This window comes from Propithecus coquereli, unplaced genomic scaffold, assembly GCF_000956105.1.
Source record: "Propithecus coquereli isolate 6110/MARCELLA unplaced genomic scaffold, Pcoq_1.0 Scaffold111, whole genome shotgun sequence".
In the NCBI taxonomy this organism is placed as follows: domain Eukaryota; kingdom Metazoa; phylum Chordata; class Mammalia; order Primates; family Indriidae; genus Propithecus; species Propithecus coquereli.
The window spans coordinates 8,052,059-8,164,039 of record NW_012135081.1 but is presented as its reverse complement, the minus strand read 5'-3'; the positions used below and the strand labels follow the sequence as shown (position 1 = coordinate 8,164,039).

The 111,981-nt window shown below is 46.8% G+C and overlaps 9 protein-coding genes across 20 annotated transcripts in view; 4 read left to right on the top strand and 5 right to left on the bottom strand.

The window, feature by feature from the left end:
• The window catches only part of TSFM (Ts translation elongation factor, mitochondrial), a 21,024-nt gene extending 10,594 nt beyond the window's left edge, over positions 1 to 10,430 (bottom strand). Inside the window, exons 1-3 of the mRNA XM_012652294.1 lie at positions 10,404 to 10,430; positions 1,641 to 1,750; positions 1,213 to 1,386 (exon numbers count right to left, since the gene is read on the bottom strand). Of these exons, the coding sequence (XP_012507748.1) occupies positions 1,213 to 1,386; positions 1,641 to 1,697 (231 nt within the window). The 5' untranslated portion in view covers positions 1,698 to 1,750; positions 10,404 to 10,430. The remainder of the gene's footprint in view (positions 1 to 1,212; positions 1,387 to 1,640; positions 1,751 to 10,403) is intronic.
• METTL21B (methyltransferase like 21B) lies at positions 3,551 to 10,864 on the bottom strand. Its single transcript, XM_012652326.1, has 3 exons — positions 10,629 to 10,864; positions 10,404 to 10,515; positions 3,551 to 4,354 (listed from the first exon to the last, which is right to left on the bottom strand). The coding sequence occupies exons 1-3, from the start codon at positions 10,803 to 10,805 to the stop codon at positions 3,963 to 3,965; spliced, it is 681 nt and encodes a 226-aa protein (XP_012507780.1). The 5' UTR covers positions 10,806 to 10,864; the 3' UTR covers positions 3,551 to 3,962.
• A 114-nt stretch (positions 10,865 to 10,978) lies between these two features.
• On the top strand, positions 10,979 to 15,143 carry METTL1 (methyltransferase like 1). Of its 2 annotated transcripts, XM_012652304.1 has the most exons (7): positions 10,979 to 11,033; positions 11,401 to 11,538; positions 12,235 to 12,398; positions 13,638 to 13,822; positions 13,915 to 14,028; positions 14,200 to 14,301; positions 14,465 to 15,143. In XM_012652304.1, the coding sequence occupies exons 2-7, from the start codon at positions 11,426 to 11,428 to the stop codon at positions 14,618 to 14,620; spliced, it is 834 nt and encodes a 277-aa protein (XP_012507758.1). In that variant the 5' UTR covers positions 10,979 to 11,033; positions 11,401 to 11,425; the 3' UTR covers positions 14,621 to 15,143. The 2 variants fall into 2 exon arrangements, with proteins under 2 accessions (XP_012507758.1, XP_012507767.1); XM_012652313.1 differs by lacking the exon at positions 10,979 to 11,033 and having other exon boundaries at positions 11,157 to 11,538; positions 13,662 to 13,822; positions 14,465 to 15,036.
• A 964-nt stretch (positions 15,144 to 16,107) lies between these two features.
• On the top strand, positions 16,108 to 20,008 carry LOC105816771 (25-hydroxyvitamin D-1 alpha hydroxylase, mitochondrial). The gene is made up of 9 exons (XM_012652272.1): positions 16,108 to 16,332; positions 16,978 to 17,168; positions 17,680 to 17,882; positions 17,968 to 18,168; positions 18,269 to 18,441; positions 18,633 to 18,805; positions 18,997 to 19,075; positions 19,345 to 19,542; positions 19,866 to 20,008. The coding sequence occupies exons 1-9, from the start codon at positions 16,138 to 16,140 to the stop codon at positions 19,977 to 19,979; spliced, it is 1,527 nt and encodes a 508-aa protein (XP_012507726.1). The 5' UTR covers positions 16,108 to 16,137; the 3' UTR covers positions 19,980 to 20,008.
• A 3,876-nt stretch (positions 20,009 to 23,884) lies between these two features.
• Positions 23,885 to 27,851, bottom strand: MARCH9 (membrane-associated ring finger (C3HC4) 9). The gene is made up of 4 exons (XM_012652265.1): positions 27,063 to 27,851; positions 25,876 to 26,031; positions 24,999 to 25,191; positions 23,885 to 24,737 (listed from the first exon to the last, which is right to left on the bottom strand). Exons 1-4 carry the CDS (start codon positions 27,417 to 27,419, stop codon positions 24,403 to 24,405), a joined length of 1,041 nt encoding a protein of 346 aa, XP_012507719.1. The 5' UTR covers positions 27,420 to 27,851; the 3' UTR covers positions 23,885 to 24,402.
• Positions 27,852 to 30,597: 2,746 nt separating this feature from the next.
• On the top strand, positions 30,598 to 33,577 carry CDK4 (cyclin-dependent kinase 4). Its single transcript, XM_012652223.1, has 8 exons — positions 30,598 to 30,843; positions 31,280 to 31,516; positions 31,649 to 31,784; positions 31,889 to 32,056; positions 32,211 to 32,320; positions 32,579 to 32,629; positions 32,770 to 32,905; positions 33,161 to 33,577. The coding sequence occupies exons 2-8, from the start codon at positions 31,299 to 31,301 to the stop codon at positions 33,251 to 33,253; spliced, it is 912 nt and encodes a 303-aa protein (XP_012507677.1). The 5' UTR covers positions 30,598 to 30,843; positions 31,280 to 31,298; the 3' UTR covers positions 33,254 to 33,577.
• Positions 33,578 to 33,964: 387 nt separating this feature from the next.
• On the bottom strand, positions 33,965 to 36,581 carry TSPAN31 (tetraspanin 31). 3 transcript variants are annotated; one of them, XM_012652236.1, is made up of 6 exons: positions 36,251 to 36,581; positions 35,555 to 35,722; positions 35,235 to 35,315; positions 34,762 to 34,893; positions 34,358 to 34,471; positions 33,965 to 34,255 (listed from the first exon to the last, which is right to left on the bottom strand). In XM_012652236.1, exons 1-6 carry the CDS (start codon positions 36,311 to 36,313, stop codon positions 34,181 to 34,183), a joined length of 633 nt encoding a protein of 210 aa, XP_012507690.1. In that variant the 5' UTR covers positions 36,314 to 36,581; the 3' UTR covers positions 33,965 to 34,180. The 3 variants fall into 3 exon arrangements, with proteins under 3 accessions (XP_012507690.1, XP_012507698.1, XP_012507706.1); XM_012652244.1 differs by having other exon boundaries at positions 35,594 to 35,722; positions 36,251 to 36,466; XM_012652252.1 differs by lacking the exon at positions 35,555 to 35,722 and having other exon boundaries at positions 36,251 to 36,460.
• Positions 36,582 to 38,720: 2,139 nt separating this feature from the next.
• Positions 38,721 to 56,073, top strand: AGAP2 (ArfGAP with GTPase domain, ankyrin repeat and PH domain 2). Of its 2 annotated transcripts, XM_012652210.1 has the most exons (19): positions 42,597 to 43,767; positions 45,401 to 45,459; positions 46,093 to 46,180; positions 46,357 to 46,442; positions 46,587 to 46,734; positions 47,785 to 47,919; positions 48,256 to 48,365; positions 48,780 to 48,938; positions 49,100 to 49,186; positions 49,269 to 49,373; positions 49,804 to 49,966; positions 50,153 to 50,272; positions 51,023 to 51,151; positions 52,063 to 52,122; positions 52,355 to 52,503; positions 52,607 to 52,697; positions 52,803 to 53,025; positions 53,161 to 53,416; positions 53,596 to 56,073. In XM_012652210.1, exons 1-19 carry the CDS (start codon positions 42,597 to 42,599, stop codon positions 53,836 to 53,838), a joined length of 3,582 nt encoding a protein of 1,193 aa, XP_012507664.1. In that variant the 3' UTR covers positions 53,839 to 56,073. The 2 variants fall into 2 exon arrangements, with proteins under 2 accessions (XP_012507670.1, XP_012507664.1); XM_012652216.1 differs by lacking the exons at positions 42,597 to 43,767; positions 52,063 to 52,122 and adding an exon at positions 38,721 to 38,970 and having other exon boundaries at positions 53,596 to 54,072.
• A 2,251-nt stretch (positions 56,074 to 58,324) lies between these two features.
• On the bottom strand, positions 58,325 to 84,727 carry OS9 (osteosarcoma amplified 9, endoplasmic reticulum lectin). 8 transcript variants are annotated; one of them, XM_012652162.1, is made up of 15 exons: positions 84,350 to 84,727; positions 83,733 to 83,909; positions 82,852 to 82,915; positions 82,649 to 82,725; positions 82,324 to 82,422; positions 63,324 to 63,534; positions 63,100 to 63,201; positions 62,781 to 62,881; positions 62,520 to 62,571; positions 61,762 to 61,850; positions 61,252 to 61,527; positions 60,781 to 60,970; positions 59,678 to 59,842; positions 59,422 to 59,534; positions 58,325 to 59,101 (listed from the first exon to the last, which is right to left on the bottom strand). In XM_012652162.1, exons 1-15 carry the CDS (start codon positions 84,509 to 84,511, stop codon positions 58,976 to 58,978), a joined length of 2,004 nt encoding a protein of 667 aa, XP_012507616.1. In that variant the 5' UTR covers positions 84,512 to 84,727; the 3' UTR covers positions 58,325 to 58,975. The 8 variants fall into 8 exon arrangements, with proteins under 8 accessions (XP_012507616.1, XP_012507627.1, XP_012507611.1 ...); XM_012652173.1 differs by having other exon boundaries at positions 61,297 to 61,527; XM_012652157.1 differs by having other exon boundaries at positions 63,100 to 63,204; positions 84,350 to 84,632.
• Positions 84,728 to 111,981: the final 27,254 nt, after the last annotated feature.

Sequence of the window (111,981 nt, the reverse complement as noted above, 5' to 3'; positions counted from 1 at the left end):
GCCTGTAGTCCCAGCTACTCGGGAGGCTGAGGCAGGAGGATCGCTTGAGCCCAGGAGTTTGAGGTTGCTGTCAGCTAGGATGATGCCACGGCACTCTAGCCCGGGCAACACAGTGAGGCTCTGTCTCAAAAAAAAAAACAACCTTTTTGTAGGGAGGGAATCTCACTACGTTGCCCAGGCTGGTCTTGAACTCCCAGCCTCAAGTGATCATCCTGCCTCCCAAAGTGCCAGGGTTACAAGCACGAGCCATTGTACCTGGCCTATTTGTGTTTTCAGCTAAAAGTTATCACAAAAGAGTCCAAAAAAAATCAAAAGATTTAACAAGTTTATAAAATAAAAAAGTTGTAGTAAGCTAAGATTTATCGTTGAAGAAAAAAAATTTTTATATAAATTTAGTGTAGCCTAAGTGTACGGTATTTATAAAGTCTACAAAAATGTACAATAATGTCTTAGGTAGGCCTTCACATTCACTTACCACTCACTCACTGACTTACCCAGAGCAGCTTCTAGTCCTGGAGGCTCCATTCATGGTAAGTGCCCTATACAGGTGTACCAATTATCTTTTATATTGTATTTTTACTGTACCTTTTCTATGTTTAGATACACAAAGACTTACCATTGTGTTATAATTGCCTACAGTATTCAGTACAGTAACATGTTACACAGGTGTGTAGTCTAGGAGCAACAGGCTATACTGTGCAGCCTAGGTGTGTAGTAGGCCATACCATCTAGGTTTGTGTAAGTGCGCTCTAGGAGGTTCGCAGAACAAAATTGCCTAATGACCCCTTTCTCAGAACATACCCTATGGTTAAGCGACACATGGCTATACAGTCAAGAACAAAACAACTCTGAGAGATTACTTAAGATGTCCGAGCTCACAGGGTTAGTGTGAGGGCACCACCATTTGAGTCCTGGTTGGTCTGATTCCAAAACTCACACAAACCCTTTCAGCTCCAGGTAGCAGGAAACAACATTTACAGTCTTGCATGGAATAGTGTTTGTTAATCTTGGGATCCCGACTTAACTGCTTCCAAATAAAACAAAGGCAAAGGCTGAGGCTGTCATTTAAGCCAAAATTCCATCTAGGGCTCTGCCATTATGGGGCACTGGCAGGGGGTCTGACTTCTATGCTCCTCAGCAGACTGCCCCAAAAGTCTGAGGTCGAGCCCTAGCATCCCGCCCTGCACTCCCCAACCCCCGCCATGCACGCACCTGTTTGAGATCCCCGCCACAAGTCTCTAGAGCTTTCTTGCAATTTACAAAGGAGTAGCCTGTTTTCCGCCGCAACTTCATGAGAAGTTCCTTGCTGGAGGCCGAGGAAGGCAGCGAGGTCCCAGCGTGAAATGTGTGCCGTAGCTGAGGCGACTGAAGCAAAAGGGACCCCGCCTGGAGGGGTTAAGAAAAAAAGGATGAGAAGTAGGAAGCAGCGGACTCTGGGGCGCGGTGGGCATGTCTGCAGTGAAGTGACCTAAGGGCTCGGGAAATGTGGAAAACGCAGCTCAGGGGGGCTGGACTGCGAGAGACAAAGCCGTCGGGGGAAGAGTGGGATGGAGTCGCTCGGGATCGGGGGAAGGGTATGCTCTAGGAACACAGGAGAGCTGCAAGAAAGGCAGGTCGATAACGGGGCCAGGACACCTCACCGGGCAACTCCTGGTCCGCGAGACCAGGCAGAGGCTCAATGACCGCAGCAGCGACATCTTTCTGGTCGCAGTACACTTCCGCCGGCTGGCACACCCGTGAAACGACAGACCTACGGCGGGGCGAAAGGACCAGAACTCTCCACCTGAACACACCAAACGAGGATAGCGCCACCTGCTGGTCAGAGGGACACAGTTGCTTCCTCTACTTGGTTTATTGAGACTATGCATTTCACATGGGAATTACCCCTCGCAGGTAAATAACGGAACGCAAGAAATAAAGTTGTCAAAAAACAATACAAGACATGTGGGTTACATTTTATGTTTCTTTATTTTCAATGCGCTTTTATATTTATTATCCATTTATGACTCATGACAAACTTGTGAGGTAGGTGGGTGGGTTCAGGAATTTGTCCAATATCAAATTGGACAGGAAAGTAGGGGTGGAATCCTTTCAACAAACCGAATAAATATTTGTTGAGTGAGAAAAATATTTTTTGAACACCTACTGTGTGCCAGGAACTGTGGGGATTAGAGATGAGTAAACCACAGCCCTATCCTCCAAAGTAATCTAATGGTGAGAAAATGAGGGTTATGTCCATGCAAGACAAAGTAAGTTCCCCTAAAATGAAAAAACAGTGAAAAAGTCTCAGGGAGATGGCTAGAGTGAAGTGGCATCACATTATAGCTCACTGTAGCCTCAAACTCCTGGGCTGGGCCAAAGTTATCTTCCTATCTCAGCTCCCAAGTACTTGGGACTACAAGTGCCTGCCACCATGCCTGGCCAAACAGCTTTTAAAAGCTCGTGTTGTATGACCTCAAGGTTGTTTACCTGGTCATTTCATGGTAATTATAAACTCTGATGGGCAGCTTTAGATTTCTTGACTAAAAACCTAAATAAACTGATTGAGTTATAGACATTCTTTCAAAGGAGTTCTCAGTGGAAAGATTGTGAACTATTCTGTCTGGTGCTTAGTGAAAATATTTTGAATTAATGTATTTATCAGTTATTGCCATTTCTTTATTCAAAAGTTTTTTGTCAAATAAATAGCAATTTTTCAATCTTAAAAAAAAAAGTCTCAGGGAGAAAAACTTACATCTAAGCAAGAGGCTCAGGAAAAGCTTTTTTCGGGAAAGAGGCAAAGAATAATGAAGATTTTGACAGGTAGAAGTAGCCCTTCCAAGCAGGGAATCATCATAAAGAATGGAGGAAGAAGTCAGGAAATTTTAGTGTGGATTTAGAGAACAGAGAATAGACTTTTTATAATTTGGCCAGAGGTCCAATTCATGTAGGAAAGGAGTAGGAAATGAAGTAGAAAGACAACTTGAGATCACATGGGATAGACTAAGTACCAAGCAGAGAAGCTTGTTTTTCTTCCATAGGCAGTAAAAGCTATTCAGAGCTGATTTCGGAAGCTCACAAGAGTTTGCAGAATAGCTTGAAGCAGAGAGAATGGCCGCAGAGAGTCCAGAGGAAGTGACTATGTGGCTATGCAGTGAGTAAAGAGAGCCCCGACCAGAGAAGCCACAGTGGGAAGAGAAAAGAGGTGAAGGCAAAACACATTAGGATGGAAGGACTGATAAAGCTTGGAAGTCTAAAGAAAAATCAAAGGTGAAAAGAACCTAGTACTCAGGCCAATGTTCTTCTGCACAAAATGATGTTCTGTAATCAGGGCTCCAACTCCAAGAAGGATGAAGAAGCTACAGTCCAAAGGGAAGATCTGCTGCCTATCCCCAGTTGCAGGGGTGGGAGGACTTCACCCAGTTAGAACCATGGTCCTGGCAGACCAGACTGTATTTCTGAAAGCAAGAAACAGGTAGTCTGAAGCTTCTTCCTCCTCAGTCCCTGGCAAAAACTGAGTTCTTTGGATGCAGAAGAGATTTTTAATGCTTATTTGTTGTCCTTTAGAAACATTCCACAGAATTTGGTTTTTTAAAAAGTCCATTCTGTATAAACAGACAGCACCAGGACTACAAGTGATCAGTGACAGTCTCTCTCCGCAGCCACTGCTCTCACAACCCACTCACTTCCCTTACCCCTAAAAATCCTGTATACTCTCCCATCTTCCTCCTCTGAGAACAGGAGCTGGGAACCTCCTTGGTGCTCTAACTCCAGTGCTGCCAGGGCTCTAGGATTCCTAGTAAGCGGGCATCTCCCTGTACCAGCCCAAGAGTATCTGGGGGAACAAAGAGGGAAAGAGGAAAAAGAGAGACCAGGGAAATCCATCCTTTCTGGTCTTTGTGTTTGTGGCTCTGTGGAATGGCTTTGAAGATGGGCACTTCCTTCATTAGGGCAAAAGGTTGAGAAGAACAGAAGGGGTGATGTCAAGCAGGTCTTGGTTCCCTGTGCCTGGCCCTATAAATGTTGACATTCTCATCCTCATATCGCTGGACCAGCTCCAGTTGGAAACGCTGGGGCAGGAAATGCTGAAAGAAGCTCTCTGTCCCATGCTCCTCTCTCATCGTGGAGGCCAGATAGATGGTGCCATGGGGCCCGCACAGATGTTGGAGGGTCCCCAGCAGCAGTGGGAAGGTGGGTTCCAGGTACACGATATCAGCCCCCAGCACCAGGTCATAGTCTCCAGGGAAGACATGCTGGTCAATCCCCCAGGACAAGGCCCGGACCTGGGCCTGGCCTCCAGCTGGCACATTGGCCTGGACGTTGCCCTGGATCTGTTCTAGGGCCAGAGGCAGGTCAGTGATGGTAACATCCCCCCCTGAGAGAGAGGAAGGAGGAGAAATGGAAGTCAGAGGGACCTTCTCTACCTGGAAGGTCCAGGAACCTCAGGGCATAAAGGACAATGTCTTGACAGCCAAAGCCCACACTGGTTTTTAGTTGTCCTAATTATCCTTTCACTCACTGCCATTCTCATTACTCTACATTCTACAACATCAACATTCTCTCTGAGCTAATCTTCAATCTCTGCCCCACACACAACAATCAGATGTCAGCAGAAGCCTGAGCAGGCCTCAGCTGTAGATGGGCTATGCACCCACCCCCACTGACACAAGCCCTCTGTAGGGGTCTGGAAAGCTTCCCAGAAGGCGTGACCTCAGCTGAGCTCTAAAGGACAAGTAGGAGTTAGTCAGGTGAAGCCTTTCCAAGAAAAGAACAGTGAGTACAAAGGCCTGGCAGTGAGAAAGCATGGCATATTCAATGAGGCTGGATCTTACAGGTTCTGGAAGGGGGAGAAAAGTGTCAAGATATGAGATGAGAGGAAAGTGATTATGACATGCTAAGGAGTCTCAGGTTTGATCTTGAGGGCAGTAAGTTTTAAGGGCAGAAGCAGGTGTAAAGATGATCAGATTAGCAACTCAGAAAGCTTTATTCATGCAATAAATATATATACTGAACACCTACTAAGTGCTGGGTATATAGTAGTGAGGAAGACAAAACCACAGCCTTCCTTGCATTTCATTCTAGAGGCAGAGGCACATTAGGTACTGCAAAAGTAATCATTTAATCACCGTCGTGATGACTATTACAGAAAGAGAAGCAGCAAGTACTAAGAATTCATTCATTCATTAATATTTATTATGTGCCTATATGTCAGGTGCTGAGAACACAGCAGTGAACCAAGCAGACAAGATTCCCCCTGACATGGAGCTTACAGTCCAGTGGTAAGAAACACAACAAACTAAATAAAATAAAACAAAATACACTATATGTCAGACAGTAATAAGTGCTATAGTGAAGTACCAAGCCAGAAAGGAGGATAAGAATTGCTTGAAGGATGGGGCAGGGAATGTAATTTTAAATTGGATGGTTAAGAAAAGCTTCCGTGAGCTGACTGCATCTGGGCAAAGACCTGGAGGAAGCAATAGAACAAACCACAGGGATCGCTCAGGCTAAAGTCTACCACACAACAGACCAGCAAGTGCAAGACTCTGAGGGAGGAGTGTGTTTGGCAGGTCTGAAGAATAGCAGGAGGGCCAGTGGCTGGAGCGGAGTGAGTGAAGGGGATAACAGTAGGGATCAGAGCATAATTGGGACCTTGTAAGAAGACTGTGAGAAATCTGGCTTTTAGTCTGAGTGATATGGGAAGCTGCGGGAGAATTTTAAAGGGAAGAATGGCATACACTGACTTATGCTTTAAGACGAGCACTCGGGCTGCTGTGGGAAAGACTGCAGAAGGGCAAGGTCAGATGCAAGGAGACCAGTGAGGAGGTGGCTGCAAGGACCCAGGTGAGAGACGAGGTTTGAACCAGGGAATTAGCAATGGCTAAGAAGTAATCGGATCCTGAATATATTTCTGAACAACAATATTTGCCAACAGATTGGATATGAAATACTGGAAAGAAAGAGCAGCTCAGGATGGTTCCCAGCTAGAAGACCAAATTACCATTCATTTAGATAAGGAAGGCTGCAGAAGGGGCAGGTTTGGGCAGGAAGATCACACATCCATTTCTGGACATGTTAAGTTTGAGATATCCATCAGACAACCACATGAAGATACTGAGGAGGCAGCAGGTAATGTAAACAAGTCTGGAGATAGAAATGGGGACAGTCATAGAGTCATCATTATAAAAAGGACATTTAAAGCCATGAGGTGATAGGATTGCTTAGGAGTGTGCGTACACAGAAAAAGGAAGGGTCAAAAGACTGCCCCTGAGCCTGGAGGCACTCAAATTTTCAGTTGTGAAGATGAAAAAGACCCGACAAAAGAGCATGGAAAGGAGTGCCAGTGAAGTAAGCAGAAACCAGAAGTGTGGTACCCTGGAAACCAAAGGAAGTGTTCCAAGGAGGAGGTAGTATCAGTGTCAAATGCAGAGTCAGCAAAGGTGGGCTGATAACTGGCTCCTGGGTTTAACAAGATGGAGTCAGAAATGAAGCTCACAACCTGAACTAGAGAAACTGGTGTGAACGGGGCACGCTGGACTGAAAATCTGATTGGCATGGATTGAGGAAAAAATAAAAAGAGAAGAACTAGAGACAGTATTAACTCTTGAATTTTGTTTTAATGTGGAACAGAGAAATGGGGTGATAGCTGGAAGATGTAGGATCAAGGGTTTTTTCTGAGAAAGGATAATACATTTATATGCATATTTATATTCCACATATATGTAGAATGATCCAGAGAGAAGGAAAAACTGATAACGCAGGAGAGATGGGTGTGGGGGTAGGGATTGCTGGAAAATGTCTTTGAATAGGTGGGAAGGTTTGGGGTCTTGGGACAAGTGTAGGGCTTCCCCTTAGCTAGCAGTGCATTCATCCACGGTAACAGGTGAGAAGGAGGTGCACACAGACACAGACGTGTTTAGGTGAGTAGATGTTGTGATAGGAACACAACACTGTGAACATTTTATGAGAAAACAGAAGCAATCAGAAGAGATAGGAAACAAAGTCACCAGCTGAGGGTGAAGATAGCACTTGGAAGTTTAAAGAACAAGAAGGTAAGATGTTTAGGAGAATGGAAGCATAAGTGGACAAGGGAAGTGTAATAGGCTAGCTGGGTGGCACTTAGGACCTACCTGAGGTCAGTGATAACAAATTTAAGATGACACCAATTCGCACAGTTGTGTATCCACTAGGAGGGGCAGAGGGCCTAAGCTAGCCTGAGGGTGGGAGTGTCAACGAGGCCTTCCCTTCACAGTGATGTTTGAGCTGAGCAATGAAGGATGCATATGCATTAACTAGGTGGTAAACGGGTTTCAGACAGAAAGTACAGCCTGTGTGAAGACCCCAAGGAAGGGAACATCAAGTAGGTTTGAGGGCTGGGCACAGTGGCTCACGCCTGTAATCTCAAGCACCATGGGAAGCTGAGATGGGAAGATTGTTTGAACCTAGGAGTTCAAGGATGCAGTGAGCTATGATTGCATCACTGCACACCAGCCTGGACGATGAAGCTAGTCCCTATCTCTCTTAAAAAAAAAAAAAAAGTAGATTTGAGGAACTGACCAAAGGACAATAGGCAGCCCAAGGAAGATAGCAGGGGAGGAGGCACAGAAAGAGGCTGGAGAGGGAAGCAGGACCTTGGAGACCATGCCAAGGGTATTGGTTCTATCCTGAAAGCAATGAGAAGCCACTGAAAGATTTGGGTGGGGATGCATGATTACAATTGCATTTTGAAAAGATCACTCCGACTGCTGGGTGGTCAGGGCAGAGGTCTAGGCAGGGACAAGGAGTCAAAGCAAGAAGACTATTTTGACTAAATAGCAGTCCAGGCAAGTAGTGGTGGCTTGGACTGGGGAGCTATCAGTGGAAAGGGAAAAACATTAGAAGATTCAAGAGATTTTGGGCCAGGTGCGGTGGCTCACGCCTGTAATCCTAGCACTCTGGGAGGCCAAGGTGGGAGGATCACTCGAGGTCAGGAGTTCAAGACCAGCCTGAGCAAGAGCAAGACCCCATCTCCACTAAAAATAGAAAGAAATTCGCTGGACAACTAAAAATATATAGAAAAAATTAGCTGGGCATGGTGGCACATGCCTGTAGTCCTAGCTACTTGGGAGGCTGAGGCAGAAGGATCGCTTGAACTCAGGAGTTTGAAGTTGCTGTGAGCTAGGCTGACTCCACGGCACTCTAGCCTGGGCAACAGAGTGAGAGTCTGTCTCAAAAAAAAAAAAAAAACACGAAGACTCAAGAGATTTTTGGAGGTAAAATCAATAGGATTTAGGAATGAGAAACTGGGACATGTCAAAGGTGGTATGTAGGTTTCCCACTGGGTGGATGGTGGTTTGATTCACTGCGAAGGGAAGCCTTGGGGAGAAATGGGTTTGGAGTCGGGGGAGATCACAAGATCTAGTTTGGGCATGCCGAACATCCCTATGAAAAAGCTTGAAGGCTCTTGTGAAAACCCAGGCAAGAGATGGCAGTGGCCTGAACTAGAGATGGTGGAAAGAGGAGAAGACAACTGGGGAAGTATTAAGAATGTATAACCCCTAGGACTGTTGATAGCTGGGATATGACGGGAGAAGGCAGGGACAAGATGAGATGCAGATTTCTGACCTGGCAGCAGAATAGGGGGTAAAGGAAGAGAAGCCAGTCTAGGAGCAAGTGAAGGTAGGTGTTCCCTTCCATATTACATGCCTTTTCTCCCTTTTTTAACATAACTGCCTTTCTCTCATCCACCCATCCTTCATGGAAAAACTGCTGTTGACACTCTTTTCCTTGTTTCTGAGCCTGCTGAGTTCACACTGTTCACCTCCTTCTCACCTGACAGAGCTTCCCCTTGAGGGAGTCCATGTGGACATGGACAGAGCATGCCCAAAGGCTCTACACATGCCTCATCACAGTTCTTGTACTATAACATCTTCCCCTATCTCATCCACTCGACCATAAGCTCCTTGGGCAGAGGAAACCTGTCTTATTCATTGTTGAATCCCAATACTAGCATGATTCTTGGCACATAGGGGACCTGGAATACAAGTTGGCTGAATGAATAGAAGAATGAATGCCTGCCTCTGGGAAGACTTCCCTTAATATGACCTAATTCTTTCCCTTTGAACAAGGACATGTTAATTTGCATTCCTAGGGAGACCACTACATAAGAGTTTTTAAATGAGTGCTTTCCATGTGGGGTTTTATCTTCCCATTAGATTATAAGGTAAGGAACTGTTTCCTTTGTAGTTTTTGGTTCTTAACAAAACTGAAGCAAAATTTTCCTTACCTTTTCCTTTCCCAAGTCTGCAGTGTCTAATTCCTACCCCCACTTCCCATGAAACACAGCCTAACCTTCAGAAACTCATAAGCTTGTTTCTACTAGCAATAAAAACCTAAAGCATCTAAAATATATTCGTAATAAGGTTACAAAGCACTCATGGGATTTGTTTGTTTCTTTCTTTGTTTATTTATTATTTTTAGAGACAAGGTCTCACTCTGTCCCCCAGGTTGGAGTACAATGGTATGATTATAGCTCACTGAAACCTCCAACTCCCAGGCTCAAGTGATCCTCCCATCTCAGCCTCTAGAGTAGCCAAGAATACAGGCACATGCCACCACACCCCACTAAATTTTTTATTTTTTGTAGACATGGAGTCTGTCTGTGTTGCCCAGGCTGGTCTCAAACTCCTAGCCTCAAGTGATCGTCCCACCTTGGCCTCCCAGAGTGCTGGGATTACAAGCATGAGCCACCGCACCTGGCCACTCATGAGGTTTAATATTCGCAGGTCGGCTGGCCCTGGGGGCTCTCATGCCTGTAATCCCAGCACTCTGGGAGGCCAAGGTAGGAGGATTGCTTAAAGCTCAGGAGTTCAAGACCAGCCTGAGCAAGAGCAAGATCCTGTCTCTACTAAAAATAGAAAAAAAAAAATAGCTGGGCAACTAAAAATAGAAAAAATTAGCCAGGCGTGCCTGTAGTCCCAGCTACTCAGGAGGCTGAGGCAGGAGAATTGCTTGAGCCCAGGAGTTTGAGGTTGCTGTGAGGTACGATAATGCCAGGGCACTCTAGTCCAGGCAACGGAGCGAGACTCTGTCTCAAAAAAAAAAAAATACTCGCAGGTCTCTCCCCCTACAGGGTACCCCTATATATGAGTTTTGACAGAAGATCATGTCCAAAGCAAAGGAGATATACGTGACAGCATTCTCCATGAAATCACAAAAAAAGCAAAAAGGCAGAAACAACTTCTACAAGACCTGCCTAATTTTTATTTCCTACCCTCAAATCAACCACCCAAGTGGGTGCGGGGGAGGGGGAGGAGGAATTTGTTAAAAGGAAGGGACTGCACTGGGCCTAAAGCACTCCCCTCTCTCAAGAATTCACGAAGTGACAGTTTCTCCTCCTCCCTACCCGCCCCCACTCTCTCCCGCCGCAAAGCCAGCTCACGCACCCTGCAGCGCTGCCAAGATGCCCACGATGCCCGTCCCCGCGCCCAGTTCGATCACCTTCTTGCCTCGGAAATCCATATTTTGACTCTCGAAATAACTGCACAGGCTCAGAGCCTATGGGAGAAAAGAGAGAAAAAGACCGTCCCGGTGAGGGCTCCATCTGGAAGAGGCGGAGTCGGGGGCTGGACCTCCCAAGGGACCCTCACCCGGAGCTGCCCACTCCTCACCGCGTCCCACACACCCGCCGCCACCCCGAGGTGAGACCCAAAGTTCTGCGTGATGCTCAGCACATGCCCACAGAAGGAGAACTGGCTCTTTTCGGAGTAAGAGTCCGCGAAGAGCCCGATCTCCCGTGGGAACACCGACTCCGGCTCTGATTCAGGATCTGGGCCGAGGTCAGCCATTCCACTGAGAGAGCGCCGGAGCACCGCGGCCCGCGCAGGGATCGCTGGTATGTAGCGGGGGAGAGGCCGAGGGTCGCGGACCGTCTCGGCTTCCCAGTGGCACGAGCCCCGCCTCCCCGAGTTTGCCCTCCCTCCTCTAGTTTGACTTCCTGTAGGTGGAATGAGGAGCTGCCCCTCCCGCCCGGGTCCCTAGCGCATACACGACCGGACTCACGCAGAACCACACAGGTCAGCCCTGTAGACTGGTCCGAGACCAGGGGAGAGGGGAGAGGAGAGAGGGGAGACGATTGACTCTATTGTTGGAGGCGGGGTCCCCCAGACCCCGCTTACCTGTGGGGTGCACTGGTGCTGCAAACAGGATGGTAGCCCAGACTAGGCAGCTGCAAACTAAGGGGAAAGGTTGGGTGCCTGGGTCTGGCCTCGCCAACCGGGTTACGGACTAGCGGTGGGGAGGCGCCACCGTGTACTGGCCGGGCACATCCCAGCCTAGCCCAGCCGAATTCGCTCTTGGGTCTTTAAGGGGCGGGGTCCGCTCCCAACTTGCAAGACTGCGTCATTATCTTGCGCCTCCGGCCTGCGTCTCCACGTGGGTTAGGTGTTGAAACCTGGGACTGCGGATCATGGCGGGAGCCGAGAGTTGGGACGCGGCCGGAGCCGAGGCCCCGCAGCCCCAGAAGCGCTACTACCGGCAACGTGCTCACTCCAACCCCATGGCGGACCACACGCTGCGTTAGTGAGTGAGCGGGACGCGGAGAGGGAAAGGAGGGCTGTATTCTCAAAGCAGTCTGGGAAGCAGTTGTGTTGGAACGGTTGGGAGAATGTGGGGTAGACCGCGGAGGATCGGCTGGGTGACGTCAGTTTTGGGGGTGGGTCCGGGGGATTTGACAGAGAACGGAATTGGCCAGTTGGGAGGGGGCGTGGCGCTCTGGCCTAAGTCTGGGTAGCGGTGCTAAGTCTGGGAAGAGTAAGAATTGCTATTGAGACTATTAATAGAGGCAGAATGTCGTTTCCATCTTTCTGTTTTGTTTGTTGGATTTAATAAAAAGGCAAACATATACACAGTCCTGCCCCCATCTTACTCCATCCCCACAGAACACACACACAAAGTAAGATCCCAGGACCTTAGGCAGCCAGTCTCTGGGAGAAGGGAAACTTGTGCCCCAGAAAGGAGAGCTGTCCCGCCAGGGTCACATCAACCCCTAAAAGTGGGGACAGGCAGGTCAGCGATCATGGGCCTCATGATGGGCCTGTGATTCACCCTAGGGGTTAAGGGTGGTTTCCATTGTGCCTCTTAGAGGTCACACAGCCCACTGTTGAGAAACCGTCTTCCCATCTACCTCCCATCCTCAACCCACCCACACACTCACAGTACCGCTTCTGCAAGAGTATGGCCAACCTTCTCACATTTCTTATGCCTTCTTTCCAATAGCCCTGTGAAGCCAGAAGAGATGGACTGGTCTGAGCTATACCCAGAGTTCTTCGCTCCACTCACTCAAAATCAGAGCCACGATGACTCAGAGGATAAGAAAGAAAAGAGAGCTCAGGCCCAAGTGGAGTTTGCAGACATAGGCTGTGGCTATGGTGGCCTGTTAGGTAACACTCTGGCCCTTTCTCTGGGGTAGAGGAGAGGCCTACTTTCTGCCACCTCAGCAGGTTTTGTGAGGGCCATAGTTGGCCTTTCTCCTTTTGACCAGACACTGGTGACAGCAGCATGGAGAGCCTCCACCTTCTCTCTGCTCTGGGTCTGTGGCCTTTGCCCTGGAGAATGGAGAGGGCTGCCTCAGGTCCCTCTCATAACCTAGGTTGTGCTGTCTGGCCTATGTGAGCCATTTCACCTGCCAGGTGCCAGGTCAGTGAGCCGGTCAGCACAAGCGTCAGAGATTAGCCACTGTGGCTAGTGATCCTGAACTGTCTTTCTCAGGGATTCCTCCATCTCCCCTCCCCCAACACCCTCCTTCACTAGAACTCATTCCTTTTGCTCCACTTTCATGTTTTTTGGGTTTTTCTTGTATTGTCTGTATTGTCCCAGCTGTGCATGCCAAGGCACGTCCCTATTTTTAGATCTTCCCATTCAGATAACAGCCTGATAGAGAGGAAGAGTATGATATTTGGAAGCAGAAAGCCTTGGTTCTAGTTCTAGCTCTACCCCTTCTTAGTGCTATATGATCTTGAGCTTTTTTGTCTTTTCTTTTTTTTTTTTTGAGACAGAATCTCACTCTGTTGCCCAGGTTAGAGTGCCGTGGCGTCAGCCTAGCTCACAGCAACCTCAAACTCCTGGGCTCAAGCAATCCTCCTGCCTCAGCCTCCCAAGTAGCTGGGACTACAGGCATGCGCCACCATGCCCGGCTAATTTTTTCTATATATTTTTAGTTGTCCAGCCAATTTCTTTCTATTTTTAGTTGAGATGGGGTCTCACTCTTGCTCAGGCTGGTCTTGAACTCCTAAACTCAAACGATCTTCCCGCCTCGGCCTCCCAGAGTGCTAGGATTACAGATATGAGCCATCGCGCCCGGCCAATATTGAGCATTTCTGACCCTCGGTTCCTCATCTTCACCGTTTAACACAGAGGGTTGTAAGGATGTGAAAACACTGTGGAAACTCTAAAGCAATTGCAAATATACATATATTCTTAGCTCTACCATTCCAGTCCTGGTGACAATTTTCAGATCTCCCTGGCCTTTTCAGCATAAAACTATCCATGTAGGTATCTCTGTCCCCACTTGCCATTCCTGACTTCAGTAGTTGCAGATTGAGGCTTCCTTTGCTGTGTTGACTCCTTTGCACTTCCTGCAAGTATAAGGTTGATGATTCCAGTGCTATTTCTGTGTCCAGTGGAACTGTCACCGCTGTTTCCAGACACGCTGATTCTGGGTCTGGAGATCCGGGTGAAAGTCTCAGACTATGTACAAGACCGGATTCGGGCCCTACGCGCAGCTCCCGGAGGTGGCTTCCAGAACATCGCCTGTCTCCGTAGTAATGCCATGAAGCACCTTCCTAACTTCTTCCGCAAGGGCCAGGTGAGGAGGGACCCTAGTGGGTTAGCTTGGTAAGTAGACAGGGCCTGGAGGCCAGGCTCTCACAACCTTGTTGGTGCATGTCTGTCTCACAGCTGACAAAGATGTTCTTCCTCTTCCCTGACCCACATTTCAAGCGGACGAAGCACAAGTGGCGAATCATCAGTCCCACATTGCTGGCAGAATATGCCTACGTGCTGAGAGTTGGGGTGAGTCGGGAGTGGGAGGAAGGATGGAGTAAGTGGCCTACCCAGGGGCCCTTCACTAAGAATTCAGTGGGGGTGTATTTAGGGACTTGTACTACCACTTCCATCATCTTGCTACTCAATTGCATACAGCCCCTCCCCTCAATCCCCCATCTAGTGATTTTGCCTGTGCAGGGGCTGGTATATACCATAACTGATGTGCTGGAACTACACGACTGGATGTGTACCCATTTTGAAGGGCACCCCCTGTTTGAGCGTGTATCTCTGGAGGAACTGGTAAGTAAGGGGCCTAAGGGAAATTGCAAAGATGCAAACCCTCTCCAAAGTGGTTCTGTATTCTTTGAATGCAGCTCAGTACCAGGAGGATGGGATGGGAGTCTAGAGGGCCAGGGCAGTCTGAAAGGTGGGCAGGGACTTATTGGACCCTTCCTTCTCCCAGAGCGAGGACCCCATTGTGAGACATCTAGGCACCTCAACTGAGGAGGGAAAGAAAGTTCTACGCAATGGAGGAAAGAATTTCCCAGCTATCTTCCGAAGAATACAGGATCCCACCCTCCAGACAATGACTCCCGGTCCCACCCTGCCTGGTCACTGACTACTCATCCTACCTTGGCTCGACCCCATCTTCCAGGGACTGGAAAGAAGATCAGGACCCCTGGACCTTCCCAGCTGATACTGCTGGGGCTGAGAGGCAGTGATCTCTCAAAGAAGTTGGGGCTGCCTATGGAAGAAGGCTGATGTTCCCAACTACCCCCAGCTCCTCTCACCTTCTTGTCCCTTCACTTCCAGCAGAAATCAAAAGAAGCTGACTGGGAAGGGCAAAGGGTTTTGGACCAGAGGGGATGTTCGGAAGGGTGTGGGGTCTTGCCCTCCCTTAGCACTCCCTTCCTCTTGTAGGATCTCTCCTTAGCTGGAGTGAGGAATGCAGTGCTCCACTGTCCATCTAAACTGCCTGCTAGGCTCAAACCACCTGTCTACTTGTGTTTACTTTGCAGTCCTGGGGATAAAGTGTATGCATGCGCATGTGCCCGTTGTGCCATTTCTTAGGAAAGGCTGCTGTGTCACATGCCTTCTCCCATCCTCCCATCTGCTCACTGCCTAAGGCTTGACCTAGGGAAGCCTTTATTGTTGCTGTGTCTGGAGAGTCCCCAGGAGGGGGTGGGGGTGGAGATCGTCTCCTTTTTCATGTTGACCTTCGATTCCAGAACTTCAGAGCTGACTGACTGGTGCAGAGCCTGGTTGGGGGAAGTGGGGAGTGGGAGAATGAAGAGCAGAGAGCTGCTGTGGAGGATTCTGAAGCCAAAAGTGGACAAGGGCTGCTAACCAGAAAGCCCCCCTGAAGAGACTGAGTCAGCTGAGGATTCAGAACATACTACTCCATTCAATGGCCCAGACAGAATCTCTGAACTTTTCTAATTTGCAAAAAGTTCCTTTGTTTCTGCTCTTCAAGCCCCAGATTCCGACGGCTGGAAGGAGGGGGCTTGTTGGCCTCAGAGACCCTGTCCACCCCAAGAAACAAAGATGAAGGCCCCTGGAGCCGTTTTAACCCATTAACCCACCTACCATCTGCCCAGTGCGTGTTAGGTACAAGGAGAGAGGGAGATGTGGCCAGTGCAGGAAAGTAAGGCAGAGAAGGTGCTGCCCAATGAGCCAAGAATGTGGGAACAGTTACAGCTGTGCCTCTTCCCTGCTTCCCTTCCCGGAGGAGCTGGAGGGTGGGGAATTCCTGACGATGGGCCTGAAGAGGCTGGGGAAGTGATAGAAATAGTAGGGACTGATTTGTGTAGATTGGTCACCTAATCCATACTAAATAGCCTTTACCTGGATGAGAATTTTTGACTGCTGGAGGGCACTAGCGCTGGCGGAAAAGCTCAGATAGGCTTCCCCTCCCTTGAGGATCATTGCAACATGAGACCCGAGGGAGCCTGGAAGTCAGCCCCAGCCCCGCCTACTTCTGGGTGCTAATCCCGAGCACGGACCACTCAGAAAGAGGGGATTGGCTGAGGAGCTTCGAGAGGGGGAGTCGTCACCTCCTAGGCCAAAGGTTAAATAGGGCTTCAAGCAAGATGCTCCAGAGAAGCGCTCTCTTTCGTGGGCCCCCTGAACCTCACCATGACCCAGGCCCTCAAGTTCGCTGCCAGAGTGTTCCATCGCGTCCGCTGTACTCCTGAGCTGAGCGCCTCGCGGGACTACAGAAACTACGACTCAGCACCCCGGCGCTTGGCAGACATCCCAGGCCCCTCCACACCCAGCTTTCTGGCTGAACTTTTCTGCAAAGGGGGGCTGTCGAGGCTACATGAGCTGCAGGTAGGAGGGGAGGCCATTCCCATGACTGAGAGCTGAGGAAACCGGGTTTGACAACGTCAGAAAGGACAGGCTAGTGCAGAATATATGAGGGAGGGCCACTGAGAACTGACGCCTATGATTATGGAAAAGGCAAATTGAGACTGGGGGCGGTGGCTCGACCGGCGCGATGCCATCCGTACACCCGCAGAGTAATGCGCTCAGAAAGCGCCTTCTTGCTATGCAGAGGTCTGGAGACCCTGCAGGTCCAGTACAAATATGGGGCGGGGGCGGCCGCGAAGCTCGCGGTATCCTCGGTGCGCATTGGGCTTAAAGCTAGACGCACTCCTTTTCATTCACTGAGGGCTGGTCCAGAGATGAACACTGCCGGTATGGAACCATTAGGAATTTATCCGCTTCAGCTCGGCCCAGATGACCAAAGAGAAGTCCTGAATGTCCGCTTTGCCCAGAGTTCCTTCGTTTTGCCCATCACATTCAAACTTCCTAGGGATGGGAAATGGGAGAAAGAGGAAGAGTTTGCAGTATCAGGGCCATACACACTAGCTGGGCGCTTGAGAGGGAGCAGAAGCTTCCTCTTTCAAAGCCCAGCCAACGCCCCTGAGAGTCCCCGCCCGGGTCTCCAAGTGTCCGCTGCGTCGGTTCTCCCAGGTGCAGGGCGCTGCGCGCTTCGGGCCAGTGTGGTTGGCCAGCTTCGGGACGGTGCGCACGGTGTACGTGGCCGCTCCTGTCCTCGTCGAGCAGCTGCTGCGACAGGAAGGACCCCGGCCAGAACGCTGCAGCTTCTCGCCCTGGGTCGAGCACCGTCGCCACCGCCAGAGAGCTTGCGGACTGCTCACCGCGTGAGTCGTCTCTGCCCTCAAAGCCTAGACGCCCAGTAGCGGCCCTCTCTTGCAGCGGGTCCCAAAACAATCAGGGAGCGTCGGGAGAGGTCGGCCGTTTCCCCGACCGACCTTCTGGCATCCCGGGTTCCCATCCCAGTGTGTTTCACCCAAACTCGGGTCTAGCCCCACCCTCCCCCCCTGCCCGCCTCCTTATCCTTGGTGTCCAGAATCCTGGAAACTGAGGGAACCAGCGGGATGGGCTAAGGTGCCAGGATCTAGATGGATTGTAAGATTTTGTGACCCAAGTTATCCGAGAACCCAGGCCCCTCTGGGGCAGGAAATGAATAAGGAGGAAGGGGGATGGAAGACACGCGCAGGCAGGGGCAGGTTTCTGTACCCCTGGGGGAACAGACTCAGTCCCTCCCCTGGCCACCCCAGCGAAACGAGCTCCTTCTCCACAGCAGCCAGCCAGGTCGAGCCATTCCACACACCTCACCTCCCTGATGCACCCCTCTCCGCACCCCCGCAGGGAAGGCGAAGAATGGCAGAGGCTCCGCAGTCTTCTGGCCCCGCTCCTCCTTCGGCCTCAAGCGGCCGCAGGCTATGCCGGGACCCTGGACAGCGTGGTGCGTGACCTTGTGAGACGACTGAGGCGCCAGCGGGGACGTGGCACCGGGCCGCCCGCCCTGGTTCGGGACGTGGCGGGAGAGTTTTACAAGTTTGGACTAGAGGGTGAGTCTGAAGACAGTTAGGGGCAGGAGTAGGAGGCGCCCGGCCGGGGTCTCCCGGTGGCCTGACAGCGCCCCCTCCCGGTCAGGCATAGCCGCGGTGCTGCTGGGTTCGCGCCTAGGCTGCCTGGAGGCAGAAGTGCCGCCGGACACAGAAGCCTTCATCCGCGCTGTGGGCTCGGTGTTTGTGTCCACGCTGTTGACCATGGCGATGCCCAGCTGGCTACAGCGCCTTGTGCCGGGGCCCTGGGTCCGCCTCTGCCGAGACTGGGACCAGATGTTTGCATTTGGTAAGGCACAGAAGCGAGGTGGGAATGGGGGAACGTAAAGGGGAATGTAAAGCTGTCCAGGAATAGTGAGGCATTAGTGGTGTGCCTTCTCCCCACGCAGCCCAGCAGCACGTGGAGCGGCGAGAGGCAGAGGTAGCCATGAGGAACCGAGGAAAGTCTGAGGAGGACATGGGACCTGGGGCGCACCTGACCTACTTCCTGTTCCGAGAAGAGTTGCCTGCCCAGTCCATCCTGGGGAATGTGACAGAGTTGTTACTGGCCGGAGTAGACACGGTGAGGTTCTCCCTCAACGCTGTTAGCCACACTTCCAGAGCTTAGCTTCCCCAGTCTCAGGGGCCACTTTTCTGTTGCAGGGGATCCACTATGGCCCCTTTGCACCTCCTTGGCCCCAGACTGCCCCATATTCTGCCCCCTATACTGGGTCCCCACACCCAACACCTCTTATGCCCTCACCTGTCCCTCAGGTGTCCAACACACTCTCCTGGGCTCTGTACGAGCTCTCCCGGCACCCTGAAGTCCAGACAGCACTCCACTCAGAGATCACAGCTGCCCTGGGCCCTGGCTCCAATGCCCACCCCCCAGCCACTGCTCTGTCCCAGCTGCCCCTGCTGAAGGCTGTGGTCAAGGAAGTGCTAAGGTAAAGGGGAAGGAGAAGAAGAACTAGAGAAAATGCTGGGGAAGCAGATAGTGGATGGAAGCTGGGAGAAAGCAGAGAAAAATGGTACTCTCCTCCTGGCCAAAAATGGGTTTGGAAGTCAGAGACAGTGAGAAGTAGGCTACAGTCCTCATCCTCACTTTGTTGTCTCCATCTTGTCCCTTGCAATCTAGACTGTACCCTGTGGTACCTGGAAATTCCCGTGTCCCAGACAAGGACATTCATGTGGGTGACTATATTATCCCCAAAAATGTGAGTAGAGTCTGCAGATCCCTTTTGCTGAGCCATTCCTCACTCTCTTGGGCCCCAGACCTGTTCTCTCAAATGCCATTCAAATCCTCCCCTTGACCTCTCTCTGGGATATAGTGGGGCAGTGGAGAAATCATTCCAAAAGTAGCCCCAGAAAACTTCCCTATCACCAACTAGGGTCTGTGTTTGTCCCAGTCCATACAGCCCCTTCTTCATGCCCCACACCCCCACATTCTTGGGCCCAAACTGACAAGTTTGTGTTCCTCCACCAGACGCTGGTCACTCTGTGTCACTATGCCACTTCAAGGGACCCTGCCCAGTTCCCAGAGCCAAACTCTTTTCGTCCAGCTCGCTGGCTGGGGGAGGACCCAGCCCCCCACCCATTTGCATCTCTTCCCTTTGGCTTTGGCAAGCGCAGCTGCATAGGGAGACGCCTGGCAGAGCTTGAGCTACAAATGGCTTTGGCCCAGGTGAGTGATCTAGACCTTATACCTTCCCTAGATGGAGAGACCCTAACCCTCTACAGCTGTGAGCTCTTGTCCTCTGACAAGCATAGGAAAATATACAAGACGTGGTAGAACGAATCCTCTGAAATATGACAATCTCATTATAGGCCTGGAATGTACCTCCAGGTACACTACCATAATCCCTTACCCTCGTTACCAAGAAGTCCCCTACTGGCCACAGGTGCCACCCCAACATTGACCATTCTAACGTTAATAATGCCCTTTACCAATCAATCCCATCATTATACATCCCTCCCATAGTGAGAGCCTTTTTCCTCCCTTTCCAGATCTTGACCCATTTTGAGGTACAGCCTGAGCCAGGTGCTGCCCCAATCAGACCCATGACCCGGACTGTCCTGGTACCTGAGAGGAGCATCAATCTACAGTTTGTGGACAGATAGTCCTGTGGAAGGAGGCTGTTAACATCACCCTACACCACAGCAAAATGCTTGAGGCAGCCCTGACCAATGTGTGAAGTGTACACTGGGCCTGACTCATTGGGCCCCAAGAAAACCAAACGGTCCCTCCACCTGCTGGTCATATACACATCCTTCAAGGGCCAGCCCAGATTTTAACTAGTCCTGCTGGGTGGCCTGAGGAAGGATTCAACCACTGTTCTTTTGGTGCTTCCACACTGTTCATTGATGTTGCTGGGTAAGCATTTGTCAGAGCCTGAGCTAAGTAATTGTGCATCTGTAGCTGCTGGTCCTTCCTCTTTGCATGCGAGCTCTTTGAGAGGAAAGATGAGGTCTTATTTGGTTTTTTTTTTTTTTTTTTTTGAGACAGAGTCTCACTCTTTTGCCCAGGCTAGAGTGCCGTGGCGTCAGCCTAGCTCATAGTAACCGCAAACTGCTGGGCTCAAGCAATCCTTCTGCCTCAGCCTCCCGAGTAGCTGGGACTACAGGCATGTGCCACCATGCCTGGATAATTTTTTCTATATATTTTTAGTTGTCCGATTAATTTCTATTTTTAGTAGAGACGGGGTCTTGCTCTTGCTCAGGCTGGTTTCAAACTCCTGAGCTCAAACAATCCTCCCACCTCGGCCTCCCAGAGTGTTAGGATTACAGGCGTGAGCCACCGCGCCCAGCCTTATTTGGTCTTTATATCCCCTGCCAGCGGGGATAAACCTACCTCTGACTAGGTGACACCATACTCATTCTCAGGTTGAATCTGGACCATGTGGCAGAAGGGATAAGCAGCTTACCACACTCTCCCCCCTTCCTTCTTCATCTTGCCTTTAGGAAGGTGAAGCCATCTTAGCCTGGTTTATGATTTTTTAAAACTTTCTGGTCACTATTAAGTGGGGTTGCCCTACTACTTAGCTCCCAGGCAGATATCTATGGGCCTGTCCCTGCCCAGGCCCCTGCCGTTTTTATATTGAAAATTTTAAATATTCATAAGTTTTACAATTAAAAAAATCAAATGTTCCATTCTAGACTTTTTACTTACTTCTCTTCCCCTCCCACGTCCTATAAGACCTTGAGGCAAGTCCCTGACCCCCATCTCCCACCTTGGGTTCTCAGGTCCTGGGGGTGATTCCCATAATCTGGACACCTAGAAGAGTGGTTTGTAACACAAACCCAGATAGGATTCTGTCTGGAGTGGGAACAGCCAAGTCCAGTCTGGCTTCTTGTAAAAGACTAAGGGGATGGTGGTGAAAAGTAGCTACAGGGGCTAAGCTGTAAAATGGGTCAAGAGCTAGGGATTTGCAGAGATAGGCAGAGGCTGCTGACTAGTAAGAGAAGTGCTTTTGGAGCCTAGACTACTATAACCTAAGGACATCCTAGAATGGCCACTCTGCCCTCTCTGGAACAGCTGCTCCAAGATAACTTCCTTCAGAGAAAGACAGGGATACAGGCAGAGAAGTGGCGTAAGACAGGATGAAAGCCGAGTGTGGGGGTGGCCAGAAGCCCTGGAGCGCCAAGGCAGGAGAAGGGGGGTGGGCAGAGGGAGCTTCTGTTTCCCTGAGTCAGCACTCTCTGGCCCCCCAGAAGCTGGGCACTGTTTTCCCCTTGTGATGTATACAGATTAACTCATCTTCCATCCAAATAAATCTCTCAGCACACTCTGTGCAGCTCCCTCTACATACCAGATTACCCTTCCCATGTCAGGACTTGCCCCCTTTCCCTCCACCCCCCACCACTGCCCCATTCCAATTAGCTGGGTGTAGATGGAGATTTCACTTCACACGTCTTCCTCCCCTGCACCACCTTGGCCCCCTTCCCTAGACATGGCTCCTTGACCACACAAACTCCATTGGCCACCAAGCCTTCTGTGGGGGATCTAATTATGCAAGATCTAGAGAGGGGCAGGACATACCCAAAGCAGTGCATTTACTGCCCCTCCTCTCAACTCCTTCTCTACTGTACACTCAGTCTCCAACCCTACTCCCCTATCACTAAGCTGAACTTGAACCTAAATGACCCAATTTTTAGCAGATTTGAGCTTTGAGGGAGAATAAAGCCCAGCTTGCTGACAGACCCTTTCCCCTGGAATCAGTGATGAGACTTCTACCACCCACACTCCCCATTCCCCATTGGGCAAGTAGGAATGCCCACTTGAGGAAAGCAACAGTTCCTATGAGCCCTTTCCTGGACAAGGATCTCTTTAAGTTGGAAAAAGGGAAGGAGAGGAGATCATAGTGATTGCTGGCCCCAACCCCCACACCAAGACCTCCATTGGTGCAAAAGGAGAGGGGAAAGCACTGCCTCACTTGGCCTGGTTTTAGGACCCAGAGTGGAAATGGAGACTGTGTTTGTGTGTGTATCTATGTTCTTGGGTATGTCAAACCTTCCATGCAGAGCCATCACGGGGACAGCCCAGGCTTTGCACAGCAAGCTCCATATATGTCCTATCTACCTGAGCTCTATCTGCTAGTATGGGTATTAGTAGTCATTCTGATTTGCTGTCTCCCATTTGGTCCCCACCAGCTCTTCTGTGAATGGCAAATCAATAAAATCTGGCCCTTCTGTCTCCCCAGGTGGAGAGTGTAGAGGGTTATCTCTGGGAAAACAGATCACCAGTGGGAAGGGTGAGGGCTCAGCCTCAGTCCCCTGTCAACTGTGACCCCCTCAGAAGTTGGAAGTGATATGTTTTCACACTTGGACCCCAGTCAAGCTTTGGTTCCTACACCCCCAGGCAAGTCTGGGTGCCAGCACCATGGACAGCAGCCAACACCACTTGGGAGAGAAGGGAATCAAGGTTTCCCAGCAAGGATATGTGGACCTTTAGAAGAGAAGTATTTTCTCCAAAACATCTCCAGGGAGAAGGCAGTGCAGAACCTTCCCTGGGAGAAGGACCAATATAAGAAAGTCCTCTAGATCTGACTTTAGCAGTGTATGAAGGAATTATTTTAATTGCTGATGAACAGTTCACTTAAAAGACACCATCATTCGTGTAATACACAGTCCCGAGGTCTCAGGAGAAAGGGACCAGGCTTCAGGCTGACCCACATTTTAAATAGTCCTTCCCAAATCTCTTCTCTGTAAACAGTCCCCTATATGCTGCTGCCTCCAAGCACAATACCTTCCATTAACACCACTAGCTGGGCACACCAGGATCAGACCTGTGACCCTAAACTGCCATAGGAGTAGCTTAAACTGGTGTTGGAGATGCATAACACTGGGGGATTCCCTCCATCTCCCTCCAAATGAGTCCAAATTCACTTCACACTTTTCTGAGTGAGCACAGTACCTGGGATGGACTAATAGAACCCAGATGATCTCTAGAACAAGAGAGATGGCTCCAGCCTCCCCAAGCACCAGGCGCCAATATTTAGAGAGTCAGAGGAGTTCTCATTCTTACAAATAACTAACATCCTTCACATTTGCAATGTCTATTTTCCCTCATATTTCCATATCTATTATGTCACTCAACACAAAATTCCAAGATTCTGTGCAACTCCAGATGAAAAACACGTTTTGGAATTTGTTATACCAGCTACTATTTGAAATAAATGGACCATCAACTAGTCTAGAAATCTTTTTATGCCATCACTGATTTTCTTTGCAATGGCATGCAACCTGTCCCTCATTTTTCCTCGTTCCAATCCTATGAGGTAGACAGGAAAACCACAGCTGAGAGATTCTTTTCTAAATCACAACTTGCAGGTGGCAGACTCACCCCTTAGATACCTCTGAGCACTGCCACCTAGCAGCCAATGTGAATTATTCACCAGCAAGTGGGAGTCACACCTACAACTCAGAACCCACTGCTGCATTTGGAATTTACAACCTGTGCAGAGAAACCTCCCCACACCTCCCAACCCTCCAGAAAAGCCCCAGATGAGAAAGGAGTCTCCATGTGCATATAAATGATTCTTTATGCCCTTCCCCCATGCAATAGGGGGTGGAGCAGGGGGAAGTCCCCCGCCCTCATGCAGGGAACGGGAGGTCAATGTATACTAGTCTTATTGCCAGATGCCCTGTGGCCATGGGGTGGGGAATGGGGGTCTACAGCCCCTTTCTTCTGGCACTGGTCCCCCTTCACCAAGTCACCGTGGTGGAGCTGGTGGGCTGGAGGCCCTAGGAGCTGAGGTAAAGGCGGTTCTTTCCAGGGAAGAAAAGTTGCTCTCCTTGCCTGCCCACTGGCAGTCTCAGGATGAGTGTGAGGAGCTGTCAGTGGGTGCTGGAATGTCATCCAGGTGTCTCTACCCAGTGGGCAGTAGACGCCAGACATGTCTCCAGCTTGAAGCTGCCCGCAGAGATCCTCAGTGGTGGAGGCAGTATGCCCCAAACACCGTGTCCAGGTGGTACCTCCAGCAGCCATGAGAGCTTATCTCTAGCTGATGCATTGACTCAAGATCCCTGCTCCCGGAGTCCAGGTTCAGACTGTGGTGACCCTCATGACAACCTCTCGGCCAGAATGGGAGCTGGAGCGGGCATCTGGTGGCCGCAGCTGTCCAAGGAGGTGCAAGATTGTGTAACCACAGCGCTGAGGCAAGAGCGTCCGCATGCGCTGGGCAGCTGGGGGGCGGCTGGTGGCCCCAGAGGGGGGGCCCGTCCTTGAGGTCCTAGGGCCCGGCTTCCCTGCCGTCCCTCCCCCTGCATCTCCTCCTATGTCCTTGGTCTTGTCATAATTCAGGACCTTCCACTGCTGGTTCACTGCCTGCCAGCGCTTGAAGATGCGATAGACAGAGGAGCCTTCGTGGACGATGAGGCCTGAGCAACAGGGACAAGAAATCCAGGGTCAACTGCTACCCAGACCTAGGCCAGAAGTACTTAAGCAAGCATTTCTTTAGAGTGAGGAGATACAGTTGCAAAGGGCCCTGGAGAAGCAGGGAAGGGAAGGGCACCAAGATAGCCCTAAAGTCCCCCAATGGCAGGAAATAAGGCCACTAAACTGAGGGGATGGGCAAGGAAGTTAAGTGTGTGAGTAAGAGGAAGGTGTGGAGCAGGTAAGGGAGAGAGAGGTGCCCTCACCTATGCAGACGACATCCATGAAGCCATACATGCCGTAGCAGATCTGAAAGAGCAGATCCTGCCGTTGCCACTTGGCTGAAGGACTGAGTGAGGACCAGATGAGCCAGGAGATGCTGGCGACTAGGAAGAGTGAGCCCAGGACTATGGCAGCAATCTGGACCTTCTCGATGACCGTCAGGGAGATGGCCTGCCACTGTGTGAAAGAAAGGGCTCCAAAAAGTCACAGAAAGGGATGGAGGGCCAGGCGATGGGTGACCCTGAAGATGCTCCAGACCCATCCCTAAACCTTTCAGGTAGGATTAACATCTATCTTCTCTGTGCCCTGATTAAACCTAGAATGTGGCACTTGCCTGATGTCATTTGTCTCTCCTATTTTAGAAAGGCAGGATAGGGCAAGTGCTCTGAAGCCAGAACATCTAGGTTTGAATTACAAATCTTAACTTCGTCACTTACTGGCTGAGTAACCTTGGGCAAGTTTTTTAATCTCTTTGTGCATCAGTGTCCTCACATATACCATCATATATATAATGATGGTATCTAACTAATAGGATTATTTTGAAGATTAAAACAGATAACACACACCAAAACTTGACACACAGAAAACACTACATTTGCTATTATCATGATAACATTATAATCTTTTCCTTTTTTGTTGTCCCAGTCCCTAGAACAGTGCCTGAACACAAGTGGCACCCAATAAATGTCTCTGTGAATAAATGAAGGAAGGATTTATAGACACACAAGAGACTGTGGTAATAGTGGGGAGAGGTGGCTTTGGGAAAAAGTAAATGAGATGAAACAGGCTCTGTGGAGGGTCCCTGATTCCAACAGCTGAAAGGCCCTCACCCAGTCTCTGAGTCCTGTCCTTGCACCTCACCTGCAGTGGGTTCTTGGTGCTGATCGCTAGGACCTGGTACTTGAAGTAGCAGAGTTCACAGCTCCAGGAGCCCCTCTCACTGATCCAGCGGATGAGGCAGGGCTGGTGTGTGCAGCGCACTGAGCCGTCGCAGCGGCAGGGGCTCAAGAGCTCCCCCTGGAGGAAGAGTGGGGAGGGGCCGTGTCAGCCATCACCACCCCGACCCCATTCCACCGCGCTCCCTGGGAGGGAAACCTCCTCCTCGGGACATCCTCCCACCTTAAAAAACTCAGGCCTTTCACCACAAACAGGGCAAGAGGCTAAGGCTGCAGCAGAAAAGAAAGAAGTTATAGATCAAAGGAAACGTCCCATACTAAAGAGATGGAGAGGGATGGAAAGGGATGGGGGGTGGGAAGGGGGAGGACTGGTCTCGTTTACAAGAATTCGGGAAGGGTGGTCTTTAAGGCTTCTCAGAGGAAAAGCTTTCCCTTAGGATCCAAGGGAGGGGAGGGTCAGAGCTTCTGAGTCATGCCTTCCTTCCCCACCCCATCATTGTAAAGTTATTACATAGATCTGGTGCAGACTGGGATGGGTTACCGTCCACGCGTTCCAGAGATTAAAAAGGGGAGAAATCCTGGGGGTGGTAGTGGAGGATGTTTCCCTTGAACCAAGGAATCATTTCTCACTACAGAGACACCCTTGGCACAATTCCGGGACAACTTTGCCCATAAAATTTTAACAAAGAATGCTCTTTGGAACGAGATAGAAAGTTGCAGAATGGGAAGTGAAGAAAAGTGCCCCACAGGGAGAAATACTGAGTGAGGCAAGGGCGCCGGCTGGGCCCCACCCTTCAAGGTGGGAACAGAAGCATTCTCCTTTCTGCCCACCTCCAAGAGAACAGGGCCCCTCAGCCTATGGCGACCCAAGGGTGAGAGAAACAGGAGGGAACAGCTGTCCCTGTTAATGAGTGAGAGGGATTTTGAGCCCTCCCAGGAGAAAGCCCCACACCTTTCTGGGGACCCCTAACCCCCCAACACAAATAAGCGCTTCAGGTGTCTCCAGCTAGGCCCCCAACCTCACCCCATTCCCACTCTGGGTCCTGAGTCCCGCCCAACCTCCTTAGGCCCCGCCCCCTGTTCGCGGTCTCCCCGGACACCCCAGGTGTGCGCCCCCACCCCTCCCCGCCCGGCCAGGTGCCCAGGCCTGACCTGCTCCGGGCCCTGGAAGCAGATCCGGCACTGGGGGGTTCGGAGCCCGCTGTCCAGGCTGCTGCTGAGCGACAGGGCGTCCAGCGCGCCCGGGGGCGGCAGCGGCGGCGCGGGAGGCGGCGGGGGTCCGGCTCGCGGCTCCTTGTCGCCGGCCAGGCCCCGAGCCCGCGGCTCCGACCCGTAGTACTCCTCCTCGTCGCCGTCGCCGTCCCGGGTGGAGCAGCCGGCGAAGGGCGCCCAGCCGCAGCCGCCTCCCCCGCCCCCCCGGGGCTGCGGCTCGGCCCGGGGCCGCCCCCCGCCCGTCAGCACCAGCAGCTTCAGCTCGTTCAGGAACATGCGGAGCCGAGACTTGAGCATCGTCCGGGCGCCGGGGGGCGGGGGGCGGCGTGCAAGGGGGGCTCTCGGGCGGCGAGGGGAGGGGAGAGGACAAGGCCGGGAAGGGGGCGCGCGCTGTAGAGCCAAGCCAGGCCGGGGTCTTCGGGGCCTGCGACCGCCGTTCACTGCTGCCACCGCCGGGGCTCCGGGGCTCGCGGGGCCGAGAGGGCTGGCGGCCCGGGGGCAGCGGGGTGGGCAGCCATAGCCAGGGCAGGGGGCGGGAAGCGGGGCTCAGGGTGCCGCGCCCCGCGGGTCCGGGTCCAGAGCGGGCCGGGCCCGGGGGGTTACGCGCCCGGGTCCTCCTGCGGCGGGGCCGCCCCCCATCGCCGTTCTCCGGGTCCCAGTCCCGCTCCGGCTCCGGGATCCGGCTTGGCTCGGCCCGTGCGCTCGGCGGTGGCAAATGGCGGCTCCTTCCGGCGGCGGCGGCGGCGGCGGAGACCCCCCCGGAGCGGCGGGCGGGCGGGGCGGGAGCCGGGGAGCCGGTGAGGAATGGAGGGAGGGGCGGGGCGGGGAGGGGGAGAGGAGAAGGGGCCGCGGCTGCGCATCCCCGCCCTGCCCCGCACGAGCAGGTGTCCCCAGGGGCGGGGGCAAGTGTGCGAGCCCGCGGAGGGTGGAGGAAGGGGAGTGGCCAAGGAAGGGGAGTGTGCACACACACGGGTAGGAGAATAGGTGTGTGTTTGGGGGTGGGAGGGTGAACGGGTGCTGATGGAAGGTGAATGGTCAAAGGACGCAGGTGTATCAGGGAGGTTGAGACTTGTGCAAAATGGAAGTGCACAAAGACAGAGCTGTACAAGGGTCGGAGGTGTGAGGGAGGTGAGTGGGCAAGTGATGCACTCAAGAAATGTACATATTAACACAAAAGACTGAACAGTGTGCGTGGTGTGGGACTGTGGAAAAGAAGTGACTGTATAAGGAATGGAATCGGACTGTATGAGAAACAGAGCGTGTGATTGTAACGTGTGAGGAAGATGAGTGAGCAAGGGAGATAGGTGTGCTAAACGGATGAGAGTGTCTTTCCTGGTACTCTCCTGCTCTCACCTCCATCCACTACACTGAAGTGAACACCACACACACACATGCTTAGCTCTTTGCTTTTATAGGGCCTTAGCCCTGAGAATAAGTTCTACCTCTATCACATTTTTTTTTTCTGTCTTACATCCTCCCTCTCCTCCCCTTTGCAAAGCTGAGGGAAAAGGGATTCCAGGGGATCCCATTGGGTCAAATACACCGGGAAAAAATTAATTAGAAAAGAGTAATTAACAGGAGAAGGGAGGGGATGGAGCCTGGGACAGACTGCCAAATTCAGGCTCCTCAATAGAAAGTGATGCAGAAGAGACACTAATGTTCTTATGAAACATTCAAATATTTTGGACGGATGAATGAATGAATCAGAAAAAGGGGCTGGGAACCAAACAGGCATAGAGGATGGTTTCTGTTGTAAAGACAGTAAACTGTAGTAGGCTTATGTGAAAGGTGAGGCTGAAGTGGGGACTGCTGGTGTAGGAAGGGAGTTTGACAAACTCACAGACACTTATCTTAGCCTTCCAGAAGGTTTACAAACCAACCAGCCTTAGCAAAGTAGCCAATAAAACATTTACCTCTTGAGCCCCTTAGCTAGTTCAGCGCTTGAGGTTTTTCTTACTAGAATCCCAGCTGCCCTTGCTAGCAAAGACCCAGAGCTGTATCAGAATGGAAAGAGGAGAATATGTACTGACATGTCTTTCATTTTGCCCAGAAATTCATCTTCTAGTCTGAACTCTTATATTCTCAGCCAGATGGTTAAGAAGAATAGAAGTTAGGGTGGAAGGAGTGACAAACAGAGAGAATTGGTTGAGCCCAGGAGTTCATGACCAGGCTGGGCAACACAGCGTGACTCTGTCTCAAAAAAATTATTTCAGGTTTTAAACAATCTGTCATAAATGAGACACTGACCCCTTCCCTCCCTTACACCCATACCCCCAAATGGCTGGGAAAGATGGAGCCAATCAGACAAAGGAAGTCACAGAAACCTACCTGTGTGTCTACCTAGGTGTCTGTGGGCAGAGGCCATTTGGGGAAAGTTGTGTTCTGGATAGGGATAAGGGCTAAAAAAGCTACACTAAGGGAAAAGAGGGAAGCACAAGGACCCCAAATGAATCACAAAGTTTGCAGAAGGGCACGAGTCATTCTCATGCAATGTGGTGGTGGGGGTGAGGGGTGTTTAACTTCTTTGTACGTGCTCACTCCTATATATATCCATCTGTCTATATCTGACGTGTATAATATCATATGAATACATATACGTGTATACATACACACGTACCAATATCATAGAATCTTAGTTCTGAAAAAAATCTTTAAAGGTCAAGTATTCCTGTCTCTTCGTCAATAACTTCTCTGTCAGATGGTATCAGGTCTCCGTGGGTTTTTTCCCCCCATAACTATTCTTTCTATGGCATCAGGTTTCTGCTTTAACATTCCAGCGAGATTTGGAAGTTGGGAAGAGGGAGGGCATTATCTTGTCATTCTTTGGATTACTGTATTAATTTGCCTTCCATCCTTTATTCCTAGTTTTGCCCTCGAATGGGCATTGTCTACCGCCTATTTTATAAAACCACATCGTTGACTACATCTTTATAGACAGCCGCACCACTATATTAAAGGACTAGTGACTGAGACACCAAAAAACAAAACTAAACAAAATTAAAACCCCACGTACATACTGGAAGCAAGCACTCAGTACAGTTTTGCAGAATGAATGAGTGAAACAAAGGCACAAACGTGAATATGTTCTTCCGTGGTGGTGGAGCGAAAAGGTGACAGCACCACCTCTGATACCCCGACCCCCCCCCCCGCCCTTCACCAATATAGAGAGACTGAATGACAAGTAGTGAGACTGGAGATGCGCTCAGGCTCGACTTTCAGCCAAGAGTCGGGATCTGGGTGGCCCAGGTTACCATGGCACCGCCTTGTGCTCCACCCTCTCTCGCCTCCCCAACCCCGCCCCACTCCAAGCCAGGGTTATGGCAGCCAGTCACGTGCCCCGCGGAGTAGCCACACCTCTGCTCCTGAGAGCAATGTCAAGTGGTCACGTGTGATAGCAACACGTCATGTGACTGCCATCGCCCCTCCGCCCCCTTATCCTCACTGCCCCCTCCCCGTCAAAGCGACTCCGGCGCAAGGGTGGCAGTCACGTGCCCCAAACGTCCGGCGTTCGCCCCGCCCTGCCAGTTTCCGCGCGCCTCTTTGGCAGCTGGTCACATGGTGAGGGTGGGGGTGAGGGGGCCTCTCTAGCCTGCGGCCTGTGTCTATGGTCGGGCCCGTGGCGTCCAGCTGCCCCGGACCGAGCTCGGGTGTATGGCACCGAAGGAACTGGCTCCGGGGCCCCGATAACGGGCCGCCCCCGCAGCTCCCGGCCTGGCGTTAGGTAAGTGCAGCCCCTTCCCAGGAATGAGGACAGTCCCCGCCCCCCACGGTTTCCCACGCGTGCGCTTCTCGGGCTGGTTATGGAAGAGTCGCTCAACGGCGGGAAGTGGGGCCTTTGTGGTTGTGAGGAGGTGTAGTTTTAGAGACTGGGCTGTAGGATCTGCGATGCAAGGCGTGTGTCATATGTGATCTCCTTTGTGCGGGGGGCGATGGTCCCAAAGAAAAGGCATTTTTCTAGGGCCTCACGTGGCTAGAGAGTTTGGTATTAGCGTCATTGTGTTATCTCTGGAGCCAGCCCCATGGAAGGTTGGGAGGGGATGGGATGCTGGTGGTGGTGTCTTTGTGCTGTCTTTTGTGGGAGTCACCTTGTTGCTGCAGGCTCATACCATCCTAACTCTGGAAGGGAATTTTGGTGGTAGGAATCTCTGTGATTGTAGGACCTCCCCTGATCTGAGAATGGCTACCTCTCGATATGAGCCAGTGGCTGAAATTGGCGTCGGTGCCTATGGGACGGTGTACAAGGCCCGTGATCCCCACAGTGGCCACTTTGTGGCCCTCAAGAGTGTAAGAGTGCCCAATGGAGGAGGAGCTGGAGGGGGCCTTCCCATCAGCACAGTTCGAGAGGTGGCCTTACTAAGGCGGCTGGAGGCTTTTGAGCACCCCAATGTTGTTCGGTGAGAAGGTGGTGGAGGGTTGGGAGTGGGAAGTAAAGGGGAAAAGGAGAGAAGTGGGGACCCTGAGGAAATGTGGGAGGCCATGTTGAGTCAAAGAGGATTGACCAGTGAGTGACCATTTATTCTGGCCAGGCTGATGGATGTCTGTGCCACATCCCGAACTGACCGGGAGATCAAGGTAACCCTGGTGTTTGAGCACATTGACCAAGACCTAAGAACTTATCTGGACAAGGCACCCCCACCAGGCTTGCCAGCGGAGACCATCAAGGTAAGGGGGGTGGGTAGATAACTGAGAGGTGGATTGGGACCTTCGTAGTAGAACCTGTTGGGGTTTTGGGTATAGTGCATCTGTACCTCCCCTTTCCAAACTAGGATCTGATGTGCCAGTTTCTAAGAGGCCTAGATTTCCTGCATGCCAATTGCATCGTTCACCGAGATCTGAAGCCAGAAAACATTCTAGTGACAAGTGGTGGGACAGTCAAGCTGGCTGACTTTGGCCTGGCCAGAATCTACAGCTACCAGATGGCACTTACACCTGTGGTCAGTAAAAAGATGGTAGCCAAAATGGGTTCTGATTGGGGGTAGGAGAGTGATTGCCCATAGCAATTGAGAAGTCACGTGCTTCATGTCTTCAGTCAAGCAGTTACCTTATGGTAACCCATGGGGCCTCATCCACTCTTCCTATTTCCTTTAGGTTGTTACACTCTGGTACCGAGCTCCAGAAGTTCTTCTGCAGTCTACATACGCAACACCTGTGGACATGTGGAGCGTTGGCTGTATCTTTGCAGAGATGTTTCGTCGAAAGTATGGGATCCAAGTTCCCTGGACCACCTTGAATTCCCCAAATCTCTTATTCCTAAAACCACATCCACACCCTGCCAGTTCTTTTACTTGAGTACCACTGACCACCTTGCCCATAACCAGAAGCTCTGAAATGTTCTGGAATTAGGAACTTCATATCCCTTTATTCTCCATATTCTCTATTTTGAGTCACTAAGCAGTAACCATTCATCCAAGATATCTTTGAAAATGACTGCCACCTTGTGTCCTTTCTTACCTTAGGCCTCTCTTCTGTGGAAACTCTGAAGCTGACCAGTTGGGCAAAATCTTTGAGTAAGTGACCAGCAAGGGGGACGAATTTTCCCCTCTGAATGAATCCTCTTTCTGCTGAGCCCTGGTGGCAGCTGGCTTTGCTTGTGGGGATAGGGCCTAGAGAAGGACCCTCCTCACCAGGGTTCTGCTGTCCCCTGTAGCCTGATTGGGCTGCCTCCAGAGGACGACTGGCCCAGAGATGTCTCTCTACCCCGAGGTGCCTTTCCCCCAAGAGGTCCCCGCCCGGTACAGTCGGTGGTGCCTGAGATGGAGGAGTCTGGAGCACAGCTGCTGCTGGTACTGGGCATGGGCATGGGCATGGGCATGGGCGTGGGCATAGGGTGAGACTGGGGTAAGAAACAGAGCAGTACATAAGGGCCCAGACCATTGTGGTTACGTAGACTTAGTTGATAGTTGGGCTGAAGTTTTTATTGCAGCAGTAAATGGCCATCCACAGAGGGATATAGAAGAGAGCCCATCCCAGATATGGGGGTGGGCAGAAGTCTTTTTTTTTTTCCTTCATGGTTTTCTGACATTTGCTTACCCCCTCAGGAAATGCTGACTTTTAACCCACACAAGCGAATTTCTGCCTTCCGAGCTCTGCAGCACTCTTATCTACGTAAGGATGAAGGTAATCCAGAGTGAGCAATGGAGTGGCTGCCTCAAAAGGAAGTGAAGCTGTCATTTCCCTTCTGGACACTTGAGTGGAGAGAACCCCACTGAGAAGGCAATCTCTGCCTTGATCTCCGAGGCTGTGGAGACTCCTCTTCCAACTTTTTACAGAGAGTATTTTGCTGCCTTAATGACATTCCCCTCCTGCCTCTCCTTTTGAGGTTTCTCCTCCTACCCCCTATTTCTTTACACTAAGGGGTATATCCCTTCTTGTCCTCCACCCTACCTTGATATTAGGGTCCTTTTTTATACAGGAAAAACAAAACAAAACAAAGAAATATGGTCTTTTTTTTTTTTAATGTCTTGCTTTGCCATTGGGAGATTTGGAAAAATCACTTGGAGGAAGGAACTTCCTTGCAAAACCTTAAGGATTCCTTAAGTTACAGGGTCTAGGCAGTCAGTGGAGCCCCTTGACTGGCAAAGATTAGAAAGGGACTTAAGTTGCTTCTTTGAATATGGGGTTAAAATGGTTTTTATTTTTATATTCACTGAACTTTCTCAAACTGGGTCTTGCTTATTACAAGAAAGAGTTCTTGGTGATTTTTCTCCTTGGCTCTATCTCCAGTTTGCCCTTGGAGTCAGACCAGGGTATGTTGAGGTGTTCCAGCATGTAGAAGGGGGAAGAGGGGAAATAGGAATGACTCCAGCCCCATCCCATGTACTCCCAGAAGCTTCCCATATTCCCTTGGGGAGAGAGGGAGGAAGTTTTTCTTCCTATAATCTGGCTCCCACCAAAATATGTCAAGGCATAAAGTCTCACTGTTCAATCAGTTTTAGGGGATGTGGCAAAGGGCCTTTCCTTTTTCTCAGACAAAAAAGGGCTATAGACCCTAGGTTTTCCCTAAGGGAGGAAGAAAAAGCTTAGGCAGAGCACGAGAGAAGTCAGAAGGATCCAAAGTCTTATAGGAAGGCACTGGGGTTGGCTCTAGGATCCTTCTGATTCCGAAATCTCATTGCTAGCCAAACACCAAGGATCTGTAGGAACAAAGGGAGAGAGATAAGCACCAATCAATTCTCAGTCTCTGGAGTTAAAACTTGTAGAGAAAGGGTATACATGAAGGAATGGGAGAATGTTACCTCTGTAAAGCTAAAGAAGAGTCCAACACCCCCCAGGATTTTCAGCGCTTCATCTGAATGCTTAAGAAACTTTTCTCCACACATCTGGCATGTGGGGCTCTGGCTCTTGCAGATCTGAAGATAAAATGTGCATGTGGAGAATGTAAAGTTGCTATTCACCAATATGTATGGTGAATGTCCACAGGAATTATTTACTATTATCTGACCAGTCCTAGAGACTAAAATCCCACTTGGCTAATTCTCCAGCCTCTGTATTCAGCCCCCAGCACACAGCCCCATTACAAGAGAGCTGCTAAAGAAGCATTGACATTAAAACCAAACTTGCCAGCTTGGACATTCTTTGCCCACTTTTCCCCCTCCCCCTGCGGCTGCACTGCCTCCTTCGACCCCCCCCCCCAACTCACTGCAGTGCAGAAATCATAATCTTGTTGATAGAGGGTTGTGAAGTTGAATAAGCCACAACAATCAAAACTTCTTTCCAGTTCATCCCGAGTCTTGTTACTCATGACCCACCAAGAAGCATTGATGACATCTGTCTGGAGGATGAAGGCAGAGGGAAATTAGTCTCCCTACATCCTGATCTCAGTTTAAGTGCCTCAATTTCCCTTTTCCAGCAAAGGGAGTCAACATCCCTCAGAAGCACATGCTGCTGAAATTATAGACACAATGATAAATATCCACCTTCTCAGGTTCTCCCTCTAGATCATCTTCATGAAAAATTAACCAAACACCCCAGAGGAAGCAAATGACTCAAGTCTGGAAGTAGTGGACCTGAGGATGACATTTAGATAGTTGGGGCCAGACTCAGAGGAAGGAGCTAGAGGCTAATGAAAACAAAAAGGCGGGGGCGGGGGGAGGTAAAAGGGTATCCCCTTACCTGTTTGCTTCGGTTAATAGCCAGACATGAGCAAGAGATTCCAAACTGGAAGATGAAGACCAAACCAAGGATGATCATGTACTGAGAGTAAGAGTTATGGAAAAAAAAAAAAAGTCTTAGATTCCTTTATGTGCTATCTATAATAACCATCTGGTCTCCTCATAGAACTTCGAGTTGCAAATAAAATCACCAGCTCTTGTTTCATAGATTATGGTACAGGGCAGGGCAGAGAGATGTCCCCGGGGTCCCTGAAATCCTATACCCTTCTGACTCAACCCTCCCAGAAGCCTGGATGCCCCCAACACTTCAGTTCAGGATACAAAGAATAGCAGGACTTGGTGGTGGTTGACAGCACCCACCAGTCCAGCCACTGCGATAAGGAGAAGGAAGACTCCCACAGCAATGACTCCTCCGATGATGTGGATGCTGGACACCAGACCCAGGCCCTTACCCCAGGCAGCCACTCCAATGAGCAACAAGCCCACCAGCTACAGGAAACAGAGCAGGATACATTCAATTCTAATGTGCAGTACAGCCAAAGGCCATTACAAGGGGGCTTGGGCAAAAAAAAAAAAGAATTGAGTGGTTTGTGAATGGGGGATGGGGATGGTGCTATGGGAGCCAAGAGCATCCCTGAGCGCTCCTCCCAAAGGAGGTCAGAATGGCTGGGGTGGCGGGCAGGGGATGGCAGGGATGATAGAGTGTCTCAATATAAAAAAGACCCTTAGCATCACTCCATCACTTCTCTATATTTTGGGAGAAACAGGTTCACAGGAGGGAGGGATGGGACTTTATGCTCACAGCCTTCGGTTCATTCCCCTCACTCCCAAACAAACCCCCTCATCACCGGAAGTCTCCCCTCTTCCACGGAAGTCCCCAGGAATTCCCTCTTCGCCGGAAGTTCCTGGGAATCTTCCCGGAACCCTCAGTACACCCCTCTCCCCACAGGAAGTCCCCTGGAGATTCTCCCCACTCGTCTTTCCGCCCTGAAGCTTCCCCCACCTCCAGAACCTCACCATGTAGACCACGTTGAGAGCGCAAAGCGCATTCTTGGAGCAGGCAAATCCGCCGCAAACCATCTCCCCAGCTCTGGGGACCTAAGTGGTCCCAAGGACTTGGGGAGAGGGTATTGGGGACTGTCTTCTAGGACCCCGACAGCTTCTGTCTCTTTAAATCGAAGCCAGCCAAACCCAATACTCTGCGCCTGCACCGTCCCACCCCTGCTTTTGGATTGGCGAAACTCGTGGCTAATCCAGGTCGTCGATGGCCTAAACCCCAATCAATCTGTAGTACGTCACTGACCCGCCTCCTGGCCCCTTTAGGTTCTTCATTGGATGAAACTGAAAATTAGGGGCAGGGTTTCCAGAGATTTTCATAAGGACCGGTGCCTAAACTCCAAAGACCCGGATTGAAAACGGAGCTTTCTGTGGTCTGAGCTGAGAGAGGACTAATCCGAGGGAGGAGGCTCTGGAGAAGCTCAGGTGAAGAGAGAGACGGAGGCCGGGGACGGGGTGGGGGGGCGGAACTAGGCGGAAAGGCTCCTCCCCTCGAAGGAGGGCCCTTCTCCGCCCCTTTCCCTTCGTCCTGCAGTGACCTCATGATGACGCCATCGTTTTGTTGTTATTGCATCACACTACAGAACAGTCAGAGGAGCCAAATATTGAGCTATTTAGCCCGGCTACGGAGGCCCCTGGTTGGGCACGGCAACCCTCAGCAAATCCTCACACGTTTATGTGTCCACTGGTATACATGCTGTGTCCCATATCCCCTTCTAACGGGGTGTGACTATGCCGGAAATTCAGTGTGGAAAACACAGCCTGAGGCTGGCGCACATCTGTATGTTACAATGCCCCAGGTGCACACACGGTGCTCAACATCTTCGGAGAACATGCCTGATCCAGAGCTTGCAAAAAATGACAAAGGGAGGAGTCTGGGATGTGAATAAATGAGGGGAAGGAGAAGTCTGCATATTTTCACTCGGTGGTGGGTTGATCCATAACTGTTATTAAGTGCTTTGACACAGCGTCCTTTTCATGAGGGCGAGGAAAGACAGAATTCCCCTCTCCCGTAGGAGAAAAAAGAGTATTAGTAGGAACAAAAAACTAAACCTCCAGTCAACCGCACAGGATGATTTAAGTTTGTGTGTTCGTAGATTCTATGACTGCCTAAGTAGTATAGTCTTAAGACTAGTCAGACTGCATGGGTTCCAACTTTGCCACTTACTAGCTGTGTATCCTTTGGCCAAGTACTTAAACTCTCTGTGACTGCTTCCTCATCTGTAAAATGAGGATAAATAACAACATACCTACTTCTTGGTTGGTTAATGTATGTAAAGTGCTTAGAACAGTACCTGGCACATGGTAAACACTTAATCTTAGTTTTTACTGTTCATGCCATTTTACAGATTCCAGTGGGTAATCCCAACCTCAATTCCTTCATCTCCAACTACACAGATATTCACATAGTTATAATCTCCTGTCCTTCATAAATTAGTATCTAGAAGATATATAGGAAAAGAGACACTTGGCCAGGCCAGAGAGGTTTGAGTCTTGAAACAAAGTAATTAGGTTCGAACTACCCACCACCTCCAACCTCCCACTCCTTTGCTCCCAGTCCCAGCCCCTTTCCACCTGCAACCCCCATCTTTATTCTCTCCTTCATTTCCTCATCCGCCCTCTTCTCTTTCCCATCCTAAAGCAAGGGCAGGACAGTGGTATTAGGGAGAAGGGGAACCAGCTGACAAGCATCTTGGTTGTGTGGTGTAGTGAAAAGGGTACCAATATTCTAATCAGAAGATCTGGATCCATGTCTTTGACCTCTTACTAGCTAGCCTCTTTGAGCTTCAGTTTCCTTTTATGCAGAATAGAGATAAATAATCCTACCCCTCAGGCCTGTCATGAGGATAATATATATGAAAGTGTGTTGTAAACTATTAAATGTTATAGACATGTTAATTATTATGAAAGTAATTGAACATGCAACATGGGGGTTTTATCTTGGGCCTCTTAAACAGGTGGTCACAGTGGGTCACTAACCGAGGAAGGGTTATGTTGCAGGGCACATTGAGCTGTGTAGACAGGCTGGTGAGTTCAAGTGTGTACTAGAATGCAGGGCTTTGAGGGTGACAGACCAAATATGTGTGGATTCCTGTGAGAGTTTCAGACAACACAAATCTGCAGGTCACCAAGAGTTTGGGATTGCACCTGGGACCTGGCTCACCATGCTTTCCCGGAACCAACACCCATTTTAATTAACCACCTCCCACAGGAGGCCCTGGGCAGGATGCTTGTTAAGGTCTCTCCATCCACCTGGCTGGGAAATCCTAGCAGGGGCTGGCTGGCAGGGCTGATGGGCCAACACTAGGGGGGGTGTGAGGTACAGGAGGCAGAGCTGTCCCAGGCTGTGGGTTTGAAACTCACCAGTCAGGAAGTGAGGCCGACAGACAGACGGAAGGGCGGGCAGGGGCGGGGAGTTCTGGGGCACAGCAGAAGGGGCCTTCTGGGGTTCGGGGGCTGCAGGGCCATGGGCTTCAGGGCCAGAGGTTGCTGGTAGCCTGGCAAGACAGGTCTGGGCAACATGCATGCCCAGAGGCAGTTGGCTGTAGCCTCAGTGAGAGCAGAAGTCAGGCGACATGAGGTGGCCAAGCAAGCTCTAAGCCGCCTCAGGAAGCTGGCAGAGAGGGTGGACAACACCGAACTTCGGAACAGCATCCAGGCCTCACTGGACAGCATACGAGGTAAGAGAAGGGTCAATCTCCAATTTGGGTGTATTGGGGACCAGCAGGAGCAAAGAAGGGTTAGCTGTGTCATATATCACTTCCCAATCAGCTACTTCCTAGTCTCCAAGATGGAACTGGGACTCTGGGGAAGAATACATTTGGGGAAGATGGAAAAAGACATGGGAGGTGTCATTCTTCCTTTTTCCCCAACTCTGATCCTTTTCCCAGGAGATCAAAATACAGGTCACTGTTGAGCTGACCTTGGCAATGGAGAAGTGGGTGAGCATGGGGAAGACGGGCTGTGACAGACCAATGGTGGACTCTGTCCCTGCCTGAGGAGTCCAGAGAAGGAAGTAGTCTGGGGCAGAAGGTTCTGGGACTGGATAATGTGTTCATTCCCAGGACCCACTAAGGATCAGTGACCTCTTGTTCTCCAGCTGTAGAGAGAAACACACACACACACACACACACACACACACACACACACACTGAAATACAGCACAGAGAATCTCAGGCTATCAGGCACACACTAACACTCACACACCATGGACTGCAGAGCTGAAGTATGGAGAAGTCCCCAGGACTCTTCTTGGTCCCCTCTCTTCCCCTTGCTCCTGTTCCGGTCTTCCCCCCACACACCTTCCGCTCTACGTCCTTAGTGCCATTAGAGCAAGTGATGACAACACACGGAGGAAGTGCTGCCATGGCAACACCATCCGCCACATCCTCCTGCACACCCTAGCTTTCAGTCCTGTGGTGGGGCCGTGGCAGGAACAGCTTCTCTCCATCCACAAGGCCCCACTGCTGAGGAACTGGTGGAACTGGGGGTCATTTCCAGCTTGCTGTCTTCTCATTCACCTCTGAGGTAGCACAGAGCTAACAATAGCAGGTTTCTCTGCTCATGAAAGGTGTCTGGTAGAAGCACATCATCCATCTCCATTCTCAGCTGCCTATGGGTGAGGGGATAGGGGGATCAAGAAACCATTCTTTCCATCAAGGACACCTCCTGCTAGACCTCTCTGCTAGTAGAGGCCACCAGAGCATAACTTGGGGAAGGAAAGGCTCCTTGGGATTCCTAGTGGGACAGTCTGATCCCTTCCCATTGCCCTTCTGAGTCTAGTGCCACTCTCACCTCCAGTTCCTCCACTCTTTGCCCGTAACTACACCTGAAACCTTCCGTGACAGCCTTAGTGGTTGGAAAGGCAGACCTGGGGGAGTGGCCCATGGGGCCTCCTAGGGAGAAATTCTAAGCCCCACCCCTGTTTAAAAAAAAAAAAGGAGGAGGAGAGAGGTGCAGGCCAGGTAGAAAAGCTCTGCTTAGCTCTGAAGAAGGAGGTAGTGAGAAGGGGTGGAGGCGGTAATCTCTGAGAAGTCTCCGCTTCTTGCAAGTGATTTATTCTACTCCTTCCCTGAGAGTTGGGATTCTGTTCCCACTGAACATAAAGGAAAACTGAGGCCATCGAAGGACTGAAGATTAAGCCAGAGCCAACAATTCTCCTTCACCCTCTCCTTCAAAGAGGACTACTAAGGGGTTCTCCTGTCCTAGGATGGTGTCATCCTGATTCTGCGGAGAGGGAGGGAGAAGCTGCTGACACCAGGGGACAGAACCATGGAGGGATTGGGTACAGGCCTCTGGGAGAACAAAGGGCTCCCAGCATCCTGGTTCAGCACCCCCCCACCCTCACCCCCCACCAGGCCGAGCATGCTGGCTCCTGCCTCCAAGAGCCGCCCACGGCAGCACTTATTATAGTCTCAGCTGCGTCAGGAGGGTGGGACGCCAAATCAGGGGACTGCTGAGACTCCCCAAGTCCTGGGGAGAGGTCTCCAAGGCTGCGGAGAGACCTCTCCCTCCCATCTCACCCTACCCCCAAGGGGTCTCAGCCTCACTTCCACATTGGCCTTACTGGTTCCTGACTGGAGGATAGAGAGCCTTGAACTCCAAGGCCCTAGAAGAGTGGAGGACACAGAGCAGACAGTTTCCATTCAGTCTGCCTACCTCCTCTTTAACCTTCTAAAAAGAGTCCCACCCAGCAAACCTCAGGAGACTGAATGGGAACCCAAAAGAAGCTGGCTGGCGCTGCCTCAACTGAAGGGTCCTTATATTCAGGGAGTGAAATCTCCCACACATGGGTAACCAGGTGTGAGGGTGGTGCCTCCACAAACCCAACATCCCCAGCCAGTCCCCCACCCACCATACACACAGATCCTTCCTCTCTGCTTATTCCCGCTGTTTCTGAGGCACTATTGGAGCTACAGTTGCTATGGAGACTGGATGCATTTTGGTATGGGGGTATCAATCTTACAGGCACTCCTTCTCCCTTCACCTGGAACTGGAGCCTTTGACTCACCCTGTGGCCTGGGCTCCTCCACCCCCTCCCCCAGGCACACCATCTCCTTCCTACCCTGCTAAGTTCCATGTTTGTCTCCATCCCTGGGGAACACTTTCCAAGTTCACTTTAGGACAACTGGGCTCAAGTCGTGACCCCATCAAAGTATCAAGTGTGGGGGTGTGGGTGGGAAAGGGAGCTGGGTCATGAGAAATGGAAAGTGTTTAGGTACCTAGCAGAGACAAGGGGTCCCCGGAAAAGGATTTCAGGGCCCCTTACTTTCCCACTTCAGCTTCTGCAGAATTGGCAGTGACCCCGAGTTGGCTCTGTTCACAGCTGTCGGTCCACCCAATAAATCGATTTTCACCCTTGTCCCTAAATGCCACACCCCACAGTAGAGCTTCCTAACCTTGTTGTGCAAGAGGAGGGGGCTATGTTGTTTTAGGAGGTGAGTCCAAGTCCCAGGAAATCCAGCCCAGGATTTGGGAGGGAAATCCAGTCCTGGATTTTGCACCGCCCTCGCAGACAGCGGTGCTGGTGGAGAGAAGGTGGAGGGGGGAGATAGGGTGGGGGGGCTGGGGGCCGCCTCCTCCTCAATGTGAGGGGAGCGCCCGGACACAGCGCGCATCCGGACCGAGCCGAGCCCGGGCGAGGCCCCCGGACTCTTCTCCCGGATCTCACGCTCCTCCCTCCCAGACCCCAGACCCGTGGGTTCCCACCCCGCTCCCGTTCCCTCCTTCCTCCCCCGCCGCCTCCCGTATCTCCATCCCCAGCATCCTCCCCGCGCCCCTGCGAATCCCCCGCACAGCCAGCCCCACTAGCTTTCCACCCGCCTCAAGACCCCCTTTCTCCTACCGCATCCGCGGACCCTGTCCCTTGAGTCCCCATTCCCCGCCCCTGCCTCCCCCGCACCGGTTCTTCTTTTCCCTCAGCCTCGGGTCCCCTTTTCTGCCCCCTTTTCCTTCCTCTCCCCCATTTGCCCCCACTACTGTCCTCCCCGCCCTCCCCCGCCCATCTCAGAGCCCCCACCCAGGCCGGGGTGCACGGTCCGGCGCGCCTCCCTGGAGCAGCACCAAGGTCCCGGGGCTCCAAGGGGGTGGGGGCGCAGGGCGGGGAGCATGGGGAGGGGGCGCCCCATGTGATGGGAGGGGGGCGCAAGCGGAGGCGGCGGAGGCGGCGGCGACAGCGGAGCCGGGCTGGGGGCTCAGCGGGGTCCGGGGTCTGGGGGCAGCGAGCAGGGCGGCCCCATGGCCGGGCCCCCCTGAGGCAGTCCCGGGGAGTCTCCTCCCCTCCCCAGCTCGGGGGTCTCTGGGCCCCATGAGCCGGGGCGCGGGCGCGCTTCAGCGCCGGACAACGACCTACCTCATCTCGCTGACCCTGGTCAAGCTTGAGTCGGTGCCTCCGCCACCGCCTTCTCCGTCTGTGGCCGCGGCCGGCGCTCCCGGGGCCAGAGGCTCCGAAACCGGGGATCCTGGCAGCCCCCGAGGCGCGGAGGAGCCGGGCAAGAAGCGGCACGAGCGTCTCTTCCACCGGCAGGATGCGCTGTGGATCAGCACGAGCAGCGTGGGCGCGGGGGGCTCGGAGCCCCCCGCCCTGTCCCCGGCTCCGGCCAGTCCGGCCCGCCCAGTCTCCCCTGCTCCTGGCCGCCGCCTCTCCCTCTGGGCCGCCCCTCCGGGACCCCCGCTCTCCGGGGGGCTGAGCCCCGACCCCAAGCCCGGGGGCGCCCCCACCTCCTCCCGACGCCCCCTACTCAGCAGCCCGAGCTGGGGGGGCCCGGAACCCGAAGGCCGGGCGGGCGGCGGCGTCCCTGGCTCGTCCTCCCCGCACCCTGGCACCGGCAGCCGGAGGCTCAAGGTGGCGCCTCCTCCGCCGGCTCCCAAGCCTTGCAAGACCGTGACCACGAGTGGAGCCAAAGCTGGCGGGGGCAAGAGCGCGGGTAGCCGCCTGTCATGGCCCGAAAGCGACGGCAAGCCCAGGGTCAAGGGGTCAAAGAGCAGCGCTGGGACTGGAGCTCCTGCCTCTGCCGCTGCTGCCACCGCCGCCGTCGCCGGGGGAGGAGGCGCTGCAGCCGCGACCTCTGGTGGGGTCGGGGCCGGGGCTGGAGCCCGAGGGAAACTGTCCCCTCGGAAAGGCAAGAGTAAGACCCTGGACAACAGTGACTTGCACCCGGGACCGACTGTCACCTCTCCGCCTCCGCTAACCGTCCCAGCAACCCCGACTACAGCCGCTGCTGTCACTGCCGCCTCCGCGCAGCCCCCCGGGCCTGCACCTCCTATCACTCTGGAACCCCCAGCTCCAGGGCTGAAACGGGGCCGGGAGGGGGGCCGAGCATCCACTCGTGACCGCAAGATGCTCAAGTTTATCAGCGGCATCTTCACCAAGAGCACAGGGGGGCCTCCTGGCTCCGGGCCCCTTCCCGGACCCCCAGGCCTGTCTTCTGGCAGCGGGTCCAGGGAGCTGCTGGGCGCAGAGCTCCGTGCCTCCCCTAGTGAGTAGGGTCAGGGCCTGAGAACAGGGAAGGGAGGGCACCTGGAATGCTCAGCTTGGGGTGCGGGAGCGATGTTCAGGAAACTGGGGAAGCTTTCCTCTTGGGTGGGCTGATGAACCAGGTTCGCTCCTCTGCCAAAGACGGAGGCAAAGAATAGGAGGTCCAGGAGCGGGGTGAGTAGCTACATTGTGCGACATGAGAGATGACTTGATTTTAGAGGGACTGAGAGAGCCTCAGAGCTTTCTGGGAAAATAATGCCCTTGGTCAGAGTGACGGTAGGCAATTGCTTCCAGAGAAGCCCCAGAGCCCACTTCCAGCCTCAGCAGGACTCTGGGAGCATGGAAACGGGGCTTTGCCTGGTCTAGAGGGATGCTGAAGGTGAAGGGGATGAGGAAGCCTCAGTTTCCCCTGAGCACTTGGGCCCGGTGGCGTGACAGTGACCTTGCAGGCAGCTCCTCGCCAGGGACAGGTCTTCACCTGGGCCGAGAGCAGGCTAGTGATGTTTTCCGTGAAGTGAAGGCGGACTGGGCGGTACGCGAGTGCGCGGGGGGCCGGAACGTGCCGAATGTTTAAATGTGAAGTCAGAGGTGCGGGGAGCGAGCCTCACTTCCCCCGCCGCCCACCCCCGCCCCGGGGCTGCGCTGAAACCCGCCTGAGGCTGACCCCGGAGTGAGTCAGGGGGGCGGAACTGCAGCAAAGGCAATTCTTACCCCGGGAGACTTGGGAGGCGGCACGGCGAAGGCAGTGTTTTTTTTTTCCCGAGGGGTGTGTATTATTTTATTTTCTGGAGGAGATAGGCAGGGGACTCTTGATTCGGCTCACACTCCCGGGAGGGGAGGCGGGTCCGGGAGCGGAGGCGGCCCCCGGGGTTTGGCTCCGGAGCGGGTGGGAGCAGATGGCTCCGGATCCCAGAGTTCCCGCCGCAGCTGCGGCGCCCCGGGAACGTCCGGCCAGTGTCAGGCGCGGGGGCTGGACCCGGCGGGCGGAAGGAGCGTCCTTTCCCCCAGGCCAGTGGCTTCTCTCTGCCAGGGGATGGAGCCCTTTCCCAGTTCTCCTGGAGGGCGCTCGTGGGAGGGCGTGGGAGAAGGAGGCATAGGAAAATCCAGGCTCTACCCCTTGGGCTGTGGGGAGGTGTCAGGCCCACAATGCCCGTTGACCTTGAAAAAGGAGGGAAAGCCCGCACCTCAGTTTCTCTCCTGTGAAATGGAGATGGAGGAAGACCCACTCTCTTCAGTGTTCCAGCACCTCCTCCCAGGAGCTGCCCTGGGAATCAGTAGGTCAGGGAGGAGTTCCTCTTCTATTCTCTTTCCAGAGGGAAGAACCTGCCACTATCAGAGCCCTGGTCTCCCTGTCTGGGGCAGGGACTCACGTTTGGGGATGTGCTTTAAGGGAGATGCCAACTGAAGTATTTTTGTCTTGCTAGCTCCGTTGCTAAGCAACCACTGAGCGGCAGCAACAGCTGTGGGGAGAGCGGCTGGGATGGGAGGATTGGGGACCACTCAAACCTATCTGTTCCTCACATCTCTGCAGCACAGGGGGGTTAAGGGAAGCCGCAGAGGGAGGAGGGTGGCTGAGGGTTGGGAGTCCTCCTGGGCTGGGAACATCCCCACTTACTCCCCTTCTTCCATTACAGAGGCCGTGGTCAATAGCCAGGAATGGACTTTGAGCCGCTCCATTCCTGAACTACGCCTGGTAGGTAACCCCATCCCCTTGCCTGTAGGGAAGGCTGGCTTCCCACTCACTGCATTCTCAACTTTCTCCCTTCTCCTCTCCCCTTCTCTCTCTCTCTGTGAGAACGGGGAATCATTTTCCAGTTCTCCTGAGAGTCCACCTTCATAGCACCATCCTCGGGCTTGCCACATCCCCACAACTTTTTCTTCTTTAGTCCTTGTCCTCCCATCCCCTTCTCCCTGTTTGTCTACGGACCTCTCCAGGATCTCTTCCCTTTGGCCCTTCATGTACTTTTTAGAATTGGGCAAAACTTTCCAACTAGTGCCTAGAGCTGTGACATGCCACACACATACAGGTCTAGTATATTTCCCAAACAACACAACACACACACACACACACACACACATAAACTGGTACTGAATTGCTGACATTTTTCAGCTTGTGGTCCACTTTGAGCTTTGGGATCATTTCCTACCACAGTCATTCCCTGATTCTCCCAACTGCTGTCTCCTGACTGACTGTCATCCAGCCCCTGTAGGACCCTATTTGATGATTTAACACTGCCAGTCCCTTTGGGTTCTCTGGAGTGTCCAGACCCAAGCATCCTGCCTTCCCTTAATTCCTACAATCTCTGCTCTACAACCTTGCCCTCAGGGTGTGCTGGGTGATGCCAGGAGTGGGAAGTCATCCCTCATCCACCGATTCCTGACCGGTTCATACGAGGTGCTGGAGAAGACAGAGAGTGAGTTCTCAGGAGCCATAGTAAGCTAAGGATTGGGGTCAGGGGTCAGGAGTAAGATCAATGACTAGGCAGGTATGGAGATCAGGGGGAAGGATGAGGCCACAATAGCTAAAGTACAGGGAGCATGGGGAGGTTTTCACCTCTGACCTATTGTCTCTTCTGACTCTTCTGAACAGGTGAACAGTACAAGAAAGAGATGTTGGTTGATGGACAGACTCATCTGGTGCTAATCCGAGAAGAAGCTGGGGCACCTGATGCTAAGGTGAGGGGTGGAGGACGGGAGCGCAAGCTGGCTTGGGTCAGCACTGGCCAGGGAGAGGGCTCTGGTTCCCCAGGTCTCACTTGAGACAGTATCCACAGGAATAGACCTGTCTGACTCTCCATTTGCTCCCTCACCTGCCGCAAGTTCTCAGGCTGGGCAGATGCAGTGATCTTCGTCTTCAGCCTGGAGGATGAGAACAGTTTCCAGGCTGTGAGCCGTCTCCATGGACAGCTGAGTTCCCTTCGTGGGGAGGGACGAGGAGGCCTGGCCCTGGCACTGGTGGGGACACAAGGTAAGGAGGGTTGGGGGAGCACTGCTTTCAGGGGAGGCCCTGAGGAGGCCACAGAGGTATTGTCCAACATGGGTGGACAATAAGGTGTGGAAATGGCCACTTGGAGTCCAGTAACCTCCTGGAGGGAGGCTGGTCTCCAAAAAAGGGAATTGTGAAACTGAACACAAACTTCCCAAGATCTGAGCAGAGAAAAGGGGACTTCCAGGGAAGAAAAGACAGTTAAAATAGCCATCTCCATTCCTCCCTGAGATCTCACCTACCTTGTGTTCTCACACTGCCATTTCCTGGTGCCACCACCATAGGACAGAAAATCTCAAGTCCTAGTGTGGATAGAAAGCCTTTTCCATCTTCCCTTTGTTACAGCTGGGTCAGGCTGACACCTTTTAAAGGAACTTATCTAAAAACAAAGAGAAAACACAAAGGAAATAATGGAGACAACAAAAGGAAAGAAAACTTTTTAGTTGTCAAAATAGTGACTCAGAGGCGCTCAAACTCTTTGCTAGGGCCAGGAAGGCTTTTCTGTACTCACCTGTGTGAGCTGGCAGACTTTCCGTCTGAATGCCTGTTCTGCAGGTGCCTGCCTCCACCTGTTGCTTGCCTCCTGGCTTCTTGTTGCAGAGTGAGCAGTCCACCTGTTGCCCGTGGACACCCAACCTCTTCCTAGTTCACATGCCGAGTGTGTTCTCACTAGTTCAGGGATTGGTGGGTTTACAGGGCAAGTTGATTATCACTCATGCATGAGTCTCAGCCATTTCAGACCTTGTCAGGAAGTGCCACTCACCTCTGGAGTATTCTTTGAAGACACACACACACACACACACACACACACACACACACACACCCCTCACCCAGCTGACTCATATGCGAGCTGGGCCCAGCACCCAGAAAGGGCTCATACACTCCCATTCCATTTGGTCACAGGAGGGATGTTCTCTCACACCCCATCCCCAGTGGGCCCAGCTGGAGCCTGAGCACAAGGGAAAGGGAATCACGAAAAGTGGGGAAGGGGCCCTTTGTCCAATCCTGCCTCTTTCCTGTCTGTCCCCTCAGACAGGATCAGTGCTTCCTCCCCTCGGGTGGTGGGCGATGCTCGTGCCCGGGCTCTGTGCGCGGAAATGAAACGCTGCAGCTACTATGAGACTTGTGCAACCTATGGTCTCAATGTGGATCGAGTCTTCCAGGAGGGTGAGTGTGCTGATCTCCAGCATATGTGGGGAGCCGGGAGCTAGAGGCCTGGGACATTCTTAGAGGTAGGGCATCCAGGCCTCTCTCTGTGAGTGACATCCAGCCTCTGTGGGAGGGAGGACAGAACAGGGAGGCCAGAGAAGCTTTGCTTAATAGTCACAAGGTCTTTCTAGGCTGGAGGAGCTGGCCAGGCCACAGGTGGCATGAAGGCCACAGTGACAAGAAGTTGGGGCCTATGTTATCTACTGGGGATTTCTCAAAGCTGGGCATGGAAGAGTGGTCTTAGGTATCAGGCCTGCTCACACCTCTTCTCCCTTCCACTCCTCCTCCCCTCAGTGGCCCAGAAGGTGGTGACCTTACGCAAACAGCAACAGCTTCTGGCTGCCTGCAAGTCCCTGCCCAGCTCCCCAAGCCACTCAGCTGCTTCCACCCCTGTAGCTGGGCAGGTGAGTTGGGGTTTCAAAATGCACAGCGGGGCTGGTAAGATGTAGAGGAGGGGCTAGGGATCGAAGGACAGGTACAGAGTACCCAAGGTGGTTGGGGGAGCAGGGGAACAGATGGAAATGGCAGTGAAACTGTTTGTGGAAAGAGCGTCGGACTGGAAATCAACCAGGTTTGAGACACTATTTGCAATGTCCTTGAGCAAGTCATCTCCCAAGGTTATCAGGAAGATTATATAGCATAATGCTTATGAAGTCAACCTTTGCAAAATTTAAAGCACTGTAACAATGCTATTAATGATAATATAAATAAATGGTGGGGAGATTAAGGAATGTCTCAAATTCCTCATAACTAGATGTAAGTGTAGCTTGGCAGGATAGGGGCATCTCAGCCCTGCTAACTCTTCCATATGCACTCAGGCTAGTAACGGGGGCCACACTAGCGACTACTCTTCTTCCCTCCCATCCTCACCCAATGTCGGTCACCGGGAGCTCCGAGCTGAGGCAGGTGCGGTGGCTGGATTGAGCACCCCTGGGTCCCTGCACCGAGCAGCCAAGCGCAGGACCAGCCTTTTTGCGGTATTGGACATGCTGACCACCCCCATCTTCCTGTCCCCTGTTACCTGCTCATCTTTCCTTGTCCTAGACTCCTCTGTCAGACCCTTCCTCATCTGTCTTTCCTGTCTTTCCATCAGTGTATCTCTCTATCCATCCTTAACTGATGCCAATAACCATTCCAGAATCGTCGGGGTAGTGACTCTGAGAAACGGAGCTTGGACAGTCGGGGAGAGACAACAGGGAGCGGGCGAGCCATCCCCATCAAACAAGTGAGTGGTACAGGGCCTGGGCAGGCTGAGGGCAGCTGGTCTTAGCTGGCTTTTCTCCCACACATGTCTTTCCACACTCCAGAGCTTCCTGCTAAAGCGAAGTGGCAATTCCTTGAACAAAGAATGGAAGAAGAAATACGTGACCCTGTCTAGTAATGGCTTCCTACTCTACCACCCCAGCATTAATGTGAGTGGCAGAGACTGAGCCACACTGGCCAGCCTTGGATGCCCTTCCGGCTCTACCTGTCCGTACCTCTGACAAGCACTAACATCACTTCTGGGAAGCTCTAGTCCTGTTCTCTTAAGTTTAGCAAGCATGTGTTAAGAGCCCACCATGTGCCCATGCCAGGAATGTAAAGGTAAATACATCTCTGCAGGAACTCTCAGTCTAGTGGGCGAGCACCCAGGAAGGGCCTCTCCCTGGCCTGCTATTCAGGGAATGCTTTCTGGAGGAGACAGTGCTGGGCCACATCTAACGGGCCCATCCCCTAGAAGCACATCCTAACCCCGTCAGCTCCCAGCACCCTCCCCAGTCCCTCTCTATCCCATACGGTCGAATGCTGCCCACACCACCAAGGACCCCAACTTCCCTGCACTCTCGACCTGTACCCCTCCAGGATTACATCCACAGTACCCATGGCAAGGAGATGGACTTGCTACGAACAACAGTCAAAGTCCCTGGCAAGCGGCCCCCGAGGGCCATCTCTGCTTTTGGCCCCTCAGCCAGCATTAATGGGCTGGTCAAGGACATGAGCACTGTCCAGATGGGTGAAGGCCCTGGTGAGTGGGGCTCATGACACAGGGGCAGGAAAGGGGCCAGGGCTGGGGGAAGGGGGTAGGAGGGGTAAGAGGGAAGTCGGAGCTGGCACTGGAGAAGTGGAAAGGTGGTTGATAAAGAGGCACCCCATGGGGAAGGGGCCGGGAGACAGAAAGGTTCACTGAGGTTTCATCTTCTCCTTCCAACAGACGCCACGACTCCCATGCCAAGCCCCAGCCCCAGCCCCAGTTCCCTGCAGCTACCACCAGACCAGACATCCAAGCACTTGCTGAAGCCAGACCGGAATTTGGCCCGAGCCCTCAGCACTGGTCAGTGGGGACCACCCTCCATCTACTGTCTTCCAGATCCAAATGGGATGTGGGTGGGAAATGAATTCTGGGTGGAGGCTTGGAGGCTGGAATGAATGCATGAGTGAACACATGGAGCCCCACACATGAACACCCGTCTACCAGGTGCCAGGCTCCAAGCTCAGTCCTATCATGTCTATTATAACGGTTAAGACAAGTGGGCTCCAGAGCCAACTGCCTGAGCCCGAGTCCTGACTTGCCATGTGGGTAAGTTACTTGACCTCTCCACACCTCAGTTTCCTCATCTATAAAATGGAGACAATAGTTGCTATCTCAGAGGGTTGCTTCAAGGCTTAATCCAACTGAGAACATTGCCCAGCACATAGTCAGCTGTTAGTGTTTGGCATGCTGGAAATACATATATATATATTTTTTTTTTTTTTTTTAATAGCAAATAACATTGTAGCAAATGATCCTTATAGCAGCCTTGTCAGGTCAAGAGCATGATCCCTATTTTAGGGAGGAAGAAACTGAGGCTAAGATTAAGTGATTCACTTAAGGTTTCGAGGCCAGTAAGTGGCAGAACCAGGATCTGCTGATTTTAACCACTCATCTGCCCACCTCCCCAGGAATGATCAAGAACTGGAGAGGGACAGTTGAGGAGGGGGCCCCCTAAAATGCCAAAGCTAGCTCAGGAGAGGAGACAGGCTATTGAGAAATCAGGAAATCTGTGTAAGGGGCAACTGAGGCAGCTGTGTCCTCCTCCCTAAGACTGTACCCCATCTGGAGACCTGAGCCCCCTGAATCGGGAACCCCCTCCTTCTCCCATGGTGAAGAAGCAGAGGAGGAAAAAACTGACAACACCATCCAAGACTGAAGGCTCAGCTGGGCAGGCTGAAGGTGAGGCTTTGGTGGGCAGTTCCACTCCCACCCTGGACCCTCATCCCCAACATCAGATCCCTGGCCCAGCTCCTGCAGCAGGAGTAAAAGTGCCTGAGCTGAGTGCTTGACTATCATTACCACTGCGCATAATTTAGTGGAAAGGTAGATGGACATCCCCCAGTCCCTGTTCTCCTCCCCTGTCCCCAGCCAAAGCCGTTTTCTCCAGTAGTCAGTCTCCAGCCCCTGTTCTCAATGACACCCATAAGTCTGTAGCTCCTGCTCCCTCTCCTAGTGACCCTCTAGTTCCTGTTCCTGCCCTCAACTCCACTTACCCACCCCCAGCCCCTGCACTCAGAAGCCCCCCTGAGCCCCAGTGATTCAGCCCCAACCTCAGTGTCCACCATTGACTCCTCAGCTCCTGGACTCTGTGACCACCCAGCCCCTGCTCCCATGAACTTTCAGCAATGGCCAAGTTCCCCCAATAGCCCTTGATTACAATGATCCCCATTCCAGTCTTCCAGTGACTGCGCCAGGCCCCAGGGCCCTCTCATCCCAGCCCTGTGATCCATGCTTCTGCCCCCCTACCCCATGCTCACTCAGATCCTACCCCTCCCTCTTCCTCCCAGAGCCCTAGCTCCTTACCGGTCATGATAACCCGTCCCCACTGCCCCTGCTCTCTGCCGGGTGCTCAGACCCAGGTTCCAGATCTGCCTACTCTCACGGCTCTTGGCTTCTGCTCCACTCTGCTCTGGGGCCACTGACTTTAGTTCTGCTTTCTCTCCCCATCTGTCTGTCCTGCTTTGTCTCTGGCACTCTGTCACTGTCTCTCTCCATCTCTTTGTCTGCCTCTCTTTCTCCTTCTTTCTTGGTCTCTTTTTCTCTCTTCTGCTCTCTATTCTATCTCTATCTCCTTCGCTTCGGGAAACCAGCCAAGCGCAAAATGTGGAAACTAAAATCCTTTGGTAGTTTAAGAAATATTTATAAAGCAGGTAACAAGCGGGAAGCCGGGAGGGGCGCTCAGCTGGGATGCAGAGGGGTGGGGGTGCCCCTGCCTTCCCCTGCATGCGCTTGGGCTTCCTGCTATCCCCCACCCTCTGCTTCCCCTACCCCTACTGCCCCCCTCCCAGGGGCTTGGGATGGACATCAAGGAGGACGGGTTTGGGGAAGGCAGCCCCTGCTTGAACTCAGTCCCTCATGACCCCATCCCATCCCCCCACCCAGAGGAAAACTTTGAGTTCCTGATCGTGTCCAGCACGGGTCAGACGTGGCATTTTGAGGCTGCCAGTTTTGAGGAGCGGGATGCTTGGGTCCAGGCCATTGAGAGTCAGATCCTAGCCAGTCTGCAATGCTGTGAGAGCAGCAAGGTCAAGGTAAGGGTTAAGGGCTGGGGTGGGTGGAAGGAGAGCAGAGGTGTCTGAGGAGAAGGAGGAGGTTTTGAGGGAGAGTCATTGCCAACCCCAACCCTCTCTGCAGCTGCGCACAGACAGCCAAAGCGAAGCAGTGGCCATCCAGGCGATCCGGAACGCCAAGGGGAACTCTATCTGTGTGGACTGCGGGGCCCCCAGTGAGTGCAAGAGGGCGCAGAGGGGGCCTGGGAGGTGGTATCTCAGGCTGGGTTCACTGGAGTCAGTGAATGCTGTGAGAGCCGACCTCTGCACTTCGTCCCCAGACCCCACGTGGGCCAGCTTGAACCTGGGCGCACTCATATGCATCGAGTGTTCGGGCATCCACCGCAACCTGGGCACACATCTGTCCCGCGTTCGCTCGCTGGACTTGGACGACTGGCCGCGGGAGCTGACCCTGGTGCTGACGGCCATTGGCAACGATATGGCCAACCGCGTGTGGGAGAGCGACACGCGGGGCCGCGCTAAGCCCACGCGTGACTCCTCGCGGTAAGCGTGAGGGAGCAGAGCGGGGAGGGGGGCGTTGCTGCGAGTGTGCAGATCCTGAGAGGGTCCCCTGGGTAGAAGGCAGAGGTCCTGGCAAGGGGTCCCTGAGCCCTTTACCGTTGAGTCTCGGTCTTGCAGGGAGGAGCGTGAGTCGTGGATTCGCGCCAAGTACGAGCAGCTGATGTTCCTGGCGCCGCTGGGCACCACCGAGGAGCCCCTGGGCCGCCAGCTGTGGGCCGCGGTGCAGGCCCAGGACGTGGCCACCGTTCTCCTGCTTCTGGCCCATGCGCGACACGGGCCACTCGACACCAGCGTAGAAGACCCGCAGCTCCGCTCCCCACTGCACCTGGCGGCCGAGCTCGCCCATGTTGTCATCACGCAACTGCTCCTGTGGGTACGTGAGTAGGGGGTAGGTAAAGGGGTCTTTGAGGATTCCGTCTCTGGAACGTCTGGCGCGGGAGAGCCCCATCTTCCCCAAGGGACCCTGGGGATGGGCTCGGGAATCCGGGAGGCGGCGTGGGGGTGTGGGTCCCCTGGGGAACGCGCTGTCACACGGCCGTTTCCGCCCTCTAGTACGGCGCGGACGTGGCGGCCTGTGACGCGCAGGGCCGCACGGCGCTGTTCTACGCCCGCCAGGCTGGAAGCCAGCTGTGCGCCGACATCCTCCTCCAGCACGGCTGCCCGGGGGAGGGCGGCAGCGCAGCCACCACGCCCAGCGCGGCCACCACCCCCAGCATTACCGCCACGCCCAGCCCCCGCCGCCGGAGCAGTGCCGCCAGCGTGGGCCGCGCCGACGCCCCGGTTGCGCTGGTATAGTTGCCCACCGGGAGAGACACCCCACCCCCACGCGGGCCGGGCACGACCACACCGGGTGGACCGCTGGACAGATGTACCCACCCACCTCTCCAATCCGCACCCTGCCCCACGGCAGCACTTCCTACCCCACGAGGACACAGCCCGCACGCCTCCCAGAAGACACAAACTCACCTCCCTCTCCCCAACGAGGCACGGAGACCCCAGCTCAACACGTCCCCTGTCCACTGTTCCACACTCGGATTGCTCTGGGTCTGCCCGATACGTGTTTGCGGAACGGGACCCCCGCAGCTGTTCGGGCTCCTGGGCGCCTGGAGGTGCTCGCTCGCACCCTCTAGGAGCGGGAAAAAGGCCCAGTCTGGCCTGTGCTCAACAATCCCACGGCGGGAGCCCATACCCAGGCTGGCTCCTGGGGCGACGCCACGCCAGAGGGAGGGGTTAGTACGTAGGTAGGGCTAGCCCTGGGACTTGGGGCCGATTGGGGGACCCCACCCCTTCCATGCTGATCTCACTGCCCAGTAAAGGGGGGAAGGGCAGCGAGGGGCAGGACCCCTGCTGCTTATGGGGGTAGGGGGTCCCCAACCCTTTCCGTGAAAGGGACCATGAGGAGTGGAAATTAGGACGTCCCCCTAACACCTACCCATGGATGGAAGCTAAAGGGCTGGGGGGAGCAAGAGCCTGGGTCCCTCCTCACTACTATCTCTGGAGGGAGAAGGGATGGAGCAGGAGTGGGCTAAGGGAGCTGGGGGGGTCTTGTAATTTATTGCTTTGCTCCCCAACTTGGGGGCGGGGGCGGGCAGGGGCGTGGGGAGGGTGTTTGGGGTAAGGGAAACCAAGGGTGGGCCGGGGGTGGGGTGGGGTGGGGGTGCTCTCGGGTTGTGAGTGTCTGTGACTGTGACTGCGTACCTGTGACTGTGCAGCGCCCGTGGTGACCTGGGGTAGGGGGCACCCCTACAATGGGACCCCTCCCCCATTGTTCTCCCGTCCAGCCCCTCCCTCCCACCGGAGCAGCTCCAGACCCATCCCTCACCCTCATGGTCCCTCCCAGCCAGGGCTGAGAGGATGTGAGGTGACTGGGAGGGTTTCCAGGCTCCCTTCCCCATCCCCAGAAAGGGAGTGGTGGGGTGGACTTACCTGGCCCAGCCCTGCCTCCCTCAATCAACCCAGCTCTTGGGCTGTCTGTGTCAGTGGTTTCCGGTCTTTTTTTTTTTTTCCTGGCTAAAACATTTTGCAAAGGACCAGGTAATTGGGGAGGGGAGTGGGGTGGGGGCAGGGGGGAATGCCCCCCTCATCTCCTCGGAGGCAGGTGGTGTGAATCTTCAACAGCAATTAAAGAGGAAGTGATTTTGTCTAGGGGGTGAGCTGCTGGTCTGTTTTTGAAGAGGCAGGTCAGGGTATGGCCTTGGTCCAGGTGGGGAACTGTGGTGGGAGGGGGCCAGACAGAGGTGCTTCCCACTGGGGCTGGTGGCAGGGCAGTACCCATGGGCACAGAGGTAGTTTCATCGTGTACAACAGTTCTGGGCTCCTGTAGCGGAATGACATGGGCAGGTCGGGGCAACAGTGGGGATCCTGGGAGCAGAGAAGTCACTAACTTCCCAAGAGGACCTGGGTTCTGGGGGAGAGTTGGGGTGTGCTTAGAGGAGAGGGCAGGCCTATGGAGAGGGGTGAGAAGATGGGGTAGCCTTGGTTAAGATCAGGAACTTTGGAGACAGACCTGATTTTGAAACCTGGCCCTCTACTTCATAGCTAGGTGACCTTGGTAGCATCTGTTTGTTTGTATTCTGAGAAATATCTGTTCAGAGGGCACCTGGTAAGTACTCCTGGGGAGGGCTGCCCAGCCAGCCTGCTCACTTTGAGGAGTAGAGGTTATAGTAGGGGCCCCTCCCCTGGCCCCAGTCAGGGGGTGCTCCAGAGGGAAGGGGTGGAAGATCTCCTGGGAAAGATTTCCAAGCTGGCTGCAGAAGTCCCTGGTGTCCACAAACTCTATGCCAGCTGATGCAAGCATTTGCTCACCTCTGTGTCATCGATGGAGCCACCAGGCCACAGCAGCCTGAGGCCAGTGCTGCCTCCAGGAGCTGTAGTACTGTTAGGCTCTGCATGTAGCCACTACCACTATTTCCCCAGTGCAGCTAAAAGTGTTTGCCCTGGTCAAGGGGCTGGGCAGGGTGGTATTGAGTCAGCAGGCAGTGCAGGTTGGGCACAGCCACCACGTGTGTCATCTGCCTCTAGGATGGTAGCCCCAGCTTCTTTGGATAGAGTTGGTTCTGACCCTCAGTGCCCACCAGCCCCAAGATGTTCAGCTGCAGGTGTGCCAGCAAGCTGACACGGTGTGGTCACAGCACTGGGCCCAAGTCCGATTCACATGGAGGCTGCTGCTCTGCATGGTCTGGGCAGGGTGACGACCCAGAATAGCGGCATGACCCAGGGAAAGGTAGATTCAGGGGTGCAGGTGCAGTGACAGGTACAGAAGCAGGGGTGTGTGTGGTCTGGGTAAAGCAAGAGGAAGGGGAGTGGGTGGCAAAGACTGACTAGAGGACCTGGCCATTCCCCCTTCAGCTCAGAGACTAGGGACTCCCTCACTGCATCTCCACTCCTCAGAAACCTGGAGTCTGAGAGAATACAGGGAGGAAACAAAAACCCTGGAGAGAATGAAATTCCCTGCAAAGGAAACTGCAGGCCAGCAGGAAGTTCCTTTCATTTCCAGCCAGTGAAAAATGGTCAAACTGTCAGTGATCCCCACAGCAAACCCAACAACAAGTAATCCACTTGATTCTTTTTTTAATGGGGTCTTTTCTTTGGTCTTGTGGGGAGCTGTAAAGGGTGGTAGTGGATGGAGTGACAAAACATGGAGTCCTTCAGGTTATGGCCAAATAGGACCCTAGAAGGGTACTTGCTGGGTGGCTGAAGGACCTGCTGCCCCTTTACACCCTCACCACCACCACAGCTCACCCTGGGCTCCTGGCTGTGTCCCTGTCGCCATCCACCAGCCCTCTCCCCACCCCTTCCTGGTTGCCATCTGCCACATACCCCATTCCCCTCCTTTTATTGGCTCTAGCACAGCTGGGGCAAACTGACCTTCTCCATGGGAGTTTTGCTAAAAGCCAAAGGGAAGTCAAAGGAGTTACTGAAAGTACAAAATGATTAATATTGTGAGGTTCTAGAACTCAGCTTTCTGATGATGCTAAGACTCCATCCCAATCAAATCAGATACCCCCTTCTGCTCCAGCCTCTCATCCTTGCCATTCTAAAAAATTCTACTGGAGCTTCTGATCACTTTTGGGATTCTCTTGCCGCCAAGTAATCTAGGCTCTTCAGAATGCAGGAGCTAGTTCATAATAATAAAGTCAGTGAGCACTTACTGTGGGCCGGGTGCTGTGCCACACTTTCCCCTTCAATCCTCACAACCACCTTCCTGTTATCCATGATCTACCAATGAGGAAACAGCATTCAAAGTTAAATAACTTGTTCCAGGCCCCTCTGATGGTAGATGAAGGGGTGAAGATTTGGACCTAGCATTCTGACTACAGCTGCCCTCAAGACAGTTTCTAAGCTCTTGCCCAGTTAAAGTATCCCTCCCCCAAGATACACAAATGGATCTGGGGAGGCAGGATTTTTAAGTCTACCATTTACATTTCAAAAGAAAACAATTTAAGCATAACATGCACAATAAACACCAGTCCACCACATTCAGCAGGAAGAGGGTCAGTCTCACATAAATTCCTTCGACAACAATTGAATCTCTCACTTTCCACTTTTAGAGGCCTGGGAGTTCCACGCCCTCTGTCCCTTTTCTTATCTTGTGAGCCAGTGGAGAGTCTTCAGCAGAAAGGCTGTAGCCCTCCGGGATAGGGAGCCAGAGGAGACAGCCTTGGCCCCTTTCTGCCTTTAGAGTCCTCTGCACTGGGAGGAGGGACATGGCGGGACCCACACTGCACTTGACAATGAGGAAGAGACAGAGACACCAGCCCACCCACGCTTGGCATACTCAGGAGCTGGCACATGTGGGCAGCAGCCCTCTCTGGGAATGGTCAAAGGTGGAGCCCCTCTAGGAAATGATGAATGGACAGAGGGGTGTGGGGTGTGGGTGGCAAATGGAATCTGGAGAACGCTGCAGGAGGGGGTTCAGCAGGAGGGAGATCCGAGTGTCAGGGGGTAACTGTGGTGGGCATTTTGGTTTTCAGGATATAAACGGGGAGAAGATAGGGAAGGAATTGGTGCTAAAGAAGGGAAGGAACAGAAGAAAAGAGATGAGGAAAAGGAGGGATGACAGTACTTCAAGTGTCTCTTTCAATCCTAGCCAGGCTAGTTGGCTTTGCTTAGCTGTCCTGGTCTCTCCTGTATACCCTGTCCCCCACTGATACCACCTGGAAGGTATGAAGCAAGGAACAGGATCAGAGAAGGTGCCCTCCACCCTGAAAAGAACACCAAGCCTCCTCCCTGCTTGAGCCCCCACCCGACCTACGCTCTCCGCCAAAAAAAGGTTGATGGATTGATGGTCCGGTTCTTTATTTTGAAACCTGATTGTTCAAGAACATGGTGGGTTCTGTACCCCACCTTTTTCACTGGGATTGTGTTGGAGGTGATGGGCAACATTCTCCCATTTCCTCAGCAACAGAGGTGAAAGCTCCTCAACTCAGAAGCACAGATTGTAGGGGACAGTGTGGACAGGGAAGGGGAGAAGGAAATCCCAAGGCAATCCAAGGGAAGGGGGTGAAGTGACTCCACACAGCAACGGGGGCGGGAATTGAAGCCATCTGCTTTCTGCGGGCCTGCCAAACTGTCCTACTGTCTGTGCTCTCTCTACCCTACTCCACTCAAAAGACCTGACCGAATCTCTAGGTGGGAAGAAGGAAAGAATCCTATCCTATTGTTAGGGGATGATGACAGGAAAAGCCAAGGAGGAAAGCAAGGGGAATGGGGAAGAGCCCGGGAGAGCAAAACTCCCAGGCCTGGTGAGGCTGGAGGGCAGCAGCACTCACCCCATGGCCCTCCACACCCCCAGAGCTGGGGCCACCAGGTCCACAGCCCAGCTCTGCCCTGCTGTTTGCCTTCAGTGGTCCTAGGGGTGGGGAGGTGTGGGGGAGGCAGGCCAGTCTAGGAAGACTCTAGACTCCTTGGAGGGCCAATTGCAGTGGAGGTCTCAGAAGTCAAACTCATCCAGGTCCCCCGTGCCCTCCCCGCCTTGAGAGCCCCACACCCGGCGGTAATTGCTCTCCAGCTCTTTCTGCCTCTGGCGCTCCTTCTGGGCCTCTTCAGCTCCCTGCACCTGAGGGGAGAGCAGGGTGGGCTGGAGTGGCTGACTGTCAAGCCAAGGGAAGCAGTGGGTACTGAGGTTCCAGGGAAGTCCTGGGACTGGCAGCAGCCGGGGTTGGGGGTGGGGGGTGGGGGTAGGGCTCTGCTTGAGGGGCAGCACACTGAGCCACCAGAACCCTGGCCTCGGCTTCCAGAAGAGTAAATTGAAGCTCAGCCACTGGCAAGGCTGGGACACGGCTGTGTGCCCCCTTTTACACTATGCTTGAGATACCACAGCGGGCTGGGAGGGGGAGGGCTGGAGGGCCAGGACTGGGTGGAGGGGAGGCCTCTCACCAAGATATTGAAGAAGATCTCCTTGAGGCTTTTTGTGTCCTCATCAGTCAGCCAACGTGCATCTTCTTCGGTTCCTTCAGCCCCTGGCCGGACAATTTTGATCTCAATCTTCCCTGGAAAGGAGCAGTGTGGCAGTGAGAGGATAGGATGGCTGGGAGCCTCAGGGCAGGCCCCTTGCCCCCCAGGTCCCCAGCCCCTCCACTGCCGGTGGCAAGCCCTTCCAACAGCGCCGAGACCAGCGCCCTCCAGGGCCCACCTTCAGCTGTGAGTCCCTCCCTCTCCAGCAGCTCCTTCACCAGCCCCTCGATTTGTTTCAGCTGTGGGTTTTCCCGTTTCATCTCGAGGACAGTCAGATCCTGATTGGGGCCTCCGTGACGGAGCTTGGTGACCCGGACCCGGACTCTGTGCTCAGGATCCTCCTCTTAGAGGGGGAGACACATAGGGAGACACAAAGCACAGCCGTGACTCCAGGGTTAGGGGCCGTAGTGGTCACCTCTCCCTAAGCCATCAATTGGTTTGGCAGCTATTCTATCTCACACGTATATGAGCCAGGGCTCAAAAAGATGTGCACTCTCCCCGCTTCTAATTGCAGTCTATAGCACTCCCTCCACCAATTGCAGGCTTCCTTCTCCCCCCTACCCAATAATTCTGCCCATCACCTACAGGAAAACAACTGTGTTTTCTGAAACAAAAATCAGGACACCTGCACCAACAAAGAAGTTTTAAGAAGCGGGTTGGAAAACTGTGGTCTGGTCCTCCACATGTTGGTAGTTCAAAGACGTTTCAATGTTTAGAGAGGGAGAAAGAGAGAGACAGAAGATTTGATGCCGGAACATTCCATTTGGAATGTCTGATCTCCACACCCACAGAACTCCGTGGAATGGACAAAAAGAGGTACAAGAAGGAATAGAATCTATCCAGGCTATTGGCTCATGTGCAGCTGGGCTGGCCTATTCATACCCTGACAGCTGGGGCCTCTCCCAGTGCAAAGTCATAATTGTTGGCAGGTTGCACCTTCACAGATGTGTGATTTTCAGCATACAGGCTCATAGTTGTTCAGTTAGTATTTGTTGATCACCCACTATGTGCCAGGCAGAGTGCTAGGCACTGGGTGTGTGGGAGCAAACCAGGAAACAAGACAGACATGATCTAAAAGCTGCTTTCCAAAAGGATGAGTAAGAGGGAACCATGCCGAGGGATGAAAGTGGTGGGAAGAAGGCAAGAGTGAGAACGGTGCCCAGAGAGAGGGCAGAGGATGTGTACTCTCAGCAGGGAAAGGACGCGGTGCCCTCTGGGAACAAGACCAGCTGAGGGGTGAAGACAACCGACTGGCTGTTCCTCCTCATCTGATGCTCTCACCTGTAGGTTGGGGTGATGGGGGAGGCTTTTTGGGGACAACTCTTCTTTTCTTGTGCTTCTTCACCAGCTCTGGACTCTGTTTTTCCTCCAGCCTTTTGATGAGTTTGTTGAGAGTGGATGTCAGAGCCAGCATTGCCCGATCACGCTCCGACTCCTTCTTCAGCCCGTCTGGGTCCAGCTCCTTCTCTGTCTGGAATATCCAAGAGAGGGTGCAGGGTCAAGGGTGTGAGGAGTGGGGAAGGCTAGTGGGCCATGCTTAGAGGAGAGTCTAATATTTAAGTCCCATCCCTCTCTCTGATCCCCCTTCCCCTCCAACCCCCTTTTAAGTAAGGAAGCAACTACCATTTCGGAGTGCCCTGTCCTATGCCCAGGCCGTGCTGGGTGCCACCCTTTGTTCTCCTTTAGCCCCTTGGCCACCCTGCCCGTGGGAGCAGGAGCTGTGGGAGCGGCAGGCGTAAATGCTGGGCTTGCCTCCTGGATGATGTTCTCCAGCTCCCGCTCCATGCCAGCCTTCACCTCTGAACGGAGCCGGTCTCGGTCTGATGGCAGCAGTATCCCTTCCAGTTCCTTCTCAAATTCTCCCAGTAACTGCCGTTCATCCTCATCTTCATCTTCATCCTCCTCATCATCCTCTTCTTCTGCCTCACTCTGATGCTCTCCATCACTCTTTTCCTTCACCTCTGGTTCCCTCTGAGGGACTTCTGTAGCATCATCTGCAGGCTGGTCCTGGCCCGCATTTGGCTTCCCCTGGGTGGGTGGGGATTATTGGGGAGAAAGAGGTAGATGGTTAGGGTTTCAGCAGAGACACATGGTGGGGGCAGACAGAACAGTGGCAGGAGTGTGTGGTAGCAGGGGGACTCAGGAGGAGTGATGGAAGGGAGTCGGCTCTACTGGACCTAGGTCAGGCCCAGGTCAGGGTGGTTCCTCAAATGCTGCCAGCTAGGAGGCAGTTTCCACCCCTCCCTTGAGCTGGGCCCATACCTTTTTTGTTCCACCTTTCAGCTCCTCTATCAATCGAATCAAATCCGCAGGACTCCGAATGACCTTGACCTGCACGTTGTTCTGAAAATCTGAAATGAATAATCATGGACCTGTTGTGTTCTAAATTCTCTTTTGATTCCTAAGGAGAGGCAATGAGAGACCAAGGAAGGACATGGTCCCTGCCTCTTGGAACTGGTCAGTGAGTCAGGCACAAGAATATTCCTGCAGAGAGCACTGTGCTACGGTGGACATGCAGGTGGGAGAGAGGGACACTATCAAGCTAAGCCCCCTGCTCTTCCATGCACTCCTGAGGCCCTTCCGGCAATCACTACAGTTTTTAGGACAACAGAGGAGATTGTGGTGCCAAGGGCTCTTCTTACCTGGATCCAGTTCTCCTTTTCCTACGAATATTAACCATTCATTATCTACTCAGTTTCAGGCATTCTGCTATGAATTATAGATTCATCCTCATTTAAGCTCATAACTCTCTAGGTAGGGGTTATTACTCACATGGGTAAGGAAATTGAGGTTAAGTGCAATTGTCCAGGATAACAAAGTCAGCAAGTGGTGGAGACAGTATGTTTTGCTACCTCCCCAAAATAGCATTATTGTCTACAGAAAGCATTAACTCCTGTAAAAATGAATTTACTGCTGGCCTGTCTGCCCACCCTCCCTCCTAGTGTCTAGCTCTACCCTCCACCCCACCCCTGCCAATCCTAAAACACACTCAGTGAAGGAGACGTGGAGGGTGGCCTCACCATTGGGAGAGCCTGGAGCTGGATCTGCTGCCTCAGGGTTTGGGTCCTGCTCCTGATGAGGAGAAAAGACCAGAATCAAGTATGACAGCTTGTTTATGGCCACCACACTCTTAAGGCAATGGTTCTGGGGATGTCCCTGCATTCCCACATTGATGGAGGTCATCTCATAATGAGATGAGATGGGTCAGCTCCAGTGACCCTTCCCATGCCAAAGCCCAGGTGCAGCCTCATCAGAGAAGCAGGTGGGACACTGGTTCTCACCTCAGCCTGCACCTCCTCTCCCTCTGTGGCCTGGTCTTCTGGCTCGTGAAGCATCTTCCAGAAATCCGATTCCTTACTGTCATCCTTGCTTGGGCTTGCACCTGGGGTACAGAGCACAGGGAGAGATCTGAAAGGAGGGGAGAAACGAAAAGGAGCAAATAGGATGGGGTATGTTCCCCTCCTCTACTACCATGGGATTAGGGTCCACGGTACTTCTCCACCCCACCCCATTCTTCCCTTCCCCTGCACAGGACAATCAGATCAGGGGAAGGGGAGAAATAGAGATAAGTTTCATGGCACAGATGAAACAAGGTCCTACCTGTTCTCTTTGGGGGTACTGCCCCAGACTTGGTCTCACTCCACATTTGGGGGTCCAGATCTTGCAGCTCCTCTATGATTTTATCTCCATACTGCTTTGAGTCTACTGAAAATGGCATGCAAGCAGGCTAAGAACACATTTCTCTGGGCTATTCACTCACTACTTCATCTTCAGCCTGCCCCTGCCCATATCCTCCTTCCTCTCTTCCTCTTCTAATTACTCACCAGCTTGCCTCTGAATGTAGGCCATATACTCCTCAGGCTGCAGGGAAGGGTGACAGAGAATGGCCTGGGGAGTGGCACTGGGTGGGGGACGAAGGAGAGGGTGGGGGCAGAGCCGAGAAGTCCGAATGGTCAGCACGTAAGAACAGGACAAGGGCTCATCCACACGATCAATGTAGTCCCCAGAAATACCTGCACCTTCGTCACAGAGGAACTGCCAGGAAAAAACAGTGGATATGTTGTAACGATCACCAATAATTAGTTTTAGTTCTTAGAGTAGCTATCTTTTACTAAGCACTTATTATGTTCAGGCACTGTGCATACATTGTGTCTGTGGCAATTTACATACTTTAGCTCAGTTATCACAAAAACCCAGTGAGGGAGGTATTGGTATCTAAACTTTGTGGCTCAAGAAATTCAGGTTTGGGCTGGGCATGGTGGCTCACGCCTGTAATCCTAGCACTCTGGGAGGCCGAGGCAGGAGGATTGCTTGAGCTCAGGAGTTTGAGACCAGACTGGGCAAGAATAAGACCCCATCTCTACCAAAAATAGAAAAAAAAAAAAGAAACAACAACAAAAAAAGAAACTGAGGTTTGATGCAGGTACTTGTTCAGGCTGACCAGCTGATAAGTGGCAAAAACAGGAATTGAATTCAGGCAGTTCAACTATAGGTAACCAGATAATTTTTGTTTCACATTCTTGCTTTATATAAATGTGGTGTACATATATATTTATAAATATTTGCTTTATATATTCTTTTTTGTGTACATATGTATGTATATGTATTTTAAAATATGTGCATATGCTAAAGACTTCGGGTAGTTCTAACATTCTTATGTCATTCAGAAAGAGTAAAGATACTGACTAATGTTGCCCTTTGATAAATCAAGCATTCACCACTGTAATCACTTTTTTTTTAAGAGAGGGTGTCGCTCTGTTACCTGGGCTAGAGTGCAGTGGCATCATCATAGCTCACAGCAACCTCCAATTCCTGGGCTCAAGCGATCCTCCTGCCTCAGCCTCCACCATGCCAAACTAATTTTTTTATTTCTTGTAGAGATGGGGTCTCACTATTGCCCAGGCTCGTCCCAAACTCCTGGACTCAAGCAATCCTCCTGCCCGGGCCACCCAAAGTGCTAGGATTACAGGCATGAGCCACTGCACCCGGCCCACCATTGTAATTTCTAAAGTAACTACTAAAAGTAAAAGCAAGAGAGGTCCTGCTTCTGAAATGGCAGCATAAGGGACTTTGTGGACCCACTCCCTAGTCAAACTCCATAACTGGTGGAAATTTAAAAAACAAAACATTTAAACTCTTTGGAAATTTTCCTAAACACATACAACAAATGAAGAAAAGTTTATTTAAGAAAATCCCCCCCCCCCAAAAAAAGAAAATCCACTAAATCTTGAACAGTGAGAGTTTGTGGCACTTGAGTCATGACCTGCTCCCTCACTCTATGCCCATCACCCCCCAATCCCCACCCCATAGCTCAGTTTGACAGAAGCTCCACTCTGGGTGAGTATGGTCAAAAAAAATGGGAGGGGGCTTCCTATTCCCTCAACATCCAGTCACAGGATATAGTATTTCACTGGGAGTAGCAGGCCACCAATATTTCTCAACCCCTCCCCAGCTCCAAGGTGCAAAGACTAAATTTCTGGAAAATGTGGTCAAGAGAACAGGGCTCCCTTATTCCACCCAGCCCCATTCATGGGGCAGAGGCTTTACTTCAAGTGCATAGGACAAGCATACTGGGACCCTGATTGACCTCACCCGAGCTTGCTTATGGGGTGGAGGTTTCACAAAAGGAGGTATAAACTGAGAAGACCAGAGGCTATCATCCCTGCCCAGCTCCCCGCTCATAAAGCAGGAATGTTGCTCCAGGAGAAGTAAACCACTGTCCCTGACACCAGCTCCGGAGCAGGGTCTCAGAGATTTTGTCTGGGGGAGAGGCAGTCCATAAGAAGAGAGCTCCAAAACTCTCTCCAAAGGACCTAACTTTATGTGAAACAGAGTATGGGGAAGTTCAAGCCTAAGGGTACTCTCAAAAAAATGGAGATTTTGGTAGGAAGCAATTAAGAGGAGGCTGGTTGCTCCATTAGTGCAACAAGCTAAACCGTAGGTCAGCTAATTTAACAGGGAGAACCAAGGAAAGATAGCAACTACGAGCCCTCCTAGATCAGAACAAACCTAAAATATTTGCCTCAAAAATTACCCCTACAAAGGGGTCCACATTTACTTGGATCAGACTATGGAACAACTTATGCCCCACATGTCAGAAACAATAAAGCAGTCAGCTGGCAATTAGTGGTGCCTAACAGCCGCGGATGACACCAGCAGAGGCAGACAGTTTAAAAGATTACCAAAAGAAACACTCAAAAAGAGCTCTGCTGAAACCACTGTCATCTAGGGTGACTGCGTGCACGGCCCCAACTGTGCCCTTAGAGGAGAGACACCAGAGACTTCATATTGCAGAGGAGAGACTTCACTAAAGTAGTCCAGCCAAGTCATTGAACAAATAAACAAGGCAACAACAAAGTCATGCTGTGGGGTAAAGGGCAGGAATCAGTATCTGGAGCAGCTATAATAAATATATAACCTAAAATGTCCAGTTTTCAACAAAAAAATAATGACACACATATAGAAACAGCAAAGTGTGACACATATGTAGAAAACAAATACAGGTAACAGAAATTACTTCTGAGAGGGCCCAGATGTTGGACTTCACAAAGACTTAAAAGTAGCCATTACAAATATGTTCACAGAATTAAGAATTAAAATCACTAATGATTAAAATCATTAAAAGTGTGTTCTCTGACCACAATGAGATGAAATTATAAATAAATAACAAAGAAATCTTGGAAATTCACAAATATGTAGAAATTACACTAAATACTTCTAAGTAACCAATGGATCAAAGAAAAAAAACACAGAAAATTAGAAAATACCTCAAAATGAATGAAAATGAAAACACAATATATCAAAACTTATAGGATGCAGCTGAAGCAGTGCTTGGTGGGAAATTTACAGCTGTAAACAAAAACATTTTTTAAAAAGAAATCTCAAATCCATAACCTAGACTTCCACCTTGAAAAACTAGAAAAAGAAGAACGAAACCAAGAGCAAGCAGAGGAAAGGAAATAATAAAGATTAAAACAGAAATAAATGAAATAGAGAACAGGAAAACAATAGAGAAAATTAAGAGTTACTTTATTTTTAATTATTATGCATACATTGTAGTTGTACTTATTTATGGGATACATGAGATATTTTGATACAAGCATACACTGTGTAATGATCAAATCAGGATAACTGGAAGAGTTGATTTTTTTTTTTTTTTTTTTTGAGACAGAGTCTCACTCTTTTCGTCAGCCTAGCTCACAGCAACCTCAAACTCCTGGGCTCAAGCGATCCTCCTGTCTCAGCCTCCCGAATAGCTGGGACTACAGGCATGCGCCACCATGCCCGGCTAATTTTTTCTATATATTTTTAGTTGTCCAATTAATTTCTTTCTATTTTTTAGTAGAGATGGGGTCTCGCTCTTGCTCAGGCTGGTTTCGAACTCCTGAGCTCAAACAATCCGCCCGCCTCGGCCTCCCAGAGAACTAGAATTACAGGCGTGAGCCACCGCGCCCGGCCAGAGAGTTGATTTTTGAATCAACAAAAGTGACAAAACTTTAGCTAGACCAACCAAGAAAAAATAGAGATTTAAATTAGTACAATCTAGAATGAGAGAATTAACCTTCTATTCTATTCTATTCACTTCTATTAACCTTACAGAAACAAAAAGGATCATAAATGAGTACTATTCACACTTATATGCCAGGAAATCAGATAACTTCAACAAAATGGACAAATTCCTAGAGAGACACAAACTACCAAAACTGATACAAGAAGAAAAGTAAAGCGACAGAATTAGTAATAAAAAGTTAGACACTGAGGCCAGATGGGTCCACTGGTGAATTCTACCAAACATTTAAAAATAATAAATACCGCTGGGCACGATGCTCCAGCCTGTAATCCTAGCACTCCGGGGGACTGAGATGGGAGGATCCCTTGAGCTCAGGAGTTCAAGACCAGCTTGAGCACGAGCAAGACCCCGTCTCTATTAAAAATAGAAAAATTAGCCAGGCATTGTGGTGTACTCCTATAGTCCCAGCTACTTGGGAGGCTGAGGCAAGAGAATCACTTGAACCCAGGAGTTTGAGGTCGCAGTGAGCTATGATCACGCCACTGCTCTCTACCGAGGGCGACAGAGTGAGACTCTGTCTCAAAAATAACTAACTAACTAAATAAATACCATTTCTTCATAAGCTTTTCCAAAAAATAGAAGAGGAGGTAATACTCTCCAACTCATTCCATGAGGCCAGTATTATTACCCTGATATCAAATCCAGACAAAGACATCACAAGAAAAGAAAACCTCAGACCAATATCGCTTATGAATTGAGACCCCAAAAATCTTCCACTGAATTCAGCAATGTGTTAAAAAGATTATATACTATGACCAACTGGGATTTATCCCAGTAGTGCCAGTTGAGTTAACGCAAAAAGTAAATTAATGTGATATGGTTTATAAATAGAATAAAGGACAAAAACTACATGATCATCTCAATGGATCCAAAAAAAAGCATTTGACAAAATTCAATACCATTAGTGATCAAAATATTCAACAAACTAGGAAGAGAAGGCAACTTCATCAACCTGATAAAAAGCATCTATAAAAAATCCACAGCTAACCTCATACTCAATGGTGAAAACTGAATGCTCTTCCTCTAAGATCATAAACAAGACAAGGATGTCTGCTCATGCCACTTCTGTTCAACATTGTACTGGACATTCTAACCAGGGCAATTAGGCAAGAAAATCAAGTAAAAGCCATACAGATTGAAAAGGAAAAAGGAAAATTATCTTTATTTGCAGATGACCTGATCTTGTATACAGAAAATCCTAAGGAATTCACTAAAATAACCATTAGAACTAATAAACAAGTCTAACAAGGTTGCAGGATATAAGAATCAATTATATTTCTATACACTGGCAATGAACAATCTAAAAATGAAATTAAGAAATAATTCCACTTGCAATAGCATCAAAAAGAATAAAATAATTAGGAATAGGTATAGCAAAAGAAGTGCAAAACTTACAAAACATTGTTAAAAGTAATTAAAGAAGACTCAACTAAATGGAAAGACATCCATGTTCATAAAATAGAAGACTTAATATTGTTAAGATGCCAATACTTCACAAATTGATCTTCAGATTCAATGCAATCCTCATCAAAATTCCTGCTGGCTTCTTTGCAGAAATTAATATACTGATCCTGTGATTCATATGAAAATTCAAGGGACCCCAAATAGTCAAAACAACCTTGAAAAAGAAGAATAAATTTGGAGGACTCACATTTCCTGATTTCAAAACTTACTATAAAGCTACAATAATCAAGACAGTGTGGTACTGACATAAGGACAGACATACAGAGCAGTGAAATAGAATTGAGAGTCCAGAAATTATTCTTCATTTTTATCATCATTTGGTTTTTGACAAAGTTGGCAAGATAATTCAAGGGGAACAGTCTTTTCAACAAATGATGCTGGGTCAACTGGATATCTACATGCAAAAGAATGATGTTGGATCCCTACCTCATTCCATAGATAGAAATTAACTCGAATGGATGAAAGACCTAAATGTAAAACTATAAAACTCTTATACAATCCCTTACCCATCCATGGTTCAAAAACAGATAAACAAACTCTTAGACAAAAACATATGTGTAAGTCCTCACAGCCTTAGATTAGGCTAAGGTTTATTAGAAATGACATGGAAAGTATAAGTAACAAAAGAAAGCAACAGATAAACTGGACTTCATCAAAATTCAAAGCTTTTGTGGTACAAAGGACATCATCAAGAATGTGAGTTTATAACCCACAGAATGGGAGAAAATAATTGCAAATCATATATCTTGTATCCAAAATATATAAAGAACTCTTACACCTTGGTATAAAAAGACAAATAACCCAATTTAAAAATGTGTGAAAGATTTGAATAGACATTTCTCCAGGGAAGATAAACAAATTGCTAATAAGCATATGAAAAGATGCTCCACATCTTTAGCCACAAGGGAAATGCAAATCAAAACCACAATGAGATACCACTTCACACTCACTGAGATGGCTATAGTCAAAAAGATAGTAAGAAGTGTTGGTGAGGATATAGAGAACTTGAAACGCTACTATACTACTGGTGGAACTGTAAAATAGTACTGCTGTTTTGGAAAAAATCTGGCACTTCCTCAAAAAGTTAAAGAAAGAATTACCATATAAGCCAGCAATTCTACTCCATGGTATATACCAAGAGAAATGAAAACAGATTTACATGAAAACTCATTCACAAAAAGTTAATAAAGCCATAGCGATACTTCACTTAAGAACATTGTCAGACTGGTTAACATAAAATAAAAAAATATGACTGGCCGGGCATGGTGGCTCAAGCCTGTAATCCTAGAATTCTGGGAGGCCAAGGCAGGAGGATCACTCGAGGTCAGGAGTTCGAGACCAGCCTCAGCAAGAGCAAGACTTCATCTCTACTAAAAATAGAAAGAAATTAGCTGGAAAACTAAAAACAGAAAAAATTAGCTGAGCATGGTGGCGCACACCTGTAGTCCCAGATACTCCAGAGGCTGAGGCAGGAGCATCGCTTGAACCCAGGAGTTTGAGGTTGCAGTGAGCTATGATGATGCCATGGCACTCTATCCCAGGCAACAGAGTGAGTCTCTGTCTCAAAAAAAACAAAAAAAAACAAAAAAAAAACTATATTGCTGTTTAGAGAATACATTTAAAACATATAAATAAAGAAAACATAAAAGTAAAAGGATGAAAAAATATAATAAACAATAGTAACTCAATGAAAGCTGTTATAGCTATATTAATATCACACAAGAGACTTTAAGGAAAAAATTACTAAAGATAAAGAATGTCAGTTCATAATATTAAAAGGTTTAATTTATGAAGAAGATAATTTTAGTTACATGCAATTCTGTATCTTGCTATTGTACGTCTCCCAATTAAAGCAGGAATTTTTGTCTGTTTCGTTCACTAAAATATCCCTAGCAACTAGAACAGTGCCTGGAATATAGAAGCACTTAATGAATAAATAGCCCAAAGATACAAAAAACAACAATTGACAGAATAATAAGGAATAAATTGAAAGACTAATAAGGAATAACACACAATCCATAATTATGGTGGGAGACAAATCTTTTTGCTACAAAAGATTTGAGCAACATAGTTAACAATCATGACCTGAAATACATACAGAACACAAGGTAGCCAACAATAGAGTACACATTCTTTTCAAACACAAACATTGATAAAAAATGATGTATACTGGATCATAAGTCTCAACAGAATTAAAGGGACTTAAAATGGTACAATTTTTCTGACTACAATGTAATTAAGCTAGAAATCAATAATAAAAACTAGAATAAACCCATATGTTTGGAAAAGAAGAAACTTCTGACAGATTGATGGTTCAAAGTAGAAATAATAAATCAACATTTAGAATTGAATGATAATAAAAATATTGTTATATCAAAACTTGTAGAACTAAAAAAAATAATAAGAAAAGAAAATAAAAAAGAATGCAAGAAAAGATACCTGAATCTGAGCAAGCCCCAAACTACCAATTTACAGAAAACACAGAGGGAAGAAGAAAGACATTAAAATTCACCCTGGGGATGCAAGCTGCAAAATCAAACTATGGAAAACTACAGGGCAAACAATCAGTTTTCCAACAAATAAATGGTAAGGAAATAAAGATAGAGGAGCTATCCATAGGTTGAAGGAAACTTAAGAGCCATAACAACTAAATGTACCATGTGGACCTTATTTGGATTGTGATTCAAAGAAACCAACTACATACAGGTGCTCCTCCACTTACAACAGGGTTACATGCCGATAAACCCATCACAGATTGAAAATACCGGGGAAGTCAAAAATATGTTTAATACTTTTAACCTCCCAAACATCAGAGCTTAGCCTTGAATACCTTAAATGTGCTCAGACCACTTATATTAGCCTACAGTTGGGCAAAATCATCTAACACAAAACCTGTTTTATAATAAAGTGTGGACTATCTCAAGTAATTTATTGAATACTGTACTGAAAGTGAAAAATAGAATGGTTGTATGGGTACCTGAGGTACGGTTTCTACTGAATGTATATTGCTTTAGAACCATCGTGAACCTGAAAACTCCTAAGTTGAACCATTGGAAGTTGGGGACCATCTGTATATAACAGATATGAGATAATCAGGGAAATTTTAAAATAGTGAATATCATAAGAAATTATTGTTAATTTTTTAGTGTGATACTGTACATGGTTATGTTTTTAAAAGAGCTCTTATCTTTTGGGGATAAATATAGAAATACTTACAGATGAAATAATATGATATCTGTAATTTAATTCCAAATAATTTTGGTGTAGGGGTGGTAGTAGAGCAAGGTGGGCAAAGGAACAGATGAAATGGCCTGGCCATATGTGTTGAAGACAGGTGATACACAGGGAGTCATTGTACAATTATTTCTGATTTTTTAATGTGTTTTTAGGTTTCCATAATAAAAAGTTTCAAAAAAGACAATCTTTAAATTTATACAACCTGCATCCAGCAATTATACTTTTAAGATATATTTATGTATAGCTTACACATGTACATATGTACAATGTAATAATCTTTTGTAATGACAAAAGATTGGGGAGAAAACTATTTCAATCAGTGGAGTAATGGTGACAAAATGATGGACCATACAATGGAATATTATGTACCTGTAAAAAAAAAAAAAAAGCTCCGGATGTACTGCCATTGAAAGGTCTCTAAGAATTACTGTCAAGGGAAATAAAAACAAGGTGTAGAACAGTGTGTTTAATATACTATATATTGTGTGTAAATAAAGGGAAAAGGAAATAAGAATCTCTATTCATAACTGCTTATAATCACACAAAGGAAGGCTGGATGGATATGTGAAAAATTAAGAGCAGGGATGACCTGTGAGGCTGGGGTTGGAGGCAGGATGGGAAATGAGCAGATGGGAGACAAGATGGGAGGGAGACTTCTCATTATACACCTTTTTATACTTCCTGGGTTTTGTATCATGGGGAAGTATTATCTATTTAATAATTAGATAAGGAATTTAAAATAGCCATAAAAAACTAGTGAGAGATACATAAATAGTACTTGGAGAGAAATTTATAAGAGATATAAAAGAGGAAAAGCTGAAAATGAATGAGCTGGCCATTCATTTTAAGAAGTTTAATGAACAGTAAAATAAACTCAAAAAAGTAGAAAGAAAGAAAGTAAAGATGAGAGTGGAAATTAATAAAATAGAAAACAAATACAATAATAGAAGCTCAACAGAGTACAAAGTTGGTTCTTTGAAAAGACTAATACAACTGACTAATCTCTGATGAGACTGACCAATAGCAAATGAGTGAGGCGAAAACAACTCATGAAGAGTGAAAAGAGGAATGTAATTATGGATGCCACAGAGATTAAAGAGACGATAGAAGGATATCATGAGCAACTTAATGCCAATATATCTGAAACAGCAGATGAAATGGACAAATTCCTAATAGAGTAACTTACTAAAACTGACCCAAGTAGAAATAGAAAACTTTGAATATTCTAAAAACTACTAAAGAAAATGAATCAGTAGTTTACAATCTTCCCACAAAGAAAACCTAGACTAATTTGACTTTACAGGTGAATTGTAGCAAACATTCAAGGAATTAAAAATTCCAATCTTATACAGTTTTCCAAGTATATAAAAAGTGAGAACATTTTTTAACTCATTTTTTTGAGGTTGGCATAACTTTGTTAACAAAATATTACAAGGAAAGTATTAGAAAGGAAAATTATGGGTCAATATCTCTCATGAACTCAATCTCTCTCTGGTAATATTGAAAGTCCTTTAAAAATTAACAAATTAAATCCAGCAAGATATAAAAGGGATAGTCAAGGATAAAACATATGCCCAAACTGAGTTCATCCTTGGAATGCAAAATTGGTTCAACATTAGAAAACCTATAAATCATATAATTTCAAATTAAAACATAAGAAGGAAAAATTAACAAAATTGCAAATTCACCATCACAGTGCAGATTTTAATACACCTCTTTCAATTGGTCAACTCAATATAAAATTAATAGAAAGTTTGAACAATACAATTAGAGTCTTTTTTTTTTTTTTTTTTGAGACAGAGTCTCACTTTGTTGCCCGGGCTACAGTGAGTGCTGTGGTGTCAGCCTAGCTCACAGCAACCTCAGACTCCTGGGCTCAAGCGATCCTACTGCCTCAGCCTCCCAAGTAGCTGGGACTACAGGCATGCACCATCATGCCCGGCTAATTTTTTTTCTATATATTTTTAGCTGTCCAATTAATTTCTTTCCATTTTTGGTAGAGACGGGGTCTCGCTCTTGCTCAGGCTGGTCTCGAACTCCTGAGCTCAAACAATCTGTCCACCTCGGCCTCCCAGAGTACTAGAATTACAGGCGTGAGCCACCGCGCCGGGCCCCACAATTAGAGTCTTAAACTGAATAATTAGAGTACACATGCTTTCAGGCACAAACATACCATGTTTTAAAATTCACCTCAAAGAAAGTCCCAACAATCACCAAAAGAATCATTGGGGAAAGAAAAAAAAAGAATCATTGGCACAATGGCATAAAATTAGAAATCAATATTAAAAAAACAAAACACATTTGTTTTGAAATAGAATAAGCATAATTCTAAATAAGCTTTGAAGTAGAAATCATAATGCAAATGGAAACACTACATATTAAAACTTGAGGGATATAACCAAAACAGTACTGAGTTTAACACTTAGCTTTAAACACATCATTGGGAAAAAAGACAGACTGACAATCAGCGACACAAGCATCCCACTCAAGAAGTTACAAGGATAGTTGTAACTCATATCATGGACAAAAGGATAATCTCTCTAATATATAAAGAGCTCTTATAAATTGAGAAGAAAAAGACCAACAACCCACAAGACAAATGAGCAAAGAATCTGGATGGTTAAAAGAAAAGACTAAAGAAGGAAAGAGAGACAAATAACTCTTAAATATGAGTAAGATTACACATCATTTCTTAAGGCAAATGCAAGTTAAAACCATACTAAAAAATTATTCTTTGATGCCTAGCTGATGACTGGCCAACATCCAAAAGTTTAAAAATATACAGGGTTGGCATGGCTATAGGGAAATCAGCATTCTCATACATTGCTGGAGGGGATTTACCTAGGCAGAGCAACTTGGCAGCACATATGAAAATTACACAAATCTACTTCCAGGAACTTAATCTACATGTTCTGTAGGTACAAGATTATTCACTGCAGCACTTTTGTATTAATAAAAGACTTAAAACAACCTAAATGTCCATCAACAGAAAACTGTTTAGATAAATTATAGTACAACTGTATAACAAAATAATAGCAAATATATACAACAACAAGGAAGCTTTTTATATATTGATTTGGAAAAAGCATAAAGATATACACTTACAAGTTCATTTAAAAAAATCACAGAGTATAAAAAGAAACTAACAATGATTACCCTTCTTATTAGGATGCAAACATGCTGATAAGGGGCAAAGGTATATTATGACTTTTTCCTTAAAAGTCACACCCCAGAAATGAAAAAATTAAAAAACCTTAGAAAATTAATTAATTAGTTATATCAAAAAACTCAAAGATGAAAAACCATATGACCATCTCAATAGACACAGAAAAAGCATATGTTAAAATTCCACACCTATCCATGGTGAAAATATCCAGCAAAGTAGGAATAGAATGGAACGTCACATACCTGATAAAGAGTATCAACAAAAAGCCTACAGGAAAACATCATGGAAACAGTGAAACTTCAGGGGCATTCCCTTTGAAGTTAGAAACAAGTCAAGGATGCTTACTATCACCACTTCTATTGCACTGGAGGTACAAGAAAAATGAAATGTATAAGGGTTAGAAAGGATGAAACCAAAACTGTCCCTGTTTGCAGATGAAATGATTATCCACATAGAAGATCCATGAGAATCTGCAAACTACTAGAAGTTAAAGAGTTCAGCAAAGTTGCTGAATACAAGATCAATACATAAAACCAATAATGTAACAATACACCAGCAACAATCAGTAAGAAAATGGAATTTTTGAAAGATGCCATTTATGATAGCATCAAAAACTATTAGGGGCTGGGCACAGTGGCTTACACCTGTAATCCTAACACTCTGGGAAGCCGAGGTGGGAAGATCACTTGAGGTCCAGGAGTTTGAGACCAGCCTGAGCAAGAGCAAGACCCCATCTCTACTAAAAATAGAAAAAAATTAGCTGGGTATGGTGGTGTGTGCCTGTATGCCCAGCTCCTTGGGAGGCTGAGGCAGGAGGATCGCTTTAGCCCAGGAGTTTGAGGTTACAGTGAACTATGATGACATCACTGCACTCTAGCCTGGGTGACAGAGCAAGACTTTGTCTCAAAAACAAAACAAAACAATGCCAGGCATGGTGGCTCACGCCTGTAATCCTAGTTCTCTAGGAGGCCGAGGCGGGTGGATTGTTTGAGCTCAGGAGTTCGAGACCAGCCTGAGCAAGAGCGAGACCCCGTCTCTACTAAAATTAGAAAGAAATTAATTGGACAACTAAAAATATATAGAAAAAATTAGCCGGGCATGGTGGCGCATGCCTGTAGTCCCAGCTACTCGGGAGGCTGAGGCAGGAGGATCGCTTGAGCCCAGGAGTTTGAGGTTGCTGTGAGCTAGGCTGATGCCACAGCACTCTAGCCCGGGCAACACAGTGAGACTCTGTCTCAAAAAAAAAAAAAAAAAAAAACAGATTTCCATTAAAATTTAAAAAAACAAAACAAAACAAAACAAAACAAATCAAAATGCAATTAGTATGTATGTGTTTGAAATATCTGCATGCACACACAAGACACAAAAACTGTAAGGTATCGATGATTAATCTCACACAAGAGGCGAAGGAGTTTATAGAGAAAATTAAAATCTTTGGAAATAAATATCATGTTCATAGTGTGTGAAGACTCAGTATTATAAAATATCAATTATCTCCACATTAATCTAAAATTCAATATAACTCCAATTGAAATCTTCAAAAGGGTTTTTTTTTGTTGTTTTTTGTCTTTTTTGAGACAGAGTCTCACTGTGTTGCCCAGGCTAGAGTGCCGTGGCATCATTCTAGCTCACAGCAACCTCAAACTCCTGGACTCAAGCAATCCTTCTGCCTCAGCCTCCTGAGTAGCTGGGATTACAGGCATGCGCCACCATGCCCAGCTAATTTTTTCTATATATTTTTAGTTGTCCGATTAATTTCTTTCTATTTTTAGTAGAAACGGGGTCTCGCTCTTGCTCAGGCTGGTCTCGAACTCCCGAGCTCAAACAATCCGCCTGCCTCGGCCTCCCAGAGTGCTAGGATTACAGGCGTGAGCCACCACGCCCGGCCCAAAAGGGTTTTTAACAGAACTTGGCCAATAATAGCCCAGACAATTTTAAAGAATAAAAGGAATGCATCCTATCAGATACCAAAATTTACTATAAAGCTATAGTAATTAAAACAATGTGATATTGACATAGGAATAAACAGACTACTGAAACAAAAGAAAAGCCAAGAAGAAAATACACATAAACATGAGAACTTGGTAAATGACTGAGGTAGAACTATAAATCAGAGAGGAAAGTATGGACTATTCAATACATGATGCTGGATGCCATGGCTTGTGCCTATAATCCCAGCTACTCAGGAAGTTGAGGCAGAAGGATTATTTGAGGTCAGGAGTTTGAGACCCGCCTGAGCATCACAGCAAGATATTGCTGCTTTAAAAAAAAAAAAATTAGTCAGGTGTGGTGGCCAGCACCTATAGTCTTAGCTACTTAGAAGGCTGAGGTAGGTGGATTGCCTGAGCCCAGGAAGTTAAGGCCGCATTGAGCTGTGATAGAGAAAACAGCTTATGAATACAGATATAAAATTCCTCAACTAAATAGTAGCAAATCAAATTCAGCAGCATATTAAAAGCATTATACATCATGATTTATGTTGGATTTATTCTAAGAATGCAAGGATGGTTCAATATAGGTAAATCAATCTATGTAATATATCACATTATTAAAGGTAAAAACCCCACATGATCACCTCAATTAATGCAGAAAATGCATTGATAAAATTCAATACCCTTTTCATGTAAGAAACACTCAATAAACTAGGAATAGGAGGGAATGTCTTCAATTATTGACAAACTCCATATAAGAAAAACCCACAGCTAACATCATAGTCAGTGGTGAAACACTGAAAGCATTTACCTAAGATCAGGAACAAGACAAGGATGCCCACTCTTTACCACTTCTATTCAACACAGTACTGGAAGTTCTAGCCAGAGCAATTAGCCAAGACAAAGAAATAAAAGGCATACAAATTGGGAAGGAAGAAGTAAAATTATCTCTGTTCCCAGATGACACGATCTTATACATAGAAAATCCAAAGAACACACAAAATTGTTAGAGCTACTAAATAAATTTGGCAAACTTGCAGGATATAAAACCAACATACAAAAATCAGTTGTGTTTCTATACAGTTATGATGAATAATCCAAAAAAGAAATTAATTTTTTTTCATTTACAGTAACATCAGAAAGAATAAAATACATAGGATAAATTTAACCAAGGAGGTGAAAACTTGTATACCAAAAACTACAAAACATTGCTGAAAGAATTAAAGACAACATAAATAAATGGAAATACATCCTGTGATCACGGATTGAAAAGCTTAATATTGTTAAGATGATAATACTACATAACGTGATCTACAGATGCAATGCAATCCCTATCAAAATCCCATTGGTGTTTTTTATAGAAAAATTGTTTAAAAAGTCCTAAAATTCACATGGAATCTCAAGGGATCTTAAATAGCCAAAACAATCTTAAAAAGAGAAAAACAAAGAGTACTCACACTTCCTGATTTCAAAACTTAATACAAAGCTATTATAATCAAAACAGTGTGAGGGCAACATACGTAACCTAAACATCTGTACCCCCATAATATGCTGAAATAAAAAAAAAAAAAGCAACACTTTGTAAAACTGGAAAAAAAAAACCAGTGTGGTATTGGCATAATGATAGACATACAGACAATGAAATATAATAGAGAGGCCAGAAATAAACTCTCACATAGATGGTCAATTGATTTTTGATAAGGATATCAAGAAAATTCAATGGGGGGGCCGGGCGCGGTGGCTCACGCCTATAATCCTAGCACTCTGGGAGGCCGAGGCGGGCGGATTGTTTGAGCTCAGGAGTTCGAAACCAGCCTGAGCAAGAGCGAGACCCCATTTCTACTAAAAATAGAAAGAAATTAATTGGACAACTAAAAATATGTAGAAAAAAACTAGCCAGGCATGGTGGCGCATGCCTGTAGTCCCAGCTACTCAGGAGGCTGAGGCAGGAGGATCGCTTGAGCCCAGGAGTTTGAGGTTGCTGTGAGCTAGGCTGATGCCACAGCACTCACTCTAGCCTGGGCAAAAAGAGTGAGACTCTGTCTCAAACAAAAAAAAAGAAAGAAAATTCAATGGGGAAAGGACAGTCTTTTTCAACAAATGGTGCCAGGAAAACTGGATATCCACATGCAAAAGAATGAAGCTGGACCATAACAAAAATGATACCATATATAAAAATTAACTCAAAATGTATCAAAGACCTAAATTCAAGCTAAAACTACAAAACTCTTAGAAGAAAACATAGGTGAAAATCTTCACGACCTTGGATTAAGCAATGATTTCTTAAGTATGACACCAAAATTGCAGGCAATAAAATCAAAATTAAAAACTTTTGTGCATCAAAGGACACTATCGAGAGAGTGAAAGGGCAATAAATGGAAGAAAATATTTACAAATCATATATCTGATAAGGGATTGATATCCAGAATATATTATATAAAGAACTCCCGCAACTCAACAGTAAAAAACAACCCAATTCAAAAATGGGCAAAGGGGGCCAGGCATGGTGGCTCATGCCTGTAATCCTAGCATTCTGGGAGGCTGAGGAGTTCAAGACCAGCCTGAGCAAAAGCTAGACCCTATCTCTACAAAAAATAGAAAAATTAGCCCTTCATTACCTGTGGCACGTTCCCCCAAAACTGCCCAGCCTCATCTCCCACACTCCCCTTCTCATGATTATCCCCTCCAGTCCCTGTGACTATCAGGTCCTGGGACAGGTATGGCCTCTTGCCTCCAAGGCCTTTTGTACTTACTGAACTTTCCACCTGGAATGCCCTCTTCTTCCCCTCTCCCACTCCTCTATATCCTTATCCTCCAACTGTCAGTTCAAATATCACTTTTCCCAGGAGGCCTCCCCTTTACCCTAGATTTGGTTAGTTCCTTTATTGTGTGTTCCTCTGCAGTCTGTACTTCATCTGTCATCGTATTCATCCCACTTGTTGTGAATGTTTATTTAACATCTGTCTCCTGAGAGCAGGACTAGGTCTGTCAGTACCATTTTATCACCAGTTCTATTACGGTGCTTGACATAGGGCATATGTTCAATAGATATGAGAAAGATATGGTCCTTGCCCTCAGTTCTCGGCCTACTTAAGGTACAAACACCCAAAGAAATAACTAGAATACAATGAAGTAAGTGCTGTAACAGAGTATATATGTGCATGGATATTTGTGGGTATATGTGGCTACATGTACATGAAGTGCTTAAGGAATACAACTAACTAATTTCATGGGTTAATCAAGAAAGGTGACTTTTTTCTTTTTCATTTTTTTAATCCTCTTCTACAGGAAAGTTGACATTTGAACCGGCTTATCACTCATTCCATTCATTCAATGAATAATTTCTGGGCACCTACTTCCTACCAGGAACTATTCCAGGCACTGAGGATACAGCAGAAAACAAGACAGACATTATCCCTGCCTTCCCAAAGCTTATTTAAGTGGGAGCAGAGACAGATATTAAACTAAAACAAATAAAATAATTTCAGATAATGATACATGCTTTGAAGACTATAAAACACTGTAGATGTTAACCAGGACAGGAGCAGTGAGGGGGGTGTGTCTGTGTATCTCTGTCTGTTTGCTTATGTTAGGTTCCCTGTAGAGGTATCATTTAAATATAACCTGAATGAGGGGACAGAGCCAACCATTCAACAATCTTTGGGAAGATTGCTCCAGGCAGAGGAAACAATATGACCCACTGGTTCAAAGACAGAAAGAAGGCCAGTGTGGCAGAAACACAATGAATATTTATGTCTCCATCCCAGACTTGTCCCTGAACTCCAGAATCACAGAGCCAAATGCCAACTATACATCACCTCTAGGATGTCTAACAGGCATCTCAACCTACATATATCCAAAACCAACCTAATTTCCTCCTCCAAATATGCTCCTTCACACTTTAGTAAATGACAATTCTATTGTTCCAGCTGCTCAAGCCAAAAGCTTGGAGTCATCCTAATTCTATCCCACATCCAATCTATCAACAAATCTTATTGGCTCTATTTTCAAAATATATCCAGAATCCAGTCATTTCCATCACCTCTACTGCCACCATCCTGTCTGTGCTGAAACATTTGGATCTTATCCTTTGTGCAAGGCAGAATCATTGAAGGTTTTCCAGGACTGGGCAGAGAAGTGACACACACTTATGTTGGAACCAACTGGTAAATTTGGGGGAATGTTGCAGGATGGTTCACATCACATTGACAGCTGGATTTGGGCATGGTGGGAGTATTTATACCACAGATATTAGCAAATATTACAAAATCAGGGCTCCCTCCCTGCCCCTCAGAGATCTGGGTGTTCAACACAACTGCAGATGCAAATCTGTATTATGAAAAGATAACTCTGGTAGGTGTCATGTGGTTATGTGGTTCTCTATAGGTGTGCATATTTGTGAATACATTAGAATCATGTGAGGACCTTTTCCCACCATATATATATACCTATATATATATACACACACACATACACACACACACATACACATGTATCTGCCTAACTGGCTGCCTCAACTCAGCTAGGGACCACTAGATGAGGAGCATTTGTTAAGAGGCTGTTGGGATGGAGCTCTCTGAACCTTCACTGGTGCAGAGTGCTGCCCAAGTAAAAAAAAAAATTAAAAAATTAAAAAAAAAAAAGAGGCTGTTGGGTACTTTGGGAGGCCAAAGTGGGAGGATTGCTTGAGCCCAGGAGTTAGAGACCAGCCTGGGCAACATAGTGATACCTAGTCTCTACAAAAAAAATTTTTTTTAAAAAAGTTAGCTAGGTGTGGTGGCAGACGCCTGGAGTCCCAGCTACTCAAGAGGCTGAGGAAGGAGGATTGCTTGGGCCCAGGAGTTCAAGGTCACAGCGAGCTATGATTGTGCCCCTGCACAGACTAGGTGACAGAGTGAGACCCTGTCTCAAAAACAAAAAAACAAAACAAAAAGCTAGATTCCTTTCCTTCACTCACTTCCTAGTTTGTAATCCTAGACTCTGTGATTCTTTTGTTAACATCTGTCTTCCCCTCTAGACTATGCAGTCCGTGAAGGCAGGGGCTGCATGTTTGCTCACCACTGTGTCTCCAGAGCTGAGCCCAATGCCTCAATGCCTGCATATACAGCAAAACTTCACTGAAGAGTTGTTAAATGAAGAAAGGAGGCACAGTGTGAAGGAAAAAGAAGAGACAAGGATGACACTCCGGTTTATATCAATAGCTTAGGTGACAGAAAGAAGAAATGTGGAAAAGATTAAATGTGGTTGGAGGTATAGGGGCAGGATCTGGGAAATGCTGCCTTGAAGTGCCTCTGAATATCCAGGCAATGACATCTATCTGGCAGCTGGAAATATGCTTTAAATCTTGGGTTTAGAGTTTGGGAGAGCCTCCTGACTATAAGATGCAACCCTGTGCTCTTCCCTTAGAATTTGAATTGTCACTAAGAGAGTGTCAATTTCCCTCTCTCAAGACTCACCCGAACCTCAGCCTCCCGGGGCCTCCCATTGAGGTCGCACTTGGACCCGTTGCCGTAGGTCTGGCTGTGGTAGCGTTTCAGGCGATGCTGCTTGGAGGCCTGAAGAAGACATCAGGAAGAAGGGGCGTGAGAAAGACAGCAAGGTGGAAGAATGGCACTGCACCTCCACAGGAACAGGGAATCTAGGTCCCAGGGGACTTTGTCCTAATTTCCACCAAGCCCCAGGAAACACATCAGCTAATCCTGACCCCCCCCCCCGCTTTTTGTCAGGGCTCTCAATCTGCAGGCAGGACCCCTTTCTCTCCCATTCCCACACGCCTGCCACCTTGGCTGTTTCATCATCCCAGTCGAAGGCTGATTGGTAGTAGCCAAGATAGAGGACTTCACCTTTGATCTCTGAATCTGCAAGAGAAGCCACAGTAAAACACAATTACTCTTTATTTAAGAGGACTAGGAGGGGACTAGGCAGGGAGATCACTTTCCATGATATGATGCTGAGGGCTTAGGGAAAATGTGGGAGTGAGTCACCTTCCATGTGGTACTGCTGGATGTGGCGTCCATAACAGAATTCATATGTCCACCAGTCCTTGGTCTGACAATTAAAAAATAAGCAATCAGGGGTATGGAGTGCAGATGTCTCTTCTTGGAACCAGGGTCTCCTGGGTCCAAGACACATAACCTCTCACCCACTGCTCATCTCCCTCCACTTCCACACTCAATTCTCCACACTCCCAGTGAGGAGGGAGAGCTGTTTTCTTTCTGTGACTCAGAGAGATACCTCTAAAATCTGTTTTCCGCCTGTGGTCTTTCCATTCCTCCTCAAGATTTTTTTTGGTCCTTCTTTGCCCTCCATAAAGATAAGAAATCACGGTAACCTTGAAGTACTCATATCAGGGAAACACAGAAGGCTCCCAAATCAAATATTAATAGAATTTCTACAACATTCCTTGCACTGTTCCACTAGGAATACAGCTGTGAACAAGATAAACTCTCTGACCTCATGGAGCTTACATTCTGGTGCTGGGATTCAGACCAAAACCACACAAACTTATTCAGTTAATAAGATGATTTCAGATCATGAAAAGTGCCATAATGAAAATAGGATACTGGGGCAGGGGGTAACTTTACCAAGTAGGCTTCTTTAAGGAAGTACCACTCTACTACACAGTGACCATCTTTAAGCATCTCAATCTTGCTTTAACCATTTTCTGCGATCTTCTATCCTAACCTTCCCCTACATTTAGCACAGTGTCATCAGTGATTGCAAGATCGTCTAATCTTTCTACTCCACCAGTGGCCTTTTTAACTCCTACAAGTCCCCTAGATTCCGCCTCATTCACTGGCATTCCGGTTTTCAGATGGGCTACTACGTCCCAAGCTTTCATTCCATCCATCCCAGTCCCTTTCACCTTCAGCAGGCAGGGAGCATCTCTCATTGGGCTCAACAACTCAGGGATCCCAGGCCCTTGGTAAGCAGGTGCCTCCTCCTCCCTTTCACGCTGGAAATGAATGGCTCCAGCTGGCAGGCGACACTCATAGCGCTGTTTGTACTTAGAGGAGACAATCACCACGTCTGAAGCTTGGCTCTGGGAAACAAGGGAGGGTCAGGGAGCAGGGAGGCAAAGAAAGGCTGGGATCAGGGAGAACAACGAAATCCCTCTTCAGACCCTGGGGAAGAGGCCAGTCGAAGACAGAATGAGCCACAAGTCCTCCAGCTGTAATTGGTGGGTGAGGGGAGCGAGCGCTCCCATTTCTCCACGGGGGCGGAGTCTGGGTGTTTCGATCGTGAACTGGGACCTGGAGGCTGACAGCGGGAAGCCCCACCCCTCCCAGTTCCTGACCCCCGGGGAATGGGTCTCTGTCTGCGATCCCCAGGAGTCGCCGTAAAAGCCCTCCCCACTCCTACTCTCCCCGATTTCCCCGCGGCTCTCGACCCACACTCCGCCTCCCCAGCTGTCCTTCTTCCTCTATCTCTTAACCCCTTCCTCTTCTGCCCTAGACCCTCGCCCTTTAAACGCCTCCTCACCTGCCCTCCCAGGACAGGTAACGGCAGGATCTCGATCCCATAACGCATCTCACTCAGCTCCTCCAGGTTCAGGCTCCCGACACCGCCAGTCAGACTTGCGGGTAACAGAAGCCCCAGAAGCAGCAGCCCCAACAGACTGGACAGCAGCGTTTCCGCCGCCATCTTACGTTCCCCTTCTTATCCAGAGAAGCTCCTTCCGCCCTAAACCTGGCAGCGGCCTCACCCCGCCCATTAGCGCCACAAGATTTCATTGGCTATACGATCTATCCCTCCCACGTACCCTATTCCCATTTGTAAACGTTGTCCCCCAAACCCCCCTCCCCCGGGGAGGTGGATCACGACGATTAGCAAAACCAATCGCTGCGCGTGATTGGTCAGAGAGACCAACTAATCATCGACGAGATCAAACACCACCACCCCCTACCCTCCCCAATTGCAGAGAGGCATGGTCTATGCTCAGGGCCCTTTCAAGAAGTTTTTCTTTGTCTTAGCCCAGCTGTCCCTGTCATCTCATCACTTTTTCAGATGTTTCTTGCTTCATATTCCGCCCCCTGCCAGGCGGAGTATTGAGGCATTTGTGTGGGCGTGTGCAGTACCCCTGGAAGTTAGTTAATACTTGCAGCAAAACAATTATACAGAAACTTAGTTCTTTTCATATATACATACTACTTTAGGACAATCAGATAATCTGTGTCAAAGTCTCCCTTTATGATCCGGCAGTTGTCTTCCAGTGACATTATCCTAAAGAAATGATGGGGCCGGCCGGGCTCGGTGGCTGTAGTAGGCAAAGGTGGAAGGATCCCTTGAACCCAGGAGTTCAAGCCCAGCCTGAGCAATACAGCAAGACCCGGTCTCTACTGGGACTTCCAGTTAAAGATGGTGAGGGCGAATGCGTGTATTATTTTGCAGGCCATAAGAAAGGGAAAGAAGACAACAACAGCAATATTTTGGAATCCAGATATCAATCGGAAGAATGGTATCTGGTTTAGCAAACTTGAGAAAATTCATTCCGAAACAAAAGTAAACAAGAGCATGACTATACCTATGGAAAGCCTTCTCAGGGGAATCTCACTAGGCAAAAGAAAAGTCCCTGGAAGGAGGGAGGAGGGAGGAGGGGACGGGTATCTGTAACACAAAGAGTGCAATGTGCACCACCCGAAGAATGGACATATTTGAAACTCGGACTTAGGGGGCGAGGAGGGGGCAAGGGCAACATACATAACCTAAACATCTGTACCTCCACAATATGCTGAAATAAAAAAAAAAGTCCCCAACATACTCTCATTAAGGTTCTCTTAATGAAAAAGACAATTAGAATGAATTCTACACTTAAGCCTCTGGCCTACATACCCCGATCCTCACCCCCACTTTCCAATCAGCATTTTCTTTTCTTTTTCTTTCTTTCTTTCTTTTTTTTTTTTGAGCCTATTCTTCTGCAGAACAATCAGCTCTTTAATGTCCACACTCTTAAATATAAACAAACAGCCAAGGGTCATTAGACATTTTAGCATACAAGAAAGAAACCAAAATAGGCAAGAAGGAAAAAATGCATTAGATGAAATGGAAATTGCAAGGAAGAAAAAAAATCTAAAAATAAACCAAATTTTTGAAACATCCATCATCAATATTCTCAGAGAGATATTATAATGCATCCATAAAATGACAATAGGAAGCTATTTGAAAGTAACGATTTGGATAAGCAAAAAGAGATCTTGGAAATCAAAACCATAATAGCAGAAATAAAAATTCTATAGAAAGACTGCAAAATAAAGTTGAAGAAGATAAAATTTGTTCTAATTTGGGAGAAAATTGATAAAAATTAAAGGATGAGTCCAGAAGGTTGAACATCTAAATAGGATTTCCAGAAAGGGAATACGGACTCAGAAGGGGAGAAATCGTCAATTAAATTAATCTTCATAAATTAAGGAATTTTATTTAAAAGTATTACCCTGAACTAAAGAACTGAGCCTCCAAATTCAAAGGGCACGCTAAGTATTCACCACAACAAACCAAACCCACACCAAGGCACATCATTACAGCATTTCAGAACACTGGATGCAGAGAAGCAATTCCAAAAGCTTTCAGAGAGAAAGAACAAGCTGCATACGCTAATCAAAAATCAGAGTAGCATTAGGATTATCAACTCATCAACATTGGGAGCTAGAAGACCATAGGAAATGTCTTCAAATTTTTGAGGGAAATTATTTCCAATCTAGAATTTTACACTCAGCAAACTATGATTTAATTGTGAGTCCATAACAAAAAATATTTCAGATATGCACGTTCTCAAAATATTGATACTCTGTGCGTTCCTTTTCAGAAAGATAAGAGAGGATTTATTACACCAAGATTTAAAAAAGTAAGACAAAAAAGAGAAATCCATGAAATCCAAGAAACAGGATCCAGCACAAAAAAAGGGACAAAAGGAATCCCCAGGGCTATGGTGAAGGGAGATACCAAGTTGTGTGATGGGACTAGAGATCAAGTCATTAAAATTAAAGCAGTTCAGAAGGATTTAGGAGTGATTTCTTCAAGAAAATAAGTAGTATGCCTAATGCATTTGAACTTATAGAGGAGAGATTTCCATAAGCAGAGAAGATTTTGGGGATATATTCGTGATGAGTAGGTAGAAAGCTAAGGAGGGAAAAAGACAATTATTAATTCTAACGAAAATAAAAAGTTGTGCTAGAAAACCTAAACATTTCAGTTTTCTTCAATATGGTAGATTAAGTATTCAATTGATACTCCCACTAAAAACAACTAAAAAATGCTGAGAAAAATGGAAATATCTTCTTGAAAACATGATAGAGGTCAGGTGTAGTGGCTCACGCTTGTAATCCTAGCACTCTGGGAGGCCAAGGCGGGAGGATTGTTTGAGCTCAGGAGTTGGAGACCAGCCTAAGCAAGAGCTAGACCCGTCTCTACTAAAAATAGGTGTCGTGGGGCACACCTGCAGTCCCTACTCAGGAGTCTGAGGCAGGAGGATTACTTAAGCCCCTGAGTTTGAGGTTGCTGTGAGCTATGATGAGCTGTGATGACGCCACTGCACTCTACCCGGACGACAAAGTGAGACTCTGTCTCAAGAAAAAAAAAAAAAAATGCATGGTAGAGCCAACCAGACAGTAAAGAATTAATAAGCCAAAATCTAAATGAAGTCAAAAACCTAGAAGGCTTCTCAAAACACTGAAGCCACATTTGCTTGGAGGACATTTGCCAAACTTGCAGACTTGAGCTTTCTTTATTTGTTTTCCAGAGGAAGGGATAGAAGACCCACTAGAGGTGGAGAGTCTGAAAGGAGCTCTTTCCTGTAGTGAACCTTCCCTTACATCCCCAGTTCCCAGGGAACTGCAACAAAAGTTGCCTTAGTGTGAAACAGAACAGAAGAATTTGTGACCACAAGTAAGCCTTTAAAGAAATTTGCGGTCTAATTTCAGATTTGGTTGGTTTAAAAAACAACAGTAACAAAAAACTCAATTTGTAAATTTAGTTTACAGTGAGTGGTCCAGAAGGAAGTGAGTATAAAAGGCCTCAAGCACTTGGCAAAAACAAATGCAAATCCACTCTGGAAAAACGTCTTTTCATCCTAGGCACCAAAGAACTCCTACAAATCATTTTCCAAGGAAAATTAGTAGCTTATAATAAAAAAATAACTAAACACACAAGGAGATAAGACACGATAAATGAGAACCAGAAGAAATAACAACAGCAGAAACTGAGCCTAAAAGACCTTAGATATTGTAATTATCTGACATAGATTATAAAATAATTACACTTACTCTGTTTAAAGAAATAAAAGAGAAAATTAAAAATATATTTGAAAACAGGAAACAATAAAAATGATCCTACCATGGTGTAGTTGGGTTAAAAAAATCTAGAACATTTAAAATAGAAGCTCTAGAAATGAAAAATATAAAGTTTTAAATTAAAAAGTGAATGGATAAAGTAATTAAGCAGTTTAATTAAGAGACAATTATTCTTCATAGAAGAACTTCAGCTAATAAGTGCAAAATGAATAATATGCTGCTATCATTTTACAATCCTAATGAAATAAATGATCTAGGCAAGAGTCATCAGTGATCAGCAAAAACATTAGGTAAGAGGCTTATGGTGAATTAGACAGACACCATGGAAATACACTGGTAAAATGTAACATCACCCAAGGAGGAACAACCAGTGGTTCGTGATGTGATATCATAGGAAGTACAAAGCATTATCTATGAAGGATTCTTGCCCCCTAAAAAAGACTCTAAATATAACTACCAGTTTACAAAAAACACAAGAAATAGGAGAATATATTAAATGACACCACAAGAATGTAATCTGGAACAAACAGCATCAATGCCACAGTTTCTTGAAGTACATTGCAAGGGAAAAAGAGGGGGAGGAGAACTGTTACAGAGTAAAAGAGATCTAAGAGACATAGTAACCAAATGCAAAGCACAGATCTTGTTTGGATCCTGAATCAAGCTATCTATAAAAAGAATTTCATGAGTCAGGAAAATTTGGACACTAACTGGATATCATATGATATTAAGAAATTATTAATTTTGTTAGATATAATATTGGTTTTATAGTTATGCTTTTTTAAATCTTCCTTAATTCTTAGAGATATACATTCATCTATTTACCATGTCTGGGATTTGCGTTAAATCCTGTGGGATCTGGGAGGAATTAGTGGAGTATAGATGAAACAAAATTGAACATATTTTATAACTGTTAAAGCAAGACAATACGTACATAGGAGTTCATTATACTTTTGAGTGTGATTGAAATTTTCTATTTAAATGTTCTTTTAAAATACCCAAAGATCAGTTTAGATTCATCTGAAGATAGGATTAATGAACTAGAAGATAGATGAGAAGAAATTATCCAGAATGAAACAGAGAGCCACAAAGAGAGAAGTATGAAAGAGAGGATACGATACATGGAGAGTAGAGTAAAAAAATCTAACTAATTGGAGTTCTGCAAGGAGAAGAGAGAATAGAGCAAAGATAATGATAAAGCATTTTCCAGAACTAGTGAAAGATATAAAGCAACACAGATTCAAGAGATCCAAGAAATTTCAAGCAGGATAGACAGTGAAACTGAGTAACACTAAAGGAAAACAGCAGATCTTAAAAGCAGCCAGACTGTGGGTTACATGGGTATATGCATTTGTCAAAACTCACTAACTTATAACATGTAAGGTCTGTGTGTTTCACTGCATGTATTTTACCAGAGTAAAAAAATTTTAAATTAAATTATAAGCAGCCAGATAAACAGACTCTGTTCAAATGAGCAGCATTCAGAGTGAGAACTGACTTCTTTCTTAATGGCAACAATGAAAGCCAGAAGACAATAGTTGATATCTTTAATGCGATGGAAGAAAACAACTTCTCCTGGGAATTTTATGGCTAGTGAAAATATATTTAAGTAATGAGGGTGAAATACAAATATTTTCAGACAAGAAAAGCCCAACAGGGTTTGTAACCAGCAGAATGAATCTCACTAAAGAAAATTCTAAAGGATGTACTTCAGACAAAAGAACAGTGATTCTAGGTGAAAGGTGGGAAAGAGAAGAAGAAATAAAGAATAATAAAACAACAACATTAATGTCTTCTGGAGTTTAAGTGAAAATACAGAATTAAAACACAGCAAAACAATAACACATACATTTGGAAGTAGGTGAACAAAGTTAAGTTGTTCCAGGCTTCTTGTATTGTGTGCCTGGAGAGCATGCTGGTTATCAAACTGTGTCTTTCAGCTTCCAATCCACCCTTCTACACACCACAACGATGCTGGGGCTGGGATTCTGCAAACGACATTTCATTTCCTTTTTAGGTTCACGACAAAATCGAGCAGAAAGTACAGAGTTCCCATATGCCCTCTGCTCCCACACATGCACAGCCTCCTCCACTATCAACTTCCTGCCTTAGAGTGGTACATCTGTGACAACTGATGAGCCTACATTAATGTGTCATTATCACCCAAGGTCCACAGTTTACTCTCGGTGTTGTACATCCTATGGCTTTGGGCAAAAATATAATGGCATGTAGCCACTATTAAAGTACCATACAGAATAGTTTCACTGCCCGAAAAATCCTCTGTGCTCCACCTATTCATCCCTCTGTCACCCTGATCCCTGGCAGCCACTGATCTTTTTAATGTCGCTATAGTTTTACCTTCTCCAGAGTATCATATAGTTGGAATCATGTAGTACATTGCCTTTTCAGCTGGCTTCTTTTATTTAGTAATATGCATTCACATTTCCTCCATGTCTTGTCGTGGCTTACTACCTCGTTTCTTTTTAGCACTGAATAATATTCCATGTCTGGATGTACCACAATTTGCTTATCCATTTACCTACAGAAGGACATCTTGCTTGCTTCCAAGTTTTGGCAATTAAAGATGAAGCTGCTATAAACATCCACGTGCAAGTTTTTGTGTGAACATAAATTTTCAATTCATTTGGGGATATACCAAAAGGCATGAATGCTGGGTCATATGGTAAGAGTATGTTTAGTATTGTAATAAATTGCCAAACTGTCTTCCAAAGTGGTAGTACTATTTGGCATCCTCACCAACAATTAATGAGAGTTCCTGTTGTTAATGAACCCACAAGGGGGGTTTCTCTCTGTTGTTTATTGCACAGAAAGCCAATTACTGACACAAGGATTGTCACGGAGGACAGGATTTATCATGGAGGATGCATCAACCGGGAGGTGGGAGGAATGGGCTGCCTCAAATCCACCTCTCTGACCAATAGGATCAGGGGGGTTTTCTAGAGGCAAAATGAATAATGCATGAGGGGAGTGAGCATCATTACATGTTTGGGGTGGAGTGTAGGGGCACACAAGCACAGTGAGAAATCACACTAGTACATACACCCCACTATCAAAAACTGGCAGATAAGTCCATCCCAGGACAGGGATTTTAGTAGTATAATGAGCTAGGGGTTAATATTAGTCATTCTTTCAGTCTTATGCACAGGTGGGATACAGGGAGTAGGCTGCTCAGCGAGTCCTTGGGCACAACTTGTGGTGGGGTGTCACTTATCTTGCCTTCTCCAGACAAGCAGGTAGTGTAAGGCTCTGTAGTTATCTTGCGGCTGTGAGGAGGTTCCGGTGGTTCTGAGAAAGAAACTCAAAAGGGAATGCATCGGTGCAACAGAAAGTTACACAGTTCTTGTCAGCAAATCTTACTGGCCTGAGAACTTGAAACATAAGAGAACTATTTTAAAAAACTGTTAAAAAATAATTTTCTTGCTTATGGAGCCAGTTATGCTGTTGCTTCACATCCTTGCCAGCATTTGGTGTTCTCAGTCTTCTGGATTTGAGCCATTCTAATCTCGTTGTTGTTTTAATTTGCAGTTCCCTAAAGACATGTGATGAGGAGCATCCTTTCATATGTTTATTTACCATATGTCTATTTGCCATCTTCATTGATGAGGTGTCTGTTCAGATCTTTCGCTCATTTTTAATTGGGTTGTTCATTTTCTTAATGTGGTAATTTTCCATGTCAATTTGACTGGGCTGCTCAGATGGCTGGTAAAACATTATTTCTAGGTGTGTCTGTGAGGGTGTTTCCAGAAGAGATTAGCATTTGAATCCGTAGACTGAGCGAAGAAGATCACATTCACCAATGTGGGTGGGAACCATCCATCTGTTGAGGGCCCGAATAGAAAAAAAAAAAATGGTGGATGAAGGGAAAGTTTGCTCTCTGCTTGAACTGGGACACCCCTCATCTCCTACCCTGGGACACTGTGACAGAGGGAATGGCCTGAAAAAAATGGCAAAAATATTTTCTGTCTCTTTAAAATATCCTCTACTTCTTTTTGCAAACTAAAACCTGTATCCCTGTCTCAGGCTAGTGGTTGGGAGGAGCAAGATAATGTTTTTTGTTCTTTATGGTATAGGAGATAACTCAGCCCGGACCTGGAGAAGGGAGGTCCTGGCTGGAGGTCACGGGATTGTCTTCAGGGGAGATGAGATGATCAGGATCATCAACTGTAGATGAATTGCAATTGCCTGAAGCTGAGAATCCATCCTTTAAAAGCTCTGTATTTCCACTTATTATTAGGACAATAGCATTTCAGACAGGAGTCTCCATCCTCCTCCTTTGCCGACAAAGTAATAAACTTCTCTTTGCTTCTCCTCAAAACACTTGTCTGAGTTCTTCTAATGAGGCCACTGGGGCAGGTGTCAAGCTTTCAGTAACAACATCATGTTCCTGGTTCTTGGGCCTTTGGACTCAGATGGAAACTTACACAGTTGGTTCCCCAGTTCACAGGTGTCCAGGTTTGTACGGGAACTATAGCACCAGCAGCTTTCCTGGGCCCCCAGCTTGCAGACAGCAGATTGCGGGACTTAATCATTGTGTGAGCCAATCCCTCCCTCATGTATATCTCTATATATACATCCTATTGGTTCTAGTCTCTGAAGAACCCTGACTAATACACTTATTTTTGAGATTTAAGAGTTCTTTGTGTATTTTGGATAGCAATCCTTTATCAGATACATCCTTTGCAAATATTTTCTCCTAGTCTGTGGTTTGTCTTCTCATTCTCTTGATAGTTTCATCCACAGAGAAAAAGATTTTAATTTTCATTAAGTCCAGCTTATCAATTCTTTCTTTTAGGATTGTGTCTTTGGTGTGGTATCTATTTATTTTTTAAAAATTTATTTAGAAACAGGGTCTCAGCCTGACTACAGAACTAAGAGAAGAGGATTAGACTCTGGGGTAGTTGCATGGGCAACCAGATTTTTGCATGATTCTTTTCTGATTTTGCTTTTAATGTATACACCCAAAAGAGCCAATATAAACATTCCTCATGCATACAGAAAAAAAAGAAAATAGGATCTTACTCTATTACCCAGGCTAGAGTGCAGTGGTGTGATCATCGCTCATTGCAACCTCAAACTTCTGGGCTCAAGCAATCCTCCTGCCTCAGCCTCCCAAGTAGCTAGTACTACAGGTGTGTCCCACCACACCCAACTAATTTTTTTTTTTTACAGATGGGGGTCTCACTATGTTGCCCAGGCTGGTCTTGAACCCCTGGCCTCTAGTGATCCTCCCACCTTAGCCTCTAAAAGTGCTGTTATTACAGGTATGAGCCATCATGTCCAACCTAGCGTTGTATCCAAAAAGTCATCCCCTTATCCAAGTCCATCTCTATTTTCTCCTATGTTATATTCTAAGACTTTTATAGTTTTGAATTTTACAGTTAGGTCTATGATTCATTTTCAGTTAATTTTTTTTAAATGTGTGAGGTCTGTGCCTAGATTCATTTTTTTGCATATGGATGTCCAGTTGTTCAAGTACCATTTGTTGAAAAGTCTATCTTTTCTCCATTATATTGCCTTTGCCTCCTTGTCAAAAATCAGTTTGTGGGTCTATTTCTGGGCTTTCTTTCTATTCTGTTCCATTGACCTATTTGTCTATTCTTTTGCCAATACCTCCTGTCTTGATTACTTTATTCTAAGTCTTGAAGTGGGGTAGTGTCAATCCTCCAACTTTATTCTTCTCTTCCAATATGTATTGGCTATTCTGGATCTTTTGTCCCTCCATGTAAACTTTAGAAATAGTTTGTCAATATCCACAAAATAACTTGCTAGGATTTTTATTGACATTGCATTGAATGTATAGATCAAACTGGGAAAAACTGACATCTTGACAATATCAAGTCTTCCTTTCTATAAACATGGAATATCTCTCCTTTTATTTAGTTCTTCTTTGATTCCTTTCATCAGAGTTTTACAGTTTTCATCATGTAGATCTTGTACATATTTTGTTAGATATCTAGATACCTAAGTAACTCATTTTGGGGAAGGCATTGTGTTTTTTATTTCAAATTCCACTTGTTCATTGCTAGTATGTAGAAAAGCAATTTACTTTTGTATACTAACCTTGTATCCTCCAAATTTGCTATAATTATTATTAGTTTCAGAAATATTTTTGTTGATTCTCTAGGATTGTTTATATAGATAATCATGCCATCTATGAACAAAGACACTTTTATTCACATTTCTTTTTCGTCAGCAGATTCCCTCTTAGTTTCTATCAATAGGAGTGCTAGAGGGAGACTGGAAACCTGGAGAGGGAAAGGGACTTTCTTCTTCTTCTTTGCTTGCTAGGTCCCCCAATGCTGGCCCAGCAGCAGAAGTCAGTCTAGCCTCAAGCTTCTTTCAGCTCTTCCAGAACCAGCCTCATTGTGCCCCCTTAGAGGTCCAGCACTAACCAGAAAACATCTCTTCCTCAGAGGTCTGAGCCTGAGCTCTGACAGGTCCTTTTTCTGACCTTCTAAATAGTTTTGATAACCCTAGCCTCTTCCCTTTTGCTCCCGCATCTCCAAAGGTGGAGCTGTTTCCTGCAGATCTTATCTCTACATTACCTCAATGTTCCCTTTTGCATTTTCATTCCTCCAACACTTATTTAATCAACTCCCTACATTACATTCTCTGAGAATGTTATATTTTGATAAGTTAAATGTTTATGTTATAGGTAACCAATAAAAGCATAGAAACAGAGTATATATAACTTCCAACTTAATCAAAGGAAAAAATGAAATGAGGAAAAATACCAAAGCTATGCCACTGATTTCAAAAAACACTTATATCTCTCATCAAAAAGGTTATTATAGGCCAGCACAGTGGCTCATGACTGTATTTCCAGCCCTTTGGGAGGCTGAGGCAGGAGGATCGCTTGAGCTCAGACATTTGAGGTTACAGTGAGGTAGGGTGTGGTGGCTCATGCCTGTAATCCCAGCACTTCGTGAGGCTGAGGTGGGAGGATTGATTGAGGCCAGGATTTCAAGACTAGCCTGGGCGACACAGCTACTCAGGAGGCTGAGTGGGGAGGATCACTTTAGCCCAGGTGTTTGAGGCTGCAGTGAGCTATGATCGCACCACTGCGGTTCAGCCTAGGTAACAGAGTAAGACACTGTCTCTAAAAAGAAGTTTAAAAAAAAAAGGGTATCATATTGCCAATTGATCCATGACATACTATCAATTGTAAGATGTATCCCAATTTCAGAGGTGTTAAGCCTGAAAAAGTGTGTGTCTTAGAATCAGTGATATATTACATATGCTGGTCACAAGGAGAAATATATAAAATGTAAGGATACTTTCCTCTTAGTCACAGATACTACCTTTACCAATACCACAGCAATGAGTTGAGGCCATGTGATTGAGTTCCAGCCAATAAATTTTGAGCAGAAGTGATGGATATCACTTCCATGCCTGGCTCCTTAAATGTTCTGGGCTTTCTTCCACACACTATTTCATTCCCCACCTGCAGGCTGGATAAGAACTCCCAAGGAGACACAGGCTGCCACATGTTGGAGATGGTGGACCTTTGTCAGTTGGGTTCCTGAATGAATGCATGGAGCAGAGCATGCTACCACCACCACCTCCAATGCATGCTGGACTATACAATGAGCAAGTAATAAGCTTTTGTTAATTCACTGATTTTTGGGGTTGTGGTTAGCACTACTGATCCTCACAAATATAGATATCAATAGGGAAGTAAAGTGTAACAAAAACCAAAATATATTGCATTAGTTTAGCAATCAGGTGACAGGAAATTTATACTGGAGGCTCAAAGGATGGCAATCGATTTGTGTCAAGTAAACAAGACAGTAACCATGGTTTCTGTAAAGAAACAGAAACATTTCTGGATATTTCAAATACAGGGAATTTAATACAGATTATCATTGACAAAAGTGTCACAAGGGACGGAGTAGCAGAAAGTAGAAGATAAGATTACCCAAAGATAACTAAAAGCAGGAAGCCACCAACTCTAAGGCTAGTGGAGCAAAAGGAGAAAGGGTGTTATGCAGAGTCCACAATTGCTGTGCTGCTAAGGCAGCTGCCATTGAAACTGAGCTGCCTGAGCAGGAGCCCAGGAGTCCACTGCTACCGCCATCACCACTGCGACTCTTATCACCATTGTCAGAACCTAGCAGGAAGCCAGCTGGGTAGGGAGTCTGAGAAATGGAATTCCCACCTGACCGTAGGGAAGATGTTCTGAAAGAGTACGTGCAGAGCTGGGAGACCCCAGATTCTATCTGCAACATCATGTTATGCAATCACAAAATACTTGGTAAACTGGTGCTTGTAATAATTTGAGAAACACACCATATGCTATTGAGCCTGGAGCTCTAGGGGAATGGGTTGGAAAAAATCAAATGGCCAGCATGAATTGGTAAACTTAGGCTGCATTACAGAAAACAGATGAGCTCAGGAGGGAATTGGCCCTTTCTGCCAGGAAAAAATGAAAGGGAATCACATGTCAAGAGACTTTTTTTTTTTTTTGAGACAGAGTCTCACTCTGCTACCCCAGCTAGAGCCCAGTGGTGTCATCATAGCTCACTGCAACCTCAAACTCCCAGGCTCAAGCTATCCTCTGGCCTCGGCCTCCCAAAGTGCTAGGATTACAAATATGAGCCACTGTGTGTGGCTTGTGCAGAAACTTTTTACCCTGAAGTTTAGGAAACTCAATTGATTCGAGGCCCAAAACAGTAGGGAATAAAATCAAGAAAGCCTTTGACCAAAAAGGCTCACTAATATCCAGCCTGTGGCAAAGAATAGATCAAGAATATATCCTCTCTTAAGTTAGAAGAGAGAAGCATGGGAATGGGAAAGCAAAGAAATAAGGCAGATTTAAGAAGCATTAATAGGAAAGAACTCTGGATGTGGTTACTAGCAGCAAATAGAGACTGCAGAGAGCTATGATCGCACCACTACACTCCAGCCTGACTGGAGTGATCACACCACTGCACTCCACCACTGACTCTGAGTAAATAGGCCAGAAGCTAAGGGGGTTTGGTTTGTCTGTAACAATTTTATATAGGTATAATTAACTTATAACAACTGTACATATTTAATGTTTACCATTTGAGTTTTAACATTTGTATAAACCCATGAACCATCACCACAATCAGGGTAATGAACAGATCCATCACTCCCAAAAATTTCCTCTAAGTTTTTGAAGCATTCTATTACAAAGAAACCACAAGCTAGTACTAAAAATATCTTTGACAGCTCAAATGCAAAACAACCATAATGCCTCTGTGATGGTTAATTTTATGTGTCAACTTGAGTGGACTAAGGGATGCCCAGGTAGCTGGTAAAACATTATTTCAGGATATGTCTGCCAGGGTATTTCTGGAAGAGATTAGCATTTCAATTAGAGGGCTGAGTAAAGCAGATGGTCCTTCCCAAATGTGGATGGGCATCACCCAATCCCTTGAGGGCCTAAATAGAACAAAAAGGTGGAGGAAGGGAGAGTTTGCTCTCTTCTCTCTCTCTCTCTCTCTCTCTCTCTCTCTCTCTCTCTCTATATATATATATATATATATTTTTTTTTTTTTTTTTTTAAGACAGAGTCTGGATCTGTCACCTGTGCTAGATTGCTGTGGCTTCATCATAGCTCACTGCAACCTCAAACTCCTGGGCTCAAGTTATCCTCCTAATTTTTCTATTTTTAGCAGAGACAGGGTCTCACTCTTGCTCAAGCTGGTCTGGAACTCCTAAGCTCAAGCAATCCTCCTGCCTCGGCCTCCCAGAGTGCTAGGATTACAAGTGTGAGCCACCATGCCTGGCCTCTTCTCTTTTTTTTAAATTTTTAAAATTTTTTTTTGGTTTTTGGATGTTTTTACTTAAATTTCTATCTTTGCCTTTTTTCTTTTTTTTTTTCCTAGCCACTAGACCACCAGGGATCTTTTTTTTAATTTTAAATTTTTTTTTTTTTTTTGAGATGAGTCTCACTATGTTGCCCAGGGTGGTCTCAAACTCTTGTGCTCAAGGGATCCTCCCACCTCAGCCTCCCAAGTAGGTGGGATTACAGACACACACCACCGCTCCTGGTTGTTCTCTCTTTTTGAACCAGAATATCTTCTCCACCTAGGACATCAGTACTCCTGGTTCTTGAGCTTTCTGACGTGGACCGAGACTTACACTACTGGCTCCCCTGGTTCTTAGGCCTTTGGGTTTGGATTGTAATTACACCACTGGCTTTCCCGGGCCTCCAGCTTGCAGATGGCAGATCCTGGGAATTCTCCCTAATTGCATGAGTCAATGCTTCATAACAAATCTCTTTCTATATATCTCTATATGCTCTATGGTTCTGTCTCTCTGGAGAACCCTGACTAATACAGCTTCCAAGTAGGAAATGGCCACTGAAACTTGCACAGCCCCTAAGCAGGCAATATTCTCTAAAGTTAACTTGCTGTGTGATCAATGAGAATAAGGGATAAGGAAGTCCTTTCCACACCAAAGTTGGAACAATGGGTCATGGAGAAAATAGACAACAATGTTTATTCAAATAACAGAACCAGAGTCTGATCTCTGGAGAGAACGTCTCCAGGGTGCAGCCGGAACCCTCTCCATGCACACTGAAGGGCATGACTGAGTCATTGACTGCAGGTGGCCTTCCTTGTGCTCTTTTTGTGAGTGCAAGTGTGTATTGCTGCGATCCTGCACCTGCTCTACCAGCTATTGGTGTGTGGGGGAGGAGACAGAGAGGAGCCACATCTGGAACTGAAGAATAAGACTTCAAATCCTTCTGAGATTTTGTTTTGAACTGGAAGTAAGGGCTACATGGGAATTCGAATTCTCTCCATTGGGGGTGAGTGTGTTATACATATGTGAGTAAAAATAAACTAGACATTTGGTGATTAGAAGGGTAGACTCTGGAAGAGCCCATGTGTTCACCATTTCACATTTCATTTCATTTTCCTCCTGCTCACATAGCTAAACTACATTTCCTAGTCTCTGCTGTGGTTAAATGGAGCAGGGTGATTGAGTTTTGTTCAGTGGCCCTATAAACATCTTTTGTGATCACCCATTTTCTTTCTTTTCTTCTGTTTGTTGACACACAGGATGACCTGGGGACCACAAATCAAAGATAGAAGAATTTCTGTAAGTCCAGCCCAACCCTCCCCAAGCTACCTGGCTTTAGGCTGTGACACAGAAAAATATGTTTATGTAAGCCTATGACAATTGAGGGGGTGGTTTGTTTCCATCATTGGGTTACAGTTGCTATTATGTAATATTAATACAGATAGTACTGCTGGAGTAGCTACATAAATATCAGACAAAATAGCCTTAAAGGGAAAAAGCACTACTGCAAATAGGGAGGATGACCTCCTAATATTAATATATTTTATTTGCTAGCAACTGTATTTTAAGATTGTATGCATCTAATAATATATCTTAAAAATATAGGCCAGGGAGGGTGCGGGATTCCGGGGCCGAGAGCGGGTGGCGGAGCCGGGACCTCGCGTGATTCTCGGGACCCGAGGAGAAGCGGCCTCTGGGGCTATGGCTGTGACTCTGGACAAAGATGCTTATTATCGGCGAGTCAAGAGATTGTACAGCAATTGGCGGGTGAGGAAGATCCCGTAATTTTTCCTAGGGAGCCCTCCTCGGCCATCCCATAATAACCCTGTTTCTCGGCGCCCCTTTTTTCTCTTTCGGTCAGAAATTCCCGGGTTCGGTGTCGCGCCCCTTTCGTTGCTCCCGAATCATTCACCGCAGGCGGCCACGAGCGAGCGCCGCCCCCTGCGAGGGAGTCCCCCGCAGTCGCCCTGCCCTGCGGCCGCCCCCATCTTCCCGGCGCCAGCCCGGGTGGTGCGTGACAGCCGCCTCTCGCGGGCTCTTCCCGCCCCTGGAAGAGGCAGCATCCTTCCCTCCCACTCTGATCACGTCTTGCTGCCCCTTCTGCGGCGTTCCCACGCACTCGCTCTGCCCCTCCAGAACCACAACGTTCTGCCCTAGGTCCCGCCGGACTTATAACCATCTTCGTAAAGGCAGGATGGAAGGGCAAAGCAGAATGTGAATCTGGCTCTTCGCCGTTTATCATTTGCGGGGCTTTTGCTGGAGTTAAAAAAAAGAAATACTGCTCACGCGCAACTGCCTTATCTTCTGGGAGGCCCGGCTGTGGATAGCAGAGACGTAATGCTGAAAACCTGCAGACATTAGTAATACCAAAAACAAAGAAACAACAAAAAAAAAAACGATGTGACCCCTAAAACCTTATTGGTTTTCCTTCTTGGTAAGAGTATCCGGGGCATTTGCTTAGGAAAAGAGTTGTGGCAGTTCGCAGTCTTTTAAAGATGTCCACAGTTAAAACTTACTTTTATGATACTAATTTATTAATTCAACAAACATTTGATTGTATTCTGTGGTGCAGCCTGAGCTGTCTAGTTTAAACCTGGCCTCTAAACCCTGTCATCGAGGGAAGATATAACTAATAAAGACTTACTTTAAACCCCCCCCAAAAAATATATATATATATATAGGCCAGGTGCAGTGGCTCACACCTGTAATCTCAGCACTTTGGGAGGCCAAGGTGGGAGGATCACCTGATTTCAGGAGTTTGAGACCAGCCCAGGCAACATAGCGAGACCCCCATCTCTATAAAAAAGTTAATAAAAAATTAGCCAAGTATGGTGGCACACATGTGTAGTCTCAGCTACTCAGGAGGCTGAGGTGGGAGGACCACTTGAGCCCGGAAATTCAAGGCTGCAGTGAACTGTGATCGCATCACTGCACTCCAGTCTGAACAGCAAAGTGAGACCCCATCTCTAAACACACACACACACACACACACACACACACACACCCCTATACATATATATAAAGCAAGGAATGGACAGACTACAAGAAGAGGGAGATAATTACATAGTCAAAGTGGGTGATCTAGCTTCTGACATACAGAAATGTAATATGTCGCCAATTGAAGTGCAAAGGAGGTGGGCAGGAGCAAAGCTGTATTGGACTAGGCCAAAAAAAAAAAAAAAAAAAACACCAGATGGTAACTTGAATCTACAGGAGCAATGGGAAAAAAGTAGAAATGGCAAATAATAAAGTTAATGCAACAAACTTTATAAATAGATACTTGCTTTCCTTTCTTCTTTCGGCCTCCTTAAAAGACATAAAATTACATAAATTAACAATTATAACAATGTATTGTTGGGTTTATAACATATACAGCTGTGATATATATAACAATAGCACAAAAAGAGAAAATTGAATAGAGCTATATAGGAGTAACATTTCTGTATCTTGCTGGAACTATGTTAGTATAAATCTAGAATAAGTGAAGATGTATATAGTAAGCCCTAGAGCAACCATTAAGGAAATAATTCAAAAATGTAGTGAAGAAACCATTAAAGAATTAAAATATTATATTAGAAAATATTCACTTAAATCAAAGCAAATTAATAGGATGGGTAGAAGAGCAAAAAAGACATGAGACATTGAAAACCAAAGTAAAATGGCAGACATAAATCTAACTATATCAGTAGCAACATTAAATGGGAATGGATTAAACAATCCAATCGAAAGGCAGAGATTATTAGACTGGATTTAAAAAACCAAACTCCAACTATATATTGTCTCTTCCAGAAACACTTTAGGTTCAAAGATACAAATAGATTAAAAGTAAAAGGATAAGCCAGATACAGTAGTGCATGCCTGTAGTCCCAGCTACTCAGGAGGCTGAGGTGGGAGAATCACTTGAGCCTAGAAGTTCCAGACCAGCCTGGGCAATATAGCAAGATCCCTTCTAAAAAAAAAAAAAGTAAAAGTATGAAAAAGATATATCATGCAAATAACAACATAAGAAATTTGGAGCGGGTCTTAATATTAATACCAAATAAAATAGACTTGAAAACAAATATATTACTAGAGATAAAGGGGAATATTTTATGATGATAAAAGGGTCAATCCTTCAGAAATGTATAAGCATATATGCACATAACAATAGAGCTCCAAAATGCACACAGCAAAAACTGATAGTATTGGAAAAAAGAATAGACAATCCAACGAGAGCTGGAGATTTAAATATTCAACTTTCGACAATGGATAGAACAGCAAGGCAAAAGATCAACAAGTAAACAAAAGACTCAATCAGCATTATAAGCCAGCTAGACTTAAGAGACATTCAATAAGGGAAGAATACTGCTTAAGTGCATAGAAAATATTCTTCAAGATAGATCATATGCTGGACCATAAAACAAGCATTAATAAATTTTTTAAATATTGAAAGAATTTTTTGTTTTGAGACAGAGTTATCGCTCTGTTGCCCTGGCTAGAGTGCAGTGGCATCATCATAGCTCACTGGAACCTCAAACTCCTGGGCTCAAGCAATCCTCCTGCCTCAGCCTCCCCCTGTGCACCACCACACCCAGCTAATTTTTCTATTTTTTTTGTGGAGACAGGGTCTCACTCTTGCTCAGGCTGGTCTTGAATTCCTGACCTCAAGTGATCCTCCCACCCTGGCCTCTCAGAGTGCTAGGATTACAGTGTGAGCCGCCACACCTCCCCAAAAGAATATTTTAATATTAGAAAGAAAATATGTCATTGGACCACAGTGGAATGAAATGAGAAATCAATAACAGGAAAATTGGGGAAATTCACAACTATGCAGAAATTAAACACCACATTCCTAAATAACCTTGAGTCAAATAAGAAATCACAAGAAAATAGAAAATACTTTGAGATTAATGAGAATGAAGACATGACACACCAAAACTTATGGGATGCAGTGAAAGCAGAGTTTAGAGGAAAATTTATAAAAGACAATATAAAAAAGAAGAAAGAACTCAAATCAATAACCTAACCTTTTAATTTAAGAAACTAGAAAAAGAAGAGCAAACTAAACCCAAAGGAAAAAGGAAGAAAATAACAAAGATTAGAATAGGAACAAATAAAATAGAAATAAATTAAACCAGAGGTCAATTTTCTAAAAAAAAACCAACAAAATTGAAAAACCTTTGGCTAGACTGACTAAGAAAAAAAGAGAGAAGACTCAAATTACTACAATGAAGAGTGAAGAGGGAACATTACTATTGATCTTACAGAAATAAAAAGGGTTAAAAGAAATACCATGAACAACTATATGCCAAAAAATGAGATAACCTAAATAAAATGTACAAATTTCTAGGAAGACAGAAACTACCTCAAGAAGAAATAGAAAATCTGAATAGACTTATAGCAAGCAAATCAATAACAAGCAAAGAGATTGAATTATTAATCGAAAACTCCCCATGTAGAAAAGTCCAAGCAGACCAGGTGCAGTGGCTCACCCCTGTAATCCTAGCACTTTGTGAAGCTGAGGCAGGAGCATCGCTTTAGGCCAGGAGTTCAAGACCAGCCTGAGCAACATGGTGAGAATCTGTCTCTACAAAAAAATAGAAAAATTAGCCAGGCGTTTAAGCTTTCGGTGAGCAATATCATGCCACTGCACTCCAGCCCCAGCAACAGAGACCCTATCTAAAAAAAAAAAAAAAAAAAAAAAAAAAAAAAAGTCCAGGCCATATGGACTTTTTTGGGTGAAGTTTACCAAATGTTAAAAAAAAAATTAATGCCCTTTCTTCACAAACTTTTCCAAAAAATAGTAGAGAGAGCTCTTCTAAATCCATTCTACAAGGCCAGTACTACCCTGATACTAAAATCAGACAAACACAACACAGGAAAACTACAGACCAATATATCTTATGAATATAGACCCAAAAATTCTCCACAAAATACTATGAAGCCAACAATACATACAAAGGATTATATATCATGACCAAGTGGGATTTATCCCAGGAATGCAAGCTTGGATTAACATTAAAAATAAATTAATGTAATATACTCTATCCTTACAATAAAGGACAAAAATCATATGATCATCTCAACAGACACAGAAAAGACATTTGACAAAATTCAACCCCCCCTTTGTCATCAAAACATTTAACAAACTAAGATTATAAGGGGACTTAATTAACCTCATAAAAGTCATCAGGCATCTACTAAAAATCCACAATTAAGACCATACTTAATGGTAAAAAACTGAATAGTTTTCCCCCTAATATCAAGAATAAGACAAGTATATTGAGTCTTATTACTTTTATTAAATATCGCACTGGACAGTCTAGAAACTAGGCAAGAAAATGAAATAAAAGCCATACAGATCAGAAAGAAAAAGTAAAATTATCTCTGTTTGCAGATGATCTTATATTATATATAGAAAATCCTAAGGAATCCACTAAAAAAATCTATTACAACTAATAAAAGAGTTCAACAAAGTTGCAGAATACAAGAATCAATTATAAGCGGTCACAGCTTCCCACTAGGCCGCTGCAGTCTCCTGGTGCCTGTGCGCGGGAAGATGGTGGAGGTGGTGCCCAGGTCGGTGCTGTTCTTGTGTCTGGGTAAGAGCTTCAAAAAGAATAAGATAATTAGGAATGCATGTAGCAAAAGAAGGACAAAATTTATACTCTAAAAACTACAAAACATTGCTGAAAGTAATTTAAGAAGACTTAAATAAATGTATTGGAAGACTTAATATTGTTAAAATGGCAATTGATCTTCAGATTCAATGCAGTCACCATCACAATTTCACATGGATTCTTCAGAAATTAACAAACCGATTTTAAAATTCGTGTGAAAATTTGAAGGACCTCAAATAGCCAAGACACTCTTGAGAAAGAAGAGCAAAGTTAGAGGACTCATACTTCCCAATTTCCAAAAACTTACTACAAAGCTACAGCAATCAAGACAGTGTGGTATTGACATAAGGGTAGACATATAGACCAATAAAATATGATTGTGAATCTATAATTAAATAGCCACTTTTTTTGTCAATTGTTTTTTGACAAAATTGCTAAAACAATTCAACAGGAAAAGAATAGTCTTTTAAACAAATTATGCTGGGACAAGTGGACATCCACATGCAAAAGAATGAAGTTGGATCTCTACCTCATAATATATAAAAATTAACTCCAAATGTATCAAAGACCTAAATGTAAGAGCTAAACTATAAAACTCTCACATGTTACGTCAAAAGCCCAGGTAACAAAAGAAAAAATAAATTGGACTTCATCAAAGTTAAAAACCTTTGTGCTGCAAAGAACACCATTAAAAATGTGAAAAGTCAACCCACAGAATGGGAGAAAATATTTGCTAATCATATGACTGATAAAGAATTTCTATCCAGAATATGTAAAGAACTCAGAACTCAATAATAAAAGACCCAACTTTTTAAATGGGCAAAGGACTTGAATAGACATTTCTCTAAAGAAGATAGACAAATTGCCAATAAGCATGGAAGATCATTAGCCATCAGGGAAGTGCAAATTAAAACCACAATTTAACACCATTTCACCCCAATAGGGTGATTATGGTCAAAGGACAGATAATAACAAATATTTGTGAGAATGTGAAGAAAGTGAAACACTTAGAAAATACTAGTGGGATTTCAAATAGTGCAGCTGCTTTGGAAAACAGCCTGGCAGTTCCTCAAAAGGTTAAACATAGAATTACCATGTGACCCAGCAATTCCACTCCTCAATATATACCCAAAAGAAATAAAATATATATCTACACAAAAACTTTTACACAAATGTTTGTACCAGCATTATTTATAATGGCCAAAAAGTAAAAACAACTCAAATGTCCATAAACTGATAAATGGATGAATTAAATGTAGCATAACCAAACAATGGAATATTATTCAGCAATAAAATGGAGTGAAGTATGGTACTGGTATATGCTAACATGGATGATCTTTGAAAACATGCTAAGTGAATGACGCTAATCTCCAAAACCACGTATTGTATGATTCCATTTATATGATATACCTAGAAGAGGTAAATCTATATAAAGTAGATTAAAGGTTACCTAGGGCTGGGGGTGGGAAATGGGTAGTGATTGCTAATGGGTACAGAGTTTCTTTAGGGGTGATGAAAATGTTCTAACATTGATTGTTTTTCACAACTCTATGAGTATACTATGAATAAAAACCACTGAATCTACACTTTAAATGGGTGAATTGTGTGATATGTGAATTATATCTTTTTGTTGTTTTTTAGAGAGGGGGTCTGGCTATGTCACCCAGGCTGACCTCCCACTTCTAAGCTCAGCCCTCCAAGTAGCTGGAACTACAGGTGCAGGCCACCACACCTGGCTCAGTTTCTTTTGTATATATAAAATATTCCTCATCTGGGGTTTGTCTGTTTCTTCATATTTAGAATCAAGTTCTGTATCCCCACCCGGAATGCTGTATAAGTGATGTAGTGTCTTTCTCAGGGTAGCATATCTGGAGGCACACTATATTCTTCTGCCCTTCACTGGTGATGTTAATTTTGACCACTTATTTAAAGTTGTGTCTGGTACACTGTACAGTTACAACTTTTCCTCTTGCAACTAGTAAGTCAACTGTGGAGAGACACTTTTTGTATGTATCTTGATTCTAATCAAACTTTCTCCCCTAGAATTAGTACTCATTGATAATTCTTGCCCAAACCAATTTTTACTATGATGATTGCAAAAATACTTGTTTTCCAACACCATCAACTCTCTCCACATTTATCAACTGGCATTCTCCCTTCTCCTTCATTCATTTATTTACTTATCTATGTGTTATCAGCATGGACTCATGGATTCCTATTTTTCTTTTTTTTTATTTCTGCATATTATGGGGGTACAAATGCTTAGGTTATGTTGCCCTTGACCCTGCCAGTCAGAGCTTCAAGCGTGTCCATCCCCCAGATGGTGCGCATCACACTCACTGTGTATGTATATACCCATCTCTTCCTCCCCCCTCCCATCTGCCCAACGCCCAATAAATGTTATTCCTATATGTGCACTTAAGTGTTGATCAGTGAAACCAATTTCCTGGTGAGTACATGTGGTGCTTATTTTTCCATTCTTTGGATACTTCACTTTGTAGAATGGGTTCCAGCTCTATTCAGGAAAATACAAGAGGTGCTATATCACCATTGTTTCTTATAACTGCATAGTACTCCATGGTATACATATACCACATTTTATTAATCCACTCGTGTATTGATGGGCACTGCGTTGTTTCCACATCTTTGCCATTGTGAATTGTGCCACTATAAACATTCGAATGCAGATGTCTTTTTTATAGAATATCTTTTGTTCTTTTGGGTAGATGCTCAGTAATGGGATTGCTGGATCAAATGGTATATCTACTTGTATCTCTTTAAGGTATCTCCATATTGCTTTCCACAGAGGTTGCACTACTTTGCAGTCCCACCAGCAGTGTATGAGTGTTCCTATCTCTCCGCATCCACACCAGCATTTATTGTTTTGGGACTTTTTGATAAAGGCCATTCTCACTAGAGATAAGTGATATCTCATTGTGGTTTTGATTTGCATTTCCCTGATGATTAGAGATGTTGAGCATTTTTTTATATGTTTCTTGGCATTATTCTGTCTTCTTTTGAAAAGTTTCTGTTCACGTCCTTTGCCCACTTTTTGATAGAGTTGTTTGATTTTTTCTTGCTGATTTTCCTGAGTTCTAAATAGATTCTAGTTATCAGCCCTTCATCGGATATGTAGCACGCGAAAATTTTCTCCCATTCTGTAGATTGTCTGTTTGCTCTCGTGACAGTTTCTTTGGCTGTGCAGAAGTTTTTTAATTTGATCAGGTCCTGTTTATTTACTTTTGTTGTTGCCGTGATTGCCTTTGGCGTCTTCTTCATAAATTCTTTGCCTAGGCCAATGTCTATAAGAGTTTTTCCAACATTTTCTTCTAGAATTCTAACAGTTTCGCACCTTAGGTTTAAGTCTGTTATCCACTATGAGTTGATTTTTGTGAGAGGTTAAAGGTGTGGATTCTGGTTCAGTCTTCTACATGTGGCTATCCAGTTTTCCCAGCACCTTTTCTTGAATAAGGATTCTTTTCCTCAGTGTATGTTTTTGTCTGCTTTGTCAAAGATTAGATGGCTATATGAGGATGGTTTTATATCTGGGTTCTCAGTTCTGTTCCATTGGTCAATGTCCCTGTTGTTGTGCCAGTACCAAGCTGTTTTCATTACTACAGCCTTATAGTATAGTTTGAAGTTTAGAAAATTGATACCTCCCATTTTGTTTTTATTGTCCAGGATAGCTTTTGCTATATGGGGTCTTCTGTGGCTCCATACAAAGCATAAAATTATTTTTTCTACATCTGTGAGAAGTGATGTTGGTATTTTAATAGGGATTGCATTGAATCTGTAGATCACTTTGGGTTGTATAGACATTTTAACAATGTTGATTCTGCCGACCGACGAGCATGGTATGGTTTTCCACCTGTTTACGTCCTCTGCTATTTCCTTCCTCAGTGTTTCATAGTTCTCCCTGTAGAGGTCTTCTACCTCCTTATTTAAATATATTCCTAGGTACTTTATTTTCTTTGTTGCTATTGTGAAGGGTATTGAGTCTTTGATTTGATTCTCAGTTTGACTGTTATTGGCGTATATGAATGCCTCTGATTTGTGTATATTGATTTTGTATCCTGAGACTTTACTGAATTCATTTATCAATTCCAGGAGTCTTTTGGTTGAATCCTTGGGGTTTTCTAGATATAATATCATATCATCAGCAAAGAGTGAGAGTTTGATCTCTTCTGCCCCCATTTGGATGCCGTTAATTCCACTCTCTTGTCTAATTGCTGTAGCTAGGACTTCCAGCACTATGTTGAATAGAAGTGGAGATAGTGGGCAACCTTGTCTGGTTCCAGTTCTAAGTGGGAATTCTTTAAATTTTCCCCCTTCAGTATGATGTTGGCTGTGGGTTTGTCATATATGGCTTGTATCATTTTTAGGTAAGCCCCATCTATGCCTATTTTGTTAAGTGTTCTTATCATAAAAGGGTGTTGAGTTTTGCCAAATGCTTTTTTTGTGTCTATTGAGAGGATAATATGGTCTTTATTTTTGCTTCCATTTATATGATGAATTACATTTATAGATTTGTGTATGTTGAACTATCCCTACATTTCTGGGATGAAGCCCACTTGGTCATGATGGATTATTTTCTTGATAAGCACCTGGATTTGGTTTGCTAGGATTTTCTTGATAATTTTTGCATTTATATTCATAAGGGATATTGGTCTGTAGTTTTCTTTTATTTGTTGCGTCTTTTCCTGGTTTTGGTATCAGGGTCATGTTGGCTTCATAAAATGTGCTGGGGAGGATTCCATTCTTCTCGATGTTGTGAAATAATTTCTGCAGGATAGGCACCAGTTCTTCTTTGTAGGTGTGTAAAATTTGAGTGTGAAACCATCTGGTCTGGGACTTTTCTTTTTAGAAAGGTTTTTTATTGCTGTTTCAATTTCAGTGCTTGATATTGGTCTGTTCAGGAATTCCATTTCTTCCTGGTTGAGCCTAGGGAGACTGTGTGTTTCTACAAATTTTTCCATGTCCTCTATATTTTCCAGTTTGTGTGCATAGAGGTTTTTGTAGTATACATAGATTATATCTTGTATCTCCGTGGCATCAGTTGTAATTTCTCCTTTTTTGTTCCTAATGGAGCTTATTAGAGACTGTTCTTTTCTGTTTTTTGTTAGTCCAGCCAAAGGTGTGTCAATTTTGTTTATTTTTTCAAAGAACCGACTTTTTGTTTTATTAATCTTCCGTATAGTTTTCTTGTTGTCAATTTCGTTTAGTTCTGATTTGATCTTATCAATTTCTCTTCTTCTGCTGGGTTTGGGGTCGGTCTGTTCTTCTTTTTCCAGCTCTTTGAGTCGATTCATTAGGTTGTCTATTTGTGATCTTTCTGTCTTTTGTAAATAGGCATTTATGGAAATAAAGTTTCCTCTCAGGACTGCTTTAGCTGTGTCCCACAGATTTTGGTAACTTGTGTCTCCTTTGTCATTTAGTTCAAAGAATCTTTTGATTTCCATCTTGATTTCCTCATTTATGAAGTAATCATTCAGCAGAAAGTTGTTTAGTTTCCACGACTTTGTGTAGAAATGAGAGTTTCTGTTAGGGTTGATTTCTACTTTTATTCCACTGTGGTCTGAGAAGATACATGGTATGATTTCTATTTTTTAAAGTTTTTTGAGACATGCTTTGTGTCCTAGGATATGGTCAATCTTAGAGAATGTCCAATGAGCTGATGAGAAGAACATATATTCAGTGGTTTTTGGGTAGAATGTCCTATAAATGTCAGTCAGGCCCATTTGTTCTAGAGTTCTGTTTAAGTCCATTATTTCTTTGTTAATTTTCTGTTTGGAGGATCTGTCCTATGCTGTCAGCAGGATGTTGAAGTCTCCAGCTATTATGGTGTTGCTGTTTATCAATTTGTTTAGATCAGGTAGAATTAGCTTTATGAGTCGGGGTGCACCTAAGTTGGGTGCATACATATTTAGAATTGTTATGTCTTCTTGTTGAACTGTACCCTTCACCATTATATAGTGACCCTCTTTGTCTTTCATTACTTCTGTTGATTTAAAAACTAAGTTATCTGAAATTAAAACCACCACGCCAGCCTTTTTTTGGCTTATGTTTGCTTGAAATATTGATTTCCACCCCTTTACCTTGAGTCTGAATTCATCCTTGCAGGTTAGATGTGTTTCCTGAAGCAGCAGATACTTGGCTTGTATCTTTTTATCCATGCGGCCAGCCTATGTCTCTTGAGTGGGGAGTTCAAGCCATTCACATTTATTGAGAGAACTGATAGGTGGGTCAAATCTCTGTACATCCTATTGGGTTGAACTTTGTTGTTTTGTTTTCTCTCTTGAGCCATTGTGGTATCTGGCCTTTGATCTTTAGCTTTTGAGTGGTTTTACATTTGTGAGTGTTTCTTGTGCTGATCCGTGTGTAACTCTGTTTTAAGTACTTCTTGGAGGGCTGATCTTGTCTTGGTGAACTTCCTCAGTCTTTATTTATCTGAGAATGTCTTTATTTCTCCTTCATATACAAAACTTAGTTTTGCAGGGTACAAGACTCTAGGCTGGGCATTATTCTGTTTCAGAAGAGTGAGAATGCGGCCCCAGTCTCTTCTGCTTGTAAGGTTTCAGTTGAGAAGTCTGGCGTTATTCAGATGGGCTTTCCTTTGTATGTTACTTGTTTCTTTCACCTTACAGCTCGTAGAAGGGCCTCTTTAGTGGATATTTTGGTCAGTTTGATGGCTGCATGTTGTGGTGTCTTCCTGTTTGCATTGAATCTCCCAGGGGTCCTTTGAGCTTCTTGTACCTGTATATCTAGATTTTTATCAAGGCCTGGGAAATTTTCCTCTATTATATCTTCAAATAGCTTATCTAACCCTTGCGTGTTTTCTTCTTCACCCTCAGGGATGCCCATAATTCTCACGTTAGGCTTCTTCACATAATCCCACATTTCTTGTAGGCTTTGCTCTTTTCTCTTATTTCTCTGCTCTGTGACTGACTTATTTAATTGGAAGGTGTTATCTACAATCCCTGAGATTCTTTCTTCTGTTTGATCTACCCTGTTATTGAGGCTTTCCATTGTGTTTTGTAGTTCCTTGAATAAATTCTTCATGTCCAGTTCAGCTTGATTTTTCTTTAACATTTCAATTTCTTTAGTGAATTTTTCTTCCAAGTCCTGGATTTTTTTTTTGTCATTTCTTTGTGTTGGTTATCCATTTTTTCTTTCATATCATTGAGTTTTCTTAGAATCCATGTTTTAAATTCTTCTTCTGTCATTTTAGTGTTCTGAGTTTGGTTAATGTCCGTTGCTAGAGAGCTGGTGTTCCTCTTTGGGGGTGTGCTTTATGTTTGATTCTTCATACTTCCAGAGTTCTTTCACTGGTTACTTCCCATCTGGATCAGTTGTTGCTTCTTGCCTTTAGATTTTTGTTTGGATAGTGACACACCCTGTTTAGTCTCTGAGCCAGTAGGTGGTGTTTGTGGGTGAG

Excerpts from the sequence above, each read along its gene's own strand:
- MARCH9 (XM_012652265.1), bottom strand. The coding sequence starts at position 27,419 with ATGCTCAAGTCTCGGCTCCGCATGTTCCTGAACGAGCTGAAGCTGCTG. Across the intron at positions 26,032-27,062 it reads GCTTCCAGGGCCCGGAGCAG|GGGGAGCTCTTGAGCCCCTG; the intron begins GTCAGGCCTGGG and ends CTCTTCCTCCAG. Across the intron at positions 24,738-24,998 it reads CATGGATGTCGTCTGCATAG|GCCTCATCGTCCACGAAGGC; the intron begins GTGAGGGCACCT and ends CCTGTTGCTCAG.
- CDK4 (XM_012652223.1), top strand. The coding sequence starts at position 31,299 with ATGGCTACCTCTCGATATGAGCCAGTGGCTGAAATTGGCGTCGGTGCC. Across the intron at positions 32,630-32,769 it reads CAGTTGGGCAAAATCTTTGA|CCTGATTGGGCTGCCTCCAG; the intron begins GTAAGTGACCAG and ends TGTCCCCTGTAG. Across the intron at positions 32,906-33,160 it reads CTGGAGCACAGCTGCTGCTG|GAAATGCTGACTTTTAACCC; the intron begins GTACTGGGCATG and ends TTACCCCCTCAG.
- LOC105816771 (XM_012652272.1), top strand. The coding sequence starts at position 16,138 with ATGACCCAGGCCCTCAAGTTCGCTGCCAGAGTGTTCCATCGCGTCCGC. Across the intron at positions 16,333-16,977 it reads CGAGGCTACATGAGCTGCAG|GTGCAGGGCGCTGCGCGCTT; the intron begins GTAGGAGGGGAG and ends CGGTTCTCCCAG. Across the intron at positions 17,169-17,679 it reads GCTTGCGGACTGCTCACCGC|GGAAGGCGAAGAATGGCAGA; the intron begins GTGAGTCGTCTC and ends GCACCCCCGCAG.
- TSPAN31 (XM_012652236.1), bottom strand. The coding sequence starts at position 36,313 with ATGGTTTGCGGCGGATTTGCCTGCTCCAAGAATGCGCTTTGCGCTCTC. Across the intron at positions 34,894-35,234 it reads CTATTAACCGAAGCAAACAG|ACAGATGTCATCAATGCTTC; the intron begins GTAAGGGGATAC and ends TTCATCCTCCAG. Across the intron at positions 34,256-34,357 it reads TCTTCTTTAGCTTTACAGAG|ATCCTTGGTGTTTGGCTAGC; the intron begins GTAACATTCTCC and ends TTGTTCCTACAG.
- METTL1 (XM_012652304.1), top strand. The coding sequence starts at position 11,426 with ATGGCGGGAGCCGAGAGTTGGGACGCGGCCGGAGCCGAGGCCCCGCAG. Across the intron at positions 13,823-13,914 it reads ACTTCTTCCGCAAGGGCCAG|CTGACAAAGATGTTCTTCCT; the intron begins GTGAGGAGGGAC and ends TCTGTCTCACAG. Across the intron at positions 14,302-14,464 it reads GTGTATCTCTGGAGGAACTG|AGCGAGGACCCCATTGTGAG; the intron begins GTAAGTAAGGGG and ends TCCTTCTCCCAG.
- METTL21B (XM_012652326.1), bottom strand. The coding sequence starts at position 10,805 with ATGGCTGACCTCGGCCCAGATCCTGAATCAGAGCCGGAGTCGGTGTTC. Across the intron at positions 10,516-10,628 it reads CGGCGGGTGTGTGGGACGCG|GCTCTGAGCCTGTGCAGTTA; the intron begins GTGAGGAGTGGG and ends TTTCTCCCATAG. Across the intron at positions 4,355-10,403 it reads CATCTTGGCAGCGCTGCAGG|GGGGGGATGTTACCATCACT; the intron begins GTGCGTGAGCTG and ends CCTCTCTCTCAG.
- AGAP2 (XM_012652210.1), top strand. The coding sequence starts at position 42,597 with ATGAGCCGGGGCGCGGGCGCGCTTCAGCGCCGGACAACGACCTACCTC. Across the intron at positions 43,768-45,400 it reads AGAGCTCCGTGCCTCCCCTA|AGGCCGTGGTCAATAGCCAG; the intron begins GTGAGTAGGGTC and ends CTTCCATTACAG. Across the intron at positions 53,026-53,160 it reads CCCACGCGTGACTCCTCGCG|GGAGGAGCGTGAGTCGTGGA; the intron begins GTAAGCGTGAGG and ends TCGGTCTTGCAG.
- OS9 (XM_012652157.1), bottom strand. The coding sequence starts at position 84,511 with ATGGCGGCGGAAACGCTGCTGTCCAGTCTGTTGGGGCTGCTGCTTCTG. Across the intron at positions 82,726-82,851 it reads CCAGCAGTACCACATGGAAG|ATTCAGAGATCAAAGGTGAA; the intron begins GTGACTCACTCC and ends CTTCTCTTGCAG. Across the intron at positions 62,572-62,780 it reads GAGAGGAGGTGCAGGCTGAG|GAGCAGGACCCAAACCCTGA; the intron begins GTGAGAACCAGT and ends TCTCCTCATCAG.